The 144,179-nt window shown below is 41.0% G+C and overlaps 2 protein-coding genes across 7 annotated transcripts; both read left to right on the top strand.

Moving 5' to 3' along the window:
• Positions 1-497: 497 nt before the first annotated feature.
• LOC135499648 (cyclin-dependent kinase 14-like) lies at positions 498-66,615 on the top strand. Of its 6 annotated transcripts, none has more exons than XM_064790528.1 (17): positions 498-651; positions 4,759-4,830; positions 19,245-19,286; positions 32,665-32,705; positions 37,654-37,798; positions 38,281-38,465; positions 51,480-51,571; positions 51,763-51,842; positions 52,113-52,207; positions 52,769-52,831; positions 53,883-53,944; positions 54,293-54,354; positions 54,706-54,826; positions 55,053-55,210; positions 55,602-55,790; positions 56,397-56,514; positions 64,128-66,615. In XM_064790528.1, exons 1-16 carry the CDS (start codon positions 603-605, stop codon positions 56,501-56,503), a joined length of 1,563 nt encoding a protein of 520 aa, XP_064646598.1. In that variant the 5' UTR covers positions 498-602; the 3' UTR covers positions 56,504-56,514; positions 64,128-66,615. The 6 variants fall into 6 exon arrangements, with proteins under 6 accessions (XP_064646598.1, XP_064646599.1, XP_064646600.1 ...); XM_064790530.1 differs by lacking the exon at positions 498-651 and adding an exon at positions 2,711-2,765; XM_064790529.1 differs by lacking the exon at positions 19,245-19,286.
• Positions 66,616-86,179: 19,564 nt separating this feature from the next.
• On the top strand, positions 86,180-91,055 carry LOC135499685 (frizzled-2-like). Its single transcript, XM_064790605.1, has one exon. The coding sequence runs from the start codon at positions 86,346-86,348 to the stop codon at positions 88,065-88,067; it is 1,722 nt and encodes a 573-aa protein (XP_064646675.1). The 5' UTR covers positions 86,180-86,345; the 3' UTR covers positions 88,068-91,055.
• Positions 91,056-144,179: the final 53,124 nt, after the last annotated feature.

The raw sequence follows: 144,179 nt of genomic DNA on the forward strand, positions 1-144,179 counted from the left end.
GTGGTTAAATATACTCCGCCTCTCGATATTTTTTTGTATAGGCCTACGAGGACCTGATCTCAGGATGGCTTGAGACGTACGTTTTGTTCCTAATTTAGAACACTTTGCGACGTTTTGACCCCGGCTTTTTCGGGAATTCAATGCGGTTAGCTTGTGTGACCGATTCCCAGGACTTGCAGGGCCTGCAATATGGCACCACCTACTGGTGTCGAAACGAATCATTGAATGCACTGCCGAAAGTGCTAGTGCCAGCAGTTTGATTTTAGCTTCTGGGCGATGCCTTGTGACACATCAGAGGCCATTTGACGTCACATCTGATGGATTTGATCAAACTGTGGATGAGACCTTAGTGCCTACTTGGCCCTTGAATGGAGATGCAGCCAGGAAGATGTTTCGAACCGGTGGCTGGGATTTTCAAGGCTAAATTTGGGACCGTACACTACTGCCACCCTCAATCATCGGCTAAATATCAAACTAAAACTCCGCGGAGCTAATAATGGCTGACAACAACATGGCATTTCTAGGATTTCTCGATTGAAGTGTCCTAGTTTTTTGCTGGGATCTATTCATCATATTCTGGTATTGGATTTATATTATGCACGATGGCCACGGAAAGTCCAGCCAAAGTTAGCGGAGTTATACTTCGCGAAGGTAGATATTTTAGCTATTTTATGCGGGTTAGAAATGACAGGTTGCAACATTGTATTTCTATAGTGTAAGTGTATTATGTGTACACACTCACTAATATACAGCTGACTACTGTTTGCTGCTGTGTTGTGTAGGTGACTATGTTGTTGTCTACATGATATTGTCCTTATGTTTGATGTTCCTTATATATATATTGTGTTGGTGGAGCTCAATTGCAGAATCCCTGATAAAACTTTCATAAAAGGTCATCACTGTCAAAAGGTGGATGGGGGGGGGGGGGTTCACTCCCAAATAAAAATAAGGGGTATATGCACATCTGTGCCAATGTAAATTTTTTTTAAACCCCTTTTAGGACGGGAAGGTGCTGGGAGGAAGTGACTTCAATCCACACCTTTGTCAGCTGGGTGAGAGGTAGGCCTAAATAATCGGCCTGGCACTATTGTTAAAATTTGCAAGGCGGCGAGCTGGTCTTGTTTTAAAATTGGGCGTTTTAAAACAATGCCATGGGCTTTTGCAGGCATATCTCCATTGAATGGAGGCTAAAGTCTTCCCCTGCGGCCCTGCTACTAAATTGTTACCCTTTCCCGACTGGTTGTGCATACCCTTTTCTATGGGAGTGACCCCCCCCTCTCCCCGGTCGGGCCAAACCCCTCTTTTAGTTTTTTTTAACTTTGTAAGACTAAGCAAAAGCCATAGACTCTGTGTGTATCTAATTGTATGGCATCAATGATACAAAATGTATTTGAAACTTTGTATTGACATGTACATATTTCATGAAGCGTATATGCGTATATAACATATAATATGCAGTGAAATGAAATTCACAGACGAATAACAACTAACGCATGATTGAGCTACGGTCGGTAGTCATTTATGCTTATGAGATTTTCGGTGGATTATTATGTTAAATGTATCAAAAAGGTGTTTAGGACAGACAATGGGTGAGGTCAAGTCCCTAGTGAAGTAAAGGTAACCCTCAGATTTACACCCTAGGGTAAAGATAACCCCCAGTATACCCCAGTATATATTTACTATTACACATATATAAATTGGTAGTGGTTATCTCATCGCCAAATACCATTTGGTTAGGGCCGTAATTTTGCCCTAAACCTCAGCTGCTGCCTCGACTTAGGCCTTTATTTTAGCTCCATCCAACCTCACAGTAATTGGAACCTCCCTTAGCGGACATCTCTCTATTAAGGACAACCTCTCTATTAAGGACACTAGTTTTGGTCCTAAATTGGTTGTTTCCATTCAATTTGACCTCTCTAATCAGGACACCTCCTTACTAAGGACAGCATTTGTCAGTCTGGAGGGTGTCCTTAATAGAGAGGTTCTACTGTATTTGGTGAGACAATTACCAATACCTCCAGTTCAGTTCCAGGCCTTTTTTGCATCGGGGTCTGTCTTCGTCAATTCAATAAACTATCGTTCTGTTAATTTATGATTATCAGTGTGCCGCCCCTGATGAGAGAACCTCTTAACAGTTATCCAGTGTTATGACTGTCCACTTTTATGACAGGTTGATCTATTACAAATTCTTGGCAGAAGCTCAAATCAGTTGTCAAAAGTCCGTATATATGAATATAAGAATTAAAAATGCCCTCAATGGACCTCCTGTGTACAAGTTAATCTTGTTGATATCAGTTTTGATCAATCTATTGTTGATCTTGTTTAATTCTGTGTCGGCCTATTTGTCATGTTTGTGATAACTTTGGACATGTTTTCATCGTTATGTTCATATATAAGATGACAATAGGGACTTTCGGCAAGTTCAAAATTCATGCCCGTATTGCCTATCCGTATCATTTTTACATATGGTGTTTTCATATCTTACAGTCCTTACACATACGATACGTGATGCGATTGGGTAGCTGATTTACATGTAACTGATATACTTGATTGAGAAGTGACTTGGAAGAATCATATTCGTTTCACCGTTCAACATTGTACAGGATGGGAAAATGTCACACGTAAATTCGATAGGGTTAACACCGGCGTGAATTTTGAACTTGCCGAAAGTCCCTATTATCTGACAGAGGTTATAATTTGTGACCTTTCCTGAACAGTAGGATTCACCATTACTTGAAATCCTACTTTTGAGGGAAAAGGTTCTGGTGAGCTATACTGTGAATGCACCATAGAGAAAACCCTGTGCCTTTTCTAATAAAACAAAAACTCGTGGGTAAAAATTAACTGGGGATGGGGGGGGGGTGACTCCTGATCGGTGGCACCAATTTTCACTCCAGGCATCAAAATGATGTCAAAACTCGGACGAGATTGACTTAACGTCTGTCAGAGATTAAACCACATAGCAACGGCCATTATTTTGCCCGTACCCCATTCCGGACGTGTGATAATATCACGGCGTATTCCATCCACAAAGAATAAAAACCCGATTCCAGGTTGCAGGTTGATGCAATCGGCGTGTAAGGGGATAAAATATTCATCACATCTAGCTGCAGTTTTCAAAACATTGACTCGACTTCGCACCTTCTGGTTACTTGTTCTAAACTTGGAGATTGTGGTGGCACAACAGTTTCAGAGCGTCGGCCTTATGATCGCGAGGTCCCAGGTTCGATACCCGTCCAGTGCCACTTTGTAAGTCTCAACTGGCTTGAATTGTCTATGTGTGCGCTCGTGCTACCCTAGGTTTCAGCTGGATAGGCTGGGTACATGTTAGAATGTTTGCGAAGGCTGCCATCAAGGACTGTAAAAATTACAGTAGAACCTCTCTATTAAGGACACCCTCAGGACTGACAAGTGCTGTCCTTAATAGGGAGGTGTCCTGATTGGAGAGGTCATTGAATGGAAACCACCAAATTTGGGCCAAACCTAGTGTCCTTATTAGAGAGGTGTCCACTAAGGGAGGTTTTACTGTAATTCTATTTTCAACCCTACATTGAGAGGCGCGGTCAAAATTGCTGATCTCAGTAGCTGACGGATTCTTCTGCAGTTTTCGTGATGACTTTCTGACTTGTGATCAATAGGCAGGTACTCTGTCCATGAAATAGGCTCACCTGAGGATACAGTTGAAAGAACAGGAAGTACAGTAGAACCTCTCTATTAAGGACAGCATCGGGACTGACAAATGCTGTCCTTAATAGAGAGGTGTCCTGATTAGAGAGGTCAAGTTGAATGGAAACAACCTTTTTGGGATCAAAACTAGTTTCCTTAGAGAGGTGTCCTGATTAGAGAGGTCAAGTTGAATGGAAACAACCTTTTTGGGATCAAAACTAGTGTCCTTAATAGAGAGGTGTCTGCTAAGGGAGGTTCTACTGTAGGGTGTAATATTTCCGCATCCCGGAAACATCATCCTGACTCTCTCATGTGTTTGCGTCACCACCTTCGGGATGAGTTAGCAATCTCAAAACATTTGGGATCAAGATAGTGCAAACATGGGCTTTTGAGGAATATTTGCATGGCGGGAAAGGACCACTTCATTTATGTAGGCCTTAGAACTGAATTGCCAGCAGTGCACTTGCATTAGTACATGAAACCTGTCACTGTACAAAACTTGAATTGAACCCTTCATGGCTATATTGGGCCCTGGTATTTCCCGCTATAACACCAAGTCACTGCGGGTAAGGTTATGCAAAATTGCCCTTATATTGGACACTAGCGGGATTGGGTGTTTGTATTGGAACGCAGTTAGCCTTTAGCATGCGTCAGTCATATATGGAAGGAATAAACTATGGCATCTAATAGTAGGCCTGCATGCAATTGTTCGTATTGTAAGTTAACACTGTATTTTAATGTTTAGGGCAAAAGTTGCAGATTTTAGATCAAGATTTTGGGTAGTATTGCTTTTTCTAAATGAAATGGTTTATCCTTGCATACTGCATTGTGTCATGCACATGCTCCTTCCCTGGGCCTTGCACATTCATTGAGGTTTTATCACCACTCTGCAAGTTTGTCTGCAATGTATGGCTCGCATTGAATATTCTGAACTGGTCTTAGATAGCTGAAAGTAGAGTACATGTACATGAATATTGTGCATTTTGTACTAGGCATGTTCCTACATGTAACATCATCTGACCTTATAAAAGTGAGCATAGAGTGTCTTCTTTGCCTTTTAATTCGTCAGTTGTCATGATCTTGTCTTTTCAGGCCGAGATAAACCTTCAATGAGCAAAATCAAAAAGTTAAAACGGCGGATATCAGCAAGTTTTGGACGTCTTTGTAAGTACTGCAGAAGACCTTTTGTATACATCTATTTATTTTTGCAGGTTTTCGGGAAAAGATTGCCGAGACCTTTAAAAAGCCACACTCCTAAAAATAATTTTTTTTGAACTTTTGTTAAAAAATCAACTTTGTAGGGTTTTTCTGCCAGCAGAACAACACCCTTGAGAGATTTACCAAAATCATTAATCCCTGAAGGTTTTTTGAGCTTGTGAAAAACTCAATGCGTTTTTTCATCCACCCCCAAAAAAGGCCTTATATAAGTTTTTTTTATAAGCTTGATAATGTTGGTATGAAACCCTAAACATGTTAAGAGGTTTTTCCACAGTTTACAAACCCTTATTTTTAAGAGTGAATCTGCCCTTGCTGGGAGCTTCACTTCAACTTCCGTGTACAAAATGGGTAGAGAATTTTATAAATTTTTTAACAAATCCAGCAGATTTTCTCTGAGGTGGGCTCAATGAATTACCTTGCTAAAAACTCCATAAAACTATCTCACCCACTATTTTTACCCAGTGAGCGATGACCAATCTCTAATGAGATTCCGAAGCCTATCTATCACCCTGACGCACCCCGAGATCAGATTCTCTTAGTTACCATGGTTACGTATTGTAAACTCATTAATTTTGGCGTGGGGAGCAGTACAAGACTGGGTGTGCTACAAGGTTTAATTTCGATTAGTAGAAATGGGATCTGTTTCTAATCGGTGGTGTTTCTTGTTGATATCTGGCGCCGTTTGTTTCCTTCAGCACAGAAAGGCTAGAGGTGTATTGTCGAGGCAGGCGTCGTCTGTCTGTTGGTCCGCCGGTCCGTCTAGCCGTCTGTGGGTCGGTCCGTCTGTCTGTTGAACTCGTTTCCAGAGAGCCTATCACCGTATTAAACCATAAATCCTAGGCAGTTTTGATGATTTTCGAACTACGCTCGGCCGCAGGGGACGCTATAATAGCTAAAATCATGAAACTTTTAATGTGGACACTGCTCATGAGACTTCATCTCGTAATACCTAGGTTTTGGATTTGACCTACTTGTCAAGGTCACAGGGGTCAAATAGCATAGCTTGACTGTACTTTGTTTCCGGAGCATATTGCCATAGCTATTGAGGCTAGGCCTTTCATCTGTGGGTGATTTGAATGTCTTATGGTGCCATTGTGCCTTTTGGCAGTTTTGACGATTTTTGAAACACGCTTGGCCCCAGGGGGTGCTTCTTGTGAAAAACTACTTTTGGCTACATCTCATGAATTATGCTAGGTAAAGTCATGAAATTTTTAGTGTGAACACTGCTCATGAGACTTCATCACGTAATACCTAGGTTTTGGATTTGACCTACTTTTCAAGGTCACAGGGGTCAAATAGCATAACTTGACTGTAATTGGTTTCCTGAGCATGTCTCTGTAACTATTGAGACAGGGCTGATGGTCAGTGCTCGCTTTGCGATGCTATTTTATGTTGAAATGAATTCTTTACCGTCACACATGTGTGCGTGCGTGGAATTTTAATCCTCTACTGTACGTACCGAGCCAGATGCAATAGTTTCTGTTTCTAGGCTGGCAGATAGAGCGGATGAAAAGGAAATTTAGGCTGGATCCTACTCTAGATTCCCCTGACTGTGACGTATGGTTATCGGCTGAGCCGAAGATAAACTTGGCCGTGTTCGAATTTGCTCATGGATACTAGTGTTCAAAGTAATCAAATTAAAGTCTTTGTTCATTCTAGCTGATATCTAATGAAGAATATCCTTTGAACCATCTTTTTAAAGCCCTTTGGGAGTTTTAAAACTCAAGCGAAAAGACTTAAAGTATCTTGCTTGAACTAGCCTGAGGGTCCCGAGGGGCTTTAGATGCTTTCAACAGAATACAAACTCAAGTGGTCTTAACAAGCATTTTTCAGCTGCGCCCCTTGCTGGGCTCAATTAGTGATGAATTCCAGTGCATGCTTCATGTGGTGTGAAATTTTACAACCAGAGGGAAAAATCTATCTCGCAAACAAGTGATTTCTGTTGCTGCGACTGTGACTTAGCTATGACAATAGGATGATTGCGATTGGAGAGTGTTCAATGATTGGTTTAAAGATGCAATCAGTCGTCATGTTGTCATGACAACTGATCAATGTGGAGTCAATTTGAAGGCTTCATCTTCCTGAAAACTTTAGGTCATGAAAATGTTTTGCAATCCACTTTTAAAGGAGTATGCCGTTCATGATTAATGGTGGTCAAAGAAAATAGAAATGCAGTTACACAATGCCGCAGTGCAGTTGCACTACACTATGCATACGAATTTGCTGAAACTTGGTAATTAAAGTGTTTGTATAAAATTGTCTACCCAACGGCAATGCTGAAATTTATATCTTTAGTATTAGTATGTGATTACCCAATTGAATTGGAAATTTTCGAAATTTTCAAAATTTTCAAATTCAATTGCAAATTTCAACTTTTAAACAACGGTATAGGCCTTTGAACTAGTTGGTACTGTAGGACTGACGTGTACATTATAAAAGCCTTCTTCGTGTTCTTGGTGTTCAGATTCTTGCCTGTAAACTTGAAAAGCGGCATTCCGTCCACCTGTGCAGTGACGGGAGGCCGAGGTTCAAGAAGAACACCTGCCAAGTTCTCAAGCAACTACCAGGCAATCGAAATAATTACCTGACATGAATCATGTATGTTTGAATCTGGGTTTTTTTCCGTTGTTGAGTTTAAATGTGGATGTTTGGTAAATTAAGTTGAGATTTAGAGCTGGTTTTATAGTTGAGGATGGGATTTTTTAGTGAACTTGAATAAAGAAACGATATTTTCGAGTATCCTCTGTTCGTGAGACTCCATCTCTGCGTCAGTCGAGTTGATTGAAACTTGAAATGGCCAGCCATGACTCAGACCTGCTATACTCAGTTCATGTAGCCAGCTGAGTGCATGTATAATTTATCACATATTGGTGTGGAGCCGTTGAGATCCGCTATGAAGTTCATTGATCGCAAATCATGACTAGCGCTGGCCTCAGGCAAGACACTTCCTATGCCTAAAGACAGGTATCTGCATTGTGCACCGAATGACCCGAGTTTTTCAGCTGGAGAGTTTAAGCAGGGGGCTGCACCCTGCCTTTTCATAATTTTCTCTCATTGCCCAACCCTTTTTTCTTCGGTGGCTAATGCATTTCCTTTGAAGCAGGGCGCTGCTTTTTTGTGGCTTAGTGCCTTTTTTGTCTGTACTGTTTTCTGCCCTGCCCTTTCAGATTCCTTGCTTAAAGTTTAACACAGACAGGTCTGCACAACGCATGTGGCGGCTGGTTCACATGCCCTTTGCAGTACGTGGCAGTCTGGAGAAATTTGTGCGGAACTGATGGCATTTTTTCAACTTTTGTCATAAGGAAAGCTGTAAAGCTTGGCGTAGTCAGTCAGAATTATCAGGTAGCGCTGCCAAGATATTGATTGATTTTCGCATAATCACAGGGAAGTAAATTGCAATTCGACCAGAAAAATGTTACAGACGAAAGTATCTTCTGCAGCTTTACTCCTACGTACCGCAGTTTTATTCTTGGACGTTTTATTAGTCTTGCCCCAGGTCATACGAATCCAATTTTGATACGAGAAAATTACGGGTTGTTTGTGACTGTTCTTGACGTACATAATGGACTTGATCAATCACGGTGCATTTAAATCGAAAGGTTGTCTCGCGATGCCTTGCTCTAATGTGTTGTTTCTAACGATCAATAAAATGGTTAAGCCAGATGGCAGACGAACGTATTCCATTGTTTTCTCATACTTTGGTTACTAGTTTCAGTAACATTTGTATTAGACACAATGCACAGTGTACACATATCCGTACACCAAGCTAAAAAAATCAACCAAGTTTGTGTCAAAATGGTCTAGTCTGCTCTTAAATCCCATGAATTTATTCCTGATACCCCAATCTGTGTACATTTCCGGTGATGATAACAATATCAGGGACATAGTTTTTATTTTGGCTGTTGAAATTCCGAATAACTTCAACAGCCTGTTGTGACAAAATGTCCCAAAATAAGGCTGAAAAGCAAAAAAGGGTCTCCCATGTGTCTTAAAAGTTATAAGACTCTGTGCTGTACAATGTTATTGAAAGGCGTGCAGTCTCCCCTCACATACTTCAGGTTTTAGAGGGTTAATATGGAGAGCCACTACTAGAAGATAGCATATCTGTATTGATTAGTGGTATGAACCATCATATTCTAAATGAGATGCACAATCAGACCAGTAGGCAATATGTAGGCGTGCAAGACACACTCGGTTATATCTGTCAAAATTTCCATTGCGTGACAGAAAGCGGCTCATGGAGAAAATTGTGGAAATGTTTTTTTAAGACCCCCCAAAAATCCATCATCGATATTTGGTCTTGTGATCCTAACCTGTTTAGCCTTTTTAGCTGGTGTCAGTGTCCAGTTTAAACTATCAAATAGTAAAACCTCTCTCTCAAGGACATCCTTGGGACTGAGAAGTGCTGTCTTTGATAGAGATTTGTCCTGATTAGAGAGGTCAAACTGAATGGAAACAACCACTTTGGGACCAAAACAAGTGACCTTAATAGAGAGGGTGTCCTTATTACAGAAGTGTCCACTAAGGGAGATTCCGCTGTATTGTTACAATATTGAAACACTGACTTGTCCAAGGTCAAATGTGATCATATCTAATCTAACCCTATGTTCTTGAAGTACATGTTTATAGACTGCGTCCGTGTTTGCTTGTGACCTTGTGACACGCAACATGGAAATGAATCTTGTTTGGTTTATTGAACATTCCCATTGGTTTTACCAGGGAACATGCGATTGAAAAGACGGAAACAACAAGGGAACAGCCTACATATCGTGAGAGTCACAAGTCGACTTACAACATGCTTTCACTCGAAACATGCCATCAGCTGTTATCAGTGTATGTACCCGAAATGTCTGCCCCAGAACCTCACTATTCATGATCCAGGGTTTTAAATTGTGAAGCACCACCAGAATAAAGTAACCATTCTCAAAGCAAAGCATATCGCTTTGATGAAAATGTCAACCTACTTTGAAAATCGTCAGAAGATTTCTCAGTTTGCCCACGTCATTCCTGGTGCTACATGCATCCCTTCATGAATCTATGCATGAAAATAAGGTCTTGGCGCTTTTGTTCAAATAACGACGCTAGTGCATGCAGTACCAAAAACCATTGTGTCGTAGGTGTTTTCAGGACCCACCCCAAGGATTAGAGGGTCCAAATCCACTACATGAAACTTTCAATCACGGGAAAAATCGACTGTGATGAGAAATCAGGGGAGACATCAGCACATTGTTACCTTGTCTTACGTAACCCCTGATATCACAGTGCGCTCACTTTCTCACATGATCAGAACTTCCTTATAAGTACCTGAAATGAGATTTTTCAAACTGTGGGCACTGTCGTCGCGCCTTGAAAAAAAGCAGGCAGTCCTGTACTATAAGGCTTCATCACTTCGCAAGCCGTAATGTGCGAAGTGGGGTTCCGTCTGGTGTAGTCACTTACTCTCATAGTTTATAAGAACAGTGATTTCAAGGGTATCTCCTAGGGTTAAATTTGCTCAGTGAGTTTTTTGGCCCGGTCTCTCTTCTCTGCAACTTGACATCATATTGCATATTCAACATCGGAAACACCAATTCACTGGTTTATTCTTCACGGGGGCCCCCGACATTCATCCCAGGACATTCTGCAGGCCAACAACAATCCTCGGACCCGTTTCTGGGGGTTAAAACTGAGCCGTCAGTTGTTGCCTTGACGATTGAAGCAACATTGATCACTTTCTTGTCGGGCTGCGTGGGCGACCGCTCATATCCGTTCATCTTGACGTCTTAGTGACATTTTCACGTGAGTTGAATACGCCAGTGACGTTCTCTAAAGTGGAACTGGTAGTTAACCCTAGACCTTTATACGCCACCCTTGTACCTTATAAGTGTCAGCGTTTCAGACACAGGTCATGACAAGCTATTTGGAGATGAAGGGTGCACACTCCTCATATCCATTGAGGCAAGAATAGATGAGATTCAATCCATACTTGATGGAGGTAATCATGGAGAAATAGTTGTATCACCCTAATGAGACTACGGCTTATGGAAGAGACGTTAATTAATCCCGTGCTTTCGATGATTGTAGTCTCGTCTCGCTCGTCAGTATTCTCCTGTTTCAAGAAGACCAATTGACTTTCCATGATTAGGAGGTATGCAAATGATTCTCTTTGGGAAGTTTTTTTAGTTCTGAACACCTTGATTATTATGCAACACCCCTGACAGATGCAGCGACAGTGTTAGACATTCTGGTCAGGGTTAGCTGTTCGTGTGCACCCACCTCGCATATGTGGAGTTGATAGCGAAGAGGAGTTGTATCTCTCTCTCGATAGAGACTGAATGATCACAACAGCCAAGAATTGATGAAGACTTTCAAGGTCTTAATGCAGCTACTATGTCTTAATACAGCTAATAGAATGATTGTGGTCCTTTATTATGTTCCTTGGATCTCTCACATCTGCGGAGGTGATTGCGAGGAGGAGTTGTATCTCTCTAAAGAGAGACTGAACGATTACTACAACCAAGAATTGATAAAGACTCGACGTTCATACTGCTGATAGAATATCTGTGTCTGCCTGTCTGTTAATTATGTGCTTTAGATGGCTGTAGTCGCGCTCATCAATAGTGCATACTTCATGCTCTCATGTCTGAAGGAGATCAATTGGGTGTGCTCAGATGTGGCACTTCAATCTTTTAAATGTTTTATGAGAAAGATGGAAAATGTCAAGTCTGGCGCTGGTGATGTATTGTGGTTTGATTTGTGTATTGCGGGAAGCTGAACTGTACACAATACACTGCTGGTGCATGTATTGAGGTTTGATTTGTGTATTGCATGGAGGCTGAACTGTGCACAATACACTGCCGGTGCATGTATTGAGGTTTGATTTGTGTATTGCCTGGAGGCTGAACTGTGCACAATACACTGCCGGTGCATGTATTGAGGTTTGATTTGTGTATTGCATGGAGGCTGAACTGTACACAATACACTGCCGGTGCATGTATTGAGGTTTGATTTGTGTATTGCGGGAAGCTGAACTGTACACAATACACTGCTGGTGCATGTATTGAGGTTTGATTTGTGTATTGCCTGGAGGCTGAACTGTGCACAATACACTGCCGGTGCATGTATTGAGGTTTGATTTGTGTATTGCATGGAGGCTGAACTGTACACAATACACTGCCGGTGCATGTATTGAGGTTTGATTTGTGTACTGCATGGAGGCTGAACTGTACACAATACACTGCTGGTGCATGTATTGAGGTTTGATTTGTTTATTGATTTTTCTTGTTTTGGCATACATCAAAAGTTGCATTTCAATGTTTTGTAAATTCGTTCAAGAGTATAAAGCGTGATATAAACAATTTCGCAAGTCCTAGTGGTTATATCTTTGCTGTACAAAGACCATAATTTTTTGATTTGCTTAGAATATTTTATGAAATATAAAGTATATCATATGAACAGGATCACTGAGGACTTCATTGAAGTGATCTTAGATCAATGAAACTAGAGTATGATAGAGTGTGCACCTGAAGATGTCGATATTGACATTGTCATTTGCTACCTGCCGTATCCTGCTCGAAAAAAAAAAATTGGATTCAAACACAGAATTTCAATTGATTCTTCCGGGAAATATTTCCAGAAACTAGACCACCATCTGCTGGGATATGTAAAAAGCTTTGTAGGGCATTTTCATTAACAAAATAAAGAATTGCCCTCAGAATGTTTTGAAAAAATTCTATCGCTTCAAGTTGCATGGTTGAGCTGGGGATATCCTCTGAGTGTAATCATTGGTTTGAGAGACAATTCTGTAGGATGTTCACGTGAGGGAAATGTGGCCATTTTCAAGTTATATTCCACCATCTGCCAAACCTTCGTGTTCGTCCTTTTGGTTTATCAGATAGAATATTGTGAATATGTTGACATCCTTTTAGCTTGCTGTCAGACAGAGATTGTGGAAATTTTGATTACAGGATTTGGAAATTGAGAATGAAATGAGGTAGGCATTTATGTGTTCATATTTTTTCAATCCGTTTCCATTACAAAGTAAGTCCCCTGAAACCTATACTGAAGAAAAGTGTCTTGCTAAACTATGTGATTTGTAACTAGTCTTAGTATGCCTATGCTGATCTATTGGGATAGGTATCATCAAAGGAAACGTTGCATTGAACTGACTTATCTGTTGTGTGACAGTTTTGAAGTAACACTGAGTAATTTTGAATTAACTTGCTCCTTTCTTGATATCATTATGAAAGTGCCTTGCCGAAGGACTCAAACTTACTGCATCACAATGTGAGAAAAAACCCCGATAAATTCTACAAATGGTGCAGTTGTAACCATTATTGATAAAATTGTGAAAAGATATGTTAAGCTTCTGTTCGATTGGTCGGTCACATGATGATGATCGCAACAGGTGTATCAATAAAGTGCCCAGGACCAGTGTCCAGTTCATCATAATGTGGACTAAGATCCATGTGCATTTAACGCTCGAGATTGTGTATTTAGCATGCATGGCTTTGGCAAATTGAAAATGAAACAGTACAATTTGATTGATGGGGAATATATCAAGGCCTCTGTATTCTGTATTTGTAACTTACTATACAGAATTTGAGTTCATTTAGTAATTTTGAGAGAGTGTGGATTAGTGTTCCGAGGTAGGTTGGAAATTTGCCCTGTTTTAGATTTTGTGGGGATGGGGGAGGGGGAGCCTCGGTTGATAGATTGGAAAGTGTATTTTCTCAGAAGGAAGGGAGACAGCAAGGATAGAAGAAATGTCTGGACCTGTCATCACGCCCTCCACTTGCTCACTATCCATTGAGGTCAGCACCATCTACTGCATCTGCCCTCTACACCCAGTGGAATCAGCTGCAACCCCTCTGAGCATCTCCAACCTGGATCTGAGTCATGGCCAACCACCTCTCCGAGCATATCCTTCCCCAGAGTGTAACAAAGTCCTTGTATGGACTGTTCATCCATCTTGCAGCTTCCTCGCTGTGGCAAGGCTCTGCCAGGACACCAACGAAGCCTTGACCAGGCTTTCCAACCAATGTCACAACTCTGGCTTCAACATCTGAGCTGTTACAGTTAAACGTATGCTTCGATTTCTCACGTACGCACGACTGTTACAGTGGAATATGCTGGAATCAGATGCAACATCGGTTTGAAAACCTAGATTTGGGCTCCTTGGGTGTCCTGCATAGCCTCACCACAGTGAGGAAGCTGTCAGTCAGATGTAGAGTCCATACAGAGTAGGCCTTTCAGCTGCAGGAAGTGGAGGTATGGCTCAGTTGCCATGACGATTTGATCTGGAACGAATTCCTTGATCATTTATTAGAGAATTTGACGTTCGAAAACCCATGACTGGTGTCATTATTTACAGATACTATGCTTAAGAGTCGTGGAAATCAGGGCATGTTGTTTGCGTTTGACCCACGGCGGGCTGCGGTTAAGTTGAACTGGTGCGTTTGCTGGGAACTGGACTTGGATTGTTATCCCGGTGAGGTGCACTTAGTTATATTTGCCCTCTGGTTGTGGTGAATGACACTCGGTGAAAGCTATGAATTTTCTTGCTTATTTGGTGCATCTTTTAAGCTTCTTTTTGCCCAGAGTCCAAGGTGGGATGAGTGTTTTTTACATGCCACTATGCTTTGGCGCCATTTGGGCTTATTAGCCAAGCGACTCTGCCTTCAGCGAGGGGTAGAATCCAATGCCAGCTACTCATATGTGCAGTGTTCTCCACAGGATTTTCTCAAGGTAGGGTGATACCCGTGATTTTCATGACGTTTTACCTGTGCGCAACACAAGGTAGGGTGGCTAGCAATTTGAGGTAGGGTGGCCCTATAGGAACCCTCTACAAATTTCTAGAGCAAGGTAGGGTGGCTCTTCCAAGGTAGGGTGATAAGCTGCCAAGGTAGGGTGGGCCACCCTGACAAATAGCCTTGTGGAGAACACTGATTTCCATCCTAATATGGCAGCGCAGAGGACATTTCCCTTATTCAGCCAATGCCAACCAATGCTGTTTCAATATGGTCTACTTCCCAGCATTGGATCAAGTCACGTTCAATTTGCCACATGACAGTTACACAAAAATGGATATCAAGTCTTATGTAGAATCGATGATAAAATGACTCCTCTCGGTGAGTGTAGCTTGCTTATAGGCTACTAACATCAATATTCAGAAGACTCCAACTTTGAAATGCTGGTCAGTGTTCTTATTAAGTTGTGTATCTGACAGCCTTGACAGGCATTTTGTTTCTGTGGATTTCGTAAATAACCCTAGGTGTCCGAAAATCGAAAGTGGGAAGAAACATTTTAATTGGAAAACAGAAAGAAGTTTTGAAATCTGTCAAAATAAAAATGGTAGCCTTGTCGATGAAGTGACCTACATCCCATGACACACTGGCTTCAAACTCTTGAGCTGGAGGACAAGTTGGCTGGTGGAGTGGAACCATTTGGTGACCTCTTGAAGACTACATCAGACGTGGTGAGGACCACTGCGGAGGAGAACGGGGCCTTGCAGGCAGCGCAAACACCATCTGGTGTCAAGCAGAGATTCCTTAATAGAAATATTCGGTGATAGGAATAAAGAGGAAAAGAAGAAAAGATGCTTTTACCAAAAATCTCATGTACATTTACACTCTCCCGGTCTGTACAAAACTGAAGTAAAAGCAGTTACTCATCTTTCTTCATATGACCAAGAGTGTGGGGTAAAGGATGCAGAAACCAACTTTAACGTAGGAAGACGGAGACACAACAGGTCACGCAGGGCACAATCAAAGATCTATTTGAGATGTTAGAGGGGAGAGAACAAAGACATCTGCCAGAGTGGTGTTAAAGGCCAAGCCGGCAAGGCTTGTATTGTTTCCAAGAGAAAATGACACTGCCCTAGCTGACATGCGTTCATACTGAGTCACACCCGAACACATACAAACCTCATTAGATTATAGTAGAAATGATGCTTTGAGTGATGACGAGCCTAGATGTCTACGAGATCGGGACATTTCTGTACAACAGTCGATTAACTCGATCACCTGGGACAAAATAGTGACCAGATCGATGTTCATACGATGCCCACTGGATTGTTTTTCAAAAAACCAATACGAGACAGTCAGACTTTTGGGCTCTGCAACTCAGACAAAGTATGCGTGCACTGCTTCATCACTGTCATATCGGCTTCGACTTTGTCGTAGCCAAAGGCAACAATATTGACTGATAAAAAGGGACATGCTATCAGTTTGCGATGCGTGACTTTGAAAACAATATGCTGGCTTATGGCATGATATTGTGGAGGCCATTCTGTGAATGTAATGCTGCATATCCATTGACTTTCTGCTTGGGCGGTTTGTTCCATTTTCTCTTCTATTGAGTCTGCGCCGAGCAGTGTTTTGCGCTTTCGGTCGTTTTTTGTAAAATCATGAGGTTGAGACTTGATGTCTGACCTCATTTTAAGGTGTTTAGGAGCAGATTTGACCATTTTAACCTCAAGAAAACGATTGCGGTGGGTCAACCCCCCTCCCCTAATAATTTTTAAAACATTTTGATCCCCTAGTTCTGTGATTATTAAGTAGTGTGTATAATTTATACAGTAAAGTGTAATTCCAAGGCCTTCATGAATTAAAAAGAAGCTGACCTGTGCACCAAAATATGATTGTTGTCTGCAAACTTGTGCCCTCTGTCTAGTCTGCCACTCTAATTGCTATGAGCAAGTATTGATTAATCTATGAGTGAATCTTACGTGCTCTACCCAGCAATGTTTCCAGGAAGCATTAAAGGCCTACGCCGTCCATTAAATAAATGAAATTTGTCATTGAATTTGAAAACTTCCATATTTTGCGAAAATACATACAAATATGAACTTCAGCATTGCCGTTGTGTAGACAGATACAATTCCTGTAAAATGTCAAGTTTCAGCAAATTCGTATGCGTACGGCATTGTGTACGATTGCATTTCTATTTTCCTGGCCCTCCAGTATATACGAAAGGCGTACCCCTTTAACTGCACAGATCACTTCATTAGATATTCCTTCGATTCTGACAAGAGTGATGCAGTATTCAGCTCATTACTAGACTGCTGTGAAAAATGTGCGTTAATTATCGATGAGCCCCTGAGGCGGCTCTGAGGCTGTCACAGTCACATTGCAGACGCAGTATTCATAATATTATTGTGACAGTTGTTGGAGTTGAATAGATGGGGATTGTGTTGATCATAAGTCTGTGCACACGAGCAACTGAAAACGAATATTGATGAATGGAACACCGAGTGAACCAATTTGGGATAGTGGTAGTTTTAATAGGTTAAACCAAGAAAGGTTGTTACAAGTGCTGATTTTCAAACAACCCAGAGAAATAACAGAAAAATATTGATAATTTGAAAAATGCACAGAGAATCTTTGACATTTGCTTCTCCAGACATCACAGTAGCTCCACTCTGGCGGAAAAACAAGGTGACTTTTGACATTTTGGTGCACTTCTCGTGCAGCCGGTTTGAGTGGCTGTATCGGATGTAGGGGCAAACAAAGATCTTTGGAGTGTTTGTGTCAAGTCGGGGGTCACGTTAGTCGGAGGTCATGGGTTGCATATTGTGACATCCATGATCAAACAATCTATTCTAGAGCCAAAAGTACAGCCTTAAAGGCCTACGTGGTTTGTTAAAAATTTCAACAACATTGTTTAAAACTCTATATTCCTGCGTAATTACAGTATGAAATTTTGTTTTTTGATCATCATTTGTCAATAAATATGTTCCTGATATGAAAGTGTTAAAGCAGTCGCAACGTTTCATCACCATCATTCATTCAGATATGGTGGCATTTCTGTATCTATTGAAGTCTCCGAGTGTTCTGTTTCATGAGCTATAACATCGAGCTAATCCCACTCAGGTACGTGACCTGCTCGCCTTTCTCTCTGGCCTTTACATCAGTATAGAAGATCAACCAGCGATAGACGCCTACGCTATATGTGATGGAATGGACCTGAACAGATATGTGGAGGAATATTCTATAAATTTGAGATGTATATTGATGATGAATGCACTCATTGATTTTGACTCGGGCCAGCAGTCGTGGGCGGGGCTGGGATGGGGGAGGGGGAGAGGTAGGTGGACATGGCCGCCCTCATTTCATCTTGAACCTCACTTCATCTTGAAATTAAAATCTTGTAATTTTGTCTGGTTGTCAGATATAATTACTCATGGTAAGTATGGAAAGAGGAAAAGGTGAGACATCTAGTGGTAGGTTGAGAAACTAGCTGTGTTTCACTGGTGCCCCGCAGATCACTTGTCTGCGGGAAAAACTGGTCATCAAAGCAGCATGCGACAAAATGAAACTAGTTTGATATCAGCGCTGTGATGTTATTACTTGAACCTATCCCTGTCGGGATAAATCATAAATGAGCATGTTATACATGCAGCTGCTGGGACCCTCTGATAATCCGGTTGAAATGCAGCACTAGCTGCGGAAATGATGTTTGAATTCTCAGTAGACTTTAAAATTGGGAAATTGTTGCTACATAGAACATGTAGAATATGAGGGAAGCATTTTAATAATGCAGTTAACACGCTGATAAAAGTACTAAACAAAAACCCCAGCTGACTTTATTGACTAAAATATGTGGTTTGACAAAGTATCAAGGTTGTTGTGTTTATCAATCAAATAAAGGCCGTAGACCATATCACAAAATCAGATATTCTTGACAATATTTCAAGGATGAAGTAAAATGATGAATTTGATGGTAAGATCACATCAATTAATTATAAAGTTCCCACGAAAATACTGATGCATTTTATATCGATATATTGACACAAGAACATCCAATGCTAAGAGCAGTTATTTTAGTTGATCCAAAGCCTTCAAAGGAGTGTGCTATGACTTTTAATTTACTCATGCCTGTGTCATTCAGCATATTTTAACTAACACTTGAGTGATACCAAATTTGGAAATAATTTTCAATTTACACTCAAGTGATACTTCAAATGTTGATGATAATGATTTTCAATTTGCATGCGAGATGATTCTAATGTTAACGGTAATGATTTTCAATTTACATCTGAGTGATTCTGATGTTAATGGTAATGATTTTCAATTTACATTCGAGTGATTCTAATGTTAATGGTAATGATTTTCAATTTACATGCAAGATGATTCTCATGTTAATGGTAATGATTTTCAATTTACATTCGCGTGATTCTAATGTTAATGGTAATGATTTTCAATTTACATTCGAGTGATTCTAATGTTAATGGTAATGATTTTCAATTTACATTTGAGTGATTCTAATGTTGATGGTAATGATTTTCAATTTACATTCGAGATGATTCTCATGTTGATGGTAATGATTTTCAATTTACATTCGATTGATTCTAATGTTGAATATTGATAATTTTCTTTCAGCTACAGGCATCAATCGGAGTTTCAGTTTCACGGCAGGCACCTGTAAGTTTCATAGAAAATGGTGTGCCTACGTAGTCATGCGGATGTGATGTATCACGCTGGTATCCATGGCAATGCACTGTTTTCTTTCATGTTGTCATGCTGATGTCATGGTTGCCAGGAAGAATGTCCTCTGTTGCTGAGCACATCATCCTTGCTGCTAAGCACAGTATCTTGGTATCCAGGCACATTGTCGTGGTTGCTAGGTATGGCATCCTGGTTACTAGGCACAGTGTCTTGGTTACAGATGCAATGCCTTGGTTGCCAGGACCATTGCATGGTTGCTATACAGTGTCCTGGTTACTAGGCTCTGTTTCCTGGTTCTGAAGAACAGTGTGGCTTGAAGTTTGTTGGGCACTGTATTTGAATTCTTGACATTTCACTTTCTATAATTCTCTCAATTTTGTTTAGGATATTAGCAGATGTGTGTGATGTAAATCTGAGATAGCTTCTATCTTTTTGGAAATCTGAGTGTTTTCTAGTTGACCTGCTTTTGTGTACTGTGTTTGCAAATATATTCAAACTTAATTATCATCAGGATCTCATGTGTTTTCAATTAAAGAAATATTCAATAAAAACAAATTTAAACTTGCATCACACCAAAAAATGTATTGGGAATTGGATGTGATACTCATATTTTTTTCTAAGGATTTGATTGTTACCAGGAAATCAGTACTTTGTAATTTTCAGCTAGATGTATCATAAGCTGAGTGCAATGACACGGTTCAAATTTTTTTAACTCTCACTGAGGCCTTCTCGGGCTTCTGATGAGCATTTTGGTAAGACTTTGTTGCAGATTTTCTTTCTTTTCATCCAATGATTTTGACATTTTATTTTTCTTAATTCTGATGACTTGTTTATTTCTTGTGTTTTTGTCATCCTCTTGATAAAGGTACTACATGTATATAAGTATTTATTACTATTATTATTGAGTCTATTTTAAAGCAGAATCTTTATTTTGCCAGCTCAGTGCAGAATTGGTCACTCAGGTAGCCAGGAAAGTATGATAACCATTGAAAGCATTCTTCTTAGAAATTTTTTCTTATTCTAAACAATAATGTCTGCCTCTTCGAACTTTTTATGTTTAGGTTACACTTACAATTCAAGAGTCTCTCAAAAGTTCGTCCCTACCGATGCCTAAACACCAGATGCATTATGTAGTGTATCCCTTATGTGACTTTTGGCTTAGTTGAACTGGAATGGCGTCTATGTTACCTGGTAAACAATGAATTTCTTACTTTGTTTTTCGTTGTTGTTTAGACTCTGCACAGTCGCTTAACAACGTCAGTCCATGATTGCCATTACTATGCAACTACTCCAAGATTCAACTTTCGGGAATTGATACCCAACTGGTGGTATTATTTGTCTCACCAAAATGTTCAGGTCAAAAAAATGTTGGCCAGAAACCGAGCCAAGAGGAGGTTTTGGCCACCAGAGCGGGTTTGGTGAGATTATCAATACCGACAGTGACTTATCAATTTTCATTGGGAGACATCTCAAATTAGACAGTCAATGAATAAAGTGATTTTTTAAATGCAATGGTTGTTGTTTTGTTATTAGAGCAAAAGCATACCTGTTTGTAGTTCAGTCGAGTAATTATAGATGTCTTCCACGTTCTCACATGATATGTATCTGAACCATGATCCTAACTTTTTCTACTACAAGAAGGTTCTTTTAAAATTCAGATTCAAAATGGGTTGAAATAAAAAGACATAAATTTCACAGTTTCTTTTATGAACTGTTTGATAGAATTTACTTGCAGATCATTCATCATTCCATTAAAATACCACAAAGGTAAAAAGCATCCTCTTTTGAAATTTGAGTAACACTGCTGCAGTCTCTTTTGTTAGCTGCAATATTAGTTGATGTTGTTCTTGTTTCGAATCATTAAATTATTTCAAATTTTACCTAACTTTAGCTTCTTTTAATGTCAGCTTTTGCTATTTTGGTGGTTTTATGTTTTGGCTTTGTAATTTGCATACAATTCGATTGCCATTCGTTTATGTGTCATTAACTTAACGTTAGTTTTGAACTTTTCGTTCGTTCTCATTTAACCATTCCAGTTGAATTATGTTATGTTGAGTAATTATCAGACAATGTTTTACTTTAGAGATGACTATATTCCTTTAAAAAGGTATGCAAGTGAAAAATGTTACACTTAATTAATCATAGATGGCAGCACTTTGCGTTGAAGCAGACAGAAACCACAGCCGTGAAGAAGAAAAAAATCACTCAAGTCAGGCATAATGCAGTTTTGCCAAAAACCAAAGTAATATGTTCAATGAATTAACTGAGTTGCTTGGATGTTACACAGGTTATCTTCCTTAATATTCACTTTGAGATACTCTGAAACAAAATCCAATTATTGCTTGCATAGTAGACCTTTCTCTCAACTTCTCTTATTCCAGTTTGGCCTCCAGCACCAAAACTGCCTCCGCTCCCCAGACCGTATCACCATTCCAGCAATGTTCTGCTACATATACCACCATAAACACCGCCTACTTTTCCCTAATGAGGCTGTCTGGCCGCATTACGCGGGTTATCGCTGGAAAATGACAAAAATGCTGACTCAGCTTAAAATTGGATGTTATCGAATCCTTTTAGAGTGATTAGGTTGTTAGGTTCAATGGTGGTAAATGGCTCGGAAAAGATGTTCTATGCCGGCAGTGTGTTTGAGGCAATTCATGATTTAAAGCGCCTTTATCCTGCCATTCAGATATTTTTAAAAAGTGCCTTTTCCTGATCTGTGAAAATGTAGCAAACTCCAATTCTGTTCCTTCAAACAATATGGCTAACTGAGCACAATAGTTGTAATGGACAGCCAGAACAAATCACCCTTATATAATACTGCTGTGTTGCACAGAAAGATATTCAATGGTTTAATCGTAATCTTTAGTTGTCCTAAACTGGTCTTTTGAGGACTAAGTCACAACCAGAATGGTGTAATCATAATCTTTAGTTGTCCTAAACCGGTCTTTTGAGGACTAAGTCACAACCAGAATGGTGTAATCATAATCTTTTGTTGTCCCAAACCGGTCTTTTGAGGACTAAGTCACAACCAGAATGTTCACTTAAATTGTTTTTGAATCTTTCCGCAAATGATTTCACTCTTTAGACATGGCTAAGACTGGCCAAGCTTTTGTAGGTGATTTTTTGCTGTATCTTCCTTGACTGTTTTGAGAATGTGTCAAGGCCCGACAGATTTAAAACAGCACCACCAAGGGGCCCTTGTTTGGTGACATAGTGTAATTGAATCTGACCATATTGGCTTCTCTTTCAAAGTATTTGTCATTAAAATGCTGTTTGAGAAACTGTTGCCAGTACCTTCAAAATATTCTGAGCCTCAACTTGGGCATAATAATCCGGTGGAAAATAAATTTCCTGCCATACCGTTCTATGGTTGTTTCCATCCAGATTTAACTACAGTTACAGCACTTCCCTCCTTGTTTCTATGTCTCATTACAACATTCAGCGCTAAGCGAATCGCCTTTTTATGCAAACCAATGGATATGAGAATAATAAATCTGAAAATTCCTTCTGAAGTATCCGAGCAATGCAGAATTTGCTGTAAATGTCGACAGACCGGTAAATACAACTTAATTCTTGGCACTCGGAGAGAATAAATTTATCAGCAGGTTTATTTCAGAGGAATTATTTTGTTGAGCTTTCTTGCTACATATAGGCTGTGGTGATATTCATCACTCGCAGTATAGTACAGTTATGTCCAAAAGCAGTGTCCTTTGGCAGGCACAACATTTTGGCTTGACCTACTTTTCAAATTCTAGTGGTTCAAACTCAAACTGAAATTTGAGGTTGGTTTAATTTGGTATGTAGTCACCTGTTTACCATCCGCACACCTTGCAAAAATGTAGGTCAGTGTGACCTTCTTTTTGGTTGTATGTAGGTCAAGTGATGCTCAATGCATGTTAGATGCAGCCCTGTTCGTGTATGGCAAGATGTGAGCACAATGTACCCTGGCATTTTCATTTTACTGGACGTGCGAATTACTGTCGTGCCCAGTGACATCACAAATGTACAAGTGCAGAGTTCCAAATTTGTGGTTTTATATGACTGTTGGAAGACTCGCCAGTATAAATTTGGTTGTGGTTGAGAAGGGAAGCTGTCAGTGTCCAATAAAGGTGTCTCAGAGTAACGCAGGTGTGAATTTGACGTTAAAGTCAGCCACCTGGTAGAAAGTTATATTTCTCACCCTAAAGTGGGCGATTTATGTTGGTGAAATGGGTTTGTTGACACTTCTTATTACTTGCCTTGAGCAGGTGGAAAGTTAATGAGGCTGAGATTACACTGGGAATATTAGCAATTGGGTTGTTTCCAAAATCGAGTCTCAGAAGAGCGATATTGCCTTAGGAAGGCGCATTCCACGCATCATATCTGGCAGAGACTGGCCTCCTTAGCCTTGGTTGGTAACCAGTCTTGGAGAAGGAAAACTCTAGTATGAAACCAGGGCAGTAAATCCTCATTGTCCACCAAATTCGTCAGGTCCAGTCTTCGTGGCGTGGCTAAAAAGTGGGACCCTACACACATCACATGGTAAACACTTTTCATGCATTCAGACATCTGCTATCTGATTGATCAAGGGAAATTTTGATTTCCTGACCAATGGCACTCTTTCTGCTGCATTTAATTAGCCAACATGCTGACCCCTCTGATGAAGCAGCCTCGAGGCACAAGGGTTTCAGTCACTTCTTCTTGTTCTTCTTCTATCTGCTCGTGGCTGCCAGAGCTGCCATCTAACTGCACAACCCAGAGTGATGGTAAGATCTGAGTAACATGCCGAATCATGCCCAACTTACAAAGAGGCAGATCACTCATCGCCAAGAAAACATTTTGTCAGGAACAGGTAACTTGATGTAATGATGTGGGAAAAAAGTATGTTGTGTTCTCAGTTCTTCTTCTTCCTCCTCTATGCTTGCTGTTGGAAGAGTTTGTTTCTGGTGATGCGATCTGCCAGCCCAACGAATGAAAATACAATCACATTCATCTTACAAAGAGAGATATCATGGATGAAATTTACGAATCCAAAACTGACCTTATAAGTCTGCGAGTAGAGTATTTCACCCCAATTTGTATTTTGCACGTTCCCAAAGGGGTTTACATAAATGTACTCGATCAGAGGTCTGGATAGGAGGAAATAGTTTATCCCAGCTGGATGTGACTGTCTTCAGTGTCACATCCGGCTGGCACGGATTGGTCTGCGGGGGTCTGATGGCGCGCAGAGAGAAGGAGATGAAATCCGAATTTTGTACACAAAAAAAATCATTAATAAGGCGGAATAGATTTTTTATTGTTATCGTATAAGAGTCTTATAACCAAGGTCAACGACATGGGCTTTTAGCTGATGAAGATATGCTATCTGGTCATGTGTTCCCCAGATTAAATGGTGTTGTAGCATCAAGCGGGTCTTCTAAAGCTCATACAACAAGAGAAAGATTACCTTAAGATTTTGCCAAATTCATATTCTGCCTGGTGCCTTAGGGGTGAACATTTTAGGTCACTTGTAATTAGTCAATGCATAAGTGGGCTTTTAGCTGATGGAGAAACTGCCAATATCGGACATGCTGTGGTTTATAAGGTCAGACCACTGTACTGTTGGTTCAGACTAGTGGAATGTCTGTAATATTTGTGGTGTATAGGATGGTAGTGTGAGTATGCAAAATGGATTCAGATTTGGCGTATTGGTGATATTGGGGTTAAGATGAGGGATGTGGTGTTTGATATAATATTGGATATGTTTGCAGGAGTTATGCTGTTGTTGATTCATACAAGCAAACAGTTTTCAGCGTAGATTCATAAGGAACGAATGAATGTCTGGTGGATTTAGAGTTCAAAGTTTATTGACCCTTTACCATGCTTATTTAGGATTATGAAAAACATTCACTGCTTCAGTTTATTTATACATTTTCTTCATTTGCTTTCTGGCATCATCTTCTTCAGAGTTCAGATACCTCTGCAGACCTCTTCGTGTAAAATGGCATCTGAAATATTGGAAAGGTATGTCGGAGCTTGGTGGGGTGATAAGGATTTCCCTGGCTCCAAGAAGGTTTTACGCAATGTAGCGATGTTTGCAATGCGGGGAGTTCCACCTGTCAGATTTCCTTAGCCTGGCTTATGTTCTGATAAAGTTGTGGAGTTTTACGATAACTTTTTGGTTGGAGGGCTTCGACTTTGGTATATTACAACTGAGGTGGTTTATTTTGTGTTTAATACTTTGATAGGTAGTGTTCTAGTGGCAGATTTGCCTGCCTGGCTTGAAGCTGTGAGTTTGGTGATAACTTTTTCAATGGGAGCCTTCTACAGTTGGAGTATGGTAACCAAGGTAGTCTATTTTGTGTTAACATGTTGATTCATGTTGCTTTTGTGGGAGATTTCGCCACACTAGAAATTCTGAGGTCGTTGAAACTGAGGAGGATTCTACTTTTGATTGATCAATATTTTTAAAGGATCACTTGTTTTATTTGGTGTCTGAGATCTGTAGGTCACTATCGGGTTGTTTCTATTCTATGTGTTGCTTTAAAGGTCATGTTTAAGTGGTGTATGGTGGTGATGAACAGGAATCGAAAGTCTATATTGCTCGATTGGTCGATATTTTCAAAGGATCACTTGTTTTATTGGACCAATGCGATCTGTAGGCCAGTCAGACTCTGAGGTGATTAATTATTGATGGATGATTGTGTACCCAAGGAAGACACTTACCCCTACTGTTTGGTCTTCATTACTGGAGAATGAATGTATCAACCCTGAAATTGGAACTTATGCTAAAAATGATATCAAGCAGGTTGTCACCAAACACAGAAAGGAGATAAGATTCGATGATGTCAACTTCTTCCTGAGATCTGGTGTATCCCACCTGCAACATTATTAGTTTGTGATTACGCGGAGATTACTGCTGGTCAGTGGTTGCCGAGTTGCTGGATACTTTATGCAGGAAAAGAAGGAGTCTGCACAAACATATACCTAAGGCTTACTTAATCCAGGTAATACCCATACCATCACTGGATGGATGAAGTGGTATCTGGAGAAATTGAAGGAAGCGTGGTCAGTAAATTGAATTTCATCGCCTGCAGTACTTGTATCCTACTGGTACTGATTTTTTTCTTGAGGATTCTTTTTGGTGGTTTTTCTGTTGTCGTCCTTCCCATTGAATAGAAGGGGATTTGCCACTCTCTTTCAAGGCCAAACAGCTCCTGCGGTGCAATAAAATTAAAAAGATGATTTTTTTGGGGCGCTGCAAGCGCTCTCATTGGGCCTTGAAAGAGAGTGTCATATCCCATATTGGGTTTTGATTGGACATTGTTTGAGATGCTTGAGAAGAAAGGAAAGCCATTGTGGATATTTTGCATAATTGGTTTGTGATTTGACATTGTTTAAGATGCCTTGGAAGAAAGGAAAGGCACTGTGAAGATTTTGCGTAATTTATTTGTGAGTGGACATTGTTTGACATGCTCTAGAAGGAAAGAAACACATTGCGGATATTTGCATAATTGGTTTGTGATTAGAGATTGTTTGACATGCTTGAGAAGGAAAGGAAAGCATTGCAGATATTTTGCGTCAATTGGTTTGTGATTGGACATTGTTTGACATGCTTGAGAAGGAAAAAAGGCATTGCGGATATTTTGCACTAATTGGTTTGTGATTGGACATTGTTTGACATGCTTGAGAAGGAAAGGAAGGCATTGCGGATATTTTGCGTCAATTGGTTTGTGATTGGATATTGTTTGACATGCTTGAGACGGAAAGAAAGGCATTGTGGATATTTTGCGTCAATTGGTTTGTGATTGGACATTGTTTGACATGCTTGAGAAGGAAAAAAGGCATTGCGGATATTTTGCACTAATTGGTTTGTGATTGGACATTGTTTGACATGCTTGAGACGGAAAGAAAGGCATTGTGGATATTTTGCGTCAATTGGTTTGTGATTGGATATTGTTTGACATGCTTGAGAAGGAAAGGAAGGCATTGCGGATATTTTGCGTCAATTGGTTTGTGATTGGATATTGTTTGACATGCTTGAGACGGAAAGAAAGGCATTGTGGATATTTTGCACTAATTGGTTTGTGATTGGACATTGTTTGACATGCTTGAGAAGGAAAGGAAGGCATTGCGGATATTTTGCGTCAATTGGTTTGTGATTGGATATTGTTTGACATGCTTGAGACGGAAAGAAAGGCATTGTGGATATTTTGCGTCAATTGGTTTGTGATTGGATATTGTTTGACATGCTTGAGAAGGAAAGGAAGACATTGCAGATATTTTGCGCCAATTGGTTTGTGATTGGATATTGTTTGACATGCTTGAGACGGAAAGAAAGGCATTGTGGATATTTTGCGTCAATTGGTTTGTGATTGGATATTGTTTGACATGCTTGAGAAGGAAAGGAAGGCATTGCGGATATTTTGCGTCAATTGGTTTGTGATTGGATATTGTTTGACATGCTTGAGACGGAAAGAAAGGCATTGTGGATATTTTGCACTAATTGGTTTGTGATTGGACATTGTTTGACATGCTTGAGAAGGAAAGGAAGGCATTGCGGATATTTTGCGTCAATTGGTTTGTGATTGGATATTGTTTGACATGCTTGAGAAGGAAAGGAAAGCATTGCGGATATTTTGCGTCAATTGGTTTGTGATTGGATATTGTTTGACATGCTTGAGAAGGAAAGGAAGGCATTGCAGATATTTTGCGTCAATTGGTTTGTGATTGGACTTTGTTTGACATGCTTGAGACGGAAAGAAAGGCATTGCGGATATTTTGCGTCAATTGGTTTGTGATTGGACTTTGTTTGACATGCTTGAGAAGGAAAGAAAGGCATTGCGGATATTTTGCGTCAATTGGTTTGTGATTGGATATTGTTTGAGATGCCTTGGAAGAAAGGAAAGGCACCGTGAAGATTTTGCGTAACTTATTTGTGAGTGGACATTGTTTGACATGCTCTAGAAGGAAAGAAACCCATTGCAGATATTTGCATAATTGGTTTGTGATTAGAGATTGTTTGACATGCTTGAGAAGGAAAGAAAGGCATTGCGGATATTTTGCGTAATTTGGTTTGTGATTGGACATTGTTTGACATGCTTGAGAAGGAAAGGAAGGCATTGCAGATATTTTGCGTCAATTGGTTTGTGATTGGATATTGTTTGACATGCTTGAGAAGGAAAGGAAGGCATTGCAGATATTTTGCGTCAATTGGTTTGTGATTGGATATTGTTTGACATGCTTGAGAAAACTGCCTTTGTCTCTTCCACTGTATCAGTTTTTTGTTGTCTTGAAGTGAAAGGAAAAATCATTCGGCAGATAAAGGCTTGGCAGTTAAATTAGTTGATTTCGCGTAAAACGTTGTCACTCTTGTAGATTCTTTCTGTCTCCATAGTGCTACCTGATTTCGTCTGATTTAGTGTGTTACTTGATCTTTGCCATAGCAATTTGCAGATGCCAGCATTTGATTGGAGATGAGAAGGGATCACTTTGTGCATTTTCCCTATTTGTCAGAAGATCTTGGTAAATACTCCAAGGTTAATACTCATCACAGCAGCCTTGTTCAAAAGAATCAGTCGGCTTACTAGTTTGTTGGGGCATCTCATTCTCTATTCAAACATATGTCACTCTGATTTGCCCAAAGTCAAGAGTGATGATGTGTCATCGAACCCACATTGTTTGGTTATGACTCTTTTGCCTTGCCTCCGAATTATTGGTGCCTCTTTCAGTTCTATCGAATCTGTAACTTTCACACTTGCCAACTTGGTTCTTCTGCCACAGATTATGTCCTTAATAGCATATTCTGATCTATGAGATGCCAGGGACTAACATCACTGAGGAAAATCCCCCACTACGTAGCTGACCAAAGGAACATGTTGAGACTAGTTCTGCTTCAGCTGTGCAGTGGTGACTTACAATGTCCACTCTCTCCATGATTCACGGTGATACAACCTGGTTTCAATTTCTGCTTTCAATTCAAAGCTTGCCCTTTGCTAAGTTGGTTCTTTGGCCTCAAAATGGCGCTATCCACCATATGACCAGGTTTCCATTTATGCCGTGAATTTGAAGATTTACACAATGTACCTTTGCTGTTTTAGTTCTTTGCCTCCGATTAACTCTGTCCGCCATATGATCAGGATTTCAGTTTCTGCCTTGAATTTGATGCTTCCCCTTAGCAACTTGCTTCACTGACCCCAGATTGGCTCTACCAGCCAGCATTCCCGATCAGTTAATAAAAGAGGCCTCGGGGACTCACAAGAACGAAGCAGCCATGAGTAGCCAACCAAGGTAACATGGTCTGGTAATCAAATTATGGTCTCGGAATACAAAATTGATGTATTTGGTTTCCCGGAATCATCAGAGATGGTGGCGTACCTGACAAAGTGGGCCTGTGGGACTCGGATAGTAATTGATTGAGATGAAGTCTACTTCTTGGCAACTGATGATTCTGGGTGGCCATTTTTGAATTGGAGTGGTTAGACATAAATTACGTATTCTTCTTCCTCTTCTTCTTTGCATCTTTGTTGATGATGTAGTTGTCCTTTTGAGCTGTTGTTTGCCTCCACATCTGGTTGCGTAGGCGAGGTCCCTCAGGACCAATCTCCTCCCTGTCAGTCACCAATCTTGGACATTTTCCCAGGATGTACTCCACAATTGCCAGTTCCTTGTCGCATGGCAGATAGTGCTCTCTTGGTCTTTGGCCTTCTAAAACTCGTTCTTGCTCTGTACATCTACATGTATGTAGGCAATCGCAAGTGTCATTGCATTCTATAGGACAGAGCCAATAGGCCCTGTGATCCAACTTTGGTCGTTGATTCTTTTGGTCTGAATCAATATGGGTACATTTATCAACAACAGTTTATTTGATACTTTCCTTAAAGGCCTAAGCTGTTCATCAAAAAGTTTGAATTTGTAATTGAATATTAAAATGTCCAATTGCGGAAATACGTACTTAATATAAATTTCAACATTGCCGTTGTGTAGACTGATATACTAATACTATGAATACCAAGTTTAAACAAATTTCATCATTGCCGTTGTGTAGACTGATATACAAATACTTACGAATGGCGTACCCCTTTAAGCACATGACCATATGGATGTGTGGGGTTATAGGCAAGTTGATTACTCCTTCTTAAAAACTGTTGCTACCACTAAAAGCTGGGGGCTGGGGCTAGGCTGAGAATATAACTAGTTAAAGCTGACCAATGCATGGTTTCAATTGGCTGACCTGCCTCCTACATGCCCTTTATCACTAACATTATTGCAGCTCGAAATCTTGGATAGTCTACAGCTAGTTGACTGTATCTCATCTTGATACAGTGGGCTGATATAGATTTTCAATTTTGCAGGTTATGAACTTTCCTCTCCAAGTTGCATCTAGTGGTCATGTTCACAATGGCGGTGTTATATTACCCAGTTCCCGATAGGAGCATGTCTCCTTGTAGAACATATGTGTGTAGTTTGTATCTCGACCCAAGGTGAACCTCCTTCATAAAGTATGTACAGTACAACGCTCTGAGGGTGTATCAAATTTGGTATGATATCGCCCTTTCAGGTTTTCTCGCGATGGAGGTCGGATTGACTCTGATTTTGGTATGATATCGCCCTTTCAGGTTTTCTCGCAATGGAGGTCGGATTGACTCTGATTTTGGTATGATATCGCCCTTTCAGGTTTTCTCGCGATGGAGGTCGGATTGACTCTGATTTTGGTATGATATCACCCTTTCAGGTTTTCTCGCAATGGAGGTCGGATCGACTCTGATTTGATTTGGTTTGGTGTTAGCCTACATATCTCGTGAAGATTTGAATTGCGATTCGCTGGTCCCTTGTGATTGTGGATGTGAATCTTCTTTGGCAATGGTCTCAGGCATGTGTGCTGTTGGGGTCTTGTCTCTACAGGGATTCGACTTCATAAAGATCAAGTGAGAATATTCTCTTCAGCGTAATGACAAAAAACGGCTGTGACATCATGTGCAATTTACTCCTCGTCTCCGATTCAGTGCTCTAGGATCGAACTCCAATTAAAATTATCCGCCCTGAGGGGGCCAAATATACTTCATCTTTTAAACGTCTTTTCTGCTGGATCTTGGGGCAGCCATATTGTCATATTAAGAGGATACCTCTATCTCATCAGATAACAATTCCCCTTTCATTTAGCAATCTAAGTTTGAATTGAAGTGGCACTTAGAAAATGCTTTGAGTGGGACTTCACACTTTGAATCTAAAAGTCCCGACTGATTCAGACATGTCTTGCTCCTTTAAAATCTTTAAACGGATTTTGTTCACGTTCAAAGGATAGCTATCCCATTTTTTTGACAATTCGTTTTTCAGTTAAAAGGTTACACCTTTGTTCAGCCCGATGTTGTTTACATCAAATGTGACTCGAATTCTTCGACCATAAATGTGCTGATGTACTCTTATCATCTAGGTATCTTGCAACTCCCAATGCTTGGTACATGTACAGTGGAACTTCCCATAGTGACACCTCTCTATTCAAGGACACCTTCTCTATGAACACTATTTTTGGACCCAAATTCGTTATTTGACCTCTTTAATCAGGATATCTCTCTATAAAGGACAGCACTTGTTAGTTCTGACTGTGTCATTAATAGAGCCGAGTCTCAACTGTACTTGGATGTTCCGTTATATTCTGAGGATATCCGTTCCGAGTATTGACGATGTCGACCATCTTTGAGCGTAAATACCGTCCATTCAGCATGGATATGGGATCATTGCTGTTTGGATGTACAGTCGGATCACAGGATTCTTTAGTATATTCGCCGACTATGAGTAAGTTCTATACTTTTACGAAATTACATCCCTTGCTTCAGGTGACAAGGGTAAATTTCTCCACCGTCTTTTTGGGGGGAAAATTTCAAAACGTTACAAAAATAACCCCCTTTTCCAGCCCCCCCCCCAAAAAAATCCAAAAGTCAAGTTTTACTATTGGTTTTATCAAGTATAGATTAGAGACTATACTTGGTTTTATTGAAGAAATTGTTTTAGTTCCTATCTTTCCCTGAAGATGGTATGAGTGTTGTTTTAACATTGAATCCTCTGTTGGAAAAGGGTGTTTTGATTCACGAAGATCTAAATGGTTCAGCCATGAAAGTGTTAATTGAACAATTTCAATTTCAATTTAGAATTAAAGTTTTGAATGGCCTTTTAAACAAATTTATTTCAGGTTTTGCTCTTAATTGCCTCCTTCCACTTTCCAGGTGATTATATCATGTTGTCATCACTTCTCAGCGACTTTCAACTTCGAGTGATATCTCCCTGAACGCTATAAAGTGCATTTAGAAGCAGATTTCAAAGCGTTTATATCTAGGAGGCGCTGTTTTGATATTTAATTGCATAGTTTGATGATTTTGTCTTTTTATTTTTGCAGCATTTTCTAAGGAGGATACGATACACGAGAATGAGAACGAGGTAAGATGATTGTCCACGTAGAGTCAACTCGTCTTCTTGAGATATGATAAAAAAGGTCAAACCGTCTCGTGCGTGTTTAGTGTCATAAACCGCCAATGGTTGGCACTGATTTCACTTGTTCATGTCTAGATTTAAACATGATGTCTGGATTTAAACAGGACTAGAAAAAGGTTTTGTCCGCAATTGATTAGATGTTACATTAAAGTGACTGAGAATGGAGTTGTTTGCTCTGATGCAGCGCTCACGCTGAAGTCAACTTTCAAATGTTTTCCAATGAGCGCTGTCGCAGGGTAATGATTTGGTGAAACCGCTCTTAAAATCGAGGCGCCACACTAGGCCTGCGCATTCAATTCAATTTGAAAAGTGCCACACTTGTTGCGTAATATATGGCAGCACGCCACCAATAATGGACAATGTTCCCTCTAGCGACAAAGATACCGGACCCTAGCTCCCAATATAGTTTATGTCTGTCATCCAGTCTTTTAAAACAGGAAAGCTCCAATTAACAGGAAAGCTCTAACTAAAAGTAGACCTTTCCTGTCCAAGCTTGACTCCTTGGGGAGTATACTGTCCTGCTGCCTCACAGCCCAAGAACTCAACATTCATATCTAACTTTGCTAGCGAGGTACCCATTCACTCCTGGGTGGAGAGAAGCAAACTGGATTGAAGTGCCTTGCTCAAGGTCTCAGCGTTGATCCCTCTGTGTGTCAAACCCACAACCTCTGGATTTTAAGCCCGGTGCTCTAACTATGCTAACTAACTACATGTACTGCCACTGATCTTACTGTAGGGTTAACATCACTTCTATAAAGATAGTTTCTCTGCGTAGTCCGAATCGACTTCTGCTACGAGCGTTAAATGACTCACACAAATCGAAGGTGTGAAATCGTTTTCTTGTGCTCTCTTCACTAATCCTAACGCATTTTCCTGACAGGACTGTAGATATTTTTGAAGGAAAACTGTAACAATTTATATGAACCAATCGAAGGCTGTAACAAAGATGTTTTGGTCAGCTTCCCAGCCCAGGCCACTCTAGAGGATGCCAAATACATGTGAAAAAAAGTCAGGCGCAGACCAAAGCACCAGACTCACGCATCCCCCTATATCATGAAAAGTCTTTGAAATTGACCATGAAATTCCGAAACACCAGGTGGCACCCAAAAGACAGTCAACTTCCTTTTCCGACTCCTGGATCCGCCCTGTCCTTGATGAAACACCCACAAGCCCATCTTCAACATGGAAACAGTGACAACTCAGTTTAGATATGAACCAATAGATGGCTGTACTGAAGACTGTAGTCAGCCTACTTGGTCACAAAATGAAATAGCAATAGCTCAGCTGAATGATAGTTATGAGGAGGCCAGTCAGATGTTCCTACCATGACCCCTGCTTAAGCCTGACATATCACTGAGCCAATTACTGACTAACAAAAGTGTGGTGCACACCTTGTGATAAAATCACGTACCATTTACCAGCCAGGTGGATGACATCATGTCTGTTTCCAAGATGTTGCAGGAAGAATGCTTGGTGACCTCGGGGAAAATAGGATGAGGAACAAGGCAAGTTCTTCTCCTCCGCTTTTCCTATAGAGAAAGGCAGTTGAACAGTCGATGCACAATATGTACTAGGATGCATAGGCAGGGTTCTAAGCTGGGTTATAATCCTCCGGTTGGCCCATTGTACCCTCCAGTTCACCTGGTAAGGACAAATGTCAGACTCCCACCCACACAAACTCCTTCATCGCCACTTACTGGTGCTGCCGCCTACGAACCAATGAATGAACTAAATCATTTAATTTCCTTCCCGGCATCTGTGCAGGAAGTTGCCGTCATCGTCACGACAACTGTTAGAATTGGGACGTTGCCATCAGAAACAAAGGTCGGGTAGTACATCGTCATGGCAACCTGAGAAAAAAACATCCAAGCGTAAAAGTTTTGCGGTCCGTCTGGCTTGTAAAATGGGTTGCATTAGGCGATTATTTTGTGCTTAAAATACTCTTGAGGCTGACGTGTTTTGAGTGGTCTTGTATTAGCCTTGTAGGAATTGCCATATTTTACCGCCTTATGCTGTTAACCCTCTGTTTCTAGAATGTAAATTGTGGATTGGTTTGTGACTGGGGCAAATTTAAAGGTCATGCAAAACAATACCATTGGGTGGCGTGTGATGATGTTGACGATTGCTGATTAGTCAAAAGAAGAGAGGATTTGCTCTCATAAAATAATCGAAATCCTGTCTACCTCGTTGCCAATCAGCACACTTCCTGCATCTTAAATTCACTCTTTCAATTTTGGCGTCAAGACAAGGAGCGCACATTGGCCTTGGGCACGCGTCTGCCTCATTTTAGAAAATCGTTTGAAATTGACGATAGATTTATGGGAATTCATGTAAATACACAAGTTCATTCTAATTACTAATTCCTGCCAAACTACATGTGTTACTAATAATAATAATAATAAAAATTTATATAGCGCCGCTTAAAAATAAATTGTCAGCGGCGCTTTACAGAGATAAAACCATTTTGTACATGCATAAAAAGGAGAGATAAAACAATTACCCAAAAGCTTCAATAAAAAGGTGAGTCTTGAGTGATCTTTAAAAAAAATTTAAATAATCGATGGCTCCTCTCCTCTGCTAATGGTGTGATAATCGCTGGTCATTAACACCTCACTTCCTACTTACGATGTCTCTGTCCAACTGCAAGGCCAGATTTAACAGCCCCATCGGCAATAAAGATCGTATGAAGCACCTGGACCTTTCTCAAATGATCAATTTAAAATTTTAAGGAGCGGAAACATCAGGCTTTCACATTTGAAAATTGTCAGAGAGCTGTGTCCTGAGTTGACTTTGGTAAATTCTCTCCAAGATGTAGTTTGAGTGTGATCATTCCTCAGGTAAATGCCTGTGTCAAAATTAGAACTCAATCTGTTATCTGTCAGAATGCCAGTGTGACTATTCTCCGTTAGTGAGGTTAATCACTTAATTGGAAGAAGAAGAAGGAGAAGAAAAGGCAGAAGAGGAATGAATAAGTAGAATGATTACACTTTTGAGTGGGTGGTTATTGGATACATCCAAAAACATGCCTAAAAATTCTCCTAAGCATTTCACTTTTTGATGCATCTTTTCAAACCCTGGCCCCTGAAACTGTCTATTAGTAAAATTAATGTTGTTTATGTTTCATTATTGAATTTCTAAAACTTCAGTAATATATGCCAAGTAGAGCACAATAAGAGCAGGGAGACTATAAATGACACCATTTACTCAAATATTATCAAAAATGTATAAGGACATGGTTTGAAACAGAAAATCTATTGCCTGCCATTAGTCTTTAATCTTGAATCAATGTGGCGAGAGTTTGCCAGAAATTAGGCATCTCTATCAGGACCACTTAGCCGAGCATTATGAGGCAATCACATGGCTTCTGTCAGTATGATAAACCCAGAGGCAATGTGGTGATTGCTTGCAAGTTAACTGTTTCAGTCGTACAGTACCAATCACAATTGACATACTTCATTCGCGTATCACCTACATGTACCTTTCCTGCAATACATGCTGCGAGATATCGTGTGATATCGTTTGCACTCACTGCATTGTTCTAGAGACCAGTATGGTCAATTTCCAACAAAGCAGGCAGCCTACACGTGATATGGGCATATGCTACGTGGAAGGCATGTCAGTTGTGACCTGTACTGTATGTGACCACAGTAAGATGTCATTCCACTTCTGCAAAGAAAACTTCTTGGGAATACATTTTACTTGAAACTAGTATAATCCATTTTACTCCAAACTATAACCAAAGCAGATTCTTCACCCCTTGTTGTAGGGCGATACTGTATGGAGCCTGAGAGGATCGTCCCTGAGGAGACGTCTTTTATCACTCTCAAATATCCCATGCAAATATATGCGTTATCAAAACACTGATTTGGTTTCTGTCATTAATTTTTGAGTGGTTACTATGTAAACATGACAGATACCGGAGGACATTACTCCTTATGGTATCTGGAGGACAGTAGTGAGTGGGTCATATGTGTACTGCAGATACAAAGGTAAGGTAAGGTGGTACAGTTATAACCACTTTGTGCATTTTAATGTACAAAGTGGTTGAAATTGAAAGCATGTACTGTCAGCTGTTTTCGACATGAAAGGGGCTATGGTTGTACCAATTTACCTTGCATTTCTCTGCATTTAATGGTTTCTTGAGGTACATAGGGAGTGTGGTGGCCAAGTGAGTGCAGGACTTCTGATAGAGTGGTTGTGGGTTCGAATCCTGTTCGAGGCACTTTGGTCTTTCCACATGAGAGTTCAGTGGTTAAGCGTATGCTTTTGGTTGCTGCTCTTTAACATCCCTGGAGCACTCTAGGACGCTGCAAGCACTTTGACCAGTTTTGACATGGAAAAGTGCTATAGAAATGAAGAACTTTCACTTTACCCTCAAATGGATACATTGTACTTGGAACCAGAAAGTGTGAATCAACAATCTATTGGTCTTTTCAGTATTTCTATGTAAATATATGTAAATATATGTAAACATATGTAAATATATGTATCGATACGTATTATCAATTCATATGCATTGGGGTTACATCAGGATGGTGTATCGATTAGGAAATGTGTGGCAGGAGTGTGCTACATGTACATGTATAATCGATATTCATCAGGTTTATGACAAGATCCTGTATCGATTATGGCTGTCTGGAGTGTGGTACTTTAGTTGACACACTCGATTGGACAGACTGAGTTACTTGTGCTAGATTGAGTGTACGGTGAGAGTCAAAAGTTATGTACTCTAGTTTCACCAATCTAAGACCCGCTTTTCGAGATCTAAGAAGTAGGAAATATTATGCACATTGGCGACGAATGCCATTCAAAGTCAACCTCCAAATGCATCCTCAGGAACAAAATTGTGTATGCCTGTACTTTCTTCACTGACACTGGTTATTCCTACTTTCAGAGCGACGAATTCCCTACAACTAATGGTCACCCGCCAAAAGACGACAGCTTCGTATTCTACGACACCAATGGCCTCCATGATGGCAATCGACAAATTCAAGGACGGAGTCAAGGCGAGGGCCTCGACAGATTAGAAGGTGCTGCCTGTGAGTATGCGAGGGAGATATGTACTCTAGTATCACCCATCTAAGACAGGTTGTTGAGATTCGGTTTGACCCTCAGCCCTAATCCCATAAAACACTTACAACGTGTAAGGTAAAGTGGTACAATTATAGCCCCTACAGTAGAAACAACTGTATAATTGTACAGGGGCCATAATTGTACCACCTGACCTTATGCTACAACACGTTGCGAAACAACTTGATATTTGTGCACAATCCCTAAGAGCTCAGAAAAGATAATTGATAAGGTATCTCTATTAAGGAGACCTTTGGGACTGACTGCTGTCCTTATTGCGGGGTGTCCTGATTAGAGAGGTAAAATTGATTGGTGACCACCAATTTGGGACCGAAACTACTGTCCTTAGTAGAGAGGTGTCTGCTTAGGGAGGTTCCACTTCAGTTGAGGAACTTTCACTGACGGTTTTTTGTTTGCGTTTAATGTGTCTCATGGATTTTTTCTTTTGCAGGTCTTGCCAGTCAGTTAAAGAAACACACGCCAGTCAAGAGACACTACTCAACTGGGGACATGCTCTTGGCAAATATCGACTTCGAAACTGGCGTAGGGACGATACCGCAACCGGATATACCGCGGCGACCGAAATCGGAGGGATGTTACGAGCGGTTTTCACCAAAACGAACGTTGAGTTTTGGGGTGAGTAAGATCGTATTTGTGGAATTGTCATATGAAGAGTTTCATAGTAAAACGTGATTTCATGTCATAAATTCAGTTCAAAATGGAGTTGGCCACACCATGGTGTTGCTCATATAATGACTGGCCTGTCCTCCAAATTCCAGAACATTCAGTTTAACAGTAAAACTTCTATGATGAAATATTTCCATGCCTTTCCAGTTAAATTCCAAACTTTGCAGCCATTTTTAGCTCACGTGGATGAGAATATGTCATCACGTCTTGTCCGTTATCCATCATATGTCGTCGTTGTCGTCCGTCAACAATGAATTTGCTCGACATTCAGTCTCGAAAATTGTAACTTGGTTTGTGGATGTCTTGTATGGCATTTCAAAAATTCACAAAAAATCCTCAAAAATTGTCAAAGTTAAAATATCACTGCTACAATGTATATCACTGAACAAGTACTTAAGACTAGGACAGTACGCATGAACCCATGTTTTTATCATACAAATTGGCATAACATGTCTCACTCACACATGAGGAGAAATTGGACATTCTCCAATAAGCTCCCTGCTGATTATTCACTGCTGTCTGGACATGACCCATGGACCAATGTAACATTGATTTTAAAAAAAAAACAGAAACGATAACGTCTGGTGTGTGGCATTTAGTGATTGAGGATGGGGCAATTACTCATGAATGGCGTTACGAGAGGTACAAGTATCTTGACGTCTGGTCCGTCTTTAGTTATGTAATAAATGTTTTTATGCCCCACACACCAGGAGGAGGGGTCATGTCGATAGACAGAATGGTTGAGTTCCCCAGCTTTAGTAACAAAAAGCTCAACAGTTGGTTCATATGATTTGCCCAACTCTAAAAGTCAGCGTTAGCTCACATGGTCAACGGATGAGAATATGTATCATGTCATGTCCGTTATCCGTCATCCGTCGTCATTGGCATCTGCGTTGTTGTCATTGTCGTTCACCAATTCTTTGATGGCCCAATAGAAATTCTAATGAATGCCATCATATAGAATCAATGATGGGCCCATACGACTGTAGATCCATGATAGAATCATCGATGATAAATCCCTCGTCATAGATTCATCGATGGAGACTTTTGCCAACAGCATTAATAAAAACATGTTATTCAATGTACACAAAACAGTGATTTCTTTTCATCTGATGCATTAGTCAGACGTCACTCACCAAAATAATAGTGAATACAAAAAGTCCCCAATTCTTGCTGCATCTGTTCACACTAATTTTCAATGTTGGATGCCTCGATCGTATTTTTGTTGCACTTTTAACACATTTTTACAAACTTGTGCATTCATTTCTTTCAAATTTGTACCAATGTCACCGTGCGAACTCCAAGGCACGAATAGTTTTCTTTAACAAACAAGCTATTGGGTGGCAAAGTTGACATCAAGTTGCAGTGAGTGTTGTACTCTGAACATACTCTAGTTTCACTGATCTAAGACCGATGTTTGATATTCAAGAAACGGCTGAAATTATGCTCAAGGATGTTGGATCTCATTCCAAATGTTCCGTTTGGATAGGCAAGGCAACACAAAGTTGTACTGTGGTCATGACGTCATGTTCTAGCTTAGCCTTTGTGTCGATTTCATAGTAATCAAGCCACCAATTAATGATCTTAGATAGATGAAAGCAGAGTATCTGTAACAGAAGGGTGTCGAGCTGCCACAGCATCACAAAACAGTTTCTTTATAGTGCTAATACACTCCCAGTCGTCTCTCAGCTCTAAGCTCAATATGTTGACTGTCAAGATTCCTGGCTCATCACAATCTTCTTCTTTTTTTCTTCTTCTTCTTCCAGTGTTTTCCCTCTTTGTAGGGATTTTGTTACATTCCACTTCCGACCTAAGTGCAGTCAAGAATTAATAAAGAATCAAGTCTTTATGTATTCTTGGTGCAGTACATGGAAGAAACATGCTTTTTGTTTGTTTTCAGCAAAATAAAATAATCTTATATACCACTTGTTGTTACTTGTATAATAACTCGAACGACCCCTGGATGAACTGTCTTCACCATCCTGCACAGAACAAATAACATCATTTGTTTTGTTTGCGAGATTTCTTTAGACTTTTATGCAACAGATTATATGGATTTTCCTGGTCATCTCTGTATTGGCATTGGCTGCGGAAACAGAATGCGTCAGACCCATTTATGTAAGTGCTTGCTCGAGAATGTAACAGATGGTATAAATCGTTTCGTCTGGACGGTGTTCGTGATTTTGATTTCTAACCTGCACTTGCATCTTGTTCTTATATAAGAATTGTAACTGCGCACACATTTGGACAACTTTTGCCGGTGTGGTACAAGATTTGTTGGACAATGTAGCCAAAGGACTACGGATTTTATTATGTGCTTTTAATATCTGTGGTAAAAGTCTTCGGTCTCAATAAAGCTCTACCTTAATCCGTCACCATACTACAGGGTTGGACATTTTTTCCAGGGTGTAGATTGAAAACTGTTCTAACGGCATTCCTTTGACATGTTGACAATTTCTCAATATTTCCGTGCCTGGTTGCGAGTTTTGACATTAACTTTAGCTTGCATCAGTTCCGAACAGGAGGAGCGAATGCAAAAAGCAGTCAGTGTCAGTTCTTTCCTGCCACAGCTGAGAACCACCAGCAGACTCTATAATTGCATGCCTGCAGAAGATTTCCAAAACCAGCCTGCTCAATTTACTCTCTGATCTGCCTTATCTTGAATCAGTTCCATGGTTGACAACAAGACAATGTTTCACCTAAATCATTGTTAAACATTTAACAACCTCAGAAGGGACGATTGTTTTTCCTGGTGGAGACAGTTAGATAACGTATCATTATCGGTGGAGACAGTGTTCATCCCTTATTTCAACTCAGACTCGTTGTCTCATGAATGGGGTTTGTTTGGTCACGAATTACGGAGACCATCTTGCTGAAGGACATATTGGCCTCATGTCATTTGCCACAAATTGAAGAAATTATCTTGCCACAGCATAAAAGCTATTTGGTACCAGTTGAGGCTATTTAGTGTGGACAAGCTGTTGGACTGAAGGCATTGCAAAATAAGCAAGAGGACATAGATTGAGGAGACCAGCTGCTTTCCATAAGGTCTAAGACATTGGACTAGAAGTGGGGGCCATTTAGTGTCGACACACTGTTCACGTTTGAAGGCATTGCAAAATACGCAAGAGGACATAGATTAAGGAGACCAGCTGCCAACCCGTAATATATACGATATTGGACTATCAGTTGAGACTGGTTAAGGTGGCAATGCTGTGATTGCCACAGATTGAGAATATCACAGAAGATAGCAGACTATCCGTTGAGGTCGTTTGGTAGGGAAGTACAGTGTTTGCCTTAGGATAAACCTAAGGATATAGATTGAGGGGACTGGCTTTCTGAGGCACATTCAGGATTGGACTATTGTTAGGGACCTTTAAATGAAAGTGTTGTGTCTGCCTTATACCATTGCAAAACAAGCAAGAGATTGGCATTGGAAACATTCAAATATCATTGGAGACTTTTAACAGTTCTTACGTGTATACTCGTCTGTGAATTTTGCATTTTTACGTAAATTTTGGGATCATCTGCGTGACCTCACTATGGATTGTAGGGTGGACATTTGCAATAACGTTAACAAATATTTTCGGGTAAGTTTGTACCAATTCATTATCTATACCGAATTAATTTCACCATCTTCACCACCATCATCATCATCATCATCATCATCATCGACCCTCCTTCATTTACAAGAATATATGTAAATTTGCAGATAGCCACAATGCTAGCCATGTGTGCCTTCTCGCTTTACCCTCAAAGTATCACAAGAACACAATTGTTGGTGTTGAGAGAGTAATTTAAACGCATGAAGCCGGATTCCAGCAGATTGTGCGCTGATTTATATGGATGTAAAAGGTGACAGCTGGCTGGTTGGGCCAGTCTTAATGCAATAGGGTTGAATTGTTTTGTGTTTTTTACATGTAGGGTGAGGTAGGCTTTCATTTTTTACCACCTTTCCTATGTTACGGTTAACTTTAGAAAAATCTCAAACTATTTTAATTCAAACTACTTTCATTCAAGAAAACCAAAACTAATGGCTTGGTTAATCTGCCAGATAAACATAGAAATATGAGCAAGCTTGATCTCTGTAAGCTTGGCAGTCCGAACCTCAGTTCCACACAATGGATGTAGACAATTTTAAATGTTTGCCAATATGATCAACAACCTCACATTTTCTCACTTGGCCCTGTAGACATTTATCATTATAATACCAGTTTGATAAATGTCTATAGACTTTCATGTCTGACCAAAAGTTCAAACTTTATGACACATGCCTTGTTTACAATAGTTTGATTGGTTCTCATCATAGGCCTACTTGCCCCTTGAAGCATGTCGTGATAAACGCCCAGATGTCTGGGCATAACACCAGGGCCATACATGTAGCATCAGAGAGGAAGCAGGGGAGCTAATACTGTGAACTCTGTAACTTTCGAGGCCCGATATGTTGGTGAAAAAGATCATTTTCAGATTTTCTCGTCCACTTATTTCCTCGAATGGGTGCATTTCAAATGACGAAATCATTTTTCAATGATAAATGTTAAACATTTTTGCACCCCTAAAATTTGCAAAAATCGTAAAAAATATTTGGCTCACGAAAATAAAGGGATTTACAGTAGAAAGTTACACTCGCCCTTCTCTATTGTGTTTTATAAAACAAGCATTTCCATTTTACACAAAGAGGTAGTGGCCAATCGAATCTGGGAGCAGAGTCACTTGTTTACATTTTCAGGGCTATCGTTTTAATACGAGAGGCACTGTGAATCAGCAGCAATAAGCACTATCCACCAAAAGCAAAATATGAGAACGAAAATGATTCGAAGAGGATGCCGGGGGCATAGCTATCAGATTTTGGCTGAAATATTTCAAAAAGTGTCATTCTCCCTACCTCTCGGAGTGCCTTTTGCCCCACTCCAAGACCAAAAATCTAGCAACAACCCGCAGGCTGTGTTCCCCGTGTTCTTCAAATACAGAAATAGGACATTTTTTCTAGCACGTGAACAAAATCTATATCTGCTATTGAATTGTCCCCCACTCAACCCGACATATCAGATTTCGAAGCCCCTCATTAAGAAATTATCGTGAAATATGACCACAGCGATTAACGATTTTGTCAATTTTTCCTCGTAATTATATCCACCAATTAGCAGACAATTTATGTTCGGATGGCCGAGTCCAGGTCACTGATAATGGTCCTTGGCGTGCATGTATGTCTGATTGGATATCTCATTTGGGGTTACTCACTCTGCTGTGAAAGTGATAGTTTGTCCAGCAGGAAGGTCACCTTGAGTCACGGGCGCTTTGGTCTGGCCATCCCCTGATAGCTATTTGCTGTTCATCAGAGTATCATGGTGGTGATGCGAGACGGCTGGATGTGACAATGGCTTAGAGGGATGGTGAAAAAAGTTTCCAACCAACTGCAAAGGCCCTCAGTATGCTTGTGAATTACGGGCTGGTCCAAAAGCAGCAAGTCAGGATGGGTTGGACTGTGGTTCTTAGTACCGGTTCGGCAGGGCCAGAGTTGATTCATCCACCAAAATTGCCTTGCATTTAACTCTAAATTTCTAAGTGAAACTCTTGAACCTTTAATAAATAAGATAACTAGCATCTGTTTGTGCATGTACATGTAAATTTACACTCGTGACATTTGCTACAATTAGATATTTTTTGTTTGGCTGCAGTGGTAAATTATCTCCCATTTATCATGATGGCTGATTGCCGGAGTGTAATGTTTTCATGTAATTAATTGCAATCATGGCTTTTGGTCACTTCCGGTGTTAAATTGCAATCAGCTTTTGAAAATTAATCGGGAGTGTACCTGCATTTTGCAGCGGAATGCTGAATGTTCATTATGGAAGCAAGCCCTGGTGAAATGATTATGGATCATATTGTAGTATGCTGTCCAGATCTCGAAAAATGCAAATAGCATACCATTTGGTCAAACTTGGCCTGATGGGCGGCCTTCAAATAGGCCGACACGTTTTTTTAGGAACTAGGGTTCGGTCCCATAGCTGCCCCGCAGATCATTACATGACCCTGCCCTACTGGTTATAACATGTGCTGGGTTATACTGCTAAAACAGCCTAAAGCTAGTGGTGAGGTCCGAACAGCTAGTCTCACTAACTGACCACTACAAATTCGGAAGTGCATCTTCTGTGGTCTGTGAGTGACTTTCTGATAAGATCGCACAAACACAAGTACTCCGCATGAATCATTCACACTTAGAAATTCATAGATATCATTTTCTAACAAGCTACCTGATAACTTTTCAATAACTGCAAACTCCTTGAAACATTTTCTACATAATTTCTGGCTGCCTTCCTAATTGTAACGGACACCTTCAAGACACTTCACCCCCATTGACTATTCATAACAGAAATGAGAAATTCCAAATCTTGCCGATGACGAGGGCAGTTCAAATAGGTGAGGTTTTGAATTTCTTGACATTGGAATTTAAAGGGGTATGCAGTTCGTATCTATTCATGGACAATGTTGAAGTGCAGTTATCATGCATGGAACTTTGCTGAAACCTGGTATAAAAAAATTGGTATATCTGTCTATGCAATGGCAATGTTAAAATTTATATTCAATTTGATCTACACAATTGGAAAGTTTCGAATTCAATTACAAATTTTAAAGTTTTTAACAAACGGCAGAGGTATTTACGGACTGAAACGTTGACCCAATTATTCATTGTGTAAGTTTTTGGTTACAAAACATTTATTTACAATCTCGTTTGGGAAAAAGGGGAGGTTTGAAGAGTGTCATCAGCATGCACAGTTTATAGTTAAAGGATCATCAGCACTTCTGCCCGTGCTGCTTGCGGTGAGGATGTGTACAACTATGGTTTCTAGTTCTTCGTATCGCACTATTTTGGCCAGGAAATTCTAACAGTGTCCGATTTTCAGTTAAGAGTCGCATCATGTGCAAACACAGCCTAGGATAATTTAAGTTTTGATTGACCAGCATTATCAATACATCATTATCTAGTAATAATACTGAAAACATCGCATGCCTTGAGTAATGGTCACCAATTATGTAAAACAAATAATTCCATTATTAACATAAAAACAGAAAGTTTTGACTTCTAATGGTTCTTTTCACTACATGTACTTGACTTGCCACTTTTGTTCATGACATGACAACATGGCTTGTGGTGCCAGAAAATCGGGTCTTATAACCTCCCAATCACATGACAAAAATCGAGTGTCGCGTGATGTCATGAGTTACGTGATGATCAATATATAACATGTCTCTTGTGACGTCACGCAAAACTAGATTTTTCACTTAAGTGGAAGTTAAATTGACCTGAAAACACAATTTTTCGGCACCAGGAAGGCTGTCTTTGGGTCTTCAACAAAAGCGGCAAGCTATTGTTGGACTCCCGAATCACATGGAAATGGTACAGCAAGTGATTATTTGGACATTACGGAATTAAGAATTTTTTTTAATGTTTTTTTCCTGGTCTTTGTTCGCAGGCTCATGGACAATCTCTTGTGCAGTTGGGACTGAGAGTTGTGGCCTCAAAAGTTAATAAGGTTGCAGCTAGCTAAGGGATGACTTCTGACCAGCGCAGTACGGTCATCACATGACATAACCATAAACCGAGCAATAAAACTATCCAGGCCAGGATGTCCTGATGATGATGCCACTATTCATCCATTCATGAAATGTTTTGATAATAATTGCCACCCATTAACCCAATCAACTCTGCCTCATTTCACCGGTGTTTATCGCCCAAGTTTACATTTCGATCTGACGTGCCATGACTACTGGTTGTGATGACCCACTGGGGACATTCAAGGCAACTCTGGACGTCAGCAATTGACATCATCACGGAAGCATGTTCAAACATTCGTCTGAGCAAATGGACTCGTTGAGGTTTTGGACTTGCATTTGGACCTGACAACTGTCTGGATATTACAGTTCACTCGACTTGGAGGTTAGGATTGTTCTTTGGTTGTCCGGAGATTAAAGGCACCTTTGAGATTAGGATTGTTCTTTGGCTGTCTGGATGATACAGTTGACTTGGAGGTGAGGATTGTTTTTGGCTGTCCGAATATTACAGACAACTTTGAGATTAAGATTGTTCTTTGGCTGTCTGGATAATACAGGCACCTTTGAGATTAGGATTGTTCTTTGGCTGTCTGGATAATACAGTTGACTTGGAGGTGAGGATTGTTTTTTTGCTGTCCGGATATTACAGACACCCTTGAGCTTAGGATTGTGCTTTGGCTGTCCGGGTATCACAGGCACCTTTGAGATTAGGATTGTTCTTTGGCTGTCCGGGTATCACAGGCACCTTTGAGATTAGGATTGTTCTTTGGCTGTCAGGATATTACAGGCACCTTTGAGATTAGGATTGTTCTTTGGCTGTCAGGATATTACAGGCACCTTTGAGATTAGGATTGTTCTTTTGCTGTCCGGGTATCACAGGCACCTTTGAGATTAGGATTGTTCTTTGGCTATTCGGATATTACAGGCAACTTGGAGGTTTGGCTTGTTATTTGGTTTCAGCATTTTCATGGATTGTGTTTCTTCTTTTTCATCTTTGCGTCAGTTGACGTGGAGTTTTCCTGTCCTCCTCAGTGACCTCTGATATGAAAACGAATTGACAGACTTGAAATCATGGACGATTAGAGACTCCACTTAGTGAATGATGCATCATTTGTTGTTGAGACATGTCGCTTAGTCGGAAAAAAGTACCTTAGTCGACAAAAGTGTCGCATCATTTCAAGTTTGTTTTCCTGAGATGAGGTCCCCCTGCTTGTGGCGTCCTTCCTCTTCCACTGTAGGTTTAACTCAGAGTTAAATATGGTATTTTCCCAATCTGGAAATATTTAGAATATTTACATCCATTTTATGAGAGTTATCATCATGCTATCATGCTAAAGGTCCTGTGCTGTATATAATCAAGTAATGTACAATGATGTAGTTGGGTCTCCAGAGTAAAACTGTTACTCCATTCACTCCCTGCAGATTCCTGATATTGATTCATGCTAATGTTAGCACTAGTGTTTCTGTATCTGAAGCAACTAGTTTGAGCTAATACTGAGTAACTACTAGGAGGGTCAAAATACAACATGCACTTTCAAAGGAGCTGTTATGGAAAAAAAATAGAAAATAGAACAAGATGTGCTTTCACAGCAAAAGTTCTTGATGCTTCTAGTTCATGATGGATATTGATTCATGAAATTCAAATTAACGTTATTCAACCTTTGAACTCGACAAAGTTTTTTTGCACAACAAGTAGTGCCTACTGCCACTACTCCTGGTTGAAGATCAAGGTATGCCATCCTCGATAGTCTTTATACAGTTTACATAAATGAGACACTGAAAACTGGTGGGGACTCAATCACAGTGCAAAATACCATACGATTCAAATTTTGGGACAGAAAGAGTTTTTTTGCATACCCAGTAGTATATACTGCTACTCTAGATTGAAAACCGTGGTGTGACTCATCATCGGACCCATTTATTTATGTTCTGTGGGCTAGAAAAACAGGTGGGACTCAATTACGGCACAAAATCATATGCTCCAATAACCAATAATAATCATTTTTGAAAGCGTCTGGGATTGGTGTTTGGAGTGATTGAGTGATTCGTCAGCGCAGGACTAATTAAGTTATTAAGATGGATATTTATTGCAATTCTTTTCGAGTTGTTCATGGTGGGAGGAAGTATTGGTAATGTTGGGTGTACAGAATATGCTAAACTCATTTTCGGTGGAATTGGTCATCTCTTAGGATGATAATGTGAGGAGTAAATCGTCGATTAAATTTTTGTGGAGAGTAGACCTACATGTATATACATCTGGCTGAAGGACAGACGGACTATGCAACTTAGTAGCAGTTGTGGCTTATAGTATTTCCTCAGTTTTCCTGCTATAACTTAGGATCATTTTCAGAAGTTGTACATCCGGATGTAGAGCAGGAATGTGACATTTCCGATTTTTGGAGGAGTTTCATTTTGCTCTTTAAGAGGGCTTAATTTGACAGCAGAAATGGATCTGTGTGTAGCTGTCTGGAGAACTTTGAATCTTTGTCATCGGACAAAATTTAATTTTTTTCGAGCCATGTTTCGCAGGTTAGGGCAGTTCCAAGGGCTTTATTTTCAGTTTATTTTTTGGTCTGGACACTGTCACATATATGATAGAGGAGTGTGCATCAACAGTTGAATGCCCTGGTCTGTTCAATGATTTTCATCAAAAATAGATAAAGTTAGGTGTTAGGATCCCCACTAAAAAGTATTCCAAAAACTAATTCACAGCCTCAGTGCAGACCATGAAGCTTGCTTGTCCATCTGTCCTAACGCATTCATCGTTGTGAGCCCAACCCATTGTTGGGTTAGCCTGAGTCAATATTTGGGTGGTCTGCTCATACATATGCCATTTGGAGTTCAGTAGACCGTTCAAGCCATTCACAGACAAAACCATCAATCCTGCAGTGACAGCTGATTTGACCACGGTCGCCCAGTGGACAATTAAACCACAAAACTTGCCCAGGAAGTAGACTACAAGTGCACCGCTCATTCTGAATTTCCTGTCATTCCTTTGCTGATATTCTTCAACATTTTCTGTCACCTTGGACAATCAAACCACAAAAATTGAGCAGGAAGTTGACCACAAGTGTACGGTCTACACAGGTTGTACAATCTTCAAGTTCTTGTCATCCCATCACAGGGCACTTTTTGACAGATTTGTTGGATTTTAAGTGTGACACCTTTTGTTCATTTCGGAATTGGTCAGGAAGTCTAGCACAGTTTTATATTCGGTGGGACCTTTGGGATATATTCGTCATCATCATCATCATCATCATCGTCATCCTCTGTGGCTTCTTGGTGCTTGTTGCTTTCCTGACAGATTTTCAGTTTTTTACAAGTTGCTCAGTTTGTTCTGTCAGAAGTTCAAGGGCACAATCGTTAGATTTGTCCAAATTTCCCCCATTTTTCGGTCGTTGGTTGATTCTGTTTTGAAGTTTGGCCTGCTGATGGCATTGGATGTCCTGAAGATACTTCCTTTTCATAGATTTTTACATCTTTGACTTCATGACATGGAGAGATATTAGTTGAATTTGTTTGATTGTTTATTACCTAGTATCTTCTTTTAGGAAACAATTGGAAGAGGAAAAAATGTCAATTATCCGATTTTAGGCAGATTTCAAACTTTTTCCTTTCACAAAATGATCGATAAACTTTGACCAGTTTACCGGATAGCCCAGATGCAGGAATAATTAGCAATTGGACTGTGATTTATTTGGAAATTCAGAGGATACATTAGTGATATTCACCATGTCTGTGGATGTTGTGGATATCAGGGACGTTTTCTGTTCAATGCAGACGAAGCGCTTCAGCTTTTACCGGGTAAGTGATTTGACGTCAAAATCTAAATACAGCTCCGGTAGCACCAGAAAACTAAGTAGCGCACCGTTCTGTAATGCTCAGCAGGTCACGTGTTCACGATTCACTCATCTTTCTGTAACTCTTTAAACAGAAAATCATGGAAGATACTTCGAACCTTTAAAAGACCAGCGCCAAACACTGCAATCGAGCCAACCAAGCTGCCAGGCCACCAGCTGGCTTGATAAGTTGGCAAGATTCTCTGTTCCTTCTGTAATATTCATTCCTACCTTTTCCCATTGGCCTTACATGGCAAATATCAAGCAGTGCCTAAAAACTGATCTCTACTGCCATAGATTTAAGGAATTGATACCGGAACTTGAGGTATTGGTTGTCTGACTGAACACTGCACGGGTGGAGCTGAAATGTTAACCAAAACCGTGGGTGGGGCAGCCATGGTTTTGGGCAAAATTCGAAGAAACCTCAAACTTGGGATATTTCAGGCATAATCCACTGAGAATCAGCTTTTATGTACCAACTCAACCGACCCTTGTGGTCAAACAAAGTGAGGCCAATGCAAAGTCTGTAATAAAAAGTAGACATTGTAACGGATGTGTTTTAAGATTAGAAGACCACTGGAGAAATGATGAAAAGCCAAAAAAAGCCATCACAAACATCAAAGCACTCTCTCTCGATCAAACCAATTGTTTTCCTCTTTGCATTCTTTATCAAATTATCGGCATACAAATCAGTTTATCGTCATGACGACATAGCCGCAGACAACAATATCATTTTCATCTAGCTGAGTGCATCGCTAAAGGAAATAGATTCTCCTCAGGCCTTTGATCTTATGAAAAATTAAAAGATGTAGACAATGTCTTCAGGTGGAATCATTTGAGATCTAACGAAATCGTCACTTGGAGTAATTTTTGGGTGAGGTGATATCGAGGTGACATGCTCTTTACAGCAAGACTCTTTTGGTTGAGTCTTTTGTTATTATCTGGAAACATGTTGTTTATGACGACGATTTGACCGGGGAACTACATATTTCCTTCAACCCCTTGAGGTATTCAACTGGTGAGAAATTATTTATTGGTGACAGTCTAAGCAAGGTAATGTCAACATCACTGGTTCTAAGTTTCGAAATCTTTATGCCTGAGCTATTTTAGGAGCTATTTTAGAAGAGTGGCTGATCTTTCAGACTATGAGGAGCCTTAAAGCCTAGCGGTTGACCATACTGGCTACCACACAGTGCCCGGGAACGATCCCAGGGAGAACACAGGATTGCATGCTGGATGAACTGGCTGGCTTTGAAGCAACTAAAATTATTCCTGGCTCTTCGCAGTCCTTCGAATGAGAGGTTATATAGTGTCTATGCCACAGCATGTAAGCAACATGAGTAGCTTTTGCCATGGACTCTATCACTGGCTAAAGACGGAGTCACTCGGCCAATAAACCCACTTGGCACCTAAGGGTAGTGGCGCGTAAAACACTCATCCCACTTTGGGAAGGAATGCTCATGTTTGTTTTTTCAGTCTGAGATAGTTTTGTTTGTTTCAAAATTTTCAAATTCGTTTTTCTGTCGTATGTTGTCTTTGACTTAATTTCTGTTATCTCTTCTCATTGAAGGGCGACTCTCCATTCGGTAAACTGAATGCATATCAGAAGTTGGAGCAGCTAGGGGAGGGCTCTTATGCAACTGTGTACAAAGGACTAAGCAAGTAAGTTGGGGGTACTCCATATTCAATCGTTGGTCAGGAAAATAGAACAGCAGTTATACCCAATGCCGTAATGCATTTATCATGCATGCAACTCTGCTGAAACTGAGTACATGTATATGAGGTTTTTGTATCACTGTCCACACAGTGATTTACATAATATTCTAAAAGCTTTCTCCTCTTCTGCTTTTCAGTTTAAATAACAAAATTGTTGCGTTAAAAGAGATTCGATTACAAGAGGAGGAGGGTACGCCGTTCACTGCGATCAGAGAAGGTAAGGGCAGCGGGCATAAAGTCGCAGATCTGGTCAAAAGGATTAACCACATTGGAATCACACTGTACAAAAAAACGTTTTTAAGATATCACAATTGGCTCAAGTTATCATGTAGTTTGAACCTTATAAGGTTTAAAGATATCTCAATTGGCTCAAATTATCATATAGTTTGAACCTTATGAGGTGTAAATATATCTCAGTTTATGGTATCTGTTGTGCTACATTACCACCACTTTTCGTCTTTCTTACTCCAGTGTTGTCTTATTTCAGCATCCCTACTAAAAGGTCTGAAGCACGCCAACATCGTCACCCTCCATGACATTATACATACTAAAGAAACTCTGACCTTTGTATTTGAATTTGTGGTAAGTTTATCAACAACAATTACTTTGAATGGAGGTTTTCGCCCCTCGAATATGATGTAGAATGGAGGTTCCTCGGCCAAAACAACAGAAATATCCCATCCTGCAGCTTGAGATTGGCTTCCCTCTCTTAGCTGAAGACCGATTCTCCACCTAATAATGCCAAGTGGAACCCAACCACAGTTGCATGCTAAAGCAACCCATACTCAAAGGATGACCTCGCTAAATGTGTGAGTTATTGACCTACACAATGATCCGCTTCGTGAAGTCATGTTTTAGAACATGTAGAATGTAGCAACAACTTTCATCAGTGATTTACTTCTAAATTAGCACCCGGCATCAACCAACTTACATGTAGGTTTGAAAACATGACATGACACGGGAGTAGGCTGAGGTGACGTCGTGAATCGTATCTAGCCCACTCTTTGGAATAAATTGTTTGTTCTTTATGTCACAAATGACACGTGACATGTGAAAACTTAAACTCTATGTAAACCCGGCCTTACGGGACTATATTGAGACTGAGTTGAATCTTGTTATACGATCTCATGTCTTTCGCTTCAGCATACAGATCTCAGTCAGTACTTAGAAAAGCATACAGGAGGATTAAATCCACAAAACGTTAAGGTAAGAGCACTTGCATTTGATGCCCATATTCAGCCAAACACTATTGTGCCAACCTCATTCAGTCAAAAAAGCATTGGTGGCAGCACAATGGATTATAATTTCAATGTACATGATGAGTAAATCAGAACTCTGAAGTACGTGTAAATCACTATCAGGTCTACATTTGGCTGAAGTCAGTTATTTGTTTCATATACAATGTAGCTGTTTAGATCGAGGAAAAGATGTGTGGATATCTATTTTCTATTTAAAATTTGATCATCTCCCAAAATGCTGTTGCTGATAGTTTTGGCAGGACCCCTGGATTCAGCCCATTCTATAGATTCTGGCTACCATACCATTAGAAATACATGTCGTTTTGGCTCGGCTGAGGTCATCATCACTTCAAGTTATCTTATTTGTTCAGAAAACAATTCCTCAGCCACACTATACAAAACATCAAATGATGAGTTGGTCAACACCTCTCAAAATATTGCATCCGAAGAATTTAGCACTCATATCGTAACAATTTGGGTAATGTATGGAAAATCTATCACCTTGGGATTTGATGCTTTTAAAACATTTCTGGGGATTAATCGTAGTTGACATAATCACTATTGATTACCGTCTAAATAGTTGCAGACTGGGTAGATGGGAAGACTGTCTCGAGCAGCTTTTTCAGAATGGTGCAGCGGTCCAGTATTGGATTCTGAAGGACATAAATCGGCAAAAGGGCACCAGTATTGCCATTTTGGACACAGCAATGTCCGTTTGAGCATAGCAACCACCAGGCCTATTAGTTTCTGGTATCTCTGTACGGCATGATGATCATGATATATTGGTTGTCATGGTCAGAATGGAGCCAGTACCAATGCCCTGCACCCCAGCTACATGTATACACTGTGTCCAAACTGATCAACGGTGGGCCTCGCCTGCTCACAGATAACGGCACTAGTTATAGGCGAACCATGAGTAAATACAGAGTTACGATCTGTAAATTGACAGCCTTGGCTTTTATTGATTTGGGTGCTGGTTGTGCTTTATTGATTGATACCTGCTTCTTTTACTGTTGCAGTTGTTTTTATTTCAACTCTTACGAGGACTAGCGTACTGTCATCAACGAAGAATATTACATAGGTAAGGATGATGCCAAAAGGATAGGGAGCGATGACGATGACAGAGATGTCATTGTCATCAAAAAGAAAGAAGATAATGGCAATTTTGATTTTTCACTCGCCTTAATTAGGCCGGAATTTAGTCACTTGTCATGTTTCACTTGTCATGAGTCAACTGTCTTAGGCTTGAACACATGAGGTGATTGTGAAAAGTGACATCATGTATCAAATGTAGCCCACTCTTTGCAGTGAATCCTTCAGGTTATGTAAAACTTTCCCTGCCAGATGCCCAAGCTAGACAATGTAAGGTGTGAGCAAGATTTCTGAAGGTTCTCCATGATTAAAGCATTTTTCCTTATTTTATTTCCAGAGATTTGAAACCACAGAATTTACTAATAAGTGAAATAGGTGAATTAAAATTAGCAGATTTTGGTAAGTTGATTTTTAGCATCTAAAATAGACCCTCTTCATCAAGTTCAGTCTCAAATGGATGAAACTCTAGTTCTGCCATCTGATGCAGGTTGTGGGAACTGAATCATTTGCTGGCAGAAGATCTCTGGCATCAGTAATTGCTCAACATTGCAGGATCTCTTTATATGTGGGGTGGCGGAAAGCCCGGATGTGTGCGAAGGCAATGTCGCTTGGATCCACAAAAAAAGAGTTTGTCGACCGGACAAAGATTTTGTTTGACATGGGAAAGTTTTGTTTTGCCCTCTTAGAATTCTGATTGTTGACCAAAATGTGTTATTGTCTCTAAATTTGATTGTTGATCTTCTGTTGCAGGTTTGGCTCGAGCAAAATCGGTGCCCAGTCGAACATATTCTCATGAAGTTGTGACGTTATGGTATCGACCCCCAGACGTCCTTCTCGGCTCAACAGATTATACGACTTCCCTTGACATGTGGTAAGTCTTTGAGGTTGGGTAGCGAAGCTGGGGCAAACAGTTGAAAGAAAGCCAACTGTTTGCCCCATCCTTTAAAAAACATGAGCTGATGATAAGCAATTTTCAAAAGTGGGCATCGCAAAAATTTGGCAAACGTTAAGCTAAAGCACTTATCTTGAATGAAATACATGTAAGAAGGTGGGATAAAGTTTTTTAAAGCATCAATGTTAATTTTTCTTCATTTCAGGGGTGTTGGATGCATTTTCACGGAGATGATATCTGGTCTTGCGACATTTCCTGGCATGAAGGACGCCAACGACCAACTGGACCGAATATGGCGGGTCCTTGGTACGCCGACTAATGAAACGTGGGAGGGGGTGACGCAATTTCCTAATTATAATAAAGGTAATTTGTAACCTGCATGTGTGCTGAGGGTCGAGTCCAGAGATTATTGATGTAGTGAGGGGCCTCATAAGCTTGTGGTTAACAGTGCTGGCTACCACGTATTAGGGCCTGCGTTCGATCCCATCATTGTATTGTGGATGAACCGGTATGGCTTTCGAGGCACTATAATTCCTGGCTCATCACTGTCCTTCGAATGACACTAAAAATCGAAGTTTCTTGAACGTATCTGGCATCTACGCCATGGTGTGCAAAAGATCCCACCAAGTTAGAAACATGTCGAGTAGCATAAGTTTGACTCTGGTCGAAGGTGATCGCTAGGCCAATTAACCCAATTAGCAGCTAACTATAGTTAGGGGCAATTTGTAACACTACTGCTCTCCATCTCTTGCAGAAAAATTTATACGATACCGAAAACAGAAGCTTGCCCATGTGATCCCGAAGATTGCACATATTCCCTATGCAGAGGCTATAGCTGCCGAGTTTTTACAATTGATACCGACGCAGAGAATCTCGGCACGAGAAGCGCTTACACACCAGTACTTCTCGGATCTTCCAAGAAAAATCTATGATCTTCCTGATGGTAAGTCTGTCTCTGGGGTTTGACAGGAAAACTACTGATGCTTTCCCTAAACCTGTGATTGAGGTTTAATACAAAGGACCAACAAGCTCGGCTATTAAATGATAAAATAACTTGTGCTCAAGTTGTATGAATAGACTGACTCTTGGATGCCAAAGAGTGCCTCAGTGGACACCTATGATAGTGACAAGAATGACACTCACAAACGGAGCTTTTTTTTTAGGCGTGCTCAAGTTGTATGAATAGACTGACTCCTCGGTGCCAAAGAGTGCCTCAGTGGAAACCTATGATAATAACAAGAATGATGCTCACAAACAGAGCTTCCCTTTTTTTTAGGCGTGCTCAAGTTGTATGAATAGACTGACTCCTCGGTGCCAAAGAGTGCCTCAGTGGAAACCTATGATAATGACAAGAATGATGCTCACAGACAGAACTTCCGTATTTCGAGTTGTACTCTAGTTAAACCTTGATCCCAAGGCGTGCCTCAGTGGAAACCATATGTAGCCATTTGATACTCGCAAACAGGAATTTGTATTTCGATCTGTGCAACCTTTCTAATAAAGCTGCAAATATTGTTATGATTCTCATCAAATATGTCTCCTCTTCCAGTGGCCTCCATCTTTAACATTCCCGGTGTGAAAATGTTGCCTGAACTTCATCAGTTATTACACAAGTCCTCGTCGTCAATATCTCGATCAAGTGGAAAGAAGGTATAGCAGGCACTAAGGTAGGTCGACTTGAATTCCTACTAGTTTGTGCCTTATACTCCATTTCACGGAAAAATGGCACTGAAAAAAATATCTGGAAACATTTGTCCCAAATGTAGAAGGGGGGAGAGGAACGTACACTGGTGTCCACCTTTATATGAAGAGGGTGGCACAGTCAGGCCTGGATCCAGGAGGTCAGAAAAAAGAGGTGAAGCTGAGTAGATAATTGCATGAAAAATCCCTGAAAATGTGCTCCACCTGGATCTGTGCATGGACAACCTGTAGTTCATGTTGGGGAATGTTGGTACTGTTGTGTGCTGCCCTCTGAATTTCCCTTGCACTATTACCTTAACTAGTACTTCTTCCTTACTGTATTTCTAGCTGACAGCTTTCACAACGATGTCCAAAACCTCGAGCAAATTATATTTCTAATAAAATTTGACAAGTGATATTGCAACAGCATAGGAAAAAGCATTATGGTGATAACTGTGGCTGTGGCTTTCTTCAGTGATCTTTTGGTACGATGTCTTAACCCCAGGTAGCAGCAGTGGGGAAATTCTTGAACTTGTTCCTCCTGGCAGTGTGCTCACTAAGTATTCTTATCCATTTAGCTTTCGCCCTTTATTCAGGGATCAGTTGAAAACCCGGGAACTTTCTAAGAACCTGTCAACGGTTGATTTGGTGACCTTTTAATCAGGGTCGTGAGGAATGTGATCAAATCTTTGGTAAATGTGTACTTAGGATTGTAATCATTCAATTGTACAACATATTTTACCTGATCCCTTACAAATTTATTTAGGCTTGTGAAGTGCACAGCTGAACAAGTTGTAATTTTTAAATTCTGTGCAAGGCCTGTTTACAAATTTATTCCAGCCGTATGTGTCATTAGATCACCATAAACAAACAATTTTTGTTGTAGCTAGCAAACAAAAAATTTATTTTCTGTTTCTGAATAGCCCAGACTAAGCAGAAAAATATATCAAAAGCTCAGACCTCAGCTACAGGGTGGCCCAGAATTATTTTCCTTTGGACAAAAGAATTCTATTGTGTATCCATTGTGTGAGGGAAATTAATTTTGGGCCACCCTGTAGTTTGAGGAGTGTGTTTTGTATCTAATAGAAAACACGTTAAAAATCAATGGGTGGTGTCGCCTTCTCTCTGAATGCAAGACAATTAAAATCATAATGTCCAATGCAACAAAACCCGGAGGTGTAGTCTCACTGAATCAGACATCTTTACTTATAGATCCTCTCATTTGCCCTTGGGAGCAATTTTCGGGATGGGGGAGCATCCTGAACCTCATAGGCTTATACTCCCTTTGAATGTACCCCTTATATTTTGATAAGGTGCAAAATCTTGGTGATCCAAAAGGGTATTGGGGGTATCTATCCGCCAAGTGGTATAAAGTAGGAACATAAGCAACAAAATGTAACATCTTGTAACAGAGTCCAGCAAATCTGTTTATCTGCAGGGTAAGCCCATGTTCTATGAACATCTCCTGATACTAATCCTTATGGTTTGTGGCTCACAGGTATATCAATTCATTATGAGGCCACGCAAACTTTCCCTTTGGTGCGACAGGTTCAAAGCGTAGTCATTCGAGGGGAGGAACCAAAAATTGACGTTGATACTGTGAATGAAGCCAAGTGTCATGTATTTGATCTGGTGGCTTTGTCCTTTCTTTTTGGACCCCCAATGCAGATGTTTGGGGGGGGGGTCCAAAATTAGTCGTCTCCAAGTGACTAGTATGCACACTTCGGTGCCTGCATGGGTGTAAGATGAGACCCCTATCAGAAACTTTCTGTGTCTTAATCTGACCTACTTGCCTTGTGTCTTTAGTCGTCCTTTAAGGACAAAATAACAATCTTAATGCCTGGATAAGACTACTTTACGTTAGAGTAGAATTGCAAATTGGTGTTCTTTAGTGGAGGTTTTGGCCACAAGATCAGAAGTGCGCCCCGAAGATCCAAGAAGTAAAACATGCAGGCCTAATTGGAGATTAGATCTTATGATAACATACAAGGGAGAAGTAAATGGGGCCTACCAGGGATTTGTTAGGGGATTAGGGGCTTTAGATCAGGTGTGAGAGATATAGGGGTATAAATACTAGAAAATACTCTTAATGTACTCCTGATGGTCTGGGAAGTTTGATCAGGTTAAAGGGAGACTATTGGCAGGAACAAACTGGGTCAGATTATGTTACACACTGTTGCCAATAGGGGCCTCTCCTCTCTCGCAGTACATCGAAACTATTCACATTTGCATGAGGAATGTGTTAATCACTGGATCAAGCAGAGTTTCAATATTGTTGATAACGGTATCACTAGACAAAATACCCTGCATATATTCCTGCTTTAAAGCCCCACTCCTATCAATCAAAATATGAAAATTGAGCTTGAACTGGAAAATTTCCATTTGTGCGAATACACTGGCCTATTGAATGTAAATTTCAACAATGCTGTTTGACTGGTTTGCTATAAATGCCAAGTTTCTGCAAATTTGCATGCATAATAACTTCACTTCAAGGCAATATCCACTGATTCCTATTTTCCTGAGCATCATGGAAATACAATGAACATGGATGGTCTGTTCATTCTGCTGGACAAAGTGTGGTTGCTGGGGGCTATTAACACCTCATCCTGAGTTTCCCCGCTAACTTCTCCAGAGATGTACCTGTTTTGCCTGCGGCTGTTCCCGGCTCCAGAATTTGAAGAGATAAGTAATGGGAGTCGATTACATTTCTGTTAGTTAACCCATTCTTGACCAAGAAAATTATCCTATGTTTTCTATAAGCAGTATTTTATGGGTTTGTATGCAACAGCAACTGCAACCACAGTCCATTACTGAACACATTCTTACCTCGAAAGTTTCTCTCGGTCTTTTTAAAAGCAGTATTTTGTGCGAGTTTGTTACATGCAACTACAGTTGGGCACCCGTTGACGTCTTTGGTCGGGAGGGGGGAGTATAACCACAAGCTAATGATATATCTCACTTCAGATTGAAGTATTTTGATACACGTCATGGCAAAAGGCACATGGCCATCCAAGTAAACTTCCTTGCTGAAGGCCACAACAGCTGGTATTGAACCCATGTTGTTCATGTTGCAAGTCAGATACCTTAACCCCTGTTTAACAGCAATATGTTTAAAACTAACTCAGTAGTCTATAGTAAATGCTTGGCATCAGTCATTGACTAGAGTATTTTCGATAATGACAAGGTATTTGCAGAGATTCATATCAAAGATGGAGCCAGTTGCCCTTATCTGTCTAGATCTAGCTCAGACAGACATCCATGGTGTAGTTGCTAGCTTGGATGTTTAGATGCTTAATCGTTGGGAACTGACCAGTTTTGATTTTGCTCTGACCACCCAGATTCACAGGTCATTTCTGTCCATTTTTCACTTTGGCGATTCTGGTGATTAGTAATGCCGTATGATACAATGTACTCTTTTTTCAAAATAGACTTTTCCTTAAAACTAGAGGCAGAAGCACTTTTTAAAAAAGCATTTTTGAGTTTTTTGAAAACCATTCAGGTTTTTCAGCCAACACATATTTCCACACCCTATAATGTTTTTCAGAGAAATGGAAAACCTGTTCAGGTTTTTGAGCTTGTAAATGACCTCAAAGGGTTTCTTCATTCCTTGAAATGTCTCTACGAGGTGCATAAATGTGTGTCGGCTGTAGTCTACAACCATGAAACAGGAACACTGTGATAGATTGCTGGTGTGGGCTGAAAAACCCTGAACGGTTTTTCAAAACCTCGAAAACCTTTACTTTTTAAGAGTGTAGCAATCAAACGGTGCTCTCTTGCCCGTTGATTCGAGAATAATTGGCAAATCATCATATTTTTTAACGATGTTACCTTTTTTCGCCACTGTGGCCAGCGACGCTGCATGGGTCTAATCTCTTCTCAGCGCATCACTATCTTCGTGTTACATCTCCGGGCATTTTAACGGCGTGAAACTGCTCTCTCTGACAACTAGAACGCTACTTATGCCTTGTGCGCTGCTGCGTTTATGCATGACTCCACGGAGAGGTAGATATTCGCCCAGTCGGGGAGCAGAAAAAACAATCAGCGTGGCCAGATGTTCTCTCTGTGGCCAGGATGTTTTTCTCGTGTTCTCCTCAAAGTAGCATGATGTGAGAAGAAAATGGCTATATCCTCCTGGTTAGGACTTTGAGATATCTAATGAAAGGTTTCCACATGACTTTCTTTCTTTAACCCCTTCAAATTTAAAAACCAAGTCGGTTTGGGGAATATTCTTAAAAGGGAACCAATCACGGAATGCTTAAAAGAATTCTTGAGGCAGAATATTGTTTTATGAATTTCATGCTTATAAGTTATAAGTTTTTTCAAATTGGGTCCAAGATAGGGGTGTTAGTGTGAAAGATACACCACCGGCTCAGAAGGTGTTAAGGAATGGGGTGCGGTGTTTTCCTAATGACGTGTGTTGTATATGAAATTTGCAGACTGGAATAAATATATCCAAATCCATTAACTTTCACCGTTATTTTTTCCTGACCGTCTCAGATATCGTCATCCCGCATACTTATCGTGCAATAGTTTACCCCGCAAACATCTTGGTTGCCATTAGCGTTGCCACGGCAACAAGGAAAGCTGATGATGGTTTGATTTATGACAATGGGGAATTGCTGTTATGTAGAAACAAATGACTCACAGTATTTAGTTATACCTTGTCTGTGGCTGAGGGCTGGCTTATTTTGTAATTCGGTTAGCCAAAGTGGGCACATGGGCAAATACATTGAAGGCAACAGAATTCATCTGTTTCCAACACAATTATATTGAAGGCAACATAATTTATCTGCAGTAGAACCTCTCTATTAAGGACACCCACGGTACTGACAACTGCTGTCCTCAATATAGAGGTGTACTGATTAAAGAAGTGAAATTGAATGGAAACAACCCATTTGGGACCAAAAGTAAGTGTCCTTAATAGAGAGGTGTCCGCTAAGGGAGGTACCACTCAACCCTCTAACTCAGAGTTGTGCAATGTTTAGATTGTGTTGGGATTAAGCAGTTTGTGCTTATACCGAAGTTTAGCGGCTGGTGTAGGCCTTTAAGGTCAACCTATGCCGGAGTCCTGAGAATTGTTGATTTTCCCACGTCTGGCCTCTATTGATCTGTTGGCAATAAATTTTAATTTAAAGGTGGACATTCTTGCCCGATTCCTGACTCATCCTGGCTGGTATTGAGCAGATGTAGAAATGAAAGAGATAGCTGCCCCAATTTGCCAGGTTTTGACTTTGTAAATGATGCCCCAGTGCCTCTTTGGTTAATTGGGAGGCCCGAGACTGGTTCGGATGTGTGAAGGGGGTATAGGGTTGTAGAAATCCCTTATGGAAGAATTTTATAGCAAATTTGATTAAATTGGAAGGGAATGTCTCCAAAAGTTAGTTACTTTGGTACAGTTTGCCCTTTTGAAGCAAATGGTAGGGCCATTTACCTTTTTAGCTCACCTCTTAGCAGAGGTGAGCTTATCCCATACCGTGGCGTCCGTCGTCCGTCGTCGTCGTCGTCGTCGTCGTCGTCGTCGTCGTCGTCGTCGTCGTCGTCGTCGTCGTCGTCGTCGTCGTCGTCCGTCGTCCGTTAGCAGGGCACGTTTCGTAACTGTTAGAGCTATTGAGTTGAAACTTGGTACACATGTACCCTTATGTAATGACACCTTGGAGACCAAGTTTCGGTCCGATTCGTTTCATGGTTTGGCCACCAGGGGGCCAAACGTTAAAAGTGAAAATATGCAATATCTCCCTTAATAGTAGTCGGGAAATTTTGAAAAAAATATGGTAGGTACTTCTAGCAAAGGTGCATCATATATCCTCCGGGTTTTTGATTTGACCTCCTTTTCAAGGTCACAGAGGTCAAATGTTGTAAATTGGCCGTTAGGATGTAACGATGGCACGTTTCTAAACTGCAATGACTATTGATACCAAATTTGGTACACATTTACCCCTTAGTCAGGTGATCTCAGGGACCGAAGTTTGGTCCAATATGATTCACCACTTGACCACCAGGGGGCAAAATCCAAAAACCTTAAAAATGTGATTATTCCTTAACTTCTTGTCCGATTGCCACCAATTTGATATCATGGGTACATCTAACCACCATACAGTAAATGTCACACAGGTTTTTAATTTGACCTTCTTGTCAAGGTCACAGAGGTCAAATGGCGTAAATTTGGCGTCAGGCCGTAACTATGGCACGTTTCTTAACTGCAATGACTATTGATCACAAATTAAGTACACATGTACCCCTTGGTCAGGTGATCTCAGGTACCGAAGTTTGGTGCGATCTGATTTGCCGTTTGGCCTCCAGGGAGGGGGCCAAATCCGAAATTCTTCAAAATGCCTTTATTCCTAGTAATGACTTGCCCGATTGGCACCAATTTTATATCATAGGTACATCTAATTCTAACAACCATTCAATGTGTCACCCGGGTCGTCTTTGATTTGACCTACTTTTCAAGGTCACAGAGGTCGAATGTACTGTAAATTGGCCATTTTGGGGAAATTGTAATTGCTTGGACCTACATCAAACCTAACACTACATGACACAATACCATGCTCTTTATCCATCTTTCCTCCACATGAGGTGAGCACAATGGCCCTGGCCATTTCATTTAATATATTCCCATTGGACCTCCAGTGGTTACAACAGGAACACCACTGGAAAAGAAACTGGTGAAGAAAACGCCAGAAGAAACATCACAACTTGAGAGAAATTTCCAGATGGTGCATACATGTACGTGTAGTTCAAGATATGATTTTTAATGAATTTTCATGACACAATTTGGGTCCCAGTACTGACAGCCACAGGCAGCTCAATGGCATTTGTTTATGCAGCAGCACTATAACTGAGGGGGCCAGTTCGCTCCATCTACCCTTTTACAATGGGTTTGAACTTCTCACATCCGAATAGCAGTTTCTCAAAGTTTTTCCAAATAATGAATAAGATATACTCATTTAAAGGATAAGGGCCAGTTCTTGCCATCTAATTTAGATTGGACATCCACCACAATGGGTTAAACTTCTCACATCCGAACAGCTCTCAAAGTTTTTCCAAAGAATGAATAAGATATACTCATTTAAAGGAGGATAAGGGCCAGTTCTTGCCATCTACTCTAGATTGGACATCCACCACAATGGGTTAAACTTCTCACATCGAGACAGCCGTTTCTCGAAGTTTTTCTCAAGAATAAATAAGATATGCTCAAGTTAAGTGATCCATAAATCTGTTGAGGTATGGATCTCTCCCTGGGTGATAGCTAGAGATGCCTGCTACATCAAGATGCTGTTAGCGTATGATTTATGGTGCTTAAGTGGTATGCCATTTGTTTTTTACCCGTGGCTAAAGAAATGCAGTTAAAGACATTGCCCTGATGCAGTTTTTATGCATACAGATTTGCTGAAACATTAGTATTTCTGGCTACACCAATGGCATTGCTGAAAGTTATATTCAGTACGTAAGACTGTTTTTTGTCTTGCAAAACAAGATGTGGAAAAAACTTCTGCTTTAGATTTTGGGCTTTGACTATAAACGCTTTTATTGAGGATAAAACCTTAGCTAACATTAATTGTCAGTCTCGTAATATCCTTCTGTCAATCTCTCTTTTCAGGCTTTGGCAACCTGGTCCCCATGTGATCTGAAGACTTCGTGACGTCATGTAAATAGGTCAACGAATCTCACTAGTGATTCAATGATGTAGTGTTGCTTTTGGAAATTTCTTAAGGACCAATCAGATTGTACGCCTATCATGTGACCTTTGACTTTAAACTAACCACCAATCATATGTAAATTGTATAGATAATCAGCATGTTCCAATACAGTGCATTTGAGACCATTTTAAAGTTTAATAAAATATGGGACAATTTGATTCAAGAGGGAAAACTATAGATTTTTCACATAGTCTGATGTATGATGTATTCTATTGCAGTAAACCAGGGTAATTTCGTGAAGCCAAAGGTTTGATTTTGCGGTAGCCTAAATTTCCGCATTTGTGGCCATGATTTAATGATCAATGCATGAATGTGGTACTGTGGTGGCAATCACATTGAAACGCAAGATGGCATATTGAGGCCATGCTGATGTCATCATTATAGAAAAATTGTCATTTTGGGTTCTTGAACCATGCGACATAACTTTGTCGTCCGCGCAACAATGGAAGAAGTGAAGTTTGGCGAAATAAGCCAAGACGTTGTCACATGTAGCACAGATTTGGTAGCGACTTCCTCAGAGTCTGGGTCATGGATTGACGTCCAAAATAAATGCCCAAATGACGTCACTTCATATCCTCGACAGGGCGAATGCACACGGTGAAGTGCACTCCTAAATCTTTCAAGTTTTTTGTCGGTGACGTGTCACCTACATACCACCACTGATAAGTAAAAGGATGACCACAATTTTAATGAATATCAATGTGTTGTTTAAGTTACTCTTTTTTCACTAATCTAAGACTGGTTTCTGACGACTCGTGAAACATTGATTCAATATGTTCGATGAGATAGATGATATAAACAATGGGATTAGCAACACCAAATTATCCGATGGTCTTGACGTCAAGTTCTGCTTGGCCTTTGTGTTGCTTTCGGAGTAATTAATGAACTGCTCTTAGATCGATGAAACTAGAGTGTTTCATTTATTTTTTAAGTTATATGTTGATTAGATGCTCAAGGTTGCTTTTGTGATCAGAAGAACAGCCTAGCAAGAATCCCCATTTGGTGAGTTGTAGCTCGATCTGGTCATTTCCCATTCACGCCCACCGATTCGACTGCGAAGTTCTCCCCTGGAACTAGTTTAAAGGGTATTAACCTGTGTCATTTCTGAAGAAATAGATTAAGGGTTGCCCATGGGCAGCACCATTTTGGCTGGAACTTGAAATCCTACAGCAATTAGAACTCCTTCGAAATTACAGTAGAACCTCTCTATTAAGGACACCCTCGGGACTGACAAGTGCTGTCCTTAATAGAGTGGTGTCCAGATTAGAGAGGTCAAAATGAATAGAAACAACTGCTTTGGGACTAAAACTAGTGTCCTTAATAGAGAGGTCGTCCTTAATAGAGAGGTGTCCGCTACGGGAGGTTCCACTGTAAGTAAATGCCAATTTCAAGAAAAAGGGTGGGACTGGGAGTCTATTTTCTGGAAAAACAAAGAACTGACTCCTACCCGTTCAAGTTCTAGCCAAAATGGTGTTCCCTGTGGTTACCCAATAACCTGCTTAACGTGAAAAGCATGCATCTGCGCATATCCTTATTTCTTTCAACGATGATTCTAATAGCTTGATTTGGCTATTACTTGCCAATTCTGGATTCTTGCCTGACTGATGGAGGAAATGAGTGAGGTTTGTGGTGAATGACGTGAAAGTTATGATTGTCTGTATTTGACTTTGTAAGGTTTATTCGGTGACATACTGTGTCAACACTATCAAGCTGGTTGAGCTGCATCAGCTGTGACACATAGGCCTATTCCATGTAAAATATACCTTTTTGTTGCCCTTAACTGGCTTAAATGCATCGGCACAGTATTTGTTCCTAGCGTATCAGAAATGCTAGTCTGTTCAAGTACAATGAGGTATAGATTTTGCTCCACACCCCGCGTGGGATGGTTCATACTCGGTGATGTCGTCACCACAAACTGGCCTCAGTCATGACTTTTGTTAGTTGTTTTTGTATTAAAAAGTGTGTTGTTTATGTTATTGCCGGTCGAGTCCATTTCAAGATAAGTTGACTGCACTGCACTCTACGTTTTCATGTATAAAGCGTCACAATTATACTCCATGATGCGGTCAAGTTTATTGTGAAATTATTTTTAAGTATTATGAGAATATAGTCTGTTCTTTTAATTATGATGATAGTCTACTGTCTTTAATAGAGTTTATAGAATGAAGTAAAATAGAGTAGAACCTCTCTATTAAGGACACAGTGGGACTGACAAATGGAGGTGTCCTGATTAGAGAGGTCAGATTGAATGGAAACACCTAAGTTGGGATCAAAACTAGTGTCCTTAATAGAGAGGTGTCCACTAAGAGAGGTTCTACTGTATTTAAATAAATGAAAATTTTGTTTCTGAATTTTCAAGATGTGTCAAAACCATTTTGTGTCATTCAAACTTACCTATGGAACACTTTTGCATGTTACTCCATTTGGGCTCAAACACAAGAGTATCCCTTTAATTTTCTAAAGGGAGAACTGAGTTAACAGCTCGGCCGCCAGGCGGCGCCCTGACCGATCCCGCGAGATCGCGCCGATCTCATGCCGCCATATTCAGTCTTTACTCTTGTGCTTCTACGAAGCACATCGTTTTTTCAAAGCTGCCGTGAATTCGATTTAAAACCAAATTCAACCAGCCAAGTCTAGACGATTTTTGGGTTCATTCACCTACGGAGTAGACCGCCAAACTAATCTTGGCATTAGTATTGTCCAGTCTATTTAATTATAGACATTTTCTTAGCTAGCTTAGTCGACCCGGCTCCATTATTTTGATCTTGGTAGGGTAGAGTTAAGTAGGCTATTCTCCGCTCTATTGTAATGAACAAGACTCAGATCCATTGCAATAGTGTTTAATTCAAGTAGGCATGTTTTCCTTTCCATTAATTATTGCGTCCTTTCTGGCCTACTTGGGGTTCCCAGTATTTTTATTGTCATTGGTACCATTTTTTATATGGCGTACCCCTCCGACGGCATCCTTTGTCTCACCACAAAGGAATGCGTCTGGTGGCGGGAAACGGGCCGCGAAGACGCCTAAACCCTCTTCCGGTTCCGTTTCCGGGCATATAACCCGGAGGTCTAGCAAACCTCCCGCCACCACCCCTTCCGTCAGCCGAGTTCCGGTTCCGGCCGCGGCTGCGAAGGATGCGGGATCTGACATTATTAATGTCTGTGGTCCCAAGGGAGACTTACATCCAATAAGTCTCCAAGGGTTTAATATACCCCGGACCTCAGGGAACCTTCCGGTTCCCCTGTCGTCCGCTCCCCCGAGTACAAGCCCTTTGTACCCGCGGGAGCACCCTGCTTCCGGTCCGCCGATTGCAGTTCCGGTTACTGACGCGGGTTCCCGTTTTTCAGTAACCGAAGACTCTACTGGGGGTTTTTCTCAGTCTTTACTGCGAAATAACCCCAGTCCTCACGGACACAGTAGAGTAGGGCCGGACCTTATAACGCCACCTCCGAAACGCCATGCGTCTTCGGTAACAGCGTTTCCGCCCTCCGTACCTCCTTCTAAAAGGGCTTCCGGTAGCTCCATACCGGCGAAGGAGTTACGGGCATTTCCGGTTTCGGACTTCGTCCTACCGGAAATGCAGGCACCTTCCTACGTTGGCCAACCTCTTGGGTGGAACCAACCGGAAGTGCCACCCCCTCCTCGTAGCAGAGGCGTCGTTCCCATGGAACGAGCTACGCAGAGAGGACATCTGAACTCTAGTTCAGAATATGGGCAACTTCCGCTTCCGGAAGACCCATTCGCCCGCACATACGGCTTCCAGGGTTCGCTTATGCGCTCACCCTCGCCTCAACCGCCCGTCGTTGAGAGAAGCCGCACGTCGGGTCCGGAACCCGAGTCGGGACAGCAACTGTCCCAGCTCATCCAGATGGTAGCAGGTCTTTCTGATAGACTCAGCCATCTGGAGCAGGGTTCCGGTTCCTCTGGTGCGCCTGGTCCCATCGGATACCCACCATCCGACTCCTCTATTTTAGAGGAATTTTCTGAGAACGAGAGTTCTCAGCCAGGCTACCGCTCCCCCAATCAGGAGGAGCTGTCACCAGAGGAGGCCAGTATCCTGTCGGATATGAGGACACTCAGATCCTTGATCAGAGCGTACCTCCCGCAGGATCTGTGCCCTACCCCGCCGGAACTGCCAGCCTTGTCAACACCGACCTTTTCACTCTGGGGACAGGAAGTGGATCCCAATCCACAGGTTTCTCAAGGCTCCACTCGGGCACTTGAATTCCTTCCTCCCTCCCCGTCGGTGTTAGCAGTCTCTGAACTTTTGGAGCGTACAATCAGAGACTCACAAGGCGCCCACCAACGTACTTCCATCCCTGTCCTTCCGGCAGTCGGACCGGAAGCTTGGTGTAAACCGGGGAAGTTGTTCACGGCACAACTTCCTCCCGTTAGGCAGTACCGCGCTGACTATTATCGAGTCAGCTCGGCCGGCTGTCCAGCTGCAGCATCGACTTCCATATTAAAGGACGATGTACAGCTGGACCAACTCGTGCCTAGGGTGACCTCCTCCTCGGCTTACCGAGACCTTAGAGCACAAGAGGGTCTGGCCAAAAACACGTTAGCGGTGCTCTCCTACGCAGAGCACACTAACCTGGCCCTAGCCAGATCCCTAAAAGATAATGAGTCACTATCTGATGACACAAAATCGCTTGTGACATCCTTGTCACATTCGATTAGGCACGCTATTGCGCTGTCCGCCAAGACCGCAGCAAATAGCGTCCTACTCCGTAGAGACGCCGCACTGGGCTCTCTCAATGTCATCAGATCCCTCCAGCTGGAAGGGGCCTTAAGAACCGCTCCTTTGGACGGTTCTTTCCTGTTCGCAGATTCTGTACAAGAGGCGGCTCAAGCACAGAAAGATTGGGACAAATTATATGCCCCCACTGCGACACAGAGGGCCAAGACCTCTCTACCTAACGCTAGAAAGATAGAGAGGCCCCAGCAGGCATCGGGTTCAATCCCGTACGCCAGGCAGGTCCTGCCTAGGCCTACCCCGCCTAGTCAGCCTGCTCCTGCTGGATCCTTCCGACGGGAAGCGGAGGGTCGCCGGACTGGAAAGAGGAAAAATACTTCCTCTAACCAGGGTGGATCCGGTCCGACTAAGCACTCCTTTCGCCCAAGGGGTGCTGGCCGGAAGAGGTGACTCCCCCCTCCTTTCTCCTCCCGGACGCAAAAAGGAGCCGACTCCGGTAGTCGGGGGCCGTCTGCAAAAAATTTGCAGACATTTGGGACGATTGGTGCCCAAAGGGGTCCCCAGTCCCAAACATGTTGAGGTACGGAGTGAAACTAGATTTCAACCGTACCCCCCCGACTACCATATATCCAACCCCAGTTCAGCCACCGAAGGACCCAGTCAAGGCCTCTGCCCTCCAAGCAGAGGTCGCGACATTACTGGAGAAGCAAGCTATCCAGGTCCTTCAAGATCCATGCTCCCCCGGCTTTTACAGCCACGTTTTCTTGGTTCCCAAGAAAGCAGGGACATGGAGGCTGATCATAGACCTTTCCAGGTTAAACACCTTCTTGAATGTTCCTCATTTCAAGATGGAAACCACCAGGTCTATAGCAACGGCGATACAGCCCAACGATTGGGCGGTATCGATGGATTTAATGGATGCGTACTTACATGTACCGATCCATCCAGACTATCAACACTTCCTTCGATTCCATTACGAAGGAAAGACGTATCAATTCAGGGCCCTGCCGTTTGGTCTGGCATCGGCACCCCTAATTTTTACGATGATAGTCACAGCCTTCGTCGCTCCCTTTCACGTGATGGGGTTCAAGCTCCATCACTACCTAGACGATTGGCTACTCCGTTGCAAATCGCGGGAACTACTACTGCAACAACTTCAGGTTCTAAAGCAAAAAGTAGTTTCCGCAGGTTGGATTATCAACGAAACAAAGTCAGAATTCATACCATCCCAAGACTTCGTTTACGTTGGAGTTCGGTTCCTTACGGCCATAGGGAAAATGCTGCCCCCCCTAGACAGGATAAAGAAAATTCTTCATCTCGTCGCAGAATTCAGAGGAAGGACTCAAGCTCCCGCAAGGCGATGCTTGAGCCTTTTGGGACTTCTGAATTCGGCAGCAGACCAAATCCCCCTTGGCCGTCTATATATGCGTCCCATCCAGATGTTTCTAATGTCTCTATGGAAACCCCACAGGGACCCATTAGACAAGTTGGTATTGATACCTCAATACCTACTCAAGAACGTCTGGAACTTCTGGGAGTCGGAGACTCGTCTCCAAAGCGGTGTAGATCTTGCTCCACCGCCCCCAGAAGTGTCCCTGTTCACAGATGCTTCCCTACTAGGGTGGGGAGCACATCTGAACAACGGGGACATGTCCATAAGAGGTCTATGGACAAGGGAGGAGACCATTCTTCCAATAAATATATTGGAAATGAAGGCTGTCCTTCTTGCCGTGAGGGCTCTTTCCCTTCGCCTGAAGAATCGGAGAGTAACCCTGTTCTCCGACAATTCTACAGTAGTAGCATATGTCAGGAGACAGGGAGGCACAAAGTCCGGCATTCTTTGCCAGCTAACTTGGGAGCTTTACCATCTTTGTGCCGACCTTGGAGTATCGATATGTGCCAGACACATACCGGGCAATCGCAACATCCTTGCCGACGCCCTGTCCCGTCAGAACAAGCTAGTTCAGACAGAGTGGACACTCCATCAGGAGATTGTAGACGACCTTTGTCGCCTTTGGCAATCTCCGAAGGTAGATCTGTTCGCCACCAGGCTGAACAATCGCCTTCCCATCTATTACTCTCCACTTCCGGACGAAGAGGCCCTGGAAGTCGACAGCCTTACAGCCTCTTGGGTCGGGCTGAACGCATATGCGTTTCCACCCCTCCCTCTCATCCAACCAGTCCTGAACAAGATCTTGACCAGCCATCCGGTGAGAATAACTCTCATCGCACCTTGCTGGCCAAATCAGGCCTGGTTCCCAGCCTTGCTGGAGCTCCTGATAGATCACCCCAGGAGTCTTCCTACTTGGAAGCACCTCCTGTGGCACCCCCTGGGGAGATGCTACCACCAGAACCCTGGATTTTTCAAGTTTCACGCCTGGAACTTATCCAGTTGCATCTCCACCAGAGAGGCTTTTCGGACATCGCTGTCAAGCGCATGTCCGCACCTCAAAGGGGGTCTACCCTTGATGTGTATCAAGGAAAGTGGTCTACCTTCACTTCCTGGTGCAGGGAGAACGGAGTTAATCCGATCTCTCCCTCTATATACAGATTAGTAGATTTCCTTATTGAATTATTCACGGAAAGACAACTATCTGTCACGGCTATAAAAGGGTACAAGTCCGCCATCGCTTCTACCCTCCGTGTTTTAAGCACCTGGGATCTTCGTTGGGAGGACCAAATAACCCCTCTTTTCAGAGGAATGTTATTAGAGCGTCCTAGACCGGTTCACAACACCCCTAAATGGGACCTTTCTGTTGTCCTTAAGGTGCTCATGAGGCATCCTTTTGAACCCATGTCTATTTCATCCATGAAATATCTGACACTCAAAACGGTCTTTCTAGTAGCCTTGGCTACCGCCCAACGGAGATCAGAGCTCCATGCACTTTCTTTTAAGAAGCTGGCTTTTAGAGAGGGAGGGGAGGTTATCCTGGCTTTTTATACCAGGATTTCTGGCGAAGAACCAGGGACCGGCCGCCTCTCGGCCCCCGGTTACTATTCCCTCTCTGTCAGGAACGATCTCTTATGATCTTCCTGACAGAACTTTATGTCCCATCAGGGCCCTAAAGTTCTACATAAATAGGACAAAACCTCCCGGTATCCGCCAGGGGAGAGAGCGTTTGTTTTTGTCCTATAAGGAGGGAAATAAACGAGATATAGCGGCCGCCACTATTTCAAGGTGGATTGTGGAGACTATTCGTCTTTCCTACAACACCTTGAAGACTTCCTCTGATCTTCGTGCGCTAGCTAACATCTCAGCGCACGAAGTTAGAGCACTAGCCACCTCCTGGGCTAACTACCGAGGAGTTGCTCTTCAAGAAGTCGTTTCCGCTGCATGTTGGAGTAATCACTCCACATTCTCTCGTTTCTACCTACGAGACGTTTCTTCCCTCGTAGATGGCATGCACACAATCGGCCCGATTGTGTCTGCGGGGCATGTTGTTTGATCCTGGCTAGATCAAAAAAGGGGGGGGGAAGCCCGATTGAAGAGTCAAACGCGCATCTTGCGCCATTTTTGATATGCCCTATCTTCAACATCCAGGCAACCCCTAGTAGACTAGAAAGGACGCAATTTCTTATTGTTGTTTAGCAATAATTCATTCTACACCCTTCAACATGCCTTACTTGCTCTAAGCTCTGTTGCCGGAAAGAAGATGGTTTTATTACGCAATTCTAGCGCTTTCCGGAGAATGGGTCTATTACTCTCTATAATATGATTGTAATACCGAGATCAAAATACCGGTCCTCCGGTTCTCCCCATTTCTTTCCCCTGGCGGTCCTCCTTAGCTAATATGCCGGTGGTGCCTCCTGGATGGAACAACAGCTCAGCCTTAGGTAAGTCCTCGTTTCCCACCTCCAATAGGTTGCTGGGATTCGATGCAAAAGTGTTCCATAGGTAAGTTTGAATGACACAAAATGCCCATTTCCTTACAAGAAATGGCCATTTTGTTAGTTCATACTTACCTATGGAACACGGCCCTCCCGCCGTCCCCACAAACGGGACATACTCTTTATTAACGCTCAAGAGTAAAGACTAAATATGGCGGCATGAGATCGGCGCGATCTCGCGGGATCGGTCAGGGCGCCGCCTGGCGGCCGAGCTGTTAACTCAGTTCTCCCTTTAGAAAATTAAAGGGATACTCTTGTGTTTGAGCCCAAATGGAGTAACATGCAAAAGTGTTCCATAGGTAAGTATGAACTAACAAAATGGCCATTTCTTGTAAGGAAATGGGCAATTAAGTTGAGTTGTAGAATCATTGTTTATCTTCAAGATAAATTTATCTCAATGAAATGTTTTCATCAAATTATTACTAAATAAGCATCTGGACATAAATGAAGATTTCGTGGGAGAAGTAAAAAATCATATATGCAGTGGTTTCTTTAGGCGTTCGCCTACCCCTCAAATTCGGGATTAAGAAATTTTTTAAAAGTAGAGAACCAAGATTTCCAGTTGTTGGAAGATTCCTTTTCATGACCTGGACATCTTGATGCGGTTCTTTCAAGGAACGCTTTCAGAAATGAGGAGGTTTGAACAGCCCTCTCAAAATCCTTAGGCGTGATCAAATTGCAGTTATAAATAGCAGTTCCAAGTTTCAGGAGCTTATCATTTGAGCTGGCATTTAGCCACAATTCATAACATTTGCTACATGTACTTCAGTCCTAGGTCTTGGAAATAAGAGAGTTGCTGAACTAAAGATATTTACTTCAATCATTTTGTACAAATAAGGAGTTCCAGTCAAGGTGTAGTAAATTAGGGCATTTCTGAACTAATGATATTTAGTACATCTATCTTGTTCTAATAAAGAGTTGGTACTCATGAGACTTATCCTTGGAGATACTTAAAAAACCTGTACATATAATCAAATATAAAACCATATGAACCTGAAGTTTTCATCTCAGATTACCAATAGAGCTACAAGCTTTTGAAGGGTAACTCGTGTCAAATTTCACCATACAATGTTTTAGCGGTTTTTGACAAATGACTACGTCATTTTCTCATAAATCGGTAAGGTTTTCGAATCGAAATGCACATTTTCTAGAAATTGATGGTTAAATCCCGCCCGGATGGCTCGCTTCGATGCGGTTTTCGTTGATGACGTCACAACATGAACATTTTCGCGGTCGCGGTGTTTACATTCAGCGGTTTTATAACAAATCTAATCAAAAATGGAAAATTTGAGCTTTACATTTGTGATCAACATTTAAAAACGGACGTATTTCCCAAAAGTTGTAAATCACATCATAGTATCACTTTAAGACTTTGCCTAGACTGTGATACTCTTCTTGGTCCAAATTCAAAATCTGTGGCTTTAAGTTCAATGCTGTAACAAAAAGACTCTATGACTTACAATGTTCATATCACATGGTGTCTGATTAAGCACCATGAATACCAGCGATTTAAATGACTGCTACATATACCTGTGATTATAATTCTTGCTCTGTGCAACTGATTATATCTTGTCTGCGATCACTGAGTTTTTTGTCATGACATCCGCAAATGAGCGATGATCGCAGTTGGCAGTGATAATGAATTGCACAGCATACAAAATGCTGACACTGATCGTTGCGGGTCAGAATATGAATTCGGCTCTACTCCTTCCGAGTTAAAATCGGCAAATTTTGGATTTTGGCATCTTTTTTGTTTGTGAAGCATTTAATATCATAGTCGTAACATGGTGCTGGCCTGCTCATACTTTTTTTCTATCATGACGTTTTGCACATGTACATTTCTATCACAATGTTGTGTAAACTCCTTTATTTTTGCGAGCTTAATATTTTCACGAGTGGGGTACAATTGGAAACCTTAGGGGTCCGACCCATTCGCAGAAGTAAATGGACGTAAAATCTGAAATGTATGTTTTCGCAGAGATATAGGACCACAAAAAATAAAGGTGTTTACGATAATCGAAATGATACTGTATCATTTTTCACATTTACTGGTATATTATGTGTAGTGCACACGGGTGACGAATGAAAGAGTGACAAAAATCAGCGTAATTAGCTCAAAAACAGGAGTTGTTTCTTTGGCTTAAGGAGTAGTTGTTGTAAAGTAGGGACAGATCCAGGGGCCTGAAAGGGGGGGGGGGGCATGCACTGCATTTCTCATCCAAGTCCCCATGTTTTCCAAAATTTCATGGTCAATTTAAAAGATTTTTTGTGAATAAAGGGGGGGTCGTGCATCTGGTGTGCCCCCTTGGATCTGTACCTGTGGACAAACACTGGCCAAGCCAGTTCTGGTTTGATATTTATGGGTCTAAGACTTTTCCGAATAGGTCTTATGTTTTCCTGATTATGATGTGGAATATAACACAGGATGAAGAGAGGGCCTACTCTTTTCATTAAAAAATAAATGTTAACATTGTAAATTCGTAATAGATAGTTATACCAAAGTCGACCTTATTGTAAACAATCTAAATATTTATTAATGCTCAGCGCCCCCTAATGGCATTTGTATATATCGCTATTTATGTTACGGGCAAAGTTATGGAGATTCGATATTTATACTCTCCTTAATTAGCGGCAAAAACCCATTACTTCAAAATGATAAAATAACGGGTTTTATAGGTTTGAAGTAAATAGGTTTTTGCAAAGATCCTCGACTATAAATCTTAATTCACTCTTAACTTATTGATCTTGTATATCGAAAAAATAGTTGTTTATGATGCCCCCTAGTGGCCGTTGAGTTCTTTGGTGGTTTAATTGGCTATCTGGTGGTGATATGTAAACCTATCATGTAATGGGTTTTACTTTAACAAAAGTTGCACAGTTGGGAGTAACAATAGAGCCTCTCTATTAAGGACGACACCCTTTGGACTGGAAAGTGCTGTCCTTAAAGGAGAGGTCCTTAAAGGAGAGGTGTCCTGATTAGAGAGATCAAATTGAATGGAAACAACTTATTTGGGTTCAAAACTAGCGTCCTTAATAGAGAGTGTGTCCTTGATGAAGAGGGTGTCCTTACTATAGAGGTATCCACCAAGGGGGTTAACTGGTAAACAAAATTCCGTAATATCATCTGCCAATTTTTTTCTTTGTTTGTACATGTTTGCTAATCGTGAAAATAAAGTGCTGGAAAAATGTTTTTAATCCTTGGGCCCATCTAATACAGTGAAGTCAGCCAGAAGCCATCACAATTTCTAGATGGCAGCACCAGTTCTGTAATGGTATTGATTTTCAAGATTGGTGTCACCACCAAGAAAGTCCGAACAGCCGCTGACCAGATTCGATGTCTCGCTGCAACGTTTAAAATCTCCATGATATTAACATATTGTCTGATGTAACGCTATTATCTATCCACTCTCCAGACATGGTGTCTTTTGTATTAATGATTCCTGTACACTATCATGTAATGAGCACGCTTCTGTTTGGAGATTGGCATCAATGTGTGCGATGTCATGTACACTGTACAGCATTTTCATGACTGATGTTGAAAATGATAAAACTTATTTAATAAAACGATGAGAAACTCAAACATTAGTGTTTTGTCTTCGTGTTTGTTAACTATACTGCAAAGTCCAGTGGTAACTGGTGTGAAATTTTACTGGGATTCATTGTGAATCAATGAAAATCGTTGCAAAGTCCTGTGAGAACTGCTGTAAAGTTCAGTGGGAATCCATTGCAAAGTTCAGTGGGAACCATTGGAAAGTTCAGTGGGAACCATTGTGAATCAATGAAGACTATTGCAAAACCCAGTGGGGACTATTGAGAAAGTTCATTTTGAGACACTGTGAAGCAATTGAGAATTGTTGCAAGATCCAGTAGGAACTATTGCAACTATAACTGAGATCCAGTGGTAAACATATGCCAGTAGTGGGATTCATTGTGAATGAATGACAACTGTTGCATGATCCAACTGTAGCTAATCTTGTGGGAACCATGGTGAAAGAATAGGAATCATTGCAAGACCCAGTAGAAGCCATTGTGAAATCCAGTTTGAACCACTTTCAAGTCCACTGGAAACCCAAGTGTGGGGACCATATGAGTAACATTGCAAAATTAGTAATAGGATAATGCGATCTACGATTGTTGAAGAAAAAAGGGCCAACATCAATGGGAGAAAACACTTGTGTTGCCTTAATTCCAATACAAAACCGAATAATCTAGCATGCATTATCCTATTACTACAACCTGTACAGTCTGTAAGAAGTAACATAACTGGAATGCCATAACGGAATGAGTGAAATTTAATAAATCTTTTTTATCTTAATAATGAGTGATCGAAACCAAAAGGTTAAATGTCCTACTTGTGATAAATACAGCCCACAGGAAGACTAAGACACATTTAGATAAACAGATGAGTAAGTCAGCTAAGTACAACCTCCTCTTCCACCACTAATCCCTTAAGGTGTAGATAAGAAGCTTGCCTTTGAGACCGAGGAGCTTGATGGCATAAAGAAAGTGGAAGGAATTGAATCAGTAAAGGAGTTTGATAAGCCTGTGGTTACTATTAGAGTCAATATTGGCAGAGAAGCTCAACAGGTGTATGAATAAAGAGAGAAGTTAGAGGAGGTCCTTTTTGGCTCACCGTAAGGGGAGTCTATACGATAGCGCTGTGTCCGTCGGCGGCGGCGTCGTCGTCGTCGTCCGTCGTATCCTGTTTCAGAAACAGTGGCACGTTTCTTAACCGCTAGGGCTATGAACTTGAAACTTTGTACACAGCACCCCCTAGGTCAGGTGACCTCTGACACTGAATTTCGGTCCGATCTGATTCTCAACTTGGCCACCAGGGGGCCAAATGTCGATATCTAAAAAGTGTGATATCTCGCTTATTAGTGACTTGTTTTCGATGAAACTTTTGTTGTAGGTACTCATAGCAAATATACATCTTATATCATACGGGTTTTAAATTTGACCTACTTTTCAAGGTCACAGAGGTCATATGGCGTAAATTGGCCGTTAGAGTGTAAACTATGGCACGTTTCTTAACCACTAAAGCTATGAACTTGAAATTTGGTACACATGACTCCCTACGTCAATGTCTCCCTACGTCATGTAAACTCGGACACCGAATTTCGATCTGATCTGGTACTAAATTTGGCCACCAGGAGGCCAAAACTAAAATAGGTAAAAACTGCAATATCTCGTTTATTAGTGACTTGTTTTTGATGATATTCTTATGGTACTTACTCCAAGCAACGATACATCACATGTCATACCGACTTAGGTTTGACCTATGTACTATACATGTACAATGTTTCTTAACCTGGATGAATTCCGAAGCACCAAATATCTATACGGTGAGCACAATGGCCCCTGGCCGTTTCATTTAACTCAATGATCACCACCACAAAATAAGCATACTGTAGTTTCATGAAAATAACACCACTTCATTAACAGCCGGTGTCGCCGCCCCTGACTCATAGGGTGGCGAACAGAGCTGTTGAGAAGGGCGATCATTGGCTGAGATTCCAGAGAGGGTTGTCCAGGCCTCATATCCAATATTCTTCAGTTTGGAGTCCAATCCTTATTGTTTGGGTTGTTGAAACCGATTCGTAGGTCTCCTTTGAATGGGATAATGGGATCGGGCCTTCGGCCATTGTACTGAGTGTCCCAGAACATTTTCAACTAATCGTCATTGGTAGTGTAAAGGGTGTCCCAGTGCTAATGGCTGATAGTGTACAGGGTGTCCATGAAAAAAGTCTAACTGACATATTGGCTTCTGCTGGGTTTAGGGACTGACCTGCCCTTTCAAAGTGAGGCACTGCTCAGGGAGGTAATGGAGCATGTCTTCGGGTCTTATCATCCCTTACCAGCTTCGGGCTTTCAAAAATACTTTGCAGTGCGAAATTGGTAAGAATGAGAAGTTGTCCGTCACATATCTGGAGACAAAACCGAACATCCCTCTGAATGTACAGTCTTGTCCGAAGTGATCAGTGAAGGAATAAAAAAGAACTATGCAAATCCCGATTCAATTTTTTTTCAAAGCTAAAGATACACATTAGATTGTCCAGCTTTCAGAATCGTACCGACAATCATTCACAACACCCACAGTCAGTTCAAGTCCATCATAATGTCCTCCTCGACTACATTCACGAACTCTGGTCCATCCACGGCAGTCTCCTCTTCTTCCTCCAAGATAGCATGTGGTCCAGCTTCGATTGGCCTTGATCGAAACGATGCTTCAAATCAGTTGACGATAACGTCCTCATCAACACCATCCCAGGCATCTATGATGATGTTGGTCACGTCTCTCATGCCGATGTGAGGGCAGTCTCCTCGTTCGTCCGTGTGGTCCTTCTTCCACGATTTCCATTGTCGCCGTACGTGACATTTGAAGGACTTCATGACTGCAACGTCTAACGGTTGTACGAGGGATGTGCAACCAGCAGGTACGTAATCCAGGCTGCCTCTCATGTCGCGGACTCTCGTCCGGAAGTTCTCTGTCCGTTGGACCTGATAATGATCGACGATTAACAGGAACTGGTCGGTCTCGTTGTCGGTGACGTAGGGTTAAAGGACTTTATCTAACCAGTGGTGCGCCGTTTCCTCCCTCATCCAACCAGTTTCCGATTGGGTAATCTTTACATCTGCTGGTGGGTTGTCTTGGTGGGCTGCAAACACCCGGACGAAACCTCTTCTGGGGAAGGTGATGTGCGCCGGCAACTTTGCTCCAGAGGCTGCGATGCAGAGGGTGACGGTGTATCCCAGCTTGGTATTGGACCTGGATGATCGGACGTCTATGGCCTTCTCCCCCGTGGTGTTGGCCGTGTACATGGTTCTCATATCAAACAGGACAAAGGTTTGGTCCATGTTAAAGAAGAACCACATCTGTATATAAGGATGATCAATGCTCCCAGTAACCGCATCTCGGAAGGTCTGGATCCTTGCAGCAGCATCAGCGGGGACGGTCGTTGTATTCTTGGTCACCTTCCGTAGGGACACGTGGCGTCTCTCCATCAAGCACTCCACCCAGCCTATGGATGCGTTGAAATCCCATAACTGAGGGCGACAATGCTGAATCCCTTCTCTGACATCTTGGGCTAACTCATTCCACCAGCTTTGCCACACTACCAACGCCTTATCTTGAATGTCGAGAACGGAGACTGCGAGGCGACGCTCTCTCATCTGCTGCAGCCATTGATAAAGCTGGTCCTCAACCTGTGGCCATAACGGATCACGGGGCTCCATCACCGTCTTCTTCCGGCCATGCCCTTGTTCTTGCTACTGCTCGAGGTCCTAGAGATTCCACCTTCTAAACGTCTCCCAGGGGATGTTTTAGTGGGCGGCGAACTCTCTCATACTGCGCACCAGTGCCTCCTTCTGGTCTCTCAGGTAGGCAAGTTTTTCTGTCACGGTGTAGCGCCGGCGTAGTTTTCTCAGCAGCTCTACAGCATCCATTGTCGGACAGGTTGTCTGCAATGTGGGTACCCTCAGTGGGGCTTCATTTATAGGCCTAAGAGGCCCTAGAATTACTCAAGAAAACCACAGATCCTAGAAACTTCGATTCTGTTTTCTCCCACGTAGCCCTAGGGAGTCTAAATCAAAAAAAGAGGGTTGTAGAAAAACATAGGATGAGCTCCTCGTTTTTCTTCGGAATTTCGTGACTACTATCATTGCCTGAATCGCACTTTGCTTTACTAATGCAAGCATTCGTAGATTTTACTTCAGAGCTTCAATAAGGACTTGTTTTGTTTTGGGGGGTTTGGATCAATCTAAAGGTGCTTCAGTTTTATGAGACAACCTGTATAAACGGTCGGCGAGTGGCCTTACCATTTACGTCATTCCACATGCGCACTCATCGACCAGTAGGCCCACAACACTTCGAATCAATAGGTCTGCGGTAATAAGTGGTTTTGCGTAACCGTGACAGCTCGGCTGAGCCATCACAAGGGCCAGCGAAGTCACTCATTGGTTACCTCTGGTGAATAGACTCGAGAGAAGAGGCCGGGCCTTGAATATCCCGAAGTGGTGTTATTTTCATGAAACTACAGTATATGTTTAATTTGGAATACTTCCTCAGTGAAGTTTGGTAGGTAGCCTTTATCGAAATGGATTTGCACTTTGAAATTCTTATACTGTCACCTACTTTGTACTTTGGATCACCAAATGTCTCTTTGAGGTCGTTTTATCAATTTGTTTCTTTAACTCTTCTTTTTCGCCAACATCTTCTTCTACAGAGTTTGTAAAGTCTCTTGCTAGGTTATCTTCTTCTTCTTTCGTTCACCTTGGTGTAAATTGCGTTGAACTGCGGTTATGCGCCAGGAATCCTGGCCCAGTGCATCCGTCTTCGGCAAAACTATTTGACCCATAGCTGGGGGTGGGTTGGTGAGCACCAGGGCGTATCCACATGCCAGTGGGCCTGCACACTTCACCTCTGGGGGCCCAGCCTCCTTCGAGATCCCTAGCAGATTCAGCCTGGAGCCGCAAGGTGTCCAGTTTCTATGGGCCACCACGAAGAGGTACTGCAAGAGTCTTGATAGAGGAGAGGCTATGTACTGACAGAAGGAGACTTACGCACTTCTGCTCCTCTTTTCGCCCAAAGGCTTGCCAGCGGCAGAAGCTGAAAGCGAGGAAGATTAAGCATCTATACACTAAGCTACTGCACAAGACGCGTCAGTCCACCCTGTGGAAAAACCACATGGCCCACTTGCTAGGTTATTAAGCTGTTCGTTTAGTTCCATTATCTGCATATCCTTTTCCAATCTTACTGCAGTTAAATTATCACCAGCCTTTTTTAATCCTCTAAGTTCCCTAAATGCATATTCTGTGAAGCCTTCTGTGGCATCAATCAACATATCTATTGGTTTGGGTGATTTAATAACCTCATCTACTGTCTGTGTATCACTTGATATTAACTGAGGTTGTCTTACAGATGCTGGTCCTTCCATAGTCACTGTTGTTTCACCTGGGACATATTGTATTAAATCTGGTTCAATCATTCCTTTAATATTGTTAACATATTTTGTACCAAACTTATCTTTTAATGTACTTTCAGCAAAGAATTCACCATTCATTTTAGTAAACGGAGTAAACCCCCAGTCTCTTCCTTATCAGCATTTTTGGTAACAATAAAATTATCGTTTTGTTTTTGTTTATTTGTAAAGTCTTTTGTCACCTTAAAGAAAAGTTCCTTACCTCCCGTTCCAAGCACTTTGATTCTGGTATCATTCTGTCTGTCAGCTCCTACAGCGGTAGTAACAGGAGGATCCTTACTTTCTCAACAATATTCTTTATTTTCTTCCTTCCATTAGTGGTGGTGCTACTATCTTCTTTTTATTGATATCGTTAATACCAGGTTCAGCATTACTTGGAGCTATCAAGATGTTATTATTGTAGTTATCTATCTTACCTACATCTAGAACCATGTCTGACCCTATGATGTACAGACCAGGTCCTATTACAAAATCTAGTCTTGTACATGTATTGGAAACTGCATCCTGGTACCTTCGAATTGAGGTCGGAATATCAGGGTGTTTATCTATCGAATCCCTTAGGAGATTGTAATTCTGTCCTGGGTATTCCAACTATCGGTGTTAGTGTCTCCCCGTGATCTCACAAGACAGTAAACATATGTCCTGAAAGAGTCATTCAATCTCTGTATTCCAGGATTACTTAAACCTTTAGATTTTTTAATCATAAACATCTGATATGTTTGGGTAGGTTTCTGGTTTTGAGAAAAACTGCATGCTTGTGTTTATTAAGGTGATCTTTAATCCACCGTGAACACCACTTAAGCTTATCCATACCGGGTATCCCAGTCTTTATACTGAACATAGGAGGCGTTCTATTTTCATAAACCTGACGTAACAAGTAATTAATTTTAGCATCCATCCTATGGCATCTTTTGCCGGAAAAAACCCAACTTTTATTATGCCAAAGGATGTCGCGTTTTTTTCTGTTTATCTGTTCTTTTCATTTCGAGCACTGCTAATGCCGCAAGTAGGCCTACCACGGCGCGAGATAAAACGAGATTGCAAGAAACGTCGTCCCTAAGATCCGTAAGCCAGGCAAAAAGAAGCTGGGTGCTGTTTGACTAGTGTAATGGCACCCAGGGTGCTTATTGTCCAGTCGATCTCGAACCTGGGTATCATTTGTCGGCACCCAGGACGACATCCACCCTTTCAGCCAAAGTTGTCCCTTAAAACGCTGGAAATTTAGGATGGCAGCTCTAGCCACCTCACCTAAGAAGTGGCATCGGCGGTTTTCCATCATGTGCATAGAGACCGGCTAAATGGGTGTATACGGGTCTTTGGAAATCTCTTTCTCGGCCTTTTTGATCAGACGGCGTACAAGTTCATCCTCAGGTCACCACCATCGTCTGCTGCAGATCCGTTGAATGAAGAGCTTTCAGTGTTTATTATTTTGACGTTGAATTTTCGTTATCCGATACAGTTGAAGTGATATCTATTGTTTATTGTTTACTGATGCAGTAAACAAGCGCCATATCAATTCCGTCATCTGCGTACGAAGGCCGTAAAGTCACGTGACACAATCCGGGGGACACAATCACTGCACCACGCAACAAACCCCTGTGATATGTCATGCATAAAATTTGAAAATTACTCCTGTATGCAGGGGACCGCGTTGTACGATTTTCTATAGAGCGCATACACGTTATGGTTTCTAAAGGAACGAGGTTGCCGTCTGTAATAAAATGAATGATGAAAATTGGGAAATTACATTCTTTTGTTACCGAATGCATGCAATATGATATTATACTTTAATAAATCTGATTATGAGTCGGCATCTCTTCCAATTTGGAAGATCAGACCAAATACTGGCGTCACGACGGCCCTTACACCGAAAGTCCCGTGCCAAACGGGTCGGAAAACTCCGCAAAAGATTAATTTTGCAAAAAGTGTCGGCACATTTTGTGTTCTTACCATGTCAAGTAAATCCCAACTCGGGTCATCGCGTTCTGAGTTAGAATGATTAAAAATTTCGCGCTAATTTGGTTAAAAATTTGGATAAATGGCCCATTACGAAAAAAGGACACGGCCTCGCTCAGATCTGGTAGACATCTGTGAAAGTACGCTTTATTCTTTTCAGCTGAAATAAAATGAAATGAAGGGTTACAGTCATGTCATTAGATGGCATGCTGAGAGGCGTGGGGGGGGGGGGGGGGGGTATCCTGAACCTCTCTGATACGACTGACTCTGGTTTTTCGAGGATGGATCGAGGGTGTATGAGTCTAAATTTCAGCTGCATGGGCGCCAGGCCCTTTGGCCTCTTAGCATTTTTCTTGACCATCGCCACTTTTTCGGCCTATGAGCCAAACGACTCTTCAAGTGGTCATCAATCTTTTCCAACACTTATATACTTATTATCAACTTCTTCTTCGTGAATGTTGCTAATACAAAGATTGAGTATGTAATAAGCTAATTGCCCGCTCTTTGCGCACTAGATGGAAAGACATTTTGGCCGGTGCCCAAATCAACAATTTACGGATCTTGTTGCAATAAGGTGATTGTGTTTTCCCTCCTAATGCGTAGCGGGAGTGTTTAGACTAGGAGGCCTTGCACTATATCTACCAAAGATATATATAAAAACTGCTTGCTGAACACCTCTGTCGCGGTCTTTTTGGTAAGGGAACGGTGGTGAAACCTCGACATTGCATACAGGAAAAAAATGCGCGCTTGGTTGTTACTCAGTCCTTGGTTCAAAGACAAAACGTCCTCTAGGCAGCGGAATGGGCCTTTGCACAGACAAGCCATGTGACATGAAACAAATATATAACTATTCCAAATAATTGTTTAGAAAGTTTGTGAACCTATCAAAACAAAATTGTGAGTGTTGGGGACCTTTTCTTCGAATCATCGGACGTCACTAATTACAAAGGAGAGTTCGTCAACAAAATGACCCGTACACTGACAAACGACTACTCCACTCAGTTTGACCATTAGGAACTTTTGTTAGAGCCCCATCCCAAAGTAAAGGGTCCTAATTATAGATGTATGTTCCTGAATACTTTTGAAAGACAGTGATTAAGAATTTCAATGGCGGCTTTGTCGGACCCTTTGATCTCAGCCCGATTTCACAACGTGTAGTTATTTTCTTGACAGAAGGAGCGCATATTTTGAGGTACAAATAGTTTGATATCATGCCCACCCAGGAAACCCGGATATCTACATTTCTATGCGAGCAAATCAATCAGAATGTATCTGAGCAATCATACGCTTGTTGAGGGCATTTCGTCCACATTTTTCATCATGCCCCTCATGGCCAACCTTGGTGTTTATATATATACATATATAGAGGAAGTTTGAAAACACCCACGTGACCGCAGCGCAGGGCCTGGACGTTGAAAACTAAGTTTTGTGCACACATTCGTAATCTTTGTTTTTAAGTCGGTACAGTCCAGTTTAGCCTTCAATCAGAGGAGGGATTTAATCGGGGAGGTGGCTAGCACTCAATATGAGGCTACGTTTACCCGGGGAGGTGGTTAATCTTCAGTCTGAGGCTGGATGTACTCGGGGAGATGGCTAGCCTTCAATCGGATGCAGGGTTAGTCGGGGTGGTGGCTAGCCTTGACTCGGCGAGGTTTTTGCTGAGTTTTGAAGGCCACTTTCGCATTTTGGCAAGACATTGAATTGTCCAATCACGTTTTCCAAGAAAACCGTTATGTCTACATAATGGTCGTTATCCAAACCTCAGGAAACAAAGGCCTCTTCAAACCAATTCACACCGCACATACATTCACTTTAGTTTGTTTTATTTGGGTGTTATTTCTAACAATCTGGCCAATGCAGAGGGGTTAGTATGCGTCCTGTCAAAGAGTTAGACCTGCTGAGCATGGCTTGGTACCAGCGAATTGTGTTTTCTGCAGTTACTTATGTTTCTTTTTCTTTGTAATGGAGATAAATGACCAGTCACGGTTAGATAATTCCAAAGAAATGGTCCCTGGCCCAGGGGAAAAAAATTGATTGGCGTAACTAATGATTTCCGAACACACACACCCATAATTTCTTTGTGTTCATGAAAGGAAGAGCTGAAAATTGTAGATTTAAAACGAATAGATTGATAAAACTAAGGGAAAAATGCATGGAACGACTTCAAAGTAACCCTAAATGTCCATAGATTCCCGTACAATTACCTATTACTAGAGAGCAGCACTGTACACTTTGGACAACGATGATTGCCAATTAATGATTATCCAATAAGAAAGCAGTTCACAGTAAAGCCGCTTGTAACCGCTACTTTAATTGGCCGAGCAGTTTCAAAATGCCCTGGCCTGTGGGTAAGATTATCATTGATTTTCTCAAGAAGAGCATTGGCTCTACTGAGGGCTCCGTGAAACTCCTTTGACATGTTTTGTCTCTTTTCAAAGTGTATTCACAAAAGGCAGCCATAGCCAAGACAGAGCAGGGAAAGATGTTCCGAAATTAGGCGAATATTTCGTTTTATTGCCGATATATCAACGATTTTCCGATTTTCGACTAGAAGGATACCTATGGGACTATTCTAGCGTGATTTAGAACCGCTGGCGACATGGCGGGGTTCAAAGTCAGGACGATTTTAGCCGGGAAAATTCTAGCTCTGCTGTGTGTTTTTTCGCATGGTGTGAAATCTCAGTATGGAGGGCAGCTTGCAGATTCCAGCTCTTTGCCACACCACGGCAGATGTGAGCCCATCACGATACCGCTGTGTAAAGACATACAATACAATGAAACAATCATGCCCAATCTTCTTAATCATCAAAAACAAGATGATGCGGGCTTAGAAGTGCACCAGTTCTTTCCCCTAGTCAAAGTGAGGTGCAGCCCTCATCTGAAATTTTTCCTGTGTGCAATGTATGTGCCTGTGTGTACTGTTTTAGAAGAAGCCATACCGCCGTGTCGGTCGTTGTGTGTTCAGGCACGGACAGGTTGCGAGAGTTTAATGAACAAGTTTGGGTTCCATTGGCCCGAGTCGCTCGACTGCCAGAAGTTTCCCGAAAAAGGTTTGTGCGTCGGTGAAAATGCCACAGACTCCGTCGATCCAACTGCAAAACCTGGCGGTGGTGGGACTGGCGGTGGTGGAACACATACAAACGGAAGTGGCGGAGGGTGGCGTCCTGATGGCGGTCACAAAATGGAATGTCCCTACGAATATACGGTGTCGGATTTGGATTACAAACTGCAGGTTTCGGGTCACATGCTGGACGATTGTGGCGCGCCATGTAATGATTTGTTTTTTCACGATAATGACCTACGTCAGTTCGCGCGGATATGGATTGGGGTCTGGTCTTGCTTGTGTTGCGTCTCAACGTTATTCACCGTACTTACATTCTTGATTGACATGCAGAGATTCCGTTATCCCGAGCGACCAATCATCTTTCTCTCGGGATGTTACTTTGTCGTGGCTACAGCGTACATCACAGGATTTGCATTAGGGGACCAGGTTTCATGTGTGGGCCCATTGCCGCCTCCTCCGGATAAAGGGGTGAAAGCAAATGACATGGTTAAGATAATCACGCAAGGAACAAAAAAGGAAGGATGTACAATCTTATTTATGATGCTTTATTTCTTCAGTATGGCCAGCTCCATCTGGTGGGTGATTCTGACACTGACGTGGTTCCTCGCTGCAGGAATGAAATGGGGGCACGAAGCCATCGAGGCGAACTCTCAATACTTTCATCTAGCGGCATGGGCTGTCCCAGCAATAAAAACAATCGCCATCTTGGCAATGGGTAAAGTCGATGGCGATTATCTCAGTGGAGTGTGTTTCACAGGACTATCGGACATGACCACACATTTAGGATTCGTGGTCGTACCGTTGGCCGTATTTCTTTTAATAGGGTCGTGTTTCTTGGGTGCCGGTTTCGTGTCCCTTTTCCGTATTCGGACTATCATGAAAAGTGACGGTACGAAAACGGATAAGTTAGAAAAACTCATGGTTCGTATAGGAATCTTTTCGGTACTTTACATGGTCCCCGCGATCGTGGTGATAGCATGTTATATTTATGAGCTAACATCCCATGAGGAGTGGATGATGGGGTGGCATGCGCGTGCGTGCCAGGGATTCAAAGAAGTGAACTTCTGTCCTGCGAATCGACAGGAATACATCGGGAATCCGCAGCCGGATTTTACGTTTTTTATGATAAAATATCTCATGACAGTCATCGTAGGGATTACTTCTGGATTTTGGATATGGTCGAGCAAAACTATCAACTCCTGGAAACGTTTCTACGCCAGGGTTTTCACGGGACGTAGGGAGGAAGCTGTCGTGTAAATGCAGCACCGAATCCGGAAAAAAGTAAGCATGGTTTACTTTCGGTGTTGTCGTGAGTGAAACAAGCCTCAGATGATGATGGAACAAGTCGGATACCAGGGTTGTTATTTAAAAAAAATTGCCATGATGAGTACAATTTCTTATGACTGTGGAATACTCGGGTGTGACTGTGAGTTGCACTACATGTACAGTGACAGATTGAGATTGGTCACAAAAAACTTTTTCAATGTTTACTGATGGACATACTTGTATAGAGTAAGGTCAGGATATAGACTATTTTACGGATAGCCAGCCTACACTACTAACTACAGTGTTGCATTTTGTTAAAATCATGTCTTTTTTCATTTGGCAAATAACTTGATTCAAAAGAGCATTGGACTGCTGATACGGATAGTGGAACACTAATGGATCATTTAAGAACAAATTGGCCTGACCGAAGAGGAAGAATTGACTGCCACTTTTTTGTCGTCAATTGATAGAGGCTGATGATCTTTTTAGGGAAGGCAGTGAGTTTTCAAGTCGCTCAGAAAATCAACAAAAAAGTTCTTTTGTCTGAGGCTTGTTTCCATTTGGTGCATCTCTTTTAGGTGTTATCTCAACTACATGGTGCTACATGTACTACTACTGGTATGCAGTTTTGGGAAATGACACGGACAGGCAATTTTGAGCACTGCAGGGCTCGAGCTACATGTAGACTTTCTAACTCGGGAGTCTTGACAAAATCTCAGGAGTCCTGTAACAGATTTCAAAGTTAAGAGTATAAAGAGGGTCCTGGGCCAAGTTTTAATGCTTCAAAAGACACTTTTCAGGGATTATCTCGAGCCCTGCACTATAAGTGAAAAACCAGTGATGTAGTTTATCTTTGAAATTGGTGAAAATTTCTAAAAAAGAATTTTGTCCATGATTTTTATTTTGGCGTGTTTGGCGGATTACGAAATTTCCTTCAGTTCTTCCCCCAAAATATGACAGTAATGACCACTTCAAACAAGAAATTTTTGTTGCATTATATGCAGTTGGAGCTTGATTTTTATCATTAAGTTCATTAGCCAGGTGTTTTTCCAATGCATGCCCTCTTCTCACTATTGGCACTACAAAATGTAGTAGAGATTGCACATTTGAGAGTTGCATCTTGAACTCGGGCCCATTTCATTTATACTTGTGCATTTTGTATAAAAATGCATTTCGAAATAGCAAAATGTTGAAAGCCTTCAAAAACTTCGCTTTCAGGTTTCTTGCCTTCGACACCCTAGATGGCTTCTCTCACTGGCTACACAATTACGGCGAAGGTGACATAAATGTAGACTTACAGTAGAGGGTTGTCCCCGCAGAGGAAGGAACCTGGATTTTCAGCATTCTCCACCGTTTGTTTTTGAAGGGTGGCCACATGTGACACAACATACTTTCATGATGTCATACAGAGGCATCTGACATAAATCAGTGAAAAATGGACACTATCAGTAGTTTTTAAAAAATGGTCGATGCTAGTGCAGTGTTCTCTGCAACAGTTTTTTTTGGCATTGTGACTGTTAGTGAAGAAATGGGTTTTTTTACACTTTTTTGATCTGATTTTATCTACAACAAAATCTGTCGGGGTCCCTAGGTAAAATCTTCATCAACTCCGTAAATTATTTGTCTGGATGCCAAGTTTTTTTGTCAGGCCAGGGTGCTAAAATGGAAAACTGATAGTTTTTGGTGCGGCGCCTAAGCAAAAGCAGTGGAGAATTCCGATTTCATCCGGCTATTCAACTTGTGTACAAGTTGTCCGTTGTAGCGCAGAAAACCTGACATTATGGCTAAATCTATTGACTTAACATGTATGTCAACATCACCTTTCCCCAAATTTACAAATTACATATACGTAGGGAGTTGTATAGACCTGGTTTTTTGCCACGGTGATATTAGCTTGGGGTGTAATGTTCATTCAGTTCCTTTGCCCACTGGCAAGCCTTTTCACTTACCTATGTACATCTAAAATAAAACCTTGTTGAAGTAAACTAAGATTTTTAGTATAGGCATCACGCGCATCGCAGGGATGGCAAATTTCTGGCAAATTTCCTACTTTTTCTTTACTCGTTGTCAATGCCGATTGCTGGAATGAACATGTCTCTGTTTCAACTCTCAGTGAATCTTCAAAATGGAATTCTCATTTGCTAAAAGTATAAAAACCCAGTTTTTAGGCATTTTTGTGATTTAAGTGATAGCTGATCAAAGGAGAACATTTTTAAAGAAGTTTTTTTAGCTCTTTTGCATCATTTGTTGCATCAACAACTTATTACTTAAGAGGAATCGAACCCATCTGGCTACTGGCCTGTAACATCATTTACAGTATCAAGGCAATCCGCATGCATGTGAGGTCTACAGTTTTTTTTATATGAACGTTTCAGGAGATGATATGTATACATCCTTCTGATCAAATGCCTGTCATTAAAACCCCAAAAATTTTCAGTCATTTTGAGATTGATGTCCATACTTGCTGTAAAGCATGGTCCTTGGTGCACACACATGCACTGTCGATACGATTTCAGGAGGGAGAGTCGAGCAGTAAATGAAATTAAAAATTCATTGAGCAAAATAAGAGAAATATGCTGTCAAAATGGCTGTCGTTTTGGCTGATGTTCATGATTGAGTTTCGGGTAAGGGTAACTGTACAGTAATAGCTCCAGTGCAATTATACTCTAAATTATAGCTTCTGTGTGCATTTCATGTGTACAGCCAGACGTTTGTTTTACACTGTCTGGGCTACATTTGTACCACTTGACCTTATAAAAAAATAAGGTCGAAAAATTATAATGTGAAATAATGTTTTTTAGATGAATGGAATTTTTTTCTCCTAAAACTTCAAAATAATTGTGTTCCTTTGTGTAAATCGTGTATGTCATGTATTTCCGACAGTATTGTTACAGATATTTTATCCGTTGATGATAGTCACCCAAACAGGGCTATTGTTTTTTATGAATGGTGAATAAATGTGTAAATAACATTTATAAATGAGGAATTTATTTTTCACTTTGTAATCTCAGATCACTATCAGAAGTTTTGCGACTACATTGTTTTCAGGAATGAAGGCAAATAAACCTTGGATTTGGAGAAGCTACCTGGGAAGGAGGTTTGGGATACTGGCCCTCCATTTACAATTCGTCATCACCATATTAAAAAATCAATCCGTGTAACCACCACATGAAGATATTGTGATGAGGTCACGAAGGTGGTGAATTGGCCAAAATAGTTCCCCCCTGGTCATGCCAGTGGTTAAAAATAATCATACCGTACATTTGGATGTTTTTTCTCCATCTGTAATCAGTGTGATTTGATGAAGTGAGTTTTTACATAGCTAGACATTTTCACGAATTTTTTAACGATATAACATTCTCTTCACAAAACATGTTAAAAAATATTGCAGCCACTTCCTATCTGGATTTTGAATTTCAGAAGTCCACTGCCCTTCTCAGAACTTCCTAGAACTTGGATCAGAGGAATGCTCGATGGTGGGAGGCGATGGTCAATATTTATTCACAGGAAACTCGGCATAAATTCATCTCCTGAAATTCCTGATTGTTGCCTTGGGGCATCTTCCGCCCTCAATGATAACAGGGACGAAATATTCATAATATTTCAAATCATTCCCTTTCTTTGGTTTCTGGTTGACGCTTTGTCCGTAATGCAGGTTGGAATCTTTCATAATTTTCTTCCACTCCCGATCATCTGCGTGAGCGAATCTGCCATTCTTGAATCCTGGGTCGACTTCCGAATCCACACCAACCGGAGGGTGGGCGTCTGAGAATCTATTTCGGGCCATCTTAATTTAATTTCATAACAATGAGATCGCGATGTGAATACATTTCTTGTTCTGCCGATGGCCTTTACCAGTTCGGGGTATTGTGTAGATCGGTGCGGCTGAGTCGAGAGTCGCTCCATGTTTGTCTGCCTTTGTCAGTCGCCATAAAGAGGGTGAGGTCGGCTCTAGTTACTTGCAGAATACGGAGAAGACAAGCTTTTCACTGCAGAAATCAGTCATAATAACAGGGAAGACCGTCTGGAATTATTTTGAATCAATTCGGGTAATTTGACCCCAAATCTGATTTTCCCCGCATACTTTTTTTGCAACAGAACAGTGTCCAGAATGGGCATGTTGCTAATTATCATAAAACCTGGAAATCTCAATTATCATAAAATCTGGCAATTACAATGGATCACACTCTTACATTGTACCCTTACTCCACTCTGAGGTATTCAAGCTAAAAATCCAATGGATATTTGACTGTTCTTTCTTTCAATTTTACTCCATTAGAACAAAATTCAATATTATTTTTCTCTTTTTTGCAATGGAAGATGATTTTTTCATGAGCGTGTATGCAATTTTCTGAAGTTTTATCTGATCTCGTCTAGCTTGTTTGGAGTTGATTGACAGTTTCATTGATAAGCTTGCGCATCTAATCTTGGAAGGAACGGCTCAGGAACGGGTAGGCGAGGCACTGTAGCTTCCTTAGTCATTGAGATTTCTCGAATTGTGCTCAGAATGTTGATGTTAGATGCCATGAATACGATGGAATATGGATTGGTTTTGGTGCGAGAAGGTAAAATTCTATTTGAATTTGGACAGGCGGACACAGTGGGGACTAGAAATTTACAAAGTCAGGGCTGAGAGTTCATTTGAAAGGGTGCACAGCAGTTTTTCTCAAAATGGCTCTTTTGTCAGTTTTGAGAAAAAGTGCACACTTCAGATGGAAATCATAAAGCTGACTTCATGAAAGAAAAAATTTCAAGGGCACCAATGCAAAAGGGGAGGGCACTAAGGCAATTGCCTCCATCGCCTCTGTGACTTTCTGGCTCCTCGAAGTTCAGTATCACTACATGTAGATGGTGATTTAAAAAGGGAAACCCTTGGCAACATGGGACATCTGGACAGGTTTATCAGATGGTCTGGGCTACGTACTGTCTCCAAACCTCAATGCAGGAGTTGCACTTGTAAGTGACTGAAGACCTGGACTACGTACTGTCTCCAAACCTCAACGCAGAGTTGCACTTGTAAGTGACTGAAGACCTTGATGCTTCCGATGTCTTTGGATTGGCAAATGCAGTCCTTGATGAAAAGAGATCGATTTTGAGGTATTGTATTGGAGTGGTATAATAGGAGAGCGCTTAGAAATTGCATCCTACATCATTTCCAACCACCTCATACCTTCCATCTAAACAAGAGTCCACTGTGGTGAGAGCATTACACCTATCAGCCATTCCTATCTTCCCCGCCAGCGCTGCAACCAATTCAGAAACACCAATGACCAAGCATTTACCGAGCTACTGATACCAGCGTACATTTCTCGCCACAAGAACTCCTTGACTCAAGCTAACATTGGCGAACTAGCATGCTAATCTACGCGGTTGGCAATTGCATATAGATCCAGCCACTCATTGTATGACTCATGCTGATGATGAAGGGTTTGAGCCTGCCAAGCCTGCTGTTGATGGAATTTTCACTGGGAACAGCCGTTGCTTGGATATTGCAAAAATTATTTATTTGAGAAGATATTTTTGGGCTGGGATGCACGGTGAGGAGATTGAGAGCTTTATAGACTGAGGATACATGAACATTGTAGTCTCTCTGCATAGCCCAAAGTTCAGGCTGAACTACCCTTTGAGATATTCCTGTCTCATACAACCTGATGTGCCAGCAGACATCAAAGATGAAAGAAAATGGAGGCTTTTAGGAAATTGTTTTTGTACTTTTCAGACATTATAGTGCTGTACACAGAGGGAGAGTCATAACATAGTCATAATGAATTATGAAGGCCTCTTCCACTTTTCATACTCCTTATCCTTTTTTCAAACGACTGATGTTACCCTGAACAGTTCCAGTAATTTGGAAGGGCAGGGATTTTGGAAATTATATTTGCAACACAACGGCCAGGGTGAACTTAGAAAAAAGGCCTTGTGTGATAGAAAATGTATAGCTGTTATGGAAAAAGGCTTTTAGAGCCTGGAGGGGGCTGGGTGCTGTTGCGTCCTATTTTCATTTGGAAGAAACAACATAATTGGTTACAAGTATTTTAGCTTTAATGGGCTACATGTTTGTTTATGACCACCAGCTGCATGTAGATGAAAATGATTTGGAGACCTGAAAAAGCATTCTCAACTGAAGATTCTGGATGTAAATATTTTCACTATTATCCTCTGAAAATATCTTCAACAATGGGTCAAACAGGGCTGTCGCTAGAACTAACACAAAACATCTTTTCAAACAGGCACTCATTTGTTCTGTTCTGTGTACAGAAAGGATCTAATGCCTGTGGTCATGTTGGTGCAGGGAAGATTGTGTGAATGGAGAATTTTAAGATATTTCCAATCTGATGGTGCTTGCTCTTCTAAGATTTGTCCTCACCCTGAGGTGTACATTGTTTCAGGTTGTTCTTGGAGGTGAAAGAAGGGAACTATATGCGGAACAAGTAGATGTGGTAGGGTTGGTATAACGTCTACTGAGCACAAATTGGACCTGCAGCCAGCAGACCATTGAAGGGGCCGTGGGGTGGCACACATTGGGAGTCTTCTAGAGCATTCATCAGCATATTACAGTTTTGTATAAGTATGTGAACATGCAGAGTGCCTGTTCCTAGAGGACAGCATCTGAGGCCCATACTCACCTGTGCACCCATTGAACATGTTTTAAGTTTTCAATGTTAATGTTGAATTCCAGTCGAGAAAGTTTGATTTCACTTGGATTGGACAAGACCACCCCACAATTAAAAAACAGTTACTACACTATTATGTTTGAATTTGTAGACCAGGGTGAATATGGTAAATCCAAACTTTTGAAAATTTAACAATTGGTGAAAACTTTCATTGTTGGTATAGGCTACACATAGGAGACCCTCATTCTTTTTTCAGCCGGCATTGATGTGTAGCCCTGGGGCGTCCCTAGTTGAGACCTGCTTGGCAGGTGAGTGTAGGTCTGGGGTGCCCTTCAGTCTGGTCGGGGACAATGCATGTGTCACCTGGCATGATGGCTGGTGGTCAGTTGAGCATAGGGTTCATATAGGTGGGTTAAATCATTAGATATAATCAGGCAGATTTATTGAAAAACCCTTCCAGTTTGCACAGGACAAAAGTTGGCTATCAGGAGAAAAACAGGCCCTACTGTTGTCTTCATTAATAGTAAGTCCAATCCCCACCTAAAAGCTAAACACACAGGAGGGACAGTGCATGTGACGAAACGTGCACGATCGCGCCAGGCCCGCTGCACACCAGCAAAGGACCAGCCAGGAGCATGATAAAAAACGCCTGTAGATATCTTTAGCGGCACTACCGAATTTGAAAGTGCCCCTAGAGTATTTCAAGGAGCGCGAAAGACGCCCGTGGCATCTCTCATGAGCACGAGTCACTTTCTGCGTATCCAGACATCTATCTTGCCATCATTCCTCTCGCTCTCATACAACAGCCGATTTGATTGGCTTGGACACCGATCGTCTATCTCCGTAAGCCAATGAGCGACAGGCGCACATCTCGTGCGGTGACAAAAACCAAAATCTTTGTTCAAGAACTATGTTTTTGGATATAAAACATGCAATATATTTTTTGCCCGCAATAGAGTTTATGTCTGTCGTGTGTGTGACACGATAGATTTTGAAGTCTCCCTCAGTCAAGCCACTTTGATGTTTGTTGAAAAGCATGGGCATGATGGATGGTGCAAAACTAATGGTACCCCATTGTTTTTGACCTGAACACATAATGTTGTATGTGCGGGTGACCTTGAAACTTTTGAAAACTTTCTGGTTACAATGTTTTGTTTGAATTCATTTGAGATAGGTTGACAGATTGTGTCAAAAATGTGACATGCACAAACAAGGTTATCAAGAGGGCATCTTACCTACACGCTTCCCGTTGACCAGTGGTGAAGGAGAATAGTCATTTTTCGGGAAGCCGTGATGGACAAAAAAAGCCAAGATTTTCGGGATCGACATCTTTATATCATAGGGATCAAGAGTGAGCAAAATTAGCTTTGGGATTCAACGAAATTGCCTGTCTGGATCTGGATGTCGAATCGGGTTGGGAAGTGGGGCAGGTGGTGCTATGGAAAATGCGTAAGAAGGTTTTAAAAGGAGGAATGTCTAAAAAAGATAATGCCTGGCCTGAGCAAAGTTTATGAGATTGGGGTATACATCTGAAATCGTGCACATACAGTAAAAGTTGCCAAAAATGTTGTCTGATACACCCGAGGACCGCGCTTACAAAACCTCCTCCTCCTTGAAGAATGTCAGGGCCGTTAATAGCTGAACAGATTTGAGATTTGGGTGGATGGGTATGTCTCAGCTGATGAACTTAGATGAGGAATATGTATATAGTGCTTACGCAACATTGGATGTTGTTCATGAAAACACAACTATTGCATCAAACAGCAGCTCTCTTGGCTGAACAGAGAGCATTGGGAATGGGAGCTGTCGAAACTACCAAACGAGAATTAATTCATTTCCAAATCTGTGCAATATGCCCCTGGGTCTTGACAGTCGCCAGCAATGATTACTACTAATGGGTTAATCTCCGCTCCCTTTCAGACGTGCTCCGGAAATAAGTCCGCTACTGAATTCGTTTTAATTCTGCGCTATTTCGATCTGGGCAGATTGTGAGAGAGGTGTTTGCCCTCCACCGTTGTCCAAATTGATGTGATGTAACACTCAGTGAACTCTTCGCCTCCGGGAGGTGTCATAAGGGGGAAGTGCTGCTCCTGTAACAACAATAATAGGACAGCGAACCGAAGTATTTCTTCCTCAGTGTGCTGTATCAATCAGCCTAGCAGTATGATACAAGTACATCCCAAAAACCCATGTTTTGAAAATCCTTGTTTTTTGATTTCGCAAATTCTGGGAAAATGCTCTACACCCAAAAGACACCTCAAAATCTGCTTTAAATTTGAAAACACGTACCGAATTCCATTTTATGGGCAAATTCTGTGAGCTGTGAATTCGGTGCTCATTTTCTAATTTGTGGATTTTCGGGGCCCCGTACATCTTTATGTACTGTGACACGTGTAAGCTGAGTGTACACATCCTAGAGATAGCTAGCTAGCGTATTTACTTCATCATAGAGAACGGTGTTCATAATACAGCAAATACCTATAGAAGTATACAAAGCCTGAGTGTCTTGATAATTATACAGTCTTTTGTTATGATGAATAAAAGTTCCCTTTGAAAAATTCATTTTTTGTTCAAAATTACTTGATAATTATTCAAAATTACTTGATAATTATACATGGAAACTCTTTTGATTTCCGAGCGAGTACCTATACTTCAGAGAGGGTCTATAATTACTACTTGCCAATGGCTACAATGAGACACCCTTCTTTTCCTTTTAGGCAAATTAGAAGGGGAAGTTCTTTTTGAAGCAAAGCTAGACACCACTCGAATGTCAAGAGCTCACTGACAGCCTTGACAAAGAACCTACATTTTTTTCCCTCAAGAACTTTGATTAAAATTCTTTTTGTTGTCAATTTTGGCTAATGTAGCCTGGGGACAACTAAGAAATGATTAGCTCATTGCACGTATGTTATTGGCCCAATCATTACTTTCCTAGCAAAGTAATTTTGGGAACTCCTCGGGCTGTTTGATGTTATTTTAAAGATATACCTACGTTTTTTGCAAGTCTATATTGGGACCCTCCAAACAAACATGACAAAACACTTGGGGCAGAATAACTTAGAGGGGGTAGTTCTATGCGTCAGTATAAACTTGGCTCATGATTTACAGGTTACCCGTACCTGTTGTGACATGTATTAGGGGCTTGTACCGACCTGTCATTGCCCCTACTGACTCCTCACACCCAATATGGTGCATGGAAGGAGACCTTCCCCTCCCCCCCCCCAAAAAAAAAAACCATGAAAAAATGAAAACGACCCATGCTGAACTCGGTTGTCCAGTTTAAAAAATGACTGAGCTCAGAATACCATGTAGTTAGGTCAGCCTGACCTTGGAAATATGCAGCCTTTAAGGGGGATATACTCCCTGGTGAATAACACCTCTATGGTTGGTAGCTATAAACACTGCTGTATTTCTTTTAGAGCAATTTCTTAATCATCATTATCACCCTGTAAAAAGTCTGCATAATTATATTGGGATATTGATATTGTTCCAAATTTCATAATGGCTAAAGCACATTTCATAATCATCTTGCAATAAGACCTAATGACTGTTTACGAAGAGCAGATGAATTTGTCAAGGGAAATTGACTAATAACGCTCCTTGATTGTAAAGTGTTTGTGTAACCCTTACGTGACCCTTACACCCTTCTTACCCTTTGTCTCAGATCGAGGAACTCTGATCAAATCCTGGGCCAATCAGTGGTGCGGTGTTCTTAATCTCCTGGCGGCTGGGTGTGATTTGTTCTAATTATTATTTGGCAGGGTGATTAGCAAGGTTTATGCAAGTTTGGATGAAGTTTGCGAGGCTAGGATCGCCATTTGTGTCTTCTGGTTGTCCTTTTGTTGTGACTTGGTAGATATTGTACGAGACAAGAGGGCAGCAAGGTTGGGAAGAGGTCAGAATGTTGATGGGATTTTTTGGGGTCTTGTAACCTTGGATTGGGAACTTAAAATTGATACAGAACTTGAAGTATTGTTTGTCTTGCTAAATACACCAGGGTTTCTGCCAGGATTATTGTTGATGGCTGAAGGCCGTCATCGAAATTTGACTGACAAAAGACATTTGGGTGAAATTCTGAATTTTGAAATTTGATTTCTTATGAGCTGACTGATGTAGAATTCTCTTCTACATGTAACTTTACTACTTTGAATTTTGATAAGGTAACTAACACGAAATATGATGGCGATTGAGTGGAGTTTGGGATTGAAATTGGTGAAATTTCAAAAAGGTTAGTCTGCAAACTTGAGGGGTGGTATCCCTCCTTGATATTTTTGAGAAGTGGGGGATCAATCCCCTTCCTCCTCCCCCCTTTGGCAGAAACTCTAAAAAGTGAAAAATATTCTGTAGTGTTGAGTGGAACTGTGCGCTTGCATACTAAGTGAGCTACCCCAGATGCACCAGGAAACGGTGAAAAATATTCAAGAGACGTGAAATTGGAACTGCATGTCCCAATTTGAAAAATACCACTACCACAGACACACCAGGAAATGGTGAAAAGCACTAACTGTACTCGAAATCCACAGGAGAACTTCATTCTTCCGGGGCGTGGAATACAGCCAGCAAAAGTGCCACACGCAGCTGAAGATATTGGGAAGCGATTCTACGTTTCTCGTACCCAGATACTAGGTATTGGAGAAAATCTTGAGAAAACGTCTTGAACTCTTTTGATATGGAACCAGGTGTTTTCAGAATCCTGGGCCATGTTCTACTAGAGTTTGTAATGATGCATTGGCCTCATGTTTGTTGGCCATCTGTATGAGATATCCGCCGAACTAGCGGGAGAAATCGCGCCTGCTGGGTAACATGGCCAATGATAAGCCCCAAACTGAGACTACACCAAGAGGTAATCTTGGCAATGCTGATATGCGCTTACCTGGGTTAACCCTTCCGGGCCTGCTGAGAATCATACTGGTATCTAAATGTTAGTGATAGGCAGGTCTGTGGCAGGCTGGTATCTTGCTGAAAGTGCACAGACGTTGGGTTCCTTTTAGTGCTACTTTCGCTGTACTTATCATGACTTCCACTCTGCTTCGGTGACCACTCGAACTGCGATGGTGCAGTTTCTGATCCTGAAATATGAGAGAAATGGAGGGGGCATCCGTCTGGTTGCTGTGAATAGATTTGTGGGCAAGTTGTGTTTGCTCCTTTCAATCCTGCACCTCCAGCGTGCAAAGTGGAAGATCGAGTCCCTGTTCCAAATGTTATCATGACTGCATCAATACTGGTTATAGCCCTCCCTTTATATGATTGTATTATATAGTATCTATCTTTCTGTGAGAGATTTGCCCCACCAAAATGCTCTTGCATATACCTGGTCGCTTTGTCAGGCGGTAGAAGCCCCTGTTCCCCCAAGACATGAGATTTTGACTGTCAGTCTTGTGGAACAAAAAATTGTGTTTAGCCCCCCTCCAAAGAGCCCATGCCTACCCCACCACCAAGGACCAAAATGTTGGACCCTAAATTGTCCCGTTCTGTCAAGCTGCAAGTCAGAGCTGCTGGCGAAGATCGTCAACCAATTTTGGAGCAGCTGCCGCAAAGGAACGACGTCCAAGAGTTTGGTACATGACCCGGGGAACGTCTAGGAACGCCGGGTGCTCACTCGTCACTGATCTGCACTTAAAAAACACCCTTATTCGACTCGAGAAGAGATTGGAAGGCCCCGCTGGGATGTGTGCGCAACTTCATCTGGTTCAGTTTCAGTGTTTTTCTGGTTGGAGCTTACCACAAGTTTACTTAGCCAATGATACTTTGTACCAAGCTGGTTTCACAGCATGGGCAATCGGTGATGGTGCTATTTATTCAGCTTCATGATCTTGCCTCAAGGCGAGCCTATATAGTGAGGCAGTTTTGATTGGTTCTGCATCAACCAACAAGAGCAGAGCTCTTATAGGAGACAATCAGGAAAAAAGGATAAGACTTAGTTTCCTCCGAGGCCAATAAAATTTGCTTCATGGTTCCGCTCTAATCAGGACACATCTCCACTGAGGACAGCACTTGTCAGTCCCGAGGTTGTCCCTAATTGAGAGGTTCTACTGTATATCGTGACAAGAAACCGAAATATTCGAAGCAATTTTATCCCACGAACGAACTCGAGAAGCCAGCACTCTATATTGTTGCTAGATTAGTTATGCTGGCATACAAAAAGACACATTCATTACAGTCATACCTCTGGCAGGGAATTAATTACACCAGCATACAAAAAGGTATATTCATTACCTCCGGCAGGGGAGGTTCACGATAAATTGACCTGAACAAAATACTATGATCGCGCCTGTGGGAGCTCAATGTAATCTAAAAATGGCTTTAGAAATACGGTTCCTTGCGTGTAATTTATAATACCCTCTTCATGACGCACATATTTCGAACCATTTCAATGTATAATTCTCGTGCCATACACGTACATATTCTCATATTTGTTTGATTGTTCCGAATGGAATGTTGGTATAGTACAATCGAGGTCACCTGCGGTTACATGCTGAGTGAGATGAGTTTTTTTCGATGGAAACTGAAAGTAGGTCAGTCTGGTTCTGTTCGAGTGCTTATGGTTTAGACATAGGGTGCAATGTTTACAATATGTAATAGGCCTACTTATGTGTGAAGTTTTTCATTGACAGTGTGTATTGGCCCGATATTGTGTTGTTATTTTCAAGAAGGCTGTCCTGATGATGAAAGGGTATGTCTGTAAAATTTCAAAAAGTTCTTTCTCACTGTTATCGTTGTACGGTAAAATTAGGTTCAATAAATCAAGAATATTAAGATTATATTGATGTGGATTTTGTTTATACCAGCTTGTATGCTGATTTTGCCGAGAATAAAGCTTCTTTGCAAACATCCACCCCAATTTTGAGCTGTAGAATGTATTTTCTATGCCGCGTGACGCTGCAGATACAACTGCTGCTTGCTTCAAAGCGCAATGAGACCTTGCATGAGACAAGTTGTGTTTCAACTTCTAATCTGAATAGGTATGGCATAGCCTAAAAGGAAGGGTTTAGCATTGCTTTTGATGAAAATGCATTGCTACTTGTGAAAAAAAGCTGGGCAAAAGATAAAACTTGAAAAAAGGCAGGGTGACGCGCCGTGATAAAACTCTGTTGCTGAAACACTTTGCCCTTCATTCACCCTCTGAGGAGGCTATGTTGGGTCTTTATTTAGGCCTAGATTTCAATGCAGGCAAATCAGTGAGAGTTATTACACCCGTACATTTGGCATGTACACTTGTACACTTCCATTATGGGCAAGTCACTTTGTAAACAAAGTAGATATGCTTCTGAATGGGCCAAGAGCCTGATAGTGTCTACGATAGTGATAGCCTATTTCGTGAGTATTATAATAGATTTAATATTATGCACTCCTATGACCTTTAGAAACAGTCCATTCTGCACACATTCATAGCGGATTCACAAAACGACAGCAGGATATTTGAACAACTCTATATTTATTCGGGGAAATGACACCCTATATAAACGTATGTCTTCTTGTTGGGTTTTAAAAATTTTATCCAAACCGATTCGTTCATGAATTCAAAGCTATTTTTCAGTACGAAGTTATGAGAATGAGATATCTTTCCTGGACCAAGGAGGCCTATAGTATTACTATAATAAATAAACATGGCATAGAGAGAAAAATGTGTTTTTGACATCGGCTTGAAAACAATTATTGACAAAGACCAATGTAAAAAAATATTATTATTTTCTGTGTGAATTAAATCACCAAAAATCAGAGAACAATTTTGTCTTGAAATGGAGTCTATGGCACACTAGACAGAAGAACCCGGTTCTTATTTTAGAAACATCCATTTGGGTGTGTAAACATTCGCCTGAATGTTAGTAACAGATTCATTCAGATAACCCTTTGGCGCTTTTGCTTTTAAGGCCACAAGAATATAAAATACAAGTTTCTTGGCCATTCATTGCTATACGTTTCGTCTTGCTGTGAATTTGTAATTGGCCAGTGACCGCATTATTGAGACCCGTGTCAGTGGCGTTTCCATCCGTATGCCAGTGGTGCTTCCTAGAGTATCCAGTGGACTTCCAGAATTTTGCGCATAAGTTGTGTTTCCATGGTTTCCAATTTCAAACTTCCTCAACCGGTAATAACTGGTTGTAGCCAGTGGGGTTGCTGTGGTATCCAGAGAACTTCCATTTGTGCACCAGTTGTTATTTTCAGTGCCTCTGTGGATCCGATAGATTCAACTTCGGCTTATTTTTTAGGGGTGGGGGGCATGGTATTGTGACAGAATTGCCATAACTCGGTTTTACCCTCAAGGTATCGTTGAAAAAACACCAAGCTTTTTCCTGGGAAGGAGTCCTTACAAAACCAGTTCTCCTGAAAAATGCCCCCAATGGATCAACATTTGCCTAGTCTAAATCATATTTTTACAGCACCCACAAAAAATCCATGTAAAGTTTCTAAAAGGCATTTGAAATCTTGAACTGTGCCCTTTGGGGACATTTTCCTTTCTAACTTCTGGTGTCAATAATACTTTAACTGAATCCATAGAGATGGCATGAAATTCTTTGATTATTTCACTATTTGTGTCTTTTGTTGACTCTGTGTCAAATTCCTCTTCAGGTCAGTGTTTTCAGTGTTTTCAGTGTTTACCATGTTCTCTGATGACCTGCATTTGTGGGACTGTACACTGGCTCAAAAAGGTTAGGTACCTTATTCTTGGGATTTCAAAATCATGCTTGGATGTTCGGTTTTACGTGGTACTACTATACTCATAGTTAAAAACATGAGTATATTGAAAGCCTTGTCGTTTTGTGGCAGTGTTTTTATTCATGTGAATGCCGCCTGCTTCTGCCAAGATTTGTACAATGGTATTGCTGTGCTATTTACCATGTTCTCAGCTGACCTGCATTTGTATGGCTGCAGGGAATAAGGTATGTATACTGCACCTGTGTGTACATTGTGGCTATGTAAAATTGCGCAATGGATGTAAACTAGACTTAGAAAAGCTTTCAGGGAGAGATATACCTGCCTTTCAACTTTGATAGGGCTCTTCTATAACCTGACTTCTACCCCCTCTTCAGAATTTTCTCAATCCCTTCTGGATGCAGTGGGTATTGCCATCATTGGCACCAACCAGAAACAATTGATAAAACAACATTGAATCTCAAGACCATATATTGCAAAGGATGGTATATTTTATTGATAGGGCTCTTCTATAACCTGACTTCTACCCCCTCTTCAGAATTTTCTCAATCCCTTCTGGATGCAGTGGATATTGCCATCATTGGCACCAACCAGAAACAATTGATAAAACAACATTGAATCTCAAGACCATATATTGCAAAGGATGGTATATTTTGTATACCATTGATTGTAGTCATATGCCACAATGAAATTGAACTTGTTGGCCACTGGTCTTCTTTCTTTTACACAATCTTGGCATCTGAGGTTACCGCACTGGCTGTATTTTGAAAAGGGGCTGGGGCGCTACCATCCCCAAAACATCTCAAAGGATGTGTTTTACAGATTTTGGCGAATAAAGTGGTATTCTGCCCTCCCCTAGACAGTCTATTGCCCAAGGTTATACGTCCCTGTCATACAATTCTGTCCAAAAGTAACATACTTTTTTTCATCCCAATGCCACGTCACACAGACAATGATTTCAGACTCGGCTCAGAATTCATCTGCACAGTAAGGCCGAATTCAAGCTTATGTAAATCTTGCTCTCTGGCCAGTCAAATAGCGTGTAAATCCGGTTGAATATAAAAATCGGCCTGCAGCCACGAAATGTCCCAGATTACTGAACAAACATCGGACACGGTGCTTAACAACCGGGCAAACATGTAACACTACCGTAAGATCACGATGGTCTTGTCCTTGAATGTGTTAGACATGTTGGAAATTGTTCTTACCAGAAATGGCGGTTTCTTCTTCTGCGTTTGGAATATTTTAGATGCACACTAGAGTCATTTGGTTCATCTCATTCAGTGGCGATCACCGTGTAGGGTACCCCTGATTTTGATTCCGCGCCAAATTGGCTGGTCCCTTCCGACTGCAGTGGCTGCATGGGTTTGATGGAGTCACCTTCTCCTAGATGTCTAGCCGTTCATGGCTAAGTAGCGACATCAACCTGGGTTTGTTGTTCGGATTATTCCTTCTCATAAACTGGTTCCCGGCCAAGGCTGAGGGGGCCAGGCCAGTCTCCCCCAGGGTAGTTGTCCATTTTGCGCAAGTTCATATTTCTGTTGGTCACCGGTTGTCACGGAGAGGTTTGCCTGTTGGCCCTACTGCTGTTCTGCCATGCCAGATCTGCAGTAGGCTAATTGACCTCTTCCACACTGTACAGTAGGCCCTATGTGCCACAAGAATCTGTCATATCTAGTCAATGATACTGGGTAAAAAGTTCTGCATTCTGCCCGAATATTTTGCAACTGCGTTGATCCTGCAGTCAGTTGTATAACACTCAATTCATTGTTAATATGGGGATGTCCATCTCATTTGTTGTGCTCAGAGGAGAAGGCTGCTTTCATGATTGATGAGAATAAATTAGGGGCTCCTGAAGGGAAAATGATGCTGAGCATTCCGATTGTTTTGAGGCACCTATAGGCCTACTAACAGCATAGCGTCTTGTCAACTTCAGAAACACCGTACCTTGTCTATGTCTTAGACACTTAAACTAAGGGGATTTCGCATGACCGAGGATACAGCCTACTTTTTAAATGTTCTCGGGCAATGAAAATGAACCTTCTCATTTCCTATTCAAAAGTCTAGCGCTGATCAGTAAGCTAGATTAGGCATGATGAACATGTGGACAATAGGGTCTGCAATAGGGTTCCATACAGAAAGTTGGGTATGACTTGGTGATGTATCAAATTTGCTTTGATACCTACTTAGGTGCGGGAAGGGCATTGTTTTTGTCATGGGAAATATGCTTTCACTCTTTCACTTCCAGGTCCAGAAATGCCTACATGTACCATCATGGCTGGCCAGCAACTCACTAACACTTTGGAAAAGGCTGTTACCCTCAGATTGTATTGTCCTGTTCATTTGGACTTCTGTCTGGGGGAGTCTCCCATTTAGTTGTTTTAGGGTGACAAATCGCCATCCTCTTTTGAAGTAGCCCTGGTATCCCCACGATGAAGAATTTTGCCCCATTCTCAACTTTTACACTTCTGTACCCCATTTACTGCAGATTTTCTACTGAGTTCTTGGCACCCATGTAGGTGGAAAACCAAGGCTTTAGAACATCGAGACAAGCGTATTGTATCCGAGTTGGATCTTCTTGACATCTCTTGTTAGCGAATGATTGATCACCAGTACATTTCCTTTGAAGTTTACCTCCATTTTAGTCAGGCTGGGTAGCGCATTTGTGCGGCAGATCAACCGTGGTTCAAAGCCGTCAGGAATTTAATCGAGTTGCTTTGGGCGGATTATAGCGGGGATATCAGGTTGTATTCCATCTCGGACTCAAGGACTTCAAGGTCTCAACTTTTCCTTACTGGTTCTATTGATAGATGACGTCGGGGGACAACTAAACGGCATCATACGCTTATATTGTATTTGTAAGACCAGGTAGTGGGTTTGGATGGCATGTAACCAACCTGCCTACTCCAGACCATCCGTTGTCTACATTTCGTCCAATTATATTTTAAAAGTGTAATATTGGGGCAATTAGTATCTCCATGCCTATATCATGAACTTTCCCTGCCACCGTGACCGCTTCCCATAAAGTTCACCGTATCAACCCCATGAGACATATCACAATATTTTAGAGAAAATTGCTTGTTTTGTCAGAAGTAATTTCCTGATATGGGTCAAAACTAATTGACTAATTCTGCCAGTTGTTATTTTGGAATTGGTTATGAATAATGTCAACTGGTTAGCGGTAATTGATTTAGTTCCATCGGTTACCCTATTTAGAGTATAGGTGGCACCACTTCAGTCCAGTGGCCAAAGATGTTTTCCAATTTTGCAGTATATTCAAAGAATAGAAAAGAAACACACATTAGGCGTAGAGTGTAAAACTTGCTGCAGGTTTCGAGAATGTCGTGTGTAAATGTTTGGCAGAAGGAATTTTACTTTTGAGCATATTGTATTGTGGCTTAGGCATGCAGCTAGATGAACACCCATCAAAGCGGTCAGCCTGCATGCAGCCTACATTGCACCATCTATCTAGTGTGCGTATCTCTGTAATGATGTAGCCACTAACCTAACCGACTAATCCCGTAATGCTAAGGGCTTCTCCCGACAATTTACAAGTGGGGAAACGCAGCAGCAACAGCCTCTCCTTTCCTTGAGGATGATGTAATGGGGCTGTGATGCAGTAAATCCATTGTGAAATCAAAGGTTGGATTAATCAGTAATGTGTTTTAAAAAGTGTATGAAGGGATCAGCTTTATTGCATCCTCATTCCTGTATGTAGGCCTAAGATTCATTAGGGTAGGAATCATCGCTGTACCACTTCACTCCTTTGTCATGAACAAAATATCGAGACGTAGAGTGAAAACCACTGGTTTTACCGGGGTGCCAGCAGCCATGTGGCCAACCCCTGTGGCAGCATGCACGTTCTCAGCAATGCAGATCATCTCACTGGCATGACTGGTCATTCTTCTAGTCCAGTCCTTCATGTCGTCCATCAAAATTCTCTTGGTCGACCACATCAATTGTTACCCAGTCAGCTCTGTGCTGCTAGATGGTATCTGCTCTCATCCCTTTGGTTCTTGTGACATGGATGGTCACGTTAGCAGAACCTGTTCAGTTTAGTAGTGATTACTAAGACTTAGCAGTCACGAAACCAACCAGGCTTTGAAAACCGGGCCCAGCTCTCTCACTATGTTGAGACAGGAATCTGGTCGGCATAATATCATTGGAAGCAGTAGGGCCTACACATATTAGCTCAAAGACAGTTGCTGTCGGCCTGCTCTTACTGATATTGCCTATGGATGGCTCTGGACATGATGTCTACTTGGTGGTCAAAGACAAATGGGCACTACTGATAGGTCAAGAGCAGGGAGCCTCATAGCCCAGTGTTTGACACTGCTGGCTACTGCCCAAAAGGGCCCAGGTTCCAACCAGGAGAGTACCCAGGATCGGATTTGCATCCTCTGAGTGAGACTTTGAAAACCTAAGCCAATGCTCCTTGAATAGATCTTGTGAGCAAGCAAAAGACCTTACCAAGTGACAAATGATAGAGTCTACCTCTGGCCGAAGACAGATGGGCCCGATTCTCGTAATCTTGCATACACAGAACAAGAGCCCCAAATCCATGGGAATTATATTACTTGTTTGCCTAGCTGTCTATATGTGACATTCCACGCTATTAGTCACCCTGTGTTTTAATTTGATATATCCAAGATAGGGCCTCCTACAGTGCTTCCAATCTATGTCAATTTGATTGCTAATTGACAGCTGCCAATCAAACTATATGATTGGGTCTAATTTACACAAATGATTTGAATGTGCTCTGTGTTGTGTATAGGTGCTTTGGGACCAAAGTCCATCTCAAGTGGAGCAAAATTCCTCCACATCTGTCTACACAGGTGTACATAATATTATAGTGTGAGTCGTGAGTACAATGCCAATGGATGCTTTATGCAATTGGCCTGCATTGTCTACTTCTAAGAGGCCCCTGACAGTCAGGCCAGGGGGAGGGGGGCTGAAGAATGGGGCCAATTTATGTTCTTCCATGGTTGGCCTCCAGTTGCGACCAAAATTATGTCCCCAACTCTCAAACACCGGGTTCAAGCCCCCCCCCCATTCCCTGGTTGGGGCTACATATAGGAGTCAAATTAGTAGTCTTCAGAGTATACACAATTACATGTAGGGGCCTAGGCTGTGGTCAATACAGCAAAAATTAGGTTGCTCATACTAATAGAAGAGAGCTATAGTCTCATTTCACTGTGGTGCAAACTGTGAAACAATTGGATACCAATCAACTGGTAAATAGATAGACTCCCTTTAAACTACAAGCCTTCATTGATTTAGTTGTGTGTGTCCTGATTGGTTTTGAATGGGTCAGGTTATCTCTTCTCAGAAGAGGGCCTGATGTAATTACTCAATTAAACCATTGTTGGTAGGGAAAATAATCTATTACAAGACTTTATCAATTTTTTAAATCAATATTTGATAATTTTGTATGTTGACAATCAAATGATTGACATAATAAAAATGGGGCCCATAAAAATGAGTGGTAGAACATGAAATGCGGCTGGTCTCAAACATGTTACAGTTTGAGGGGGGGATGTCCAATTGTGAGAATAGCTGGAGTCTGCCTGTAGAGTGATTTATGCCTTGTGTCTAGAATGAAGTGAATGGCATAATTTATGGATATTTTGCACTTGGTCGGGTCAGTCCAGGAGAAGCATGTAAAACGGCCCAGTGTTATGCTGTGTGATAAATACACTGCTAATGCAAAAGTGATGATTCAGTGTAAAATATTCAGGGTGTTAAAAAATGCAAACTGTCGTGGATGGTTTGTTGAAATAGCTGGTTTTATAGCATACAGATTGTCACTATCATAAAGCCGGGGTTCCAATGACTGCGGGCAATTAAGTTGGCCGAAATCTTTGATTTGGGAATGGATGTACCAAAAAGGGTTTCAGTGAATAACAACACTAAGTACCCTCAATCTAACCGTTATGGAAACCACTCGAAAAGTTACTATGGCTGTGCCAGGGAGGCCTATAAGCATCTTGACACACAAGGCTTCGGCAGATTGCAGTGCCCTCCAGAGGTACCCTAGTGATTCAGCAAGAAATCTGAATAGGCCAGGCTGAAAAGGGCACCGCTGAAAAAGGCAAGGTTCAAATGGAAATGCATTAGACACTTGTAAAAGAAGGCAGGTAAGGGCACAAAGAGGCAATCCAAAAAAGGCTGGGCGCTGTGCCCTGCTCAAACTCTAGCTGAAACACTAACCCCAGAGTGCTGCCAGTAGGCCTACCAGCAGTTTGCGTTGCTCGACTGTGGAGCATATAACTACCAGTATAAGAATATGATAATGATCTTCACCATCTTCAAATGACATGACAGAGTCATGCTTTTTGTGTCAAAATTGGCCATACTTTTCACTAATTCCTGCCAATCTACAAATAATCACAATTTTCCATAATTTTCGGCAACATCATTGTTATTGCACTAGTATTTTTCTCCGTAATGATCTGATCTGATCGCTTTGCCCGTCAAATAAACACCACAGCCGCAAAATCGCATTTCTCTCCTTAACAGCTGTGCCGACAAGTTACAGAAATAATATGCATTTCCGTGACATCTTCCGTGATTTTTACGTCATTTTCTACGCCATTATCGCAATCCCTCGCCCATTTATCTGTGTAATTCGCCATGATCCCGTCAGGTAACGTCGGCCATAAATCAGCGCCATGTTAAACTGGGATACCATGATGTCCTATAGAGATTTATGTCCACTGGATGGTGCAGAGTCACCACTGGCTGTTACATCCAGGACACTGCTTCCCACTTCCGTATCTGGTCAATGACCGTACCATAGTTTAACCCTTTATGATCATGGAATATTTTGATCTTATAATTGAAATATGTTTGACGGAAGTTGAGATGATATAGTGAAATAATCACAATATTATGTTCACAGGAATATTTGCAGGTACAGGTCATGGGTGGTATAGGCCAACATCAGTCCAAAGCGGTGGTGGGGGGGAGCAGGAGGTTCGCCGTTGATCCATTCTGGTACAGGGACTCCTGTTGGTGGTAAATGGTAAAGCCCTGTTCTCTTGTTCCAGCTACAAGATAGTATTCCATCCTGTTGAGACATATTTCTTGAAGAGGGCACAACCCTACTTTTGACGAGTGGTGCCTCCTGCAGTTAGATTTTGGAACTGAAGATAGTTTCAAAATGGTCAAGTTGGCTTCTGTTTATTTCTGTTTTATGAAAACAAAACGTTTCATGCCTGTCATAAAAGTCACTATTAGTCAATGTCAGTTTATTTTCACGATGTTGTTTGTAAAAGAGAGAGGAATTGCAATCCAGTGACCATAACAGATAGATGTCTGTACGTTTTTTTGAAAGGACAAGTGCCTTGATATAATGCCAGGCCCGCATAATAGTGATTCTTTGTACATGTAGGTGGTGTAACTGACTGACTAAAGATACAGAAGTATGAACAAATAGTTGACAGACAATGTGTAGATCATCCAAAGATTGCCACTACACTGAAACATTGTAATGAGGATTACATGCATCAGTGCCGGCCTGGCATTATCTCGATAACACCCTTCCTTTAAAACCTAACAATTATTGGAAGCATGTGGTCTTGACAGAGGAACATACTCGGGGGTCAGTCATAGACGAGTCCCTGACAAAGAGTTTACAAGGCCAAGGTTAACTTTATCAGAAAAATTCCACCACACTCCGCCTCAACCATGCAAACTGCATTTACTTGTAACATTCCTTGACTCCGCAGTTCGATATACAATACATGTGATTAACCATAGCGCATCAGACCCCGCTACATCGTCGTTATCTCCGTTATACACGGCTTCAAGAATCCTCAGGAGACGGTGCGATCCGTCGAATCAGAATGGATGTGACAGGTCATGTGGAGCCGACGTCAAGTTAAATCGCTTGCGGAATCCCTTCGGAATTGGTTCAAAATGAACTCGCATATATACTTGTTTAGATCATTTGATTATTTTTTGAACTGGTGAGTTTTGGGAATAGGCTATTTCATAGATAATAATTGGAAAAGGTCTGTTGAGTTGGTCACTAAATTAGGGTGCGGATATTGGGAGGCCGCGATCCAGAAACCGGTCTCGGGCCTTGCATCATAATTTGGAGATGCGTTATTATAAGTAGATAATCCGGAAAGGTCAAAGTTGATTACTATTAGGTTTGGGGATGGGGATGGGGAAAAGGTCAGTTGAGTTGATCACCATGTTATGTTGTTAGGCATGGGAATTTTAGGAGGCTGGGCCCCAGAAACCGCTCTCGGGCCTCGCACCTTGGATATGCGTCGTCATAAACTAATAGCCGGGAAAGGTCAAGGTTGGTCACTTTTATAGTTGTGGCCAAATTTCAATGTCGAGTGATAAGTTTTTGGTTCTGGGGATGAGGATGGGGGAGCTGGAATGGGTCAAGGGGAGCTGATGGGGTATTGAATATCAGGAGAGAAAAAAGGGAGTCCCGTTTCACAACAAACCAAAATACCGACCAGAAAGAGTTGATATTTTCCGTAGATTTCTTAAATCACACTGAACGGTTGAATCTGTTAAGTTCCCGTATCAATTTCACAACAAAATGTTCGACCATATTCCTGCCTTTGATCGCACAAGATTTTCCCGGTGTTGATGTCATGATGCACCTTGTAGCAAACACTCGCCGGCATTCCGATCGTTTACACGGCATACCTGCAATCGGTACGATCAACCCCAGATGGAGGCTGATGGCGTTTGATCTCAGTAGCGGCATAGCCTACACGTACCCGGGTGCGTACGGCGATATGTCGTTATCGAGACCGGATGAAGATGATTGCTTAGGAATTTAGAAGATTCTGATTTCTTCTTGTTTTTGTTTATTTATGCCATGGGTTCAAACAGAAGACAAAATAATGACTAGCTATGAGTTCTCAATGTAAGATGACCCATCACAACCAAAATGGGGAGCACATTTTGAGCTTTAAAGTTAGCCACATTTTCATATAGCTGAGGTTCCAGGCCGAGTTTTGATACTACTTCATCTTTGTGTCTTTTGTGGTGCCAGAGGTATTCATTCCATATGTAGGAGGAAACCAGATATGTTTGCCAGTATTGTTTGGAGAATAATGACAATGCATCAGACATTTTCCTTTGAGAGAACTACACAAGAATTGCTTTAAAATCATGTTTGAAATTTAGCCAAATTGGCAGAACACGAATATGAGGCTTATTGTGTCAAAATCTAAAAGTGTATTAAAGCGGACATGATTTTATAATGTCAGTGATTGCTCAATACTACATGTATACTGATCCAATTTGATGTGATGGGTCATTTATTTCAAAACATATTTCAAAACGATATACGATACGGTGGTACACTTATTGCCTAGCCTCAGTGTGCATTGATGTGTACCACAAGCACTTTTCAACACTACAGGGGCATAACTGTATCACTTTACCTTATTTAATTTGTATCTCTGGGTGTGATACACAAGCTAATCAAATCTAGTATCCCAATGAATTTAACTAAATTCAAATAGCGATAAGAATTATTGCAATAGAATACATTCAAGGGCAATTACAGCTGCTGCTGTTCAATTTTAATCAAAATGTTGGCACTTCAAGAAGTGCTAACGCACACAACAAGTTTTAATTGAAAAGCAATGTTTTCCTCTCCAAGTGCTCTTTGAACAGCCCACTATTCATGTCATATTTTTCAATTCGATATAAAAATGCTCAATTCCTTGTGTTCTCGTAAGGAAATGAATAATGAAGTCAAAAAGTTTATTATGTGATTCATAATGACAATTAGGTTCCTTTGTCTCCATGGGTGGTGATGACATGGATGATATGGGGTGTGGCAATTAAGAAAACTTGGCAATTAAGATGCATTAGAGAATCCAAGTCACGAAGTTTTAACCCTATCAAATTACTCCGCATATAAAACATTTGGTAATGGGTGCCACATAGCAAAATGGAGAGGTGAATTTTGAATATATTGTCCAAATTCCAAAATTTCTTGCTCATTTTCAGATTTTCTGAGGAAGGGTTAAGTTTTCTTTTAAAAATCAATAAATAATTTTTCCAAAATGCTTTCTTTCTTCTGAAATATGGTGAATGACCCCTCCTGAGAGAGATTTTGCACTTAAACCTATCTGAATTGGCTCCCAGTTTTACATTGCAAACATGTCTTTTTTGATTGCAAACAAACTCACCTCATCAAGTCTTAAGGGGGGACATCCCCTCCTGAGTCTTAGGAAACACTGGGTTCTTCCTTGATTTCGAAAACTGCCTAAATTCAGGGGTCCTTTTATTCATTCACCTTTCACTTTTGAATGGAGGGAGTTCAACCCTTAAAATCAACAGCTGACGTAATTATCTCTATTGTTATTCTGTTTACTATCAACACCCGCCATCTTATACCAGTTGTCTTCATTGTAAGAAAGCCAAGATAATTCGGCCGGGCAGACAATGGCGGCCATCTTGGATAAACACTCCGATGCTTGAATAACTGCATGCTTCCGTTTTACGCTGTCTTCAGTTGGAATACCCAGAAAGACACTCGCCAGTCAAAATGCAAATTTTCCCCATTGAAATGCGGAAGGTGTCAGATTGGAAAATGCGCGATTATTGGCTGATGGATTCTGGGATACCACCACCGGAAAGCATCTGTCAATGTTATCTCAAGTTCTCTCGATACAGTCTTTAGAATTCAAACGGCAGTTTATCGAAAATTTGGCCAGCATCAGTTTTTGTTTAGATTAGGATATTCCACAGATCTCATTAAAATGGTCGTAAATGCAGATGGTGCATTCTTGGATTTTGGCAGAAACCCTTCTTGCCTTGTTATCATTTTGGATTTTAGCGTTGATTTAAAAGGTGACAATTTGACATCGACAATTTCCTGAGCTGTCAATTAAATGCGACGAGATAAGAAATTATTGCCAATAAAATTATCGCTTTTGTGGTAAGAATTAATCAGATTAAAAGAAGTTCAAGGTTTTATTTAGTTGAGGTCTCCATTGAAAATCTCACCAAAATAAATGGTGACACCAAGATACACGTCAGTGTTTTTTTCCCAATGTCGTGGTCATCGCTTGCCTGGCTGATATTTATAAGGAAAAGTGATACAATTAAAGCCCAAGTACAATTGCAGCCCGTAAAGTGTAGAAAACAGCTGCCAGTGCACATTTATTCACACTACAGAGGCTATAATTGTACTACGGCAATCATTGTACCACCTGACCATACATGTTGGCCGGGGGGGGGGGGGGGCACATATATATAGCCGCGAAAATGATAGTCATGATCATCATCACATTGCAAGTTTTAAGATCATTTTCTGGTCTTTCACCGCTCTACAATAAGCTTTCAGTGCTCTGTTCTCAACGCTATTTTCCATTTTCCCGATATCCAGCATCACGTCTGCAAGCTACACCGGCGAAAATGATAGTCTGATATATATTACTCTTTCAGGATTGTCAAAACCCTAAATTACACAAACCAGCAAAATAAAATGGCGACAAATTTACCCGGGTTCACAACATAGTCTGCAGAGAAGATTCTTTGTTCGTGGACAGTCGTCATCATCATCACATTGCAAGTTTTAAGATCATTTTCTGGTCTTTCACCGCTCTACAATAAGCTTTCAGTGCTCTGTTCTCAACGCTATTTTCCATTTTCCCGATATCCAGCATCACGTCTGCAAGCTACACCGGCGAAAAGAACAACGCCCGCTTGCCATTTTCCTCTGAATACCCTCCAAATATAACTCAATGTTTTTGCCGATCCCATCTTGATTCCCAGCAGAATTACGGCGATATATAACTGACAGCACACAAGCCACTCGTAGAATCGCTCAAATCGTGCGTTTGTGTCGCCATGGCAACCCTTGCCATTTCCTCTCGACAATTGGTACGGCACTGTTCTGTGCTTACACGTGTGGGATCTAGCTTATTGTGTAGAAATTTTAATGGAATTGAGTGTATAATCAAATAATGGCACTTCTCAAATAGGGTCTTTTAATATCTAACTCTGTCGTCGAGCTCAGTCATCTAGTCCTTGTTTACGTTGAGAACATGTTCCAAGATACATGTATGTTGAATTGTAGTGTTTTCTGCTCAGTTCATCAAGAGGCTTTTGGGCCCAGTGTACAACGTTGTTATAATAAAAGAAATCACTTATTTTCAAAATCATTATTTTCAAAATTGATTATTAATAAAGTATATTTGGCTCTATGAGAGATTGAAAAAATATCCATGAGCACTTTCTGCTCTTTACAGCATCATCGGAATGTGAGCAAAATGTGAGCTTACACTGTTATTTACGTTTCAAAATCACGTCAGCTGTTGTCATGATTGTAATCATATGTGCATGACAAATTTCAGATATCCTCATAACACACCTTTTACTGTAAAAAGATACTTTCACTCTTTTTCTGGTGTCAATTTGTATTTGATTGCTAATATTTGTTTCCATTTTATCATTGCAGACAAAATGGTAAGTTCCATGAAAAGATAATCAGAGGTGTTCATCAGGTAGGTTGTGTCTAGTAAGTTCATATAGCTCTTGTAATCACGTATCATCATCCATCTGTTGTATATTCGTCCGTGAGTAGGGCACATTTCATATCCACCTGGGTAATTTATATTTGTGCACGTGAACCCCAGGTCAAATGACCTCAGACAAAAAATTTCAAAATCCTTACTCAAGGATTATCATATACATCTGATAGATTCAAATAACGGGCTTAGAAATGTCCGTATACAAGAAACGTGATGACCTTCACCTTCTTTTTATCAAGGTAATTGAAAATGCAACAGCTTGCCCATATTATCATCCATAGCATTACCATTCCACCTTGACCTCCTTTTTATCAAGGTCATTGAAACTGCAACAGCTTCCCCATATTATCATCTATGGCATTACCATTCAACCTTGACCTCCTTTTTATCAAGGCCATTGCAACTGCAACAGCTTGCCCATATCATTATACATAGCATTACCATTCAACCTTGACATCCTGTTGATCAAGGTCATGGAAACAGCAACAGCTTGCCCATATTATCATCCATAGCATTACCATTCAACCTTGACCTCATTTTTATCAAGATCATTGAAACAGCAACAGCTTGCCCATGTGATCATCCATAGCATTACCATTCAACCTTGACCTCCTCTTTATCAAGATCATGGAAACTGCAACAGCTTGCCCATGTGATCATCCATAGCATTACCATTCAACCTTGACCTCCTCTTTATCAAGATCATTGAAACAGCAACAGCTTGCCCATGTGATCATCCATAGCATTACCATTCAACCTTGACCTCCTCTTCATCAAGATCATTGAAACTGCAACAGCTTGCCCATGTGATCATCCATAGCATTACCATTCAACCTTGACCTCCTCTTTATCAAGATCATGGAAACAGCAACAGCTTGCCCATGTGATCATCCATAGCATTACCATTCAACATTGACCTTTTTTCTATCAAGGTCATTGAAACTGTAACAGCTTGCCCCTATAATCATCAATAGCATTACCATTCAACCTTGACCTCCTCTTTATCAAGATCATTGAAACTGTAATAGCTTGCCCCTATAATCATCAATAGCATTACCGTTCAACCTTGACCTCCTTTTTTATCAAGGTCATTGTAACAGCAACCGCTTGCCCATATTATCATCCATAGCATTACCATTCAACCTTGACCTTCTTTTTATCAAGGTCATAGAAATAGCAACAGCTTGCCCATATTATCATCCATAGCATTACCATAAAACCTTGGCCTTCTTTTTATTAAGGTCATGGAAACTGCAACAGCTTGCCCATATTATCATCCATAGCATTACAATTCAACCTTGACCTCCTTTTCATCAGGGTCATTGAAACCGGAAAGAGCTTGCCCATATCATCATCTGTGACATTGCCCTTCTTTCTCCAAGTAACACAAATTATGAGGCTTGAGAGTTGAGTGAAACTCGTAATTGCAGAAATAAAATGAGTGTTTCATATCGTGTGTGAGTATGATAACAACGCCAGCAGCCGCCATGAGATTGGACAATTTAGACTTTTTGGGTCATCGTTGTGGAAATTACAACAAACCAATTCAGCTGTCAATCAAAAATCTGCGTAATGACCTCAATAATTACTGCTGATGAGAATTGGAACCCGCAAAAGTTGATTGTTCAAAATTGTAGTTCAGTGCTGTAAACTCGTGATTCACTCTGTAGCCCACCTGAGGGGCCTAAACGATACCGTGGTGTCCATTATTTATCATCTGTTGTTGTAGCCATACATGAGTATCATAGACTAATAGTAGGCCTGCTAGATTTGAAAACCTTAAAGAAGCAAAACGACGACAGTACAAAATCATGTACTTGATATCATTTGCCCATTGAACGTAATACCAACTGCAATTGAGCGGTTGCTAGGAAGTGTCCTGTCATGGTGTGTGTAAAACCGTACGTGAGTAACTTCTCATGAATAATAGATCGCATGAGTCACCTGGACTCTGTGATTGAGACTACTAATGCCGAGTGACGGACTCGCGAGATTTCATCGCCGAGGAAATATAGCCACGTTGATCTTTTACAGCAATCTAGGCGATGTTTTTGTCTGTCTCTTTTTCACCTGGGATCTTGAAGGGAAATCAACATGATATTTTTGGTCAGTGTTAAGTCAAGAGCACATGAACTCTATCTAATTTTGTTTGTTAGACAATGTCTTTATTACTGTAGAAGGAAACTGGGCACCTCGTGGAACCTCATGCTGTCCAAAAGAGTTGCTCTCTCTCTCTCTCCATCTATCTCGGGAGTGGACCTGGGACCTCAGCGGAGATCTCCTTTAAGTTTTATGAGCCGGAGCCACTGAGGCTTGGGTGTCTGACTTGCTGTTGTGAGGTTCCTGGATTGATCCCCACTGTCAGCCTGATACTCTGGGCAGGTCTGGACACCGGTCGGAAATGCTCAAATTTTAGTGCTGCTTGAGGAGCTCATCAGAGTTCTACTGAAAAGTTTCAGTGAAGACCAGGGAATAACGCTTTGAGAACTACTAAGAAAACAAAACTTGACGAATTTGGAGCCACAACCCTTCTTCCTGACTGGCAGCAGCAGCAGCCTATGTCACCTCTTGCCCTTCCTGTCCGTCACCTGCGATGGGTTCATATCCTTTCACTTGACAAGTGGTTTTCCAATTGGATTTCTTAATTGATATGTCAATCAGACGTGTCTTCAATTAATTGTGTATAATTCCCTGATTAGACATTTTCAGTGCATTGGCGCCAGAATTGTTGGTGGTTTGTAAGTTTTTGTGGACAATCATATTTTTTTTATCTTAAAGTCTTCAGTCCTCAAATGATATTTTCATTTGTTGGCATACAGTAAAAGCTACATTTCACTGTTTGTATCATAATATTTAAAGCGAGATAACAAATATCTACTTTAGTAATTCTTTGATGTTCTGACCCAACGTCAAAATGTGTTTTAAGACACAGTTAGTGTCTCAAAGTCCCTTTTTCATGCCTTAATCCGAGTTAGATTCCCCCCTTAATTGGCTGATAACGTGGCTTACATCTTACTCTCGGCAGAAACTCACTACTCAAAACTCCTGCTACCGGTTGTGTGAAGTAATTTCATCAGCTGGACAGCAATGTTGGTGGGCATTTCATGAACACGAAACAGCGTCTTTTTGAAAAGAAACTCCTTATTAGTCATTCGTGATGAGAAGTAGCCTCTCCCTAAGATCTACGGATAACTGGCATTTGAAGTCGCGTGGCAACACTCTCAATTCTTGGTCGTAACACCTCATGCAAAGAAGCGATTCATTCACTGGACAATGACCTTGGTTGAGCATATCATAAAAATGAGCCTGCATATTGTTGGAAGAAAACGACCATATTAATCATGCGTGATGAAAAATGCCTCCCCCTAAGATCTGACGATAAAGTGGCGTGATAATGATGCTCAAGTATCCTTCGATCATTATTGATACGAATACACCACTTACTGCTCCAGTTTATTGTCCGGTCTAAGGCCAGGCCATTGATCCGTTTGATTGACACTCCAATTAATATACCAATTAAGTGGCTAATTAATTAGTGACGGGCAAATGACAGAGTTTGGAGTGGAAGCGGATGTTTGGCTGCAGTGTTTTTGAGAGCTTTCGACAATGAAGGGCATTGAGAGATTTCTAATATGCTTTCTGGTTCGTTTGTTTTGAGAGGTATTCTTTGTTGTTCGGGCTGTAGTCTGAGAAATGGGAGGCTTTGTAGAAAATCTGAAGGCTTCGCTTTCTAAGATGAGCTTGAAAAAAGTTCTTGCCAAACAAAAATCTGCAAAAAATGATTGTATGTATGTTCAGGTCGGATTACCAGCTCCAATGACTTCGAATATCATCCAAACAAGATTGATGGATGGCACTGTCAGCTTTCGGAAGTGGCTATGCAACAAACCGGAGCTTACTTCCGACAAGCACAGTTTTAGTGGTACAAGTTACAGCATGACTCAAACCAAAATGCAATAAATGAAAGTATGACAGATGTGTAAAGTAGAATTCCTAGCATTTGGTGCTCCCATGTCTTAATGAGGTTCCACCCCTGACATGGGGGAGGGGAAGATATCATCTGGTAATGAATTAGAAAAGGTGAGTGATGATGCCGCCCTTCCAAATCCCAAGGAAAGTGCTTTGTGAGACAATGGGTTGTGACCTTGTTTTTCCTTGGTGAATTTGAATAAATGGGGAGCTAAGCTCGAGTGCTATATTTCCGTGGTCTTATTTGGTCTGTTACTGGACCAGCCCCTGTCACTTCAGCAGCCAGGGCCCCCAAGATTCTGCAGGGGTTAAGGTGAGGCTCGAATGAACTGAGAGAAGTGTCAAATCATTGCAGTATCGCAGTCTGCAGATAAGGTTTATCCTTGAAGTAACAGTGCCTTGGTGAGCTTTGCTCAGGGCTTTGTGTGTCAAGATGCTAAGTGATCAGTTTTTATGCCATGGTTGGAGTGATATGTGATAGATTAAGTTATGATGTGCACTGTAGGGCAAACACTGAAAGTACATTGTAATTAGAACAAAATAAATATATTACACGCAGAAGAGATGGTTAACTATTATAATTTCTGACAATGTGATGATAACAATAACCCATCCACTCTTAATGACTTCTAATCAAAACAGAAATTATGTTATTTCTCGCAAAATAATCGCCAAGTACTAAACAATCCAATGAACAATGCAACAAAAAAGATAATGCAACAAAGGTTATTATTCCGATTGCATCCTCCCGCAATATGCAATTTATTGCAATAAAAATATTCATTATATTGAATTCAATCATTGTATGGAACAAAGGCACTTTTGGCTGGTGAGTTGGTGGCAAAAACTTGTGTCCGCTTTTTTCTGCTTTTCGTTATTTTCAAAACAATTGATGTGATTACTAAATCGCTTTGTCGTCAGATTCGTGTACGATTGTACGATTTTATAGAGAAATAACGTTTTGTCGTGTTAATGACGTGAGAGTCTGTCATTCAATTGGACTCTTGTGACTCTCATAGCAGCACTTGTGCTCATGAAATATCCTCACCAGTTCCATTACACTCAGTTGATTATTCATAACATTGCGGTTTGGAGTACATTTATATCATTGTGGTCACCAGTAAATTCTTCCTACTGTCCCTAAATCTTAATTTGTCCTCCAATCTGGATCAATATCTCATATTAACGATAATTAATGTGGACAGTGGCATCAGGCTCGGCATAACCTCATTAGTAGTACTTTATGGGGGGTGCTTGGTGAAATATTTATTTCTCCCGTAAGGCATGATTCATGTGAATAATTTGTATGGCATTTCAAGTGATGTATTTTGTGTCATATGTGTAAATTATACCTGTAACTTAACTCATCCTGCCATTGACGTTTGCAGTGCCCCAAAAACAATCACGTTTTTAGGTCCAATAACCTTCCAATCAGGTGACAAATCGAATGTTGTGTGACGTCAAGAATGATGTCTGACACAGCGTACCTTGATCATGACATGGCTGAAGTAAGCTGTGACGTCACACAACACTCAATTCGTCACATGATCAGAAGTTTTTTGCTCGAGAGCGAGATTTTTTCCCATTGCCAGCGCTGCCATCAGGATGTGAACGATAGCAGCATGTCGCGTAAAATGTTACCCCACCGGGGTCTTGACCAATGTTGGGCACTATGCTCAACGTCAGACCCTCACGGCAACGAAATATTGCTTCGGGACGATTTAGCCTGTGCAATAGTGACCCACGAAAACGCAAACACAGCCCTCGCAATGAAGCATGACATACCAGTGTCTGACGTCAGTGGGGGTGTGATGCAACATGCTTTTTCTGGGTCCGGGTTGGGATTGAGCCAGAAGTTCATTCATCCAGAAAGTGAGCTGAGCTACAGTTGAGCCTTGAATAGCCAGCCTCGTACAGCAATGATAATAAATTCATTATTTTCTCAAGAGATGACAGTTTCATGGAATCATAGTCCCTGGCTAGTCTTTCAATTACTGTTCTTCACAAAGGGCAAAAAGGAGAGTGTTTTATAATGATTCTCCAATGTAAATTGCGCTTCCCGCAATGCACACAAGGACGATAATAGTAAATTTATCCTCGTTCTAACGAGCTGACAGTTTTATCATCCCAGTGCATCATTGTCCACCGTAAAACAAATCCATAATGGCTGCCTGAGCGGCGTATATGGAATTAACGAGTTTTAATTAAAATTGATAGGATCTTGCCTTGCTGATTAATTATGCATTGACCCAACGTGAAGATAGGCAGGCACAAAAAGGGCAGACGGCTGTGCCGTCTTTTGTTGGTGTGCCCACTTTCACTTGGGATGCTTTTGAATTGCTGTCTCTGAGCAAATATTGACTTTACTGTTGAGTCAAATTTACGTGAGTGTCTTATATTTTTGCTGATTTCATGAATAGCCTCAATTCGGGAAAATAAAAATTGCAAAGAAGAAAAAATTTGATTGGAAAAACTGAAAGAAGTTTTGTTATTCACTGGAATAAAAAGTTGCCAAAAAATTTTTTTTTTCAGAAATCTTTGCAAATCGCAAATATAAGGAAGCACAGTCAGGAGTAACAAGCATGAGGATTTGAACTGGAAACATTGAAAGGGATGCGATGATTGCTGACTCCCCCCCCCCCCCCACCCCCCAGGTCCTGCGTTGTAAAAAGTACATGAAGAACCTTTACCCTAAGGGTTACTTCCCCATCTCCATCATCTAACTATCAAACCACCCTGCCGATATCACAATAAATACTGTCATAACTTATTCATTCGTGACCTGACGACACACACAGCGCCTCTAAATTTTCACACCGGTTTCATATCATCCATAACAATAGGGAGGATACCCAAGCTCTTGTCGGGGGAGCCGTAACACTTCAGAAGCAGTTTAAAATTGCGTGAATGACAGTCATTGAGAACGTTAATCAAAATTAACCTTTGGTCAACCGTACAGTTTTCTCTTGATTTTGGTAATGATTTTCCCTGGAATTTATAATTGTTTTCTTGGCGGGAGTTGAGTTACAGAGGTAGCTTCCTCCAAAGAAACTATGGTTTTAAATGTTTCTGATAATATGCTTCACAACTATTTTTCCGAAAAAACTTATTTGGTTGAAATAATGAATTCAAGAAAATTAAATCTCAGTTCTGATCTGTTTTATGTAGAATGTTCCGTGATTATTTAATGCTGACTTCAAACATGATGGATCGGTTTCGTATTGTGTGAGCGCACTGACGCCAAAATGGCCTTCAAAATGATCAAGATATTGGAATAATCGCTCATGAATAAGATGATTGCGTGTGGCCACAACTACTACTGTAAAGTGCAAAATCTTTGCAGGCATTTAATGTTCATAGTTTTTGTGAACAACCATGGGACAGCCGTGATTCACAAAAATGAAATTTTTTGTATAATGTGGAAAAATAAATTTGCCATTTGCCAAAATAAAAACTGCAAATTTTTTTTTCTTCTGAAATTTTTCGCAAATCACAAAAATAAGGAGACACGAAATTTTGGTCAACAGTACTGGGTTCCCGGTTTCTGGTCTCCTGGCTCAAAGGTCCAAAATAAACAAAAGTGAAGTGAAGTGCGCTTTACACGTGCCTGCATAGTGGGCATCTGTCACACTGTAGTTCTGGTTGGGTCATGATGTGAAAGGTATATTTGTATAAGTAATGTTAACTAAGATAGCCTCAGTTTAATTCTTCCTTGCGTGTAAGCTTGCTTGTCAACAAGAATCAATAAAGACCCTATCAAAGTTATCTCAAACCTTTTTTTTATAAATGATTATTCATGTGACGAGAAACTTTATTTTCCTCTTCCACGGCCTGACTGCGGCAAACAATCGCATGATCATGATTGGTCGGTTGAAGCGTCGGTCACCGGCAATCGTGGTAATGTCAGTTTCCCTTACCTGTGGTTTTGAGTAATCTTGTGAGTCATTTTGCATAAGACGTGCGATTTGGTTCAATTTATACAGCGTTAGGCGTTCGTGTGACACGTTCGATTGGGATTTCATAAAAGATTTCAGATGTAAAGGTTTGCTTAAGATGCAGATCAAGAGTAAAATATGAGTCATTTTACTGAATTGATGCTGTTTCCGCTTGCTGCTAAAAAGGCACACAGTGAATGTCTTTTAGGAATCTGACATGAAAAAGAAAACATGCACATTTGAATATTAGGATTGCAATAATCATAAGTGATGGTTGGAATTTCTTGATGTGTCAGGCTTTTTATTTTCTGAAAGATTTGCATCAGATATTCATGGAGTTGTTCAAAGAATGTGCTGAACTGAATGGACAGCAGGGCCTACGTTTTGAAGCAAGACTTCTCATGCCTTTGGGAAGGTTTACCACGAGCGTTCCACAGTCAGTCCCCGGAGGGATGTGAAATCTCAGGAGAGCACACGACCCTCTACATTTGTCTCCTTAACTTTCCAAGCCATTTCACAAACACAAAACATAACAGCCACCCACAATTATCACCCCAGTATCAAACGATACCTTAATACTTTACAAATTAACTTTGGCGGATACAAATCTTTTTGCTAATTAGTATTTTGGAGATAATTATAGTTCCGACTGATATCCCAGAATTTAACCAATCTCATCTGATAAGGTGCGTCCCATGATGATGGAGATTTTTGTTTGATTGCTATATCTTGAGGATTAGGAAGGTCACACCCAACACCCACTGGATTCATGGTAGAACTTTCCTAAGGGAGAGTGGAATTTCCACAATTCCTTGATACACCTTGTTTTGGAGAGTGGCCAAGTTCTACCCTGTAGTTGGGCTGTCACCGTTGTCGTTGTCCTTCCTCCTCCTTATGTAATGGATAGGGTGAATCCCTCTTGACAGTGAAGGTTTCCTCCAGTTAATTGCCAAATGCTGTTTGCTCTTAACTCTAAAACTTTTGGGGCATTCTATATTTGGAAAATGTGGTTATTTGTGAAATTTGCAAAGTTTATACTGGACCACTCACCAATAAGATCCCAAGCCCGACAATACCCTATTCGTACCAAAATACTAATGGGTAGAGTCTAAACAGCCGAACACAATAGTAGGCCTTTCGCAGCCATAAAAGGTTTGGGATATCTATTTAAGAGTTAACAATGTAATCGTCATGAATGGTCATGACTCTACAGCGGAACTTTTCATATTACAATTAAAGACCAATTGGAAGAAATGGAGACAAGATATCCCACCCCTTTTATGGCTACGAAATGCTTACTACTATGCTCGTTTGTTTAGGCTCGACTCATCGAGGCGGGAGTAGAAATCGGGTATTGTCGGGCTTGGGATCTTATTGGCAAGTGGATCCAGTGGTTTCGAAATTGTCTTCAAGTTGATGCCATGCTCTCAGCTTAATAATATAAAAATACCCTATGCCCCACCTTTTGCTGCTGGCAGCCTAGTGTTTCAGCAAGAAATCTGAAGAGGCAGAGCAGAAAAGGGCACAGTCCACACCGCACAGTTCACACCCTGCTTTTAATGGAAATGCATTGCTTCTGTGAAGTAGACAGGGCAAAATTGGAAAATTGCATTTGATTGCCATAAGAACTTCCATCTCGTTGTGAAAAAACCTCAAAGTGGCCTGCCCTAGATGGGATATCCTTCTCTAGAGGCCAAGTGGGGTTGTTTAGTGCAAGCTGCATGTTAGACGCAGGCATTCACACACAGTTGAGAACTCTTCCTCTCACTGCCAAATGACATCCCTTCCAAAGTTCACTCAAAAGTGTGACATATCAATTTCCTCCTCGAGTTGACATTTTGCATCCTTTTCTCCTTGAATGCAACCTCATCCTGTCAATCAAGACAGCTAACTGACATTTCCTGGTTTGGCAGAATCGTTAAAAGTGGACTCATGGACTCTCCCAGCGTTGTTATGTATTCTATATGTTGGGCGGATGAAGAAATTACGATCGAATGGGAGGGAGGGTCAGATTGGGGATGGTGGAGGGTCTTGTCTTGAAGCTTCAAGGGTTAAAGTCGCAAAGTTTTTACTTGTCTTGTGCTCATCACTACTTTAGGGTTCCTTAAACTAGCCTCCACTCCTCCCCCCTCCGTAAATGGAAATTCCTTTGCCTTGGGTGTCTGCAATTGAAGGTGTACAGTCTTAAAGTAGTATCGCGCCTCCTCGGTGGAATGTGTGTTTTGCGTGTCACAATGCTTAGGCGTCATTCAGGTCTATTTGCCTGGTGACACCTTGTTCTGCAAGGATAAAATTTAAGAGATTAACTGGTTGTTCATTGTTGACCCTTGATGGGTGAAGATGGAGGAGAGCAACCAGTACAGGACCAGAGGAGCAATAGAATGAAAGTCTTGGACACTTAACATCCTTGAACATCCTGCACTTGTCTTGGGGGCTTAGCTTTAAACCATTTTGATATTTACTGAAAAAGGGGAGGGTGCACACCCCCACAACACCTTGATTTGCTACCCTCCAAGCTAACAAAAACTGCAGCATTGTCACACCTATGCAGTGTGTATGAGATCTGCTGCAGTAAAATCATTTCAAGCTGGAGGCTTCATGTAGTTCATCAAGATACTTTAAAAATCGTCAAGTTCTGGAGAATCCGCTGCCTGTCACGCTTTCCAGAATGGATCTCTGGTCGATGACCTGTTTATCGCGTTACTTAAGAAACCCCCCCAAGTCACCCCGTATCGCTTGTTGCCTATATCCCCCCATACATTCAACACATGAACTTGGTGCCAGTTTCAAATGTCACACAATGAATTTTCCTATGCAGCATCCTTTCTGAATTCGTACTCTTGACATTGGTATCCACATTCTATACCCACCCTAATGAACCTATCAACGCGGCCTCGTCAACAACAGGCAATTCAAGGAATTGAAGTGAGCTAATCAGATCCCGTGCAGTTCAATATTGTTGATCGAAATCAATCAAACGGGATCAATACACGAAATTCCTTCGTCTCTTGGGCTTAAAGATGCTGAATGGCTGGAAGATTGCTTTGGCTCTTTCTCAGATTGGTTTGCCATCCCACTTGGTGATGGGGCTGCTGCTTCGTCTTGCCGATCCAAGCGGCTTCAGTTGGCCCGTGATCAAAATGAGTGGAGTTAAACATGGGTGGTTTTCGTAAAAAAGGCTGGTGATGGCTTGTTGGCCTGCTGCCAATCATGGACCCATTTGTGAGCTACCGTCACTCTTGTCTTATTCCTTCCTGACGTTGTCTCTGATTGTTGAGTTATTCCTGGAACTACTCAGAAACAATATTGTTTGGTCAAGTGTCGGACTTGGATTGTACTGGGATTGTACTTGTTATGGCTCTTCATCACTGTGGCAAATATAGATCAAGCGAGCAAACTCATCCATTATTCCTCGTGGGACATCTGACCACAATATCTTGAGCAACGAGGAGGCTGATCTTCTGCACTTGTTGTCTTTTAAGAGGTGAAGGTGTTGGCCCTATGCAAAACCCCATGAACCAGAGGGCCAGGAGTCCAATTTTAGTCTGGCTCCTCACTTGGAACATGTCTGACAAGAGAGGCGAGGCTTCTGTCGCTCCTAGGATCACTGAAGCACACAATATGGTGCACCAGCAAGGTGAAGGACACTAGTAGCACCACTCAATATATCACGACATTGAAGGTTTACTGTCCTTTTAGAAACCACCCCCACTCCTGGTCTTCATCCTTATAAAACCAGGTATTGCTCCAAGGGGGGACACACCTGAGGCACGTCCTCCTAATTCATACTAATCTTTGAAATTTACCATGAAACTTACGAACACACCAAGAATTTTCGTAAAAAATGCAGTGCACGGAACGCTCCCTCGTTTTCTGGCTCCTGGATTCGCCCCTTGAAAACGAAAAATGTCATATTTGCCGTCTGGTTACTTGCCCCATAAGCACCAGCAAATGGACTATCGATTCAGGAATCTCCCGAAAGGTTCCCATTACACGGGCTGAAGTGGTTTATACCCAACATACACACATCAGTTTTGATAACCACGATCAGTTACCGTGCTGTTAGAGCACTCTGAATCATGCTGGAGTCCAGCCGACATTCTGAGATCTCACTGAGTCATTGATAACTGGCTTGGGATCAGACTAAAGTCAAAAGACACACTTGTTTTTCGCTGTCTTTTTGGTGTTTTAGGAATATTACATCGCCGTTGATCTGATGAAATGTTGTCAGGTCCTTTGTCTCTAGTTTCATGTTGTTATTGTAGTCACTTATGCCGATTTCCTACTATGATGCTCAACAATCGGTGGGCAAGTTCCGTTTTGTTAATTTCCGCACCACTGCAGTTACAAAACACTAATTCCACTAGTCGCGCGTTTGAGTATGAATTTAGCTTGACTTTGGGTACGTTATCAACCCATCATGACATTCGAAAAAGGTGGGGTCTTGCCCCAAAAGGCACAGATAAACACCAATATGAGGTATACTACTAGGGCACCACTTTTGTTCAGTTTAGAGTTTTTGTGTGGGGAGCACTTCATGTCAACATCCACAATTGTGTTCAAAAGATCAGTTGAATGTTCTTGGAAAAATATTTGTTGATGCATCCTAGCTTTGAAACTGCCTTCTTTGCGGATAGCTCAGTAGCATACTTGACTTGACGGCAGATAGTCGTACTTGACAGCCCGTCACACCACTCTCACTTTCTCATTATAAAGATTGGCACATAATAGCTGGTCCAACTTGTCATAACTGGCATGCCCAGAAGCCAAGCGCAACGTCTTAAGCAGACCTTGACAAAAGTTCAATAGAGATTATGAAATGCAATTTTACCTATTATTTGGCTTGTCAATCAAACTTTTCTAATTGGTTGTTCCATCACTTGTGCTCACCCATGATTCGTAAAGTAAACAACACATTTTTCTTGTTAACCAAGGTGTTTCTGCCCCGACTTTGCCATGGCGTGGCGTTTACTCAAAAGAAAATGAAATATGCCAAGAAATCCTGAGGACCTCGGAAATCGCTGTGCGACTCAAGTTACTAGAATTCCGAAGAAGAGAACCCATTTACACTAAATGCTAAGAAAATGCTAGCTCATTTCGAAGTTTTTCAACCTGTGGATTTAGTTTCAGCAAATTCATTTACTGGGCTGAACATTTCTATGGTGAATTAATTCATTGGTAAAATATGCGATGGATTTTTTTCTAGTTTCATTAAGATTGGACAAGTTGAAGTAACTGGGAGCGAATCTGGAAACTTTTTAACTTCTTAAGTCTAAATGGAATGAATGTAGTACTGTAATTCGATTGGGCAATTTAATTTTGGCTGAGCTGGTTTTCTGTTACACGATTTTGAAAGGAAAAAGGGCATGAACAATAACATTTCTTCACTGGTGCTGAGTGAAATAGGCTTAAAGCCATGTTCTTGCTAAAATCCCTTCTAGATCACATTTCGCAAAGCGCTCTGCGGAAAACGATATATCTTTTGACAATGATTACATGTTATTTAACATATAGAACACTTAAAGAAACATATTCCACTGTTCCAGGTGTATTCAGTTTCATGGTAGATATTTTGGGGTCCCTGGAGTTGGTTACAGTTGGTGTGAAGAGTCCCAACAAAATATTAAGAGGGGGTATGTCCGATCGAAGAAACAATCACTGCAGGTGTCAATTTTAATTACAAAAGCGAGGCCGGTTGTAACATAGAAATGGCCGCTGTTGAAGCGATCTTCATGAATATGATCAAAAGCGGGCAAACATCTTGGAAATATTCCGAGAAGAAATGGGCAAGTTGATCGTAATGATTATCATTGTGATCATAGTCGAGTTTGCAGACTTCCATGCTAATCGTATGAGTCAGGCTCCTTTGATGGGAATAGGTTGGATATCAGGCTAAATGCAGTGAATCCTTGTGTACCTACAATGCAACGTCAGACCTCTTAATAGAGTTGCCGCATCATAACGTTATTTTTGGCGAAAATGACCGGTATACGAAGATGTTAAGGTAATGATGTGGCAGAGTAAGGGGCCAGATGAAAAGGATGAATTGCAGTCTCGCCATATATTGTATTCATCAACGGGTCACCAGTGCTGTATTTACTTTGGATAATCCTCTACAATAATGCTTTTCACAACCATTTGTAAATGTGCTGTGCTTTTGAGCTACCACTCTGCACTGTTGCTGTTATTTTAGCTCGAGGGGTTGGGAGTTTACAGTAAACCTTCTTGTTTAAACTCCTCCGACAAGCAGTGACACCTGTTGGCAATTACGAGGAGCAGAAACTGTCCAAAAAAATCATATCTGGATGGATGCAACTGCTGCCCTCTAGATTGTATTATGAGAAGCTAGACTTAGTTGCCGATCTTAAATGGAGTAGAGGGCGGGATCCCCTTTCAAGACATTGCCATGGCATGTTGTAACCTATCAATTTTATACCTCTAGTACAGTGTTGCACGGTTCTCCACAGGGTTTTCTCAAGGTAGGGTGGTACACTTGATATTCAAGAAGTTTCGCCAGAGTGCAATACAAGGTAGGGTGGGCTGCAATTTAAGGTATGGTGGCCCTATAGAAACCCTTTAGAAACTCTAGACCAAGGTAGGGTGGCTCTTTCAAGGTAGGGTGGGACAACAAATGGCCTTGTGGAGAACACTGGTGTTGTGACAACTTCTCATGAATGAGTTACTTTTGTGCCTTGTACCCGCATGAATTTTTAATACCACAGAGCAGCTCAAGTTCCCTCAAGAACGGCTCTCGGCGCAATCAACAATTCTCCGAAGATATCCCATAATTGCGTTTCCAATGTTCGCATCTCTGGAACGCAGATGCAGTAAACTCGTTAGCGAAAAGAAGTTCACGGCCGCTGCTAATGAACTCTGGGTTATCTTGTGTTGCGCAGGATACCTGTTTACAGGGAAATTGACGGTAATTTGGTAGCAAAGTTCAGGGCCGATGCAAGCTGGGCACAACTGTTGCCCTGTTAACTCTTTCTACATTCATAAACAGTGCTCAATTTCATTCGTAAACGCTACTGACACCTAGGTTTGTACAGCAGAACAACATGTACTTTTCAAACGGGATAGTTTGTTAGTATATTATCATAAAAATTTAGTTGATATTCATTTAAATTGTTATTATGCATTTAAGAAACCTGTTTTTGGCTTGTTGTGTTTTTGGCTTACACGCTTATACCCAATTCTGCCTTTTTCAGCGTCTATCCTGAACCAAGACAAACATTTTTAGGCCCAGGACAGTTCCTCCTCTTTTAGAGAAATTGAGTAAATCATGTCTTAGCAGAAATTAGCATATTTTTTGTTTGGCTTTTGAGAAGTTTTTCCGTGATCTGTTGAGACATTTACATTGCAAATACCACATGTAGCAGAAATGATCAATATGCCTTAAAACAATGCAGAGTTTGTGATCACTGATTACTGATTATTTCCTGCTCTAATTGTCCGAGGAAATATCGCACATACCAATGGCGAGAACTTATGCAAGATTAGGCCACCCTGCGTGATCTTGTATGCCGATCTTGGAATTTCTCGAATAAATTAGCTTGCAATCCTCGCCTGGAGAATGGAGATAATGGCTCTTACAACACATGTGTGCACTCCCTCTTGATGAAGTGTAGCGAGATTGAGCTGTTCTGTAGCGTGGACGTCATCCCTCTGCTGAGTTGCTGGCTTTCCTTGTCTTATGGTTATGTACATGTCTTCTGTTTGTCATCAGAAATTTTCACATGATCTCTCACTATATATCGTACTTCAGTCAGGTTGCATTTTCACTACCAAACACATTTTCACCTTTATTATGTTGTCAACTGCCAACCGTTTATTATCCTGCTGCCCCCACCCACGACCATTCCTCCTATTCAGATAAAGTCACATTCCTATTAAGTTCATTTTCATTTTGACAATGCCTGTAACTAACACAATAAAATCACATTTGCATGCTTTGGAAGATAATATGACAACATCATTCTCAAGCTTTTGCTTTGTTCCATGGACAATGTCTGATCTAATCTTTCTCTTACCGAAAAAACCATTTAGATTTCCATTTCTTTCAGGTTGCTCTTTTGGTTATCCTGTAACAAAATTCACAACTCCGCCTTATTTTTTCTGCACAATTTATATTTTTCAGACCCACCCACGATCAAAGCCAGCCAGAGGCTAAGTGTCGAGGGAAGCTATGTCGGTCTCGCAGAAGGTTGCCTGAGCCGGATAGCCATTACTGCTCGTCGGAAGTGTGGATCCTGAGCTCATGCCCAGACCTGTGACGGCATATTGCTTTTTTCAAGGCGGCTAGCATTGTTGCTATGAAAAAGCAATATGCCATCACATATTGAACTGATTGCTAGGCACTTGGCATTTTCTTTAACGGTTGCTAAGCATTAATTTGCCTGCTTGCTAAAGAATTTGCATTTTTGTTCATGGTTGCCAGGACTCTGGTTTCCAAGGAGAAAATACACCTGGTTGCTAGGGATTTTTCTTCGTGGTTACCGAGCAGAAATTTGCGTGGGTGCTAAGGAAATCGCACATTAGTCATGCTCACGAGGACTCTAGTTGCCAAGGAGAAATGCAAGTTGTTGCCAAGGAGGAAATTCACCTGGATGCTAGACAGTTTGCATTTTCATTCATGGTTGTAAGGACTTCAGTTGCCAAGGAGATATGCATCAGGTTGTCAGGTAACTGGTGAACTGGACTATAAGTAAGCACTGACATTACTGCCATGATACTGAATTTTCATGGTTACATGTTATATTGGGGATAAAAGTTCCTCTGCCAAATCTGGACTTCCGTAATTTTTTCCACAGGGGTTCTGGAGTTTTTTTCCGAGTTTGGGTTAGAAAAAGTAATTTATTTTCATTCGTGGAATTATGGATAATAAGGAATCCAATTTTAAGCTCACTAGTCTTGATAATCTTGACACTTCAGTAACTACATGCATTGCTCTAAAATCAAGATTGGATATACACTGTAATTGGATTCCTCCCAAAGAGAACTTCATTGGCAGCAGTGTTGCTGCCTGGAGATGGGGCCCTTGCACGTCGGGTTAGTGGATTCAACTTAAGTTACACCAAGAGTAGATAAAGATAAGTCTTTCTGAAGTCTTGGTTACATTGACTTTAACTGCCATGGCTAGGACAAATAAGGCCCGAAATATTCAGTTCATGCAGAATTTTCATTGTTTATTAACAGATCAGTGATATACTTCTACATCTGTAAAACTAAAGAATTGAGAATTTTTAGTAAATTTTATAGAATCACAGTTGAAATTTTTTTGTGAATGAGTGTTCTTACTGAAAATGTTGGTGTCTGGATATTTGGAGCAAATTCATTTTTTCATAGGGCCAAAGGCAGACTCTGTTGGAGCAATCAAAAATATTTCCAAGGGTCTGATTTTGTCTGGTTACTAGATCAGTACTGCTGGGATCAGTGACTGAGGACCTCACCGATCAATCCGGAACTAAGAAACGTGGAGTCGATCTCTACAACTGATCGAATTGCAAGTTCTCGACTCTGGGTCTTGTTGTGTTCAGTAAGTGCTTGGCTTCTGGTACATTGATTTCTGGGGGAAAGATGTATGTAAATAAATTGTAAGATTAGAGCCAGTATGGGATTTGAAGCATTTCATGAGAATTAGAAATAATGTGTATAAAAATACTTAGCCAGCTGAGAATTTGAGAGGTTAAATGTATGTCTGTCGGTTGGTGCCAAAAATGTGGAGTACTGATGCTGTACTTCCTTCCAGAGAGCAACACATTTTAGTTGGAGGAACGTTTCTCGGTCTTCAACTGGGTCAACATGTCCTGATGTTGATCCTTATAAACACGATAAACAGAACCCATAAAGCACCGTGCAAGCAAGCAATCTTTATTGCAGAAGTTTGAAAGATTTGTCACTGCAATGAGAGATAAAAAGAGTGATCGTCGGCAAGCAAAATTGGTCGTGGTGGTGATATGCATTAAAACCAAACCAGTGAATCGCACATCACCATGATGGCCGTCTTATCAAAGGCTGGCGATTTATGTCACATGTTGGCTGCGATAATCACTTCTCTGCCATACTGTTTTGTTGCGTACATTTCAGCTTGAGGAATTTCATGTACAAATGTGTAGGTGTTCGTGTGAATATGTCCATAAGTCCTAGCAATTTTTACCAGGAAAGGCTCTCAATTCTTTCTAGATACTTGCTATTTTAAGACTATGTATTTATATTAAATTGTCAGCTTTTTGTCGGAAGTGTGTTTTGTATCGTCCGCAATATACTTAAGGTGAAGTGGTATATTAGCCCCTGTACAATTATAGCCTAGATACAATTATAGCCGAGGTAAAATTTAGCCCCTACAGAACGCATTCGTGCACTCGGGCTATAATTGTACTGAGGCTATAACTGTACCACCTCACCTTACATCGTAAATTGTACGCTAACATTTTGTACAGCTCCATTAAGTGTGTAATGGTATATCGTTTCAAATTTAGGCATAGAGGAAAAGGTCTAAAAGAATTACGAGTAGCCTGGTAAGAATTCATTTTAATGGTCCAGGCTTTCATTTAATATAGACTAAAGGTATTGTTACCATTAGCTAAATATGTATAAAACTCATTCAAAAAATGATTGGTTTTAATAAAAACGGCTTCTTGTGCCATAGTGCTGTTTAAAACAGGGTCTGAATCAACCTGGCCTACAATAGAAAAGTTGTGCTTCCGAAAGTGGTATCTGTGCACTCTGACGCAGTTAACTCGATCTGCTGTTTATAAGACGAGAGTAAACTTGATTTATACATTAACAATTCACTCTTAGAAATAAAGGTTTTTAAGCTTCTGAAAAACATTTAATTTTTTTTTCGGTCAACACAAATATGCACCCGATGAGGTTTTTCAACGAAGTGAAAAACCCTTTGAGTTTTTTAGAACCTCAAAAACCTTCAGGGTTTATTTCACCAAAAAACCCTTTATGGGGTGCACATTTGTGTTGGTCGAAAAAAACCATAAGAGCTTTTCAAAAGCTCAAAAACCTACTTTTTAGCTCACCTCTTAGCAGAGGTGAGCTTATCCCATACCGTGGCGTCCGTCGTCCGTCGTCGTCGTCGTCGTCGTCGTCGTCGTCGTCCGTCGTCGTCCGTCGTCCGTTAGCAGGGCACGTTTCGTAACTGTTAGAGCTATTGAGTTGAAACTTGGTACACATGTACCCTTATGTAATGACACCTTGGAGACCAAGTTTCGGTCCGATTCGTTTCATGGTTTGGCCACCAGGGGGCCAAACGTTAAAAGTGAAAATATGCAATATCTCCCTTAATAGTAGTCGGGAAATTTTGAAAAAAATATGGTAGGTACTTCTAGCAAAGGTGCATCATATATCCTCCGGGTTTTTGATTTGACCTCCTTTTCAAGGTCACAGAGGTCAAATGGTGTAAATTGGCCGTTAGGATGTAACGATGGCACGTTTCTAAACTGCAATGACTATTGATACCAAATTTGGTACACATTTACCCCTTAGTCAGGTGATCTCAGGGACCGAAGTTTGGTCCAATATGATTCACCACTTGACCACCAGGGGGCAAGATCCAAAAACCTTAAAAATGTGATTATTCCTTAACTTCTTGCCCGATTGCCACCAATTTGATATCATGGGTACATCTAACCACCATACAGTATATGTCACACAGGTTTTTAATTTGACCTTCTTGTCAAGGTCACAGAGGTCAAATGGCGTAAATTCGCCGTCAGGCCGTAACTATGGCACGTTTCTTAACTGCAATGACTATTTATTACAAATTAAGTACACATGTACCCCTTGGTCAGGTGATCTCAGGTACCGAAGTTTGGTGCAATCTGATTTGCCGTTTGGCCTCCAGGGAGGGGGCCAAATCCTAAATTCTTCAAAATGCCATTATTCCTAGTAATGACTTGCCCGATTGGCACCAATTTTATATCATAGGTACATCTAATTCTAACAACCATTCAATGTGTCACCCGGGTCTTCTTTGATTTGACCTACTTTTCAAGGTCACAGAGGTCGAATGTACTGTAAATTGGCCATTTTGGGGAAATTGTAATTGCTTGGACCTACATCAAACCTAACACTACATGACACAATACCATGCTCTTTATCCATCTTTCCTCCACATGAGGTGAGCACAATGGCCCTGGCCATTTCATTAAGAGTGTCTATGGCTTTCTACAAACAATATTTTGGCCAGTTTGTCTTTCGATACAAAAAGTATTGTTCACTTTGGGAGCTTGAATGTAAATGTAGGTCGCTCACTGCAAATGATTTGAGCACGTTCCTGAAATGTTTTCTATTGCAGCCCAGGTTGGTTCAAAACATGGTCTGTCCACTTTTAGTGCACCCCTGGTGATCATGTGATCTCGCGGAACGTCACGGTAATAATCGTTAAAAAAAGGCTTATTGATGTTAGAGTACCACTACCAGTAATTTTTGGTGTAAATATGTAATCATATTACTTTTCTCAGATTCTCCCCACAAAAATCTGTTGGATTTTATATGGGGTTAAAATTGTTGGGCGGGCAATGAAAAGTTTGAAGGAAGACTCTTAACTAGGCTTTGGGAGTACCCGTTCGAATGAATGTTAGTTTTAGTTTTCCTTGAAAGTGTGACCTTCTTGAGTGGTCATTTTACAGGAATTAATGCGGTTCAAATCATGGTCGCGGTGCTTTCGTTTTCAACCAATCCTGTTTTAAGTTTTTTTTGCATTCTGCTACATTTGTAGCTTGATTGATACCATAATCAAATTGTATTCATCAAAGCATATGCATTCGCTGTTGTTCTTAATCAAAAATTAATTTCACAATGCCCTGTTTCAAATGTGTAATTTGTTTTGCAATTGTAGAAGGAAACCAGAGACCACTGAAATTGTTTCTTAAAACAACAGATTCTACATGTATTATGAGATAAAAAATTAATGATAAATGCATTTTGTTAATGAAGCATTGAAAACTGTATTTCTATGTATCTCTCGAGTTAATCAATTCAGTTAATAATTTTGGTAGGGGAATTCCCTAAATTTTACTCAATTAACGAAATAAAACTCAGGCAAAAAATGTGTTATCCACAAATATATTTTTTGCCTCGTCATTGGCTTTTACAAATCATTCAGGAACAAAACTTTAAAATCCTCAGAAAAAAAATGTGGTTGTTTGCTATAAGAGTGGGCTCGGCACTAGTCTTATTTGAGTAACTGTTTTTTTCCACTAGCTAGCCTGCGTTATTAACAGGAGAGTCTAAATAGTGGCATTGGCTTTGTCTCTTCTGGTCCATCAGACAACGCAACGAGGTGCAATGTCTCCAGCTGGTGATTCGCTGACGGAGATAGGCTAATGGCGGAGATCAGCAGAATATGAATGTTTTCTATACGATGTTATTGAGCTTCTAAAACTATTAGCAAGATCACTGATTTAACCCCTTCCTGATCATGTTAGGCTAACAATGAGTGTTTTGAATCAGTCAGGGTTATGATCCAGTTTCATTAAGAACAACAGGAGTTGCAAAATATGCAATGCAAAATTTAATTTGTGCTTAAAAATGAGATATGGCTTATTTGAAAAGTATAAAATGCAAAGGATTGTATGTGCACAATAAATGTTGCCAAACCAAGCACATGATTGGGTGGGTGACAGATCTCAGGCACATATAAATACTGTTTCTTTATGCATTTTCTAAATGTTATCCTGTAAAACTAATTATTGTAATAGGTTTTCGTAATCCATGACTTGAGAAGTGTTTTGAACTGCATTGTTTGTCAGGTTTTCCATCAACTTCCAGTTTGAGGTTCGAGTTTACATAGAAGTCGCAGGTCATATGTTTCACGTGCCTCTATTCGCTCTCAATTGAAGAATCAGCGAGTCATACTGAAGTGCATGCCTCATTGGCCTCTCCATGTCACTTCAAAAACATTTTTTGTGACACATTGACCTTGATAATGTGAAACAAGAAATGTAAAATATGTCTTTTATGTTGACTTCATTTCATCCGCTGTTCATGAAATCAAACTCCGACTTCTGCATATCTTATACTCCCAAGAAGACGAAATATCCAACCATCCACTCTGCATAGGAATTGAGGTTTGTAGGTGACCTTCTTGGCCCCCTCTCTGGAGTTGGGCATGGCCAAGAGCAGTTGATAACTGAGAAACGTCACACTGCATCGAAGATGGCCAATGAATAATCCACCAATGAATGTAGAATCCCTGGATAATTTCGTTCAATAACACCAACCATTTCTCTGCTTCGAATAATCTTTACCGGCTCGTGTCATTTGAGAATCGCCAATTACATGAATTCTATGGATTGGCCACGAGAAAAAAACTTGATTTCCATGCCGATATAGATTCGATTATGAGATTATTGTGAAAATTACGAACACTGCTCTCAGTTCCATCGTGGCGGTCATAAGTCATGTAAGTGGAAATCATTTTCGGTTGTTTACCATGATTCTTTTGACTTTTGGTGCCTCATCACATCCAATTAATTCATATCCAAACTTTAACAAACATTGCCGGGATCATAGAAGTAGCGCTGTAATCTCTGTGCCTATTGTTTGTCAAGATGGTGGAATCGAATTCAATATCACAGGTATAGAAAAACCATGAGCATGCATTTGCAGTGACAGATATACCCTATTCTCTCAGAAATAAAAGGGTTTTGAGCGTTTGAAAATCCTTTTATTGGTTTTTCGACCAGCAGAAATATGCAGCCTGGCAATGTTTTCCAGACATTTCCAGAGCATGAAAAACCTTTTGAGGTTTTCGGAATCTTCATTTATTGGGGTGCTTATTTGTGTTGGCAGAAAAAGCTTAAACATTTTTTCAAAAGCTCAAAAGCCCTTATTTTTAAGAGTGTAGACTATCCATGTACTGCATCATGGGTTGAGTTCTCGTGGTCTCTGGGTTTATCTGTAAGCCTTTTGAGTTATGTAATGGACCGGCAGTGTTTTACGTTCCTTGGTAAGATGGTGCGTCTTGAAAAGCAGTAATTTTCTAAATGTCACCCATCATCAAGTTGAATTTGTGAAAAGCAAACAATTTGGCCTATATCTCATTTGATCATTATGATTATTTGGTAGAAAGATTATAAAATGTGCTCCTTTCAAAGAAGATTGTAATTTGAAGTAATTTTATTACTACGTGTATATGCGATTTAAGTAGCATTTTAGCCATGTATTGTGCAAGTGACAATGATTGTGGTTATATTACCATAATAATTAACAGGTAATCATAAGTTAGCGTATCAATTATTATTAATGTAGTAGCTTTTCGCGATTTTCTCAAATAATTAAACCTTGGTCCCCTGGTTGCTGTACTATGGGATTGAAATGTATTCAGTTGAGTTCACTCAATAATTTTAGTCAAAGAATGCATTGGTTAACCCTTTCAGGACTGAATATTTTTTTCCTAAACCTCCGCTCTGGACTGGATATTTTTCAAGTTTTTTCATCCAAAATCGAAAGTTTTTGAAAGTAAAATATCGGCCTCGCAAGAATCGCTATGAAGTTGGCATGAATAGAAAAGGTATTCCCACGGATGTCGGGAATCCCCTCCGAGCAGTTAAAAAATGCGGATCGGCATTAGAAATGACTGGAAAACCGATGTAGTGAAAAGATCATCGATCTCGCATTTCTGCGAGACTCGTCCTGAAAGGGTTAATAACGCGATACAAATTTGATTGTTAAATGTAGTCCGACACCAAAATGCCTGCCTGGTATCAAAATGAACTTTCAGATAATTGAATTAAAGAATGCATTGATTATTGAAGCCATACCATTTTGTGGGCGGAATAAAACTGTATTTTTACGTTTGGGATTTGGGCCTTGAGGGAAACAAACAATTAAATTGTTATGGCCTAATGTCTCATTTTACGACAACTGGGGTGGTAAGGTTTAGCGTCAGTGAGTATATTTTTCTCAGTTTTAAACAGGGTCATTTTTGTATTGAGATGGTGAGATTATTTTATTTGCTAGTTTATGACAAATAACTATTTAATCAAAAAACATTTTTACCAGTGATTTAAGGTGAAACTTCGAAGTTTCAGCTGCAATAGATCGTTTTGTTCCATCACCGAAAACCCTAGTGTCCTTTTTCTGTGAAATAGACAATAGTCAAAAGAAAGACGAACATGCAATAAAAGTTTTTACTTTTCTCAACTCACTTCTCGGAATTTTGATGTGTTGAGAAGAGTAAAGATTTGCAATGTATGTCTGTATCAAACAAAAAATGCACTTCAGAATATTTTAGAATGATGAATTTGAAAAAATACTTGTCAGAAGTTATCTGTTCTTGTGGGTGTACAATAAATTTTATAAATCTGGTAGTTACAAGCCACTGAAAGATGTGCATTTCTAAGTATGATTAGTTTCCTAGTCAGTGACCTTGTAATGTATCATGTGCCTGCATGTATATCAACATTGTGAATGGGTGTACAAAGCTTGATAATCATTTGAAAAATATCAAAGTCGTGTTTTCTGCTGATTGTCTCAATTCTTCCATTTCTTGTTGATTTTGGTTGTTCTCCTTATCAAACCCGCTATCACCGAAAGCTTAGGTGTTGCGAATCTGATTCTCAAAATTTCACGATTGCTTTTGACACCAATCAGCTACACTCATAGAAATAAAGGTTTTTCGGCCTACTCAAATATGCACCTCATAGAGGTTTTGCAGTAAAAGAAAATTCCCTGAGGTTTTTAGGGTTTTGAAAAACCTCTATGGGTGCTTATTTGTGTTGGCCGGAAAAACATTAAAGATTATTTTAAAGTTAAAAACTTTTATCTCAAGAGTGTAGACCTTTTAGCAATATTTCCAAGCATTTTTGCACCATATTGGAATAATCATACTTGGATTGCATGGGGTGTATTACATTTTTCTGCAATCTTGGCCATGGGGGGAAAACCCCTAGTTTTCTTGTGTAATTCAATTACATGATTAGACGAGTTCCCAGTCTGTTCTGTGTGAATGCCACAATTTTCTCAGGAGTGTGGAACCAAGAATATTTCTCTTTGATCAAGAAGTTGTACATGTTTTCTGTATCATAGTCCAAAAACATAACCTGTTTCTGTCTGTGCTTGTAGAGACAAAGTGGCCGTTAGTTGACGGTACCCACCATCTGGGAAAATATATGACAATACCTCATCTTCCTCAGTATTCAGGGATGAGATATCTCTGATTTTTGGAGGATTTCAATTTTTTCCCGTTGTGTAAAGGGTTGAATTTGTCATCAGAAGTTGAAAGATCTGCCCCTCTGTATAATGGACCTAAATGTTCTAAATTGGGCCAAAAAGAAGAATTTATTTTACAAGCATATTTTTGCAGGTTGGGCCTTCAAAGTAGAAGCCATACAGGGGATACATCTTTTAAGTACATTGTTTGTTTTTATTCACTTTTCACCATCTGTGGCACATAGACTTAAATATTCTCCACACGACTGTAAAATCTGCCAGGAAACATTTGACTACATGGATGGTAGCACCATACAACACAAGTGCTTGGGGTGTCGCCAGAAGATCACGACAGCCCCTGGCAGAATTTACAGCATGAGATAGGTCACATTTTACCTTCTTAGGACATATTACTTATTTTAACACATTTTTACGCTCCCTGATGATGGGTATTGGTCAACCAGAAAAAGGAGTAGATATTCCTTGGTCATTAACAACTTTCTTGTTTGACTGCCAGTTTATGTCACATTTTACATACCTGCGACTAGTGTTATGTTAATAAATGTACCGTTTATATGGTAGCAGAGGTATTGGTGTCTGTATCATTTCGAAGTTCGAAGACCCTGAAAAGGTGTTTTTCTTTTATGTTTAGAGTCGGCAGACAGTTAGACTGTCACGACACCTGTTTTCAGATAAATCCTTTTCGCAACAGTAATTTACATACCGAGAAAATCAGCTGTTAAAGACCGACCCGGCATATAAAAGGATCTTCAGCTGTCACTGAACCAGTGCTCAACTGATATCATTGCTCCCAGGACCTCCAATGGTCGAGATCAAAATATCCAACATAACTTCGGCATCAGACCTCAGAATTTCCTGGAAAGAAACGAGCTTAATTCACAACCGAGGATTGAATTTGAAAGGTTTTTCAACTTGCTACAGAGAGATACATTTTTGTAACAGTGACCACAGGAAGTCCAATCTAAAAATGCATTTCCAGAACAACAAGGATGAGATACAGGATATTCATCGAAGAAAAGGTTGTGTCATTGTTGTACACTTTCAAAAACTGTGCGTTATCTTCTCTCTGCAGATGTTGGTCAAGATGATTTCAGGTAACTCTGTTAACTGAAAAAGATTGAAATTTGGTTATGTTGCACATACAAACACCATAAGAGGTAAATGTAAGATACCACTATTTCGCATCATAGTCCATTAATTCCCTGTTCAGTGCTAAGTCACTACCTACAGTGAATTAGACTCCAAGATCTACCACCTTCCATTGTGCCAATCGGACTACTGTTAAGTTCGATTAATCCGGGCAGTAATCTTGTTTTAATTTTCATGAAATTGTATTTTCTGAATTTATTTACAATGGAAAACAACTCGGGGAATGAATTTCCTGTTAAATTTCAATAAAACTGCAAACAAGGTGAGTATCAGTATTAGTAGCATACTGTAGATATACGAAACGAAATATATTATTGACTTGAAATACGCATGTACATGTATCAATATATTCCACAATCACATAACAGAAACAAATATTTATCTCTCTAAGCAGAGGGCGTTAACACCTGCCCCCATCCCGATCCCCACCACACCACACCCCAACCCATCCCCCTCTAATCGACACATGGGGCAGTGAATGAGGTTTGAAATTGGGGGTCAATTGCCAACCACTGGTGAAGGTTGACTGTTCAATTCCTTTTTCATGACCGTTGAAAATTGTTGCAACTGTCTATTTCATTGAATGTATTGATGGACAATTCTACAATGAAAATATTGTGAAAAATGTTCTTGGTAACAGCCTTCACCTCCTGAACATCTTTCACAAAAAGAAGTGGTATCAGGAAATATCAGTAGAAATTGGTATCATTTGAATACATCATGAGAGTCGGGTTCATTCTCTCTTTTTTAAAAGAGGCCAATTTATACCACATTTTGTGGAGGTTCTCTCTTTGCGCCTGTCACGTCTCTAATAACATTTCAGTAGCCACAGTAACAAGATGTCAAATACCAACACTGCAAACCCTGCTGGCAAATTACACAAAAACACAAGTTATTTGCTGAAATAATCAATTTATTCCTCTGCTGGAGGCTGACATTATTTGTAGCATTGTTTTTATCGGATCATCAATAATTTAGATATTGGTAAACTCAAGTCGGGCCTGAAGCGCAGCCTAGATTTGCGTATCAAGTATATTCGTGCGTATTGATATTTGCATTGAAAGCAAGTCTTCTTTGAGGAAGAAGGTACTTTTCTTTTTCGCCAAGCTCTGACCAGTGCTGAAGCTTGTGGCAGCCTTACCTCTGGTCTATGCTTACTCAAAGGACTGTCCCGTCTGCAAGTATGTTTCCCACTACGCCAAACATTTCCAAATTCTGAAAATCTTGGAGATGTCCTTCGTAATACATGATGTAACTCTTTCCTGTTTATTGATTTTTAGTTCGGCTGACGAAAGAGAGCAGAGCTGGTAAAATGACTGTTCAGAAATGTCCCTGACAGAAAATTTAGCACGGTTCAACAAACATTTTCCGTCTTACCAGGAGACTAAAGGCGTAAATTACAAATAAATTTTTTGTCGTTTTATTCCAATAGGTAGAGGCTTGAAATAAAGTTTAGGAAGTCTGCACGCAAGTAGGTTTGGATATAAAATTGAAATAGTTTTGATTGATACTACCAGTTGGCGTTACTGAGCAAACATCGGCGTTGACCTACTTTTAACTTGATTTGAATTTTCCGCTCTTGTATAACGGTTCTATCCCACTTCAGGGCAAAAAAAATTTCTTATTTTTTTCCTTTTTCACTTGTATAATACATTTTCTTTTTTTTATTTTGGTAGGTGGCCATCTTGGAAATCATATTTTGCCATTTTAAAGCCTTTGGCAGTAGCTAGAATGACTAAATGTTTGGTTTATCTATCTCCATAACATATCACCCAGGTTTTCGATTTGACCTACTCACTATTCAAGGTCATAGGCTTATCAATAAATGAAATTGAGGTTGAAATAGACCTAACAGGCACTTTCCATGTTTTGTACATTGTACCCATGTGTTGATTACTACTGCATGAAGTGCTTACAGGCAGTTTCCGCAGTAGCATTGGTTCAGAGATTAATAGATTACTACCACAGTAGAGCAGCATTGAAAGTTATGATTCGACAGTAGAACGAGCAGTTTCCCCAAACATTCCAAACAGGCATACTGATTTCTATTGTTGTGGTGCTGAACTGAGC

The sequence above is a fragment of the Lineus longissimus genome, chromosome 15 (assembly GCF_910592395.1).
Source record: "Lineus longissimus chromosome 15, tnLinLong1.2, whole genome shotgun sequence".
Lineage (NCBI taxonomy): Eukaryota > Metazoa > Nemertea > Pilidiophora > Heteronemertea > Lineidae > Lineus > Lineus longissimus.

Excerpts from the sequence above, each read along its gene's own strand:
- LOC135499648 (XM_064790528.1), top strand. The coding sequence starts at position 603 with ATGGCCACGGAAAGTCCAGCCAAAGTTAGCGGAGTTATACTTCGCGAA. Across the intron at positions 52,208-52,768 it reads CCTTTGTATTTGAATTTGTG|CATACAGATCTCAGTCAGTA; the intron begins GTAAGTTTATCA and ends CTTTCGCTTCAG. Across the intron at positions 55,211-55,601 it reads ATTTCCTAATTATAATAAAG|AAAAATTTATACGATACCGA; the intron begins GTAATTTGTAAC and ends CATCTCTTGCAG.
- LOC135499685 (XM_064790605.1), top strand. The coding sequence starts at position 86,346 with ATGGCGGGGTTCAAAGTCAGGACGATTTTAGCCGGGAAAATTCTAGCT.